Below are 134,738 nucleotides of genomic sequence, written 5' to 3'. Positions count from 1 at the left end.
TCTACGAGATCCGTGACATACTTAGATAGCTGTTGCGAACAATTTTTGGAGAAACCTTCGAAAGTTAGTTTACTTAGTTGAGGGGAAAAGTCGAACACTTGCAGTTTTTCTGTTGGAACAAGGGCTTCCACTAAATATAGATGTAGTAATAGGCAAGCAAAAACACGTGAAGTTTGCATTGCGATCTCAATTCGTTGTGAAAACAATAATCAAAACTTGGGTATATAGTTGGTATGTATTTTTCTCAATTCGATAACGAAACGATTTAAGTGTTTACCGATTTTGTTTCGGGCGGACACAGCGAAATCCGTCAATTCTGATTGTTTAAAGACACATTTTTTTATTTTGCTTTTATTGATTTCGTATATCTAATAGGAGCAAGTACGAATACAGTTAATAAAATTCACAGAATAGAATTAATATTTAATATTTATACGAACTAGTAAGACACTATGTAATCGTACGAAAAACACTTGAACCGTTTTAGGATAAAGCCATTCTCGAATTGATAAAAGCCACGCCTACATTCGACCTCATTATTTCTAGTATTTTGCATAAACAATTAATTTTCTTTACTTAAATTAGAAGTGGTATCTTATTTCGTCTTTGTACCACGGATTTAAGCCTGTTGTACCCTTTAGCTTTATTTTCACTTCCTAAAGTCTGTGTCGAATATTTTCCTGTAGGAGCATTTGGGGGGGTACATCTTTTTTCTTCCGAGGAACTTGTCTTGAACTCCCCAGAATGACACAGTAGATGCAGAGGCGGTTCTTCTTCCTTTTCGCTACATAGATTGTTTACTTCAAGGCTCATTTTGTGCAAGTGTCACGGTATAGACGGAATACTGATAGAAACTACCGTTTGAGGTACTGTTTGTTATTTTCTTACTACCCAAGGTGGAATTTCTGAAACTTACTTTGATATATTTCTGTTCCATAACCTTCCTAGAATTCGTATGGCAGTTGGGTGCACTACGGTACTTCGACTGTCGTAAATTGGATATAACGAGTTCCTAAAGCGAGTCTGTGTACATGATAACTAGCAAACGGTTTCGAATTTTCCAAGTCTGTTTTCAGTGATACATAGGTAGACAATGATCAAAAGGGACTAACTGATTAAATTTTGGTCATTTGGACTTTCTGTCCGTTCGTCTGTGATTGTCGCTCGTTGTCTATATTGGTTTCAAACAGTTTATTCAAAAGTACATTTATAGTTGGGATGACTTCATTGTCTCTCTGAAAATTAACATAACAATTATTATGGTTCCTCGTATCTCGAGAACGAAGCGTCGGCGTCGGGTGGCAGTACCCAATAACTTACCTCTGCACAATATTTGTATCTACTTCTTAGCATTTGATAATAGCTTTAGGTACCATTACTAACCGAATGTACACGGATTTTTAGGGTTTGCTAATCATGCAAATGTAATGCGTGTTTTAACATTTACCAAAAAAAATTATTCATACAAACACGATATAAACTAACACGACGATTTATATTAAAACGTCGCGTCGCTATTACCTGCATCATGCAATGTGAGTCTGCTTATCGCGTTTCTATTAAGTTTTTATTACAACGTGCTGGATATAACTTCAAGTAATCACTGTGTTTTACATGTACTCGCTTATTAAATTATTTAAAAAGGTATCGTGCAATTACGGTACAAGTTAATGAGACTTTCAGTTACTAGAAATTGTCGGTTAGTTCGTATAAATGTGACTGTGGCATTAGGGGTATGGATTATTGAACGAGTGCTGATTGCACCAGTTAGTGCCCTAACAAACCGAGATCGATGAATTTACAACGATTAGCTGTAATTAACGAATTACTATTCAAGTAGCAGATGGCTCTACCTAAACGTTCAACTATCAACTATCGTAGATATAATCCTCAAATTCCTAGTGAACATGTAATCCAGGTCTCTATTTTTTCTTAAAGCCGGGAGCTGGACAGCAAAAATTTCGTTTTTTGCTGCTGGATTTTAACTTTCAATATGGTTTCAGCAACAAAATTCTAACGGCACGGCGGATCTACTATACGTTACCAAATGGAATTACTTATATGGCCCATAGCGTGCACTAATTTGCCATTTCGTCGCGTCCCCTGCACGTAAACCCAAAACCTATGCCCTTTTTCTCCATCCACCATTTAGACTATTTAGAGGAATATCCATAGAATATCCATAGAAGTAAGGATTCGATTAATAAAAATTCGCTATTAATAATAAATTAACCCTCAGGACGCAAGACTTGCTGAACCTTTTTCTATTTAGTAACATAAACCAAGAGGAACTAGGACGGAAAACGCCAAGCTCTACCAAAAATTTAGTGTTAATTTGGAGTCCTTGCTAAAAACAATAAACTGAGTTACTTACCTACTGTATGAGTACAAGCATTACTTACGTTTATTATAGAACTTGCAATTTCCAAACATGCCTAGGTACTGATACCAAAAATTCTTTTTGTGTCTTTCTAGAGATCGCCTATCAAATGTATGACGAAGGACAACACAAAAAACACACACCCAATGGCAATAGGTAAGTTAATTCATTTACATGATAAAGATTTGGATGATCAAGTGGTCGAAATTAATTCCATCGGTAGAAATAAAATTAGAGTAACCTTCAAATATTTCTATTCCGCAAATAAATTTCTCGATTCTGGTATACTAAATGATAATAACTTCATCGCATATATTCCTCATTTTCTATTAGATAGAAAAGCGGTAATAAGGAATGTCGATACAAATTTAGATGAAGAGTACTTAAAATATGTTATGGAATTTCCAGATAACTGGTCGTATGAAATAAATAATATAAAGCATATGACCAGACCCAAAGATAAAGATGAGACTGTTTTTGTTCCAACGCAGTCCTTAATTGTCACTTTTCGGGGCCAACTGTTACCTAGTTATGTTTATCTACATAAAGTAGTATGCCCGGTTGTTCCATATGTACAAAAAGTGGTAATTTGTTATCGTTGCCAACGGTTTGGGCACATTGGTCGTAATTGTAAAAGCGTTGTGAGATGTAGCAAATGTACTCAAGAGGGTCATGAGGTAAAAGATTGCACAGACGAAATTTCAGTCTGCCTTCACATGCGGAGGTAATAATTTAGCGACAGAGCTTAGTAAATGTGATGAGTTTAGTGCGCAAAAAAAGATTAAGGAAGTTATGGCGCACAAAAATGTATCATACAAGGACGCATCAAGAATTGTCAGAGACAATAATTATTCTACGGTTTTAAAATCTAGCTCAAACCAGGATACCATTAGAACGAAACCGCAAGATAGAATCATAGATAATAGAAACTTTATATTAAATCAACATAATTTCCCTTCCCTTTCACAATCAGGTACTAAAAAACGGAAAACAATATCACCTTTGCCATCATGGAAAGAAGAACATAAAGAAATTATGAATCAGTTTAGTTTCAATCCCCAACAACTACCCGTACCAAAAAATCCTTACCCACCCAGGTACCATAATGTAAACAAAGAAAAAACGAACCAAACAATTTTAATGTTTTGATGGGCATAATTTATAAATTTTTTGAACAAAATAAAAGCGATCAGAATAGTATTAGTCAAGATGATTTAGAGAAACTACTATTAACAATTAAATCTAAATTCAATACAAATTCAACATGAAATTTATGCAGTGGAATGCTAGGTCAGCAATTGCAAACAGAGATCAACTAGAACATTATTTAAATAATCAGAGTATTGATGTAGCTTTTATTTTTGTGAAACCTGATTTAAACCAGGGAAATATGTTAACTTCCCTAGGTATAATACTGTACGTAAGGATAGGGACGATGGTTATGGTGGGGTAGCGATTATTGTCAGGGCGAACATTAAATATCAAGAGTATCCTTTGTTCGTCCAATCCGTGACACCGAAATCGTCTCAGTGAGTATCCATTTAAATAAAACTATCACTAACCTCATCTCAATTTATTGTAAACCGCAAATGGTATTATCATCCGATGACTGGTCAGAAATATTTTCAATTCTTCCCAGACCATTTATAGTGGCCGGGGACGTAAATGCTCACCATTCTGCTTGGGGTTGTGATAGGAATGATAACAAAGGTAATTATTTGCTAGATGCAATTCATGAAAGTAACTTAGTTATATTAAATGATTGGTCAGCTACCCTTATTAGACCACCCAACAGTCCTAAGGTTGCGGTAGATATCACTGTCTGTACTCCAGAAATTTGGGATTTATTTAATTGGTCTGTTACAAATGAACCATTAGGATCTGACCATTTGGTTATCAATTTTGAAACTAATGTAGAGCCTCCCAAAGCAATATATTTTACTCATAAGATCTGGAATGTTAAGAAAGCTAACTGGAGCACCTTAATACTCGTAACAATGAATGTACGGACTTCAATTCTTTTATTAATTTAATAGTATCGGCAAGCAATACTGCAATACCGAGAGTTAAAAGCAATCTCACCAAAAAATCTAATAAGACTTGGTGGAGCAATGAATGTCAGTTAGCGGTTTTCGAAAGGAAAACTAAGTTAATGAACTATAAATCAAATCCAAATTTAAACAATTATCTGCTATTCAAGCAGTCAGATGCTAAAACTAAACACATCATTAAGCAAACTAAAAGGGCCAATTGGAGACGATATGTTCAAAATTTAAATAAAAGTGTTCCAATTTCAAATGTATGGAAAGAAATAGGCAAATTAAAAAATAGAAGGGAGTGCAATTACACAAGAATTAATAAAGAACCTTGGGTTCAGGATTTTTTAATGTTACTTACTCCCACTTTTGTCAATAATAAAATCGATTATAACATTGATCCAGATAGCAACCACTTCCTACTTAAACCGTTCACAAGGAAACAATTGGAAAATCCAATGAACTCATTAAATTTATATCACAATCCTGGGTTAGACAGCATTCATTACATCCAAATTCTTCAGTTGCCAGAAATAATGCAATCAAACTTACTGAAATACTTTAACAGCTTTTGGTTAGATGGAAGGTATCCTGACATGTTTAAAAATTATATTGTTCAGCCAATCTTAAAATGCAATAAAGCTACAGGGAAAGTAGATTCCTATCGCCCTATATCACTAGCATCATTCATTTTGAAACTTTTTGAAAAACTAATTAAGAGACGTTTTGAGTGGTATGCAGAACTTAGAAAGTTACTACCCGATTCTCAAAATGGCTTTAGGCGTGGTAGGGCCACAACCGATAGCATTGATCAATTGGTTATTGATATAATGATAGCTTTTTCTACAGGGAATTCTGTTTCAGTACTATTTTTAGATGTAAGCAAAGCGTATGATGGTATCCAACCCCCATTATTAAAGAATAAACTAAGGAATTTTGGACTCCAGGACAAATTCATCAGAAATATCATCAACCTAATTGACAGAAATGTGTATGTAAAAACAAACGAAGGTCTAATTGGGCCCCGAAAAACATTTTCCACAAGGGAGTATCTTATCACCTCTTCTTTATATTTTATACGTAGCTGACCTCGAACAAATATTTAGCCCAATTATAAAGATTTTACAATACGCAGATGATATTTGCGTATATACAGAAGATAAAAAGCACCTGAATACCTAAGTATAAACATCTTGATGTTGCATTCACCCAGTTTTCTGAATGGGCGTTTAGAAACAATATAAATATATCCCAAACAAAATCTGGGATATGCACATTTACCAGGAAAAGAACTCAGTTACCTTCAGAAATTATATTAGGCAATATTAAATTTCCTCTTAGGGATCATATCTGTTTTCTAGGGGTTTGGCTTGACAAAAAGTTGAATTGGAAGTGCCAAATTAATCATCTTTTGAGCAAAATAGAAAAGGTACTAAACGTGTTACAAGCAATTTCACGTAACAAGTGGGGTTCATCGCCAGACATTGCAGTGATGGTTTATAAATCTTACATACAATCTATTCTTGACTACGCCGCTACGTTCTACGGCGCGGCCAATAACTGTCATCTAAAAAAATTGGAAGTGTTATGCCGAAAGCGGTATTATGCAGCTCAGTAGGCGTAGGGAACTATTAAGCAATAGTTTGGTGTTACGCTTGTATGAAAGAAGATCACCTATATACAATAGATTGCACGAACTCTTTATTCTACATTTAACAAGTTCATATTGGAAAAATAAAGCTACTCCCACAATTGTACAAAGTTATTGCGATACTATAGAATACAGGAAAGTAGTTGAGTCATCTGAAAGGAATAACGGTTACCCTTGTCAGTTTAATATATATAATCTAACCGCAGATACTTTCGCTTTCCCAGACTATAGCAGGCTGCCACTATCATTTAGACAATACGCTTTTCTAGCTGATGTTAAGATGCAGTACCCAAATTTCCATTTAATTTTTACAGATGGATCAAAGAATGATGACAATGTTGGATACGCAGTATATCATAGTGACTACAAGTTTAGATTTAGTTCAAAACTCTCTAAATACACTTCCATTTATTCGGCAGAATTGATTGCAATAGTAGAAGCGTTAAAATACGTCCTCAGCTTAAGGTACAATCGACTTATAATACTTACTGACAGTTTAAGCGCTATTAAGAAATTGAAAAATTTTGATTTCTACAGAAATAATAACCACATCCTTAAGAATATTTTTGAAGTTTATTTCCAAGCGCGCAAGCAAGAAAAAAAAAATAATAATAATCTTTATTCTTCTCTTATAAACGTAAAGACATGGAAAAAACAAATTCGAAAACAAAAAAGACAGAAGAATCACAAGGCAAAGTTCAGATATACAAAGAGAAATCTTCGTATCCTGTTCTTATTCTACTTAATAACCTTGCAGACAACAATAACATTAGTTATTAAATTTAATATTACCTCACAATATTCAACCGTGACCTGCACAGGTTTAAAGTTGTTTTTTCGTGGTTGTTCGGTGGAAGGTGTAGTAAAATTAAGTTGTCGAAGGATATTTCACATCGTATTCTCCTTTGAGTGTCTAGCGTAGTCGCCATTGTTGGGACGACGCAGTGAGTATTAAGATTAATGCTTTCTCTTGTTGTCATAAGCTGTTTGATTGTCATAAGCTGTGATTGTCAGTTAATTTCGTTTCCTGGTAATTGGAAATTACCAATATCAGTACGACTATCGTTGGTTAGTTTTGAGAGGGGAGCTCTCCTTCTCCGGTCTCGGGCCGGAGAGGGGTCGTGTAGTGTACCTTGTCTTCCGTTATGGAGGACCAAATGCAAAATATATCGAACACCCAAGAGATTAGCGCTATTTCTGGTCAGGGAGATAGCAGCTCTATCAATGTATCCGGTTCTACATACTCGTCCGTACTACAATCGAAATTTAAATTTCCACAAAAAGAACAGGTCATCGTCTTTTCTGCGGGTGAGGGGGTGCCGATTCGGGAATATATCTCCGGGGTGGGTACGCTCGTTGGCGCGAAAAATGTAATTTTTGCATCCCGTATATCTGGGGCTAGAATAAGTATTTGCCTAAACTCAGTTGCTACAGTTGACACATTCCTTGGTACTCACAAAGGAATAAAAATTAACGATCAATTTATACCGGCGAGGCGCTTGGCCACTTCGGCAAAGCGGATTGTATTATCGAATGTCTCACCTTGGATACCCAACGAAATTATACAACACGAGCTTGAACGGGCGAATCTGAAATTAGCATCAGGAATTTCGTTGATAGGTGCAGGTAACCTGGATCGTGAATACAAACATGTTCTTAGTCATAGACGCCAAGTATACTTTGCAACAGACGAGAGCGATGAGCCTCCGGCGAGCATAGCGTTTAGATATCAAGGAGAAATGTTTAGAATATTTTTGTCGGCTGACGACATGAGGTGCTTTCTATGTAGCCTCGTCGGGCACACAGCGGGGAATTGTCCCACGAAAAATGACATAAGAGAGTCAACGGCATCATCAACTGAGGAAAACGAGGCGGGGACATCCGCCGAATCGGGGACGAAAACGAGTAGTCCTACGGATTCAAGGGCAGGAATAATTTCGGTCAATATCGAAGCTTCCTCAACTAATAAACGACCTCCACCATCATCCACAGACGACGGCGACGAAAGGAATCTTGAATCACCTAAGGAGACCCAGATAACTGACAAAACATTGTTTAAAAAACCTAGAGCAAAAAAAACCAAAGTCTCACCGATAATAGAAGAGGATTCAGAGGTTTTCAAGGAGTTTAAACACGTTTTCGACCAACCGAATGAAGTTATTTCCTTTGAACGTTTCTGTGATTTTTTGAATGAAGTTAAAGGACAAAGCAACCCGTGGGGCGTGGCCGGAGCTTTCACGACAGATACCGAGGGACTACTTCAACTACTGATACAAACAATTAAATCCACCCAAACTAAGAGACTCAAAGCCCGGTTAAAGAGACTGGCAATGAAGTTAAAAACGTACGTGAAGAATAGCGAACGGTTCGTAATGTCCGACACGTCTCTTGAAGAGTCTTCACAAGACTCTGATTAGTACAGCGCAAAAGGTTTATTTTTTTCATCTTCTTACTATCTATTAATTTCAACCCTATTATAGCGAGTAATTCTACCGACAAAATCAATATGTTGCAATGGAACATCCAGTCAATATTTGCTAAATCTGAGAATTTAGCAAAACTGATTTTCGAAAAAGACTACAAAATTATTATATTAAGTGAAACGTGGTGGAAACGAGGCAGGGAACTAAAGGTCAAGAATTTTAATGTAGTTAAAAAAGATAGGGCAGATGGCTATGCGGGTGTGGCGATTCTCATTCATAAATCACTTAACTATGCAGAGATAAGCATTAACACTGATTTTGATAACGACTTTATGATATGTGGCGCGAAATTACTAGATCTAAATGTAACCATTATATCAATGTACCGTACGGTGCAAAATAACCTTTGTATGGAAAATTATAAACATATACTATCACAAATCGCATCTCCGTATATTATCGGGGGGGATCTGAATGCACATCACATGGCGTTAGGCTCATCAAAAACAGACAATGCTGGCAAAATCCTGCTAGAATTTATTAATGAGGCACAAGCAATATTTTTGAACAACGGAACACCTACAAGACTATCTAGGCCACAGGAGTGTGCTTCGGCAGTAGATGTTACGCTTACAAGTCCACAAGTAGCAAACATAATCGAATGGCAAGTTTTAGATGACACATACGGGTCTGATCACTTCCCTATTCACATGGAACTGCAGGGTCATGTAAAGGAGTCAATCGAGGAGTCGCCTATAAGAAAATGGAGGATAACACCGGAAGGCCTCGCCGATTTCCATGCGGATCTAGTGGAGCGATTTTCCAGAATCCCCTTTTTCTCAGCGAATTCGAAGAGAGTCGATTATATAGTCAAAAGTATACAAGAAAGTGCTATTGCAAACTTTAAAAACAAGCATACCAACAGCAGGAAGAAAAGAACATCTCCAATTTGGTGGGACGCAGAATGTACGGCAGTGATCAAACGCCGACGAGAGGCGTTGAAAAAATATAAATTGACTAGATCAATGGAAAATTTTATCCTCTGTAAAAAAGAACTTGCATACTCAAAGCGATTCCTTAAATACAAGAAACGTAGAAAGTGGAAAGATTTTTGCCAGAACATCACCAGAGATTTACCAATCTCGGAATTCTGGAACCATATTAGAAGATTCAAAGGTCCATGGCGCGGTAAGGCTATCGGGGAGCAATCTTGGATTGCCGATTTTTTAGAAAATCTTACTCCAGCATATGTGTCAACAGAACAAAGACCCTATCAATTTGATCGGTGCAACCATTTACTATCTCGGCCTTTTTCAAAAACCGAACTACTACAGGCAATGAAAAAATCTAACAACACAGCGCCTGGAGAGGACGATATCACGTATTCGATGCTGCATCTCTTACCCATAACGGGGAAACAATTGCTACTGGAGTGTTTTAATTATATTTGGACTAAGGGGGAAATGGTGGAAGAATTGAAGAAAATCGTTGTCGTGCCTATCCTTAAAGCAAATAAAGAGGCAGGTCGTGTGTCTTCATACAGACCGATCTCGCTTTTGTCGTGCATTACCAAAACGTACGAAAGAATGATTAAAAATCGGATGGAATGGTGGCTGGAACAAAGCCAGATTCTGCCAGATAAATTGTACGGGTTTCGCTTTGGCAGAGGAACGGTTGACGCACTCGCTGAACTGGTAACAGACATTCAAATATGTTTTAGTAAAAACGATTACCTGGGCGCAATATTTATGGATATTAAAGATGCCTACAATCAGGTTAACTTAGACCTCCTTGAAAGCAAAATGACCAAAATGGGTGTCCCAGATCAGGTTGCGAGGAATATTTGTGACCTCTTTAGGAATCGAGTAATATTCGTAAGAAGTAATAAGAACTCTTTAATTGGTCCCAGAATGACATCGATCGGGATCCCTCAGGGATCTACTCTTAGTCCCCTTTTGTTCAATATGTATTGTGTGGATCTCTACAGAATGTGGAGTCCTAATATCAACGCATGCCAATATGCGGACGATCTTTGCATTTATACCACAGATAAATCAACAAAACTCGTATTGCAGCAATTAAAAGCTAAATTCAAGATCATAAAAAGGTGGCTGTTTGATAATGGTTTCGATCTATCGGTGGATAAGCTCCAAACGATATTTTTTTCACGGCATCGAGATTTGCCCACAGGCTCGCTAAGATGGATGGGGGTTGAACTTAAAATAACTTCAGAAATCTCTTACCTTGGTATGATTCTCGATTCTAAATTAAGGTGGAGACCGCATATAGAGAAGTTGATAGGTAGATGTGAAAGGGGCATTAATCTGATTAGGATGATTTCCAGAGTTAATTGGGGTGCCGACATGCACTCTAACTTAAAGATCTACAAAACGTATGTTAGAAGTCTGCTTGACTATGGATGTATCTTGTATGGCTGTGCCTCGAACTCAAATTTAAAACGTCTGGACGCGGTATCTAATAAGGCACTACGTCTTTGCATGGGGGCAATGTGCTCTTCTCCAGGAGACGTAGTACAGGTGGAAGCACGGGAACCTCCACTGTCCATCAGAAGAAACTTCCTGGCTTCTAAATTCGTGTTGAAGTGCAAATCTCAGAATTCTAAGATTTTACCAAAATTATCGGAGTTGGCTGTGCAAGATTTGGTAAACCTGTATTGGCGGTTAAAAAATGCTCCCCCTTTTGCAACAGCATCTAGAAATCTGTCTGACATCGCTATCCTCCGTGAAAGCGCTATCAGTAAAGACATTAATTACACCGACTATATTTCGGAGATTCAAGTCACCTTCCCACCATATCAAGGTATTTCGTCTTTGGATAATCTTCTACACCAGTCAATTATTAGAACACACCAACACGCTCTCTTTATTTACACGGACGGTTCAAAGGGTGAGAATGGCTGCGGTTGTGCTTACCTTATACAACCCTCAGGACAACAGAACGTATTTAAGTTGAATGGGAACGCATCTATTTTCACGGCGGAGGCAACAGCCATTGCCTATGCGTTAAGAGAAATTCATGTGGTAGTCACGAAAAAGCTTGTTGTGATGAGCGACTCCCTTAGTGTACTAAAAGCTTTGGACAACAAAACTAATTTTTACAGTACCAACCCGTATATCCTAGATATACTCACGAATGTGGCCCGCCTCCGTAAAGAAGGTATTGAAATTTATTTTTATTGGATTAAAGCTCACATTGGGATAAGCCACAACGAAACAGTGGACAAATTGGCGAAAGGAGCTGTGGAGTCGGGAATCATTTTAAACATCCCGCAGTCCAAACAGGATGAAACGGCATTCATGAAGCAGCAAATTCTTCGAACGCAATGGGAAGCCGAGTGGAGAGAGCGATGCCTTAGAAGACCCACGCAGTATACCTACCCGTATAATGCCCTCAATAACAATCAATCCGTGTTACTATAATTACAAATCCAATAGATTTTATCAATCAAGCATAGTCAGGCTAAAAACAGCGCACGGTAGATTTCCAGCACATTTGCACAGAATAAATTTGATTCCCTCGGCACAGTGCACGTTTTGTAATTATGAGGTAGCAGGTTTGAATCATTTAGTTCTCGCCTGTCCGCAGAATACAAATTACACGAATATCATGATGGAAGGCGTACTCAAGCTGGGGTTGACACACCCTCTCGATGTACCAACAATTCTAAGTACCAACGATAAGGGAGTTTATGACATTTTAGTCCGTTTTGTAGCTGCAAGTAAACTACCGTTGTAATTGTAACCCGTATTATGTCATCCTTATGTGCTACCAAGTACCAACCTTCCGTGGCCTACCTATGTTTTGTGTGAAGTCGCTTTGATCGGCCCCAAAGCGTGAAACGTATAAATCCTTGTTTAGTCCTCTGGTTTCTCTAATGTAGGCTAAAATGGGCAAGATCCCCAAAGCCTTAATAAAAAAAAAAAAAAAAAAAAAAAATTTAATACCTATCCTAATGAAAAATTGCCTTAATCTATCTTATTCGGTGATCGTAGAAAATATACTAATTCATAGTTTAAAGAAAAGAAACAACTAAAAAACAACTTAAAAGTAGCACACATGTTTAGATATTAGAAGAAACCTGTTGTAATATTAAGAACTCGCGAAGTTTCTGCTTAAAAACGCGGGCGGAGAGATCTTTTAGACTGTCAGGTAGATGGTTGTATAGTTTGGATATATTATAGGAGAAGGAGCGTTGGTAAAGAACTGTAGTGTGTATGGGAGGGGTAATAGTGCCTTTATAGCGAATATTAAGAGTGTGTACGTCAGTGCGAAAGGTAATTTTGTTAATGAGGTAGGGAGGTGATTTATTTAAAATAATTTTATGATATGTGCAGGCCTTCAACAAATAAAAACGATTCTGCATGTTCAACCAGTTAGCGTTAGACAGTTTATGTGTTATGTGGTCAAACTTGCGGATGTTGTATATATATCGCAAACAGGCATTTTGAACCTTTTGAATTCTATTTTTATCAATACCTTGCAAGCATGGACTGAATACAACACTACAGAAAGTAAAATGTGACAATACTAATGATTCGCAAAGTAAAATCTTTGTTTTTATTGAGAAATAGTGTCGGTGTGCATATAGCAACCTTAAACTTCCATAAGCTTTTACTATGCTTTGTGAAATATGATATGAAAATCTAAAAGTATTGTCAAGATGTAGGCCTAAATTTTTTGCCCGGTGGACTACAGGTATGATTGTGTTATTGATATGAATAGTTATATCTGAAAGGTACCTATTATAGTATTCCTACCACCAAATAACAGCACTTGTGATTTTGAGGGATTGATGTGTAAATTATGTTTTAGAGAAGTTATATAGAGGTTTTGTAAATCATTATTAATCTTAGACACTGCATTATTGATTTCAGACGGTTTAAATGACAGATATAATTGAGTGTCATCCGCATAGGCATGATAATTGCATGAAGTGATTACATTATTAAAGGATGAGGTGTAAATGCTGAATAATGTTGGTCCTAATATCGATCCCTGGGGAACGCCACAGCTTAGAGGCAAAGATCAGATACGGCATTGTCCAACTTAACACACTGAGACCTATTGGACAAATAGTCGAGGAGGAAATCTGCGGCATTCCGTGTAAGTCCAATGAAATGTAAAATAGAGCGTAATAAATGGTGATCAATGGTATCGAACGCCTTCGAAAAATCCAGAAGAACCAGGATGGTCAATTTTCTTTGATCAGTTGCTTGAAGGATGTCATCTGTTATGTTGAGAAGCGCAGTGCTACAACTGTGCAACGGTCTAAAACCAGACTGTGTGGAAGGTAGGATATTAAAAGATGTTAAATGATTTATAAGTTGAGCATTAATTATCTTTTCTAATATTTTAGATATCGCAGGTAACACACTGATAGGACGCAGGTGATTCAAATCTGTAGGATTTTTTATTTTAGCAACAGGTCTCACAAATGCCTGCTTCCATAAGGCTGGAAATTTGTTTTCAACTATGCAGCAGTTAATGATGTGGGTTATGAACTGTATTACAAATGGGCAGCAATATTTTATCATTTCTATGTTAATTTTATCTATTCCGTAGCAAAGTGAATGAATTTTATTTAATAAATCTAATACAGTATAGGAATCTACAGTTTTGAATTCCAGCGGCGCAGTGACCCCTGCCTTAGTATTATTGTCAAAGAAATCAACTAGATCTCTATTACCAGCAGCACTCGGTTTAGGAATACTGCTAATAAAATGACTGTTAATCTCATTGGCATGTTGAAGGTGTTGAGGTATTTCAAAAAAAGAAGACTGTTTAATGTCAAAAGAATGTAATACCTTCCAAGTAAGTTTGGATGATTTGAGTGTCCGAAATTTGTACTCCAAATATGCCTTCTTTTCATTTCGAATTGCCAGTGTAGTAAAATTACGCAGGGATTTATAATACTCCCAATGGTGGTTCAGTTTACTTTTGCGGAATTTAGATTTTGCTTTGTCTCTTAGTGACTGTAGTAGTTTGATGTTATCGGTTATCCTAGGAAAGCGGGGCTTAGTTACTTTAAATAATTTATTGGGAGCGTGTAAATCAAAAATCTCAGAGACACAAGAATTAAAGATCTTAACCTTATCATCGACGTCAGGGGTGTAATAGATCAAGTTCCAAGGTAGTTGTTTTAATTCTTTTTCAAACCTCGCTCGATCGATGTTTTTAAAATTGCGTAGCTCCATATACTTAACTTTTTGCTTGGGTTTCACTATGTTGAACTCACAATATATGACATCATGATCAGATGCATGAAAGTTATGAATGCCTGAGTCTATGATGAAGTTTATGTTTGATGAGATGATTAGATCGATTAAGGTGCTACTATGCTGAGTAACTCTAGTAGGTTCATTAATGATTTGAGTTAGTCCTAAGGACCGCAAGAAAGAATTCAACAGGATAGTGCCAGGGCTTCCACATTTTAGGTAATCAACATTAAAGTCGCCTACGCAAGTTACTTTATCTGATTTTGAAACACATATAGATATGGTAGATTCGAGCTCATTAAGAAATGATGTGAGGTTTGCATGAGGTGGTCTATACACCACACCAAGGATTGAGTTATTTGAGTTATTTGTATCATTACCAACCGATACCCACAACTGTTCTATAAGAGAATCCGTTTCAATTATTTTAAATTTCAAACTGCTCAAAATATACAAACCAACACCTCCTCCACGAGACAATCTATCTTTGCGCAAAAACGTATAACCATCAATAAACATTTCACAGGCTTGGATCTGTCTAACCAGGTTTCAGATATACCAAACATGTCGTATTTATATTGTAGTAAGTCGCCCTTTAGCTCCAAAAAATTTGCAGATAGTGACCTAATATTAATATGCGCTACTGTCAATCCGTTATTCTTCATCTTAAAATATTAAAGTAAATGAAACATGTCTACTATTTATTCATAATTAGCAGTAATGAGTGAAATCAAAAACAAAATTAGTACTCAATTCAAAAGCAAAAATAAGTGTTAGTAAAAGATAACCACAGAATGTGGAATTTAATGTTGCGCATTTTTAAATAAAAGTCCGATGATAAACTTCAACGGCTGATAAGAAGTGCCATCGGCTGCGGTGGTGGATTTGATATCGTCTATTCCTTTAATTCCATTTGACACATTTAGTTTAGAAATCTTGTTTTTCACTTTAATGTAGATGGAACCGCTACTGGTGAAAACGTTGGAGTTGCCAAGTTTCTTTGCAGCTTCTTTAACTAAAAGTACTCGTGCATGGGTGAGATCTTCCCAAATAACAATTTGAGATCCTTTAAGTTTCTTCTTTGCAAAGTATATTTGATTTTTTACATCACGCCGACAAAATTTAACAATGATTGGTCTATAATCACCGACTTTATGGGCTAATCTGTGGCAGCAGTCAATATCATTTGGACTTGTGCCTCAAGATGGTCGTTCGTTAATTTTAGTTGCTCCTCTAGAAATGTTACTTTGGCAATAACAGGTTTCAGTTGCTCTTGGACGATAAGATTTATGTTCTCTGTGAACGTAGATAACAATTTATCCATGAATTGTTTATTGCCTAACACGTTTTCCACAATTTTTTGCACTAGCGATTCTTCACTATCGCCACCCTCAGCACCACTAGAACGCGTTTTAATACCTCCACCAGGCATGATTTATTTAATATAAGTAAATATATGGAATTGAACATTTATTACCGCAACTTCAACGCACGTCTACTCAAGTTGACTGCACATCACCGAAATGATATCATAGCTTGGATAAAAGCACATGCAGGAATTGAAGGTAACGAAATTGCTGACCTTCGTGCTAAAGAGGCAGCAAACAGGACAGATATGAGTCTTAACTATCATATTCCTAAAAGAGATGTCATGGTGTGTATTAAAGCACACATATTAGAGGTATGGAATGCACAGTACAGGAAGGGAACAAAAGGGCGATACTACAAACAATTAGAACCAAACTTACCTCAACAACCATGGTATAAAAATATCTCCAGCAGGCCTTTTATTGCAACCATTTGTCGATTGAGAGCCAATCATGGCAGATTCCCTACACATCTACATAAAATAAAATTAGCAGACACTCCAATATGTTTGTGTGGTAGTGAAGGTTCATTGCAACACCTTATGTTGGAGTGTAGAAATCACTCGACTTTTAGAAATGAATTCTACACCAATCTACAAAAATGTAATGTCACTTTCCCTACAACATTGTTTCTTCTTTCAGAATCCAAAAATATTACGATATATTTATACATAGCTATACCAGTTTCTACAACAAAATAAAATTGAAATTTGAAATTTAAAAGGAATATTACTTATAAACTAGGCTGGCTTATTGGTACTGCCAAAAACAACAAAAAAAAAACAAAAAACAAAATAACGCTTCAAATGGAAGCAGGGCACGTTCAATTCAATGTACCTATATAAGAATATCCGAATGGGAATGCAGGAATACCTTCGTTCCGCCAACTCTCAATTTCAAGAGACACGGTGCCATTAGCTTAAAATATTGCCCTGTCTAAGTTCATTGCTTTGTATGCAACCAGAGCTAGAACGAAACGGATCCCAAGAAATTCAGAAATACAAAGATCTCCTTAAATCGAGTTAAAATCTTGAAATTGTCGAGAGGATACTAACGATTGGATTCATGCCACTTGATCTCTGGAATAGAATGATACTCGTGTGTAACCTGAGCATCTAATTATCGAACAATGTTATTATGGAACGACACTCGAGCTGTCCCCGGGCATAAAAAGCTGTCTAGACAATCTCCATGCAAAATCGTCTACTAAATAATACTAAATAATAAAAGAAAAGTGCGAGATTAAGGTGAGGCGTGCCTTAGCTGTTGAAATAACGTATTTCGCATACGTTATCAGGACACCAGCTGCGAAAGATTTACATTCGCAATTCTTAACTTTTATGTTTCTCGCCATTAACTTAAAGTATTCAGAAGTGTAACGCGAACTTCACTTGCTTTTCATAATAATGTACCTTGCTTTCACGAAGTGGCCGGGGTTATTATCCTTTCGACTTCAAAATCCCCCAGAGCAAACAGCAATTGGGTAACGAGTAACCGTATGCTTTTGTTAGCATTGAAATACATTTTTCTATCTCCTGATGAAGCTTCAAGCAACGCGTATACGGATTATCTTACTAAATTAACTGCTTTTACTGTGTTCCTTAACAAGGTAAACAGCACCCACATGTGGGGGTAGCTGTACGATTAATTTTGAAATTTAATAATTATGTTGATATTGTTTATGCATGATCCATAATTACTAACAGTGTAACCGATTAATTTACGCAATATTAGAAATGCTTGATATATCTGCTTTACTGTGGTGCTCATAATTGCATTCTACAGTACAGCTCATGTCGATTTCAACTGAAAAATTAGAAATAAGTAATTCTCCAACACACAACAGACTGTAATAGGTTTTCGCATACAAAGGGGTTGTCTATCCCTTCTTTGAATTATAATGTCAGTTCGAATCATTTCTGTAAAATAATTAAACGGCCCATGAGCATTTTATGATGATGGTTGTAATGAAGATTTCTCTTTTTTTTTCTCTTTATGAAAATTGATTTTAACTCTCGGTTTCCTTATCTGTTTACCACACCAGTAACAATAGGTAAATACAAAAATTATCATGAAACTTTACCTTTGAAAAAAATCTATAATGAAATGGATCCAACTTATTTTTATTTTATTTATTTATTTACATGCTTTACAACAGGTTACATAATACTCAATTAGATTATCACGAAAGATATCGACATTGCCAGACAAGGTGCCAATTTGATTATACAGTGTTAATTATTTGAGTGCCGATAATACTGAGTGTGAATCCTCGGGTGAATTTAAGGAGAAAAGTGTATATACTTATGTCCTAAACTTAATAAATTAAATTGCCAGTTCAAACCACACACGGAAGTCACTGGTGACAATTAAAAAAATCTAAGGGTGATGATAAAAACTCACTTTTTTTTTTAAAACACCCTGTGCCTAGCCCAAAAACATAACAGGTTTAGTACATATGCTGATATTAACTTTTTTCCTTAAAATCACCCGAGGTTTCACATCCTGTATTATCGGCACTCAATTAATTAACACCCTGTATAGTCGCTGCATATCTACCAGAGAAGAGCAGTAAGTTTGTGCGCGACTAGGAAAAATAAAATAATGTATGAATACGGCGAAGGAAAGCTGAAATATAAAAATTGATTTGCGTCAGATTTTTGGAGTTGACAATATTTCCATGTAGTAACTTGTACAAATAATATTAAGCTGGGCAATTTCGTGTCTCTTTTTAACACAATCCATCAGTTCAGCGTACGGAATTAGACACTTGTATTTCCCGCTCCGTTTATAGTTAAGATACCTTAGGAATTTCCTTTGCATGTTCCTTACACGTTTTCTATTGATACCTTTTACTAGGAAATTCAATTTAAATACAGGGTGGCCATTTGAAAACAAAACAGCGCCTATTTTGGGGACCTTAAAACATTTACGAAAACATCCTCGGACCCCCGTCAATTTTTGATTCAAGGGGAACCATTTTTTGCTAGTTTCCACCATCCAAGTTACCGTATCGTATATCCTTTGTGGTGTTTATCGAAATACTATCCCATTTCAGATTGCATGCATAATTCCCACTCTGATTAGATTAACGTTCTTGACGACCCTGTCGTGACCAACGTCCAATTTAAACCGAGTTGGAGAGGTACTGCGTGATCGACGATAATAAGGGATAATAAAGAGATGATAAAGAGCAATGAATAACTTACGTGAATGGATATAAAAGAATCACAAGTAATTTACAAATCGCGCGAGGGATGGGAGCATTTTATTTTTCCGTCTCTAGTTAATTGTTGATGAAGAGCAATCGAAATGCGAGAAGTTTGTAGTCGATTAAGGTGAAATTGTAAGAAAAAACCGTGAACATGAAAGGGAACCGTGGACGTTTGAGTGGCGGAAGGTGTTCGTGAGTTCAGTTTCCGTTTTTGACTGTAAGCCGATTGTTAGGGTTTTAAGAATGTCTGCTTTTTATTTGGGGGTGCGAAGTAATTTATCTGCGTTAAGTGGACAAACTTATGGGATCCACTTTTTTTAACCAAACGTCATTGATTTGTTCCTATTAAATAAATCGTTCAAATGTAGTACTTTAAACGTTAGGACATTAACATCAATCCTTGCAATTTAAATACGTTTTATGCCATTGTCCCTAGAGGATGTATACAACAATAATGTTACAATGATGATGGAACAAACAAAACAACTGCGCTACAATAATGAAATTACTTGTAAATTTGGAGCAATTCCTAAGAATTTCTGAAATTGACTTTGGATGATAACGCAAGAGAAGAAGGCAAGAATTAGAATGCAATGATTTTTGATAAGTATACTTTTAACTGGGAGATCTGAAATTGAGTTAAACGATCATCAGTATTACCAACCTTATAATAATAATAATAATGTTTATTAATCCAATAGATCACAATTTCTGGATATAGGACAAGTCAAATTAAACCAAATGTAACCAATAAAATAAGTACATGTAACGGTAAAAGACAACAATATTCTATGAGTAAGTAACAAACACATAAAGAAATCACAGTTAAAATGAATGATTGAAATACTCTACGATGGAATAAAATGCATGGTTGTCTAGAAAGTTGTTTACTGTGTTTTTAATATGGCGTCTTCTAGTCTTCTTGTTGTGCGAAAAAGCAGAATTTGATCGAAGCGAAATTTTTCTTAAACGAAAATCTAAAATCTGCTACAGAATACCGTTCTCGCTACAGCATCAGGTTGTCCTCTTCTATACAGCTTTAAGAGATAAATTAGAGAGGATTACCACCTGCATCAATGCGCTTTGACGAATAATCTGAAATTCAAATGAACCGGAAAAATTCATAGTGGAAAATTAGCTTTAATATTGATTTTGACTGACATTAAAAGAAAGAATCTTAGACGTAATTCCGAGTTTATACATTTTCAGTATTCACGCCCAATTTAACCCTACTTGGATTAAAAAGTGTAATCCAATTTAGAGTAGCTAAATGTCATGTACATTTCCATGTACTGTATTCTCATGTGCTTGTCCTTATGCCCCTAAAAAGCGCGTTTCAAATTTAAGCCGTTACAACTACTTAAATTTTACTGAAATTCATTTCTTAAATTAGAAGCGACATCAACTTCGTTGTGTCACGTTATGTTTAAAACGTTACTTGCACCACCACATCACTCTAAATTATTGTTGGGGGAATCATAAAAGTCACAATAAATAAAATGCCATTCGCACGCGATGACCTCCAGTTCTTAAATGGCAATAATTGTCCATCCTACTCATTCGGAAGGTATACTAATTGATTATTTCAATGGTATCCATCGACTCTTTATCAAACTTATTCCGAAATGTCAAGAATCTCAATTTCTCTTCTTTACAATAAAATATGGATGCGAGGTAAACTTGAAAAACTGCGGCACTGCGTGAGTGTACCATAATTACGCCTATCTTCGTAGACTTTTGCATTTAGACTTCGAACGTGTTACCCAATTGCGAAAGGTGACGCTAATTTTGCAATAAACACGTTCTTTATTATAAGAAACCTCTATCTACAGTAGACTGATTTGAGGGCTACCACTTATACGCTCGAACGGACAGACTGTGATACAAAGGCACTTCAGAACTGACTTCATATCTTTGGTTCGTGCCTCGGGGGTAACTTTTGAGGCATTTATCTCTTAATAACCTGATATACTCAATATTATTGACTTGACCACACAAAAATCCCAATTTTCCGGGTCGATCTGAGACAATTTTTTTTCGGGCCTCAAAAAAAGGCAGTGTATCACCTTCCTTTTTAACCAAAAGTCGACTAGACCAAAATTTCTCGGGAAAACACTTTTTCTTATTAATTTTGGTGTGTAGAATCCAAAACAATTCGTACTTTTTCGATTACACTTCTCCATCAAAGTTATAGACTATAAACCAATTTCGAAAAAAAATTCAAAGGGCTGTAACTTTTGAACTAGTAGCCGAATCTTGGAACTGTTTGAAATTATGGATTCTACAGGCCACATTCTATAAATAAATTTTTTTTTTCAGGTCGATCTGAGACAATTTTTTTGAAGGCCTCAAAAAAAGGCAGTGTACAACCTTCCTTTTTTACCAAAAATCGACTGCACCAAAATTTCTCGGGAAAACACTTTTTCTTATTAATTTTGGTGCGTAGAATCCAAACAATTCGTACTTTTTCGATCAGACTTCTCAATCAAAAGTTATAGACTAGAAACCAATTTCGAAAGAAAATTCAAAGGGCTGTAACTTTTGAACTAGTAGCCCAATCTTGGAACTGTTTGAAATTATGGACTCTACAGGCCACATTCTATAAGAAATTTTTTTCCGGGTCGATCTGAGACAATTTTTTTTGAAGGTCTCAAAAAAAGGCAGTGTACAACCTTCCTTTTTTACCAAAAATCGACTGCACCAAAATTTCTCGGGAAAACACTTTCTATTATTAATTTTGGTGCGTAGAATCCAAAACAATTCGTACTTTTTCGATGAGACTCCTCAATCAAAAGTTATAGACTAGAAACCAATTTCGAAAAAAAATTGAAAGGGCTGTAACTTTCGAACTAGTAGCCCAAACTTGGAACTGTTTGAAATTATGGACTCTACAGGCCACATTCTATAAGTAAATTTTTTTCCGGGTCGATCTGAGACAATTTTTTTTGAAGGTCTCAAAAAAAAGGCAGTGTACAACCTTCCTTTTTTACCAAAAATCGACTGCACCAAAATTTCTCGGGAAAACACTTTCTATTATTAATTTTGGTGCGTAGAATCCAAAACAATTCGTACTTTTTCGATGAGACTCCTCAATCAAAAGTTATAGACTAGAAACCAATTTCGAAAAAAAATTGAAAGGGCTGTAACTTTCGAACTAGTAGCCCAAACTTGGAACTGTTTGAAATTATGGACTCTACAGGCCACATTCTATAAGTAAATTTTTTTCCGGGTCGATCTGAGACAATTTTTTTTGAAGGTCTCAAAAAAAAGGCAGTGTACAACCTTCCTTTTTTAGCAAAAATCGACTGCACCAAAATTTCTCGAGAAAACACTTTTTCTTATTAATTTTGGTGTGTAGAATCCAAAACAATTCGTACTTTTTCGATTAGATTTCTCAATTCTCAATTTGGGTGTGATATTAGATCGCAAATTAAGGTTTAAGTCTCACGTCGGTAAATGTATCAGAGCGGGGTTCTGGAAATTAAGGCTGCTCTACCAAAATCGAGAAGTCCTTAACGTTAAAACTAAGCGAATGTTATGTGATAGTTTGGTACTTTCATACTTTAACTTCTGCGATACAGTATATGGACCATGTCTTGACAGCGTAGAGGTGAGGCGTATACAAAGATTGCAAAAGGCGTGTTTACGTTTCATATATGGTGTTCCAAGATCGACGCATCATATTTCGGAGAAGCTAGGGGATGCAAACTGGCTAAATATGCGTAGTAGAAGAACAGTTCACTTACTTGTATGCTATTACAAAATATTAACATATAACACCCCCGCGTACCTCTGGGAGAAGGTCGGATGTGCATCATTTGTGTATTTTGATGCTTAACAAAGTGCTTTATCAAATGACATAAGAAAAGAAGTAAAAATTGCTTCCAATAACAAAGTTGTTAACCGGAGACGAAAGGTCAGACTTAAAACTAGTATCTTGCAGAGAGAAAACAGTGGTAATAATAATGTGTCATTTATTTAGAAATACCTTTTTAAATAACTTCGGTAAAATATCACCGAAAGCAGTCGGAATTTTTTCAGTTGCAAAACGGCATTTTGTTAAGCATCAAAATAAGCAATTTTGCTAAATTTCCAAGATCCTCATGGTGCATTGCAGTTGGGATTTCTTCCGCATTTTCCAATACGAAATTTGATCCTTTTGTCTTAGTAGCATGCGCTTAATGAAGGGTAAGTAATAATAAGCACATCAATTTAGCAATTGGTCTTTATTTCGCCTTTACAAATTATTCAATACCAGTGTGGGACTTAATCCAGCTACCATAGCGCGAAGTCCGGGAGAATCCAGCGGGGTATCCTTTGGCGCATCCCGCGATATGCCCGAAACTCACAACGCCAACGTGAGTTGCCGTGCCGTTTGCGTCTAGATGAATTAGTGGGCCTCCACTGTCACCCTACGACACAAATGGAAATGAGGAATTGATTAGTGATTAATTGAGATGCTTACGTTACACGTGCTTTTTGAGTTTTCGCCCGTGCAACAGACTACGTCATCGGTTACTGCAGATGAGTAGATATTCCCACAAACTTTATTGGGGATTGTTGTTAATTCGACAAAATTGAGTGCTGCAGAAACACTGGTCGAGGCTACAAGAGAGTTAACAATGCCATTGATGGTAAAATGGAAAGATACTAACCATCAGATGTTTTCCCCCACCCACTGACAGTTAATCCTGTGTGATCGGCAACGTAGTCCTTTCCAAGCCGTATGGCTCTAATCGTATCTACAACACGAGTAAAAAACCCAACGCACCTTCTCTACTCGAACATACCAGTAAACTCGACTGTCCTCTTTAGGTTTATTAACCCAATGTCGTTGTTTAAGGAGTAGGGATCGTATGCTTCGTGAGGAAATCCTTCATCCGTTACCACCATTAAGCTATTACTTTTAGAACTCAAGCTACCCAAACCAATCTCAAAGGAATAAGCACTAAAATAACACTGTTCAGTAACGGTACGTGACTTTAGATTAATTTTACTTTTGAACACAATGAGCTGCTGTTAGAACCCAACTATTGGAAATTAAAGAACCCCCACAGAAAGACGTACCGTACAGAGTTTTGAAACGGTTCGATACCTGCCAAGGGAACTGGCCTGCTACGGCCGGTGACCCATTTATAATTTTGGGCCCTGAAGTTTTAAAGTAAGATACTAACGTCTTATGCAATTTTTGATCTACTTACTCTCGACATCTTTGAAGACAACGGCCGGTGTCTAAAATTAAACGTTAAGGAAGAAGCTAAACGTAATTTGTACTTACAAATCGGAAAGCTGTGGTTAACCCGGCCAGCAGAACTACCAGTAGATGTTTCATGTTGAATATTGATGAATGTATTGGAATACCTCCAACTTATATATCGTTGTCATGATTATCTTACAATGTCAAGTGTCGTTGTGAATTGCTTTTTTAATATCCGTTGTTTGAATACACTGAAGGTCCTCCAAAGCAATTCATCGTACCGTGATTGTGCGAAATACGTATGCTATTTTTGACCGAGGAAGTAACAGGAAGTGAGCTTTTCATTTTAACACTTGCATCTTCTCCAATACCAGCTCCCGAGTGCACTGAACAGTTTCTAGTGTCGGTTATACCACCCTTGTACAACCGGCTCCAGAGGCTTATAACTTGATACTACGCTCAAGAATCTGTGGGCTTTAGTGCAGGGCTTTTAGTTAACAAAATTGTACACTTTTGTTTAGAAACATTGTGTGTAAGAGATTGTTTATGTAGTTAATATATTAATAAGAGCATTTTATCAAAAATTCGAAATCTCCGAGTAGGTACTTTACTAGTCAAAAATATTCCGACCTTGATGTAAACACTTGAAAGGACGTACTATTCAAGCCTTCATATCGCTGTTTAAGCATTGCCTGTATTTAAAAACACAGTTCCACTTCAAGGAAAATAATTTTGTCATGAGAGCGCCGAAATTCTCCCAGATTAGGTACCTACAAAGGTTAAAAGACAGATTTCTAATACCACGACTGCCAACGAGCTTCCATTTCGGGCTGAATCGATACAAAATAAATTAATAAAAGATAACTTGTATGGCTCTTCTGCGCACCCGTTAACTGATATTAACGTAAAATAACAGAAAGTACACAAGAAAGTGTGGTTTGCGTATGAAATTTGGGTACGTTTATTACTGTAATGGACAGTTCGGCAGCGGTGACCAAAGATATTACGATAAGTAGGTAGCTTATTATGTAGAAAATTCGGCAATTTCAGCTCACCAACGCATTTAACCCTTTTTATGGTTTTATAAATAATTCCAGTACGTAAATAATTAATACTTCAATTACCGTAACAGCAAAGCACATTTTTGTGTGCGGTTTTTCTTTAAACAATGTATATGAAATAATGAAATGCGATCACATGTGGTGCAGCGCCTATACACGCAAAGGCACAGTAGGCTACGTGATCGCAATAATTCAAATTGATTTATTATTCAATTTATATAATGTCACTTTTATGCATTCTTCGAGCTTAAAGTCATTACAAAAGTATTATTTATTGTGATATATTTAAAGAACGCTACATGAATCTATGTAATCGAAATGGATGTATAAAAAGTGGATCGAATTTCGAAAGTACTTACCTACCCTAAACGGGGTGAAGTTAATTTGGCATTATTTTTCACCGAACCGGGCATTTATTGCATTGTGACCTTATCAATCGTTGTAGATGTATATCATCAGCTACCTGTTTATGTTTTACAGTTTCCAGGATCGTCATCGTGGCCCTCGAATTTGAATCAGCATGTATATCAGAAATAGATCCGAATTCATAAAAATTTTTTTTCGCGCCCTATTTGTTCCATGTTTCTACCTTAAAAAATTAAAGAAGAAACGACGATTTTTTAGTCGTTTCGAGATTTAGATTTTGAACCCTAGGCTTCTTCAGAAACTACGTTTCTGTTGTTACCCCCAGAGAATGATTTGAAACATCTCTGATCAACCGTAAAATTAAACACATTAAAGCTAGAAGATTCTTCAAATTCCTCCATTTCTGATTCTTCATTAAGATCTTAAAGATTGATCGAATGAATAGTGTAACGGTAGCCCTTAATTGGGATTTATTTTCTCGAAAGTAGTCGGAGATGTTTTCGGGATGCGCATTGTCATAAGTTTGGTAGTATAGGGTATTCGAAGCGTATCTTTGGAGATTTGTAGAAATCGGAGTTATCAATTAAGTTTCTTAGATTCGTCTCTACTCTTCAAGTTAAATATGATCTTCAGATTTATTGGGTTCTTCGTTTCACAGAATTTGGTCAACTACTTTAACGAATCTTTCTCCGATTACTTAAAATCAATAGAAACTTGGCTTACATACCTACGAGTATATTGGTATAAAAAGTTCTATTTACTTTAAACTTGAATTCAGACAAATTGAGCTGCACCCCTTCGCATTCAACGCTATAACTTTAAAAACGTTTATCCAGAATTGATGGCTTACGATAAATTTTAGTTTAAATGCATAAGGTATTAAGCTTGGGATTTCAACTTTTCTACATATTTCGACTATTCAATTTTTGGAGCATTATGCTCGGCGAGCTCTTTAAAAATGAAAGGCGCCATTCGAATATGTAACGGTTGAAGTGGGATGCGTCTGCTTACGAAAAGCAGTTACCCACCTTAAACGTCATTTTCTCTTATTTCAAGCAGACAAGTTTTCATCAAACAAAGGAAAAAGTTTCGGACAGGGAATTTTAAAAAGGTATATGGGCGCGCATTATAAAGTTCAGTAAACTTAAAAATAATTTCCTACGCACCGGAAACTTCACACCAACAAGTTAAAAAGGGTTTTGTCAAACTTTCCCGAACTCCTCTTTTACAATAAATCAGGATAAATGTGATTTATTAAGCGTCAAATAAACATTCTTCCGCTATAGATGAAATTCAGAAGTTGAATGTTCGCTTTAAAAAATGTTCCCATTCTTTAAACGACTTTCTCCCATCCGTCTTTTCTGTGTGCGATTATAAACAAATCTGACAAAACTAGTGTCTCTGCCGGTTATTAACTCAGACAACTTCTAAATTATCACGATTTCCACTAAATTGGAAATTGAAACCGAACACAAATATTTCAAACTTCCCCTTGTTGCTGTGTTTTAAAGTGGGTCAGTTACTGTTCACTACTAATGGACGTGAGTGTGTGGTTCTTCTAATTAATCTGATGCGTATTCACCTAAAATTTGTAAAATGCAACAAATGAGCCCAAAATGCATTATACTAACTCATATCGGGTTTAATGAAATCAATATGTAGCCATCAAACCGACAGACCGCAATATTTAATAATAAAACAAGCAACACACGAATGCAATTTATGAATAATGGACGTTTTCAAGACTAAAAGGTGCATTCTGTCCTTAGAGTGGTGGATTCAGGCCAAGAATCACTTACTTTTCTCCCTATTGGTTTCAGGGCATATTATATTTAAAAAAACGAATCTTCACAACAAGATTCAGCGCCAGATGCGCATTTTTCGACTATCAGGGCATTTTGATGATCGAATATACGGCAATCCCTCCAAGAAATCAACGGAAAACGATTACATTTAAGGCAAAAAGGTACTGAGAATGATTGGTAGATCTTTTGTAGGTGGAAATGGGAACAATAATTTTATTTTCACCTGTAGTACCAAGAGATTCATCCCTAAGGATAAAAAATGTCTCAAATTTGCGTAACTTGGTCGCCAATTTTTCCAATTGTTCATTCTCATTGGGGTTAATTTTCATTTGAAGAGGGGCGGCATCATATAACAATTCATTCTTACTTTATTTCATTTTTTCTACCTCCACATTTCTACGTTACAGTTCAGATAATCAATATTCTCCTCTTATACAGATAATCTAGCCTTTGTGTTGACAAAACTGAAAAGAACCTAGAATTTTTCATTTGTTGTGTGATATCTGAAATGCTAAATACGACTTTTGACTTTGGTACTGCCCGAAGGAATCGATTTACCTTGAAAATGATCAAAAATCGTGGAATTTTTAGTCTAGAAAAGAAAAGAAAGGGTTAAAGTGATTCGCGGAGTAAAAAGAGGAAACTCGCTCCTTTTTAGATGGGAATAAGGTACCACCCTGGGTACCACCGAGGGGTAATCCACTGAGTAAACTTCAAAATTAGAATAAAATTCCAGAATTACAAAAAAATTCCATCAGAGTTTCAAAAAACTTCCAAAACTGCAAAATAATTCACTTGAATTCCAAAAAATTCCATTGACTTTCAAAGAATTTCCTTAAATTCCAGTAACTTCCAAAAAGAATTCAAATGAATGCCAGTGACAATTTTAAGTAGATATCGAGGTAGATATTAATCTTGGGAATATAAATCTGTTAACAAGAATTGATATTAATTGCTGTGACCATTCAACTTAGAGACACAGACCAAAAATTAAATGCAATGCCCCATGCTGGGCGAGCAAATAATAATGCTGTGACTCTTTTAACTTCCGGCCATACACACAACACATCAAACCAAACCAGCTCTTTAATGAAGTTTCTCCAGTACACATTTGCACCCCGGCACAACAAAAAATTCAATTGTGACTTTAAATTCCTGATTCCAAGCTTAAGGTTCTAACTTCAAAAAGGTCGTTAAAGGAATGAAATAGATACACGATTTGCATGATTTTATTTAAACAAAATTTATTTTGAATCAACAAATGAAATTAAACTTAGAATCCTATTTAACAAGGCCTCTTCTTTAGGGATACTCCGGTATTTAAACGGACCTCCCTGCTTAGATAGCATTGCCATTTCTTAACAAATTAAAATGAAATGAAAAATTTTGGAATCTCTGTATAGTGAAGCTACAGAAAAAGGATTGGTCCTAATGCAGTACCCTGGGGAACTCACATTTTTATAGTCTTTTCATGACTTGCCACGTTATTAGCCAACAAACTGTTACTCGCATCCCCTGAGAATTACCAATAGCGAGAATTCGGCCAGCAGTCGTAAAGAGCTTCAATCTTGTCATGCAGATGCAATTTAAACGCAAGATTTTGATAGAAACCATTAAAAAAAGACGACAATTGCTAATTTGTGAGGATGCAAGGCTAACCACGCTTCTTTAATGAACTGAAATTACTAACAAAACAAGTTTTTAATTAATTGTCGTAGTTATACCGTTGAGTCTAGGATATTTAATTACTAAATGATTATACATCAAGTGAAGTGAAAAGGTTAATTTACTTGTTTTATAAACAATGAAGTACAGTAATAACGAATGACGTAGTATGGGTAAGGTATCTAAGAGATAACCGGAGAAATACAAGGGAACACAGGAAAGCAAAAGAAACTTTCGGAGGACTTTTTAAAGCATAGTATTTAAATGAAGAAGAATGCCATACATTAAATCTGTAATGATTCTACACTTGATTCGTGATTTAAAATTTTATCGATTTTGGAATTACACTAATCTAATAAAAACAAAAACAGCCCACCCTTGATGTTGCACAAGGAAAGCATCATAACTCAAGACTAACAAGTTAAAAAAGTAATCGTAAACGATTTACATAAAGCGCATTTCCACTTGCATTCATTTCCTATTTGTAAGATGCAACTTTTGTTAAAATTGTAAAAATCCGGCTACAAATATGAAAGATAGTGTTGCACATGTGCAATCCAATTTTGACGTGCTACTTTAATTTCAGTTTATAAGAAGAGTTTCATTTCAATGGTTTTTTAAATAAGAAATTTGGAACTGCGCATGCGCAAATCCAAATTTTGAAGCTAACGTTAGATTTTCCTTTGTTCCTAGTGCCTATGTATAAAATTTCATCTAAATGCTTCCATAACTAAAAAAAGTTGGCAATGCGCATGCGCACAACCAAATTTTGAAATTGGCGTTAAATTTGCTTTTATTCCAAGTGGCTATGTATAAAATTTCATTTAAATACTTTTATAATTAAAAAAGTTTGTAATTCGGTTTATAAATGGTCGAGATGCGAAAAGGGCACTGTGAATTTTGAATCGATTCGACTCAACTTTTGGCATTGCGTATTATATGGCTAAAGCTATGTCCATATTGAATTTCATGCAATTCAGTTCATAAGTAACGGAGATGTAAGAGCGATCGGACATTTCCAAACAAAGTTATCGTTCACACTGGCAGATAGAGGGACAGACAGACAAAGAAAAAGACGGGCAGACCAACAGGCAGACGACAGACAGCAATGCAAAATTATAAACGATCTCTAGGATCGTTAATAAACTGCAAAAGTGTAAAATTATGGAACATGTAAAAAACGGTTTTTTGTTTTTTTTTACAATAACTTTTTTTGTAAGCGGTACAGAAAAAATTCCTTCCTTGGTCCAAGACTCGACACCATAACGAACCAAATAGCGAAAAAAGTAGAACAATAGCTCTTAAGATAAAAACTAGTAGCGTCGCAAAACGAGCGGACGGACGGACGGAACAAAGTGGCCAGAATAGCGCATTTTTTTTATTTTGAAATGCGTTAAAAAGGAATCAATAGAAGTTCATCGCAAATTCGACGTCCTCGAACTGATGTATTTTTAAACATGGACATATTCCGTACCATTAATTATAAATGCGTGAGTAAATTTCATTGGGGGACCCGCTAAATATTTAAGGAACATTTAAATTTTGATATAAACACCCGATATCTTTGAATCGCCCCCATACTTAACGTCCACTTCGCGTGTTTCAAACGCTTTTAGCTCGTCCGCAAGCTTCGAAGGGTGGCTCGTATTTAGTATAATTCATTTATACCTGTCAATCGAGAGGACTGATTTATGAAATGCATTCATTTGAATTTCATTTACTTACTTGTGTCAGTAACAAGGTATATTATTCTCGGCTCAGGTGATGCATTCGTTCCTGTTGTTTTGTTGCGGAGTCGGTCACGTAAGGGCGTGCACGACCACTTGGCAAATACGTTTCTGTCAACTGAAAGGTCTTTGAGAGTACTTTGCGGGACAATAACAAAGTGAATTGACTTTTTTCATATTTATTTATGTGTCGCCTTTCAAGCTCGAACTTTTCTTTCCGTCCACAATTTTTCAGGAGAAAATATGTGTCTCCTCTATACGTAACTACGCTATTTGGTGGATGGTTGACCATTAATAAATTGGAAGCAGTAAATTTTGAATTAAACTGCAGAGAAGGTTTATTTCATTGAGTTCGTGTTTTACACGTTCAAGCTTTCTGTCATCGTATTTGTTACTCTAATAATTTTCTTTTATTAAAAGATTTCTGTATTAATTACGGACTCGACAGCAAATTAACAAATGGCTTCATTTGTAGTAGCTACAGTAAGAGTGCATTAAAGTATTATACAATTAATAGTGGTTTCTTGGCGCTTGGCCATTGCGTTTCACTATCTACAAGCCGCATTATTTATAATACATGAAGACGTTACATGTAATAAGTCTCTTTCTCTTCTCGTTAAAAGTGACCGGCTTTCACACTTCGAATAATGCAGGATCTGGTCAATAAATCTTTTTTAATCAAATCGGTGACATTACTTTCCGGACGGACGCATCAAATTCATTAATTTAAAGCTTAGAATTGATTTTTCATATACATGGTGTTCCTAAATATGATCTAAATGGGTTATTTTATGACTAACAGTTCATATACCGGCCGTTTCCGAGATATTCTATCCTGGAACCGCACACCCCCACTTTACTCCTTAAAAAAAACGTTCGAGTGTTTTCCGTACTATGGTATATGCAATTTAATTGTGTAGATTTCCTTCAGATCTCAATTGTTCATCCAAACATTTTTAACGCCCCAATGGTTCTGAAAGATAAGATCAGTTTTTCTCCTAAAAATACCAGCCCTTCTCTAAAGTTAACGGAAAATGATAACTATGGCAGAATTTAAATGTCTCCTTGTTTTTACACCACTATGTGTTTTCGTATTCGAAAATAAGTTTATGTCTTAAACCTGTTTTCGAGGAGTATGATTTGTGTTACAGAAACATATTTCGCATTATACGATCATTCGCGATTTTAGATGGCGAAGTCTACTTGCACATTTTACTCCTGATGTAATGGTAGCACAATCCGCCCCGATATTATATTCAATAACGCAACTTTACGATTTCTGCTGCTTTCATAAAATTGCACAGAAACTGGGACAAATAGAATATAAAAAAAATTCATCGACTATTTATACTTTCCACAGCAATGAACCGCAACATAAACTGTTGTATTATTGATTTCACGCCTTTAATGTGACGATATTTTGTTGTATTTCGCCATTACAATTTACATTGATATCAGTTTTCTCTTTTTTGAGCTAGCCTAATATAACGAAGTGAAAACCTGATTTCAAATGTTATACAATTAGTATTGTTAGTTCAACAAACGATTCACAAACTCTAGATCGATTTTTTTGCAATTCTTACGAAAATAGTGTTTGTATCAAACTTGTAGTAATGTTTCGAATCTTCTAACCCTGCAGAATTACATTACTAAATGTTCAGAATAATTAAGAGAGTATGGGTTTGCTTATTTAATGTTGGCAATGTGTGTAATGATTTTCTCATAAAATTGAGGATTATTACAAACGAGAAAAGAGTTATAACAATCTCCTGCTCCAAATTATCGAACGCGTATTTTACAGGGTGCCCATTATGTATGGAATATAGTATATATCTCGGTAAATATTGACTGGATACAAAGCTTTTCGATATGAAAGTGGTTTAACATTTTGTTTCTCACAATGTGGCAGCATTCAGTTGTTTTGGTTTGAGAAAACAAATGAGAACGAAAAACAATTGAATTTTTTAAAATAGGAATTAGCAATAATTGCTGTCTCCCAGAATACTCAGACATTCATTTCAAGCTTTCCGTGATAGGTTAGTTCACTGCCTTGCAGTTAATAGTATAAGTAAAGCCATTTTAGTTCCAAATTCATTTTGTCTTCAAGGTTTAATAAGAAACGTACACGTTCATTTGTTTTATGTTGATGTGGGATTAATACGAGTATTATTGATGTAATTATGATCAATTTTTAGGAAAAATGTTCCTGTATAATGGTACTAATATCATCGAAAAGACAAAAAAACCTGTATCAAATAAGGGTAATGAAAGGGCGAATCCTTATATAAAAAAATTCAATTGCTTTACGTTACTCATTTGTTTTATGAAATCAAAACAACTGAATGCTTCCTTATTATGGGAAATAACATGTTAAACGACATTCAAATGGAAAAATTGTTTATACAGTCTATATTTACCGAGATATACACTATATTCCATACATAACTGCCACCCTGTATATTTTTAGCGTATTTTTGAAAAAAGTAGCGCTTATACAGTGTATCCCAGATCGCGTGGGATTTCATGGGTAACTTTCTTATTATTAAAGATAGAGAATTGGTGAAATGGACAATGTTTTGCAGTTTTAGATGCTTATTTAAAACTTGCTTGTGGAAATTCAAACTATCGAATAGGTTGGACGTAAATTCAAAAAAACTAAAATTGGTCATTTCCTTGAATGTCTTATATCATCGAAAGTATAAGAGATATAAAAAAAAGTTTTATATAAAAAGAATTGATGTCAAAAAAAAATTCAAGATGGCTATTTTTGAGGAACATACCTATTTACCAACTTCCAAAATTTAAATAGGTACCGTATTGGATTTTTAGATAATTTGGTAGATTTTATAATTTTCTTTTCAATGAGCTATTATAGCATAAGATTGAAAATAAGATACCGCAGTTATATCAACGATTTTTATATTTTAATCAAGTAGACTGATGAATTAAAAAAAAACAAAACAATATCTATTTGATGCAACAAAACAATGAAAATAATTACATCAGATGTTTAAAATACCAGGGGCGCACGCATGGGAAGGGGATTTGGGCGTTACAACTCCTTCAAAAATTTTATATAAGCAGGTCTAGAAAAATTTTGACTTTTATGACATCACTATCCTATTAACCATACTTACATATACCTACAAAATGGTGGTATAAGCGCAAACCGTGGCACAAACTATACCCTCGAAAAAATGTCATGCCATTATCCAGTTAAACACATTTCAAGACACTTCGCTTTACTTCACACAATGTATCTATTACCGTTGATGCATTTTCCCAGGTCACATTTTGTAGGTGGTTTATCCGTAAGAATATCGAAACTAACAGTTTGGCCAGTCCAAGTACCTATATGAACAGATGAGTCTTATTTTTCTAACTGCGGAGTGTTCAAATCGACATAATGAACACTACTGGTTACAGGAAAAAAAGAGAACAACCAAGATTGCTTAATGAAGCAGCTCGGGTTGAAGTTCTTGGCCAATTTGCCATAAACATTTAGTTTTTTTTTGTTAGTTATTACATTTTTGTTACTTAAATTCTTTTAATGAGTATTGACTTTATTGGTCCACTGGAAAGCATTTTTCAGTATCTTCCCAACGATGTGTCACAAGTATGGGGTTGCCATTTAGGATTTTTGGAGAGGGGGATCTGTGGGGTTAAAGGGGTGGGGGGTTGTCACTCATAACGTTATTCTGGTTCCCTCTCGATACCCTCGGAACGGTTTTGCGCGATTTTCAATATCTTCTTTAGTTTGGAAAATATGGCCGACTGCAAGTTTTAAAATTGACACCCCGCGTATATATGCATATTCGTGCGTTTGATATTTTGGAGGCTGCTAAGATGTTTTTACGTCGCACATATATACAGGGTGGGTTTTTTCACACAAAAAATTAATCTGTCTCGGAAAATGTTGAAAATGTTCACCAATAATATTTTTGCACTCCTTCGTTCTAAATCGCGTTTTCCCAATCAAACACGAACGTCGGGAACGTCAATTTTACAATTGACTATCTACTTTCGCGCACTAGTGCCTAAAAATTCAACGAAAATATCTATTTAGTGCGGATCATAAACTAATAAGTAGCATGATGGAAGAGTAAAAAAGAAAATATAAATACACTTTACATCATTCCCTGTAGTACACGGGCAAAAATAAGCTTAAACCAGAAGTTTTTAACAATAAATTGACATTTTAAATTTCTACTTTATCGGCATACAGGACTTGATTTTTTCAATAGAATTATAATGTCGCAAAAATCTCGCGAAAAGGATTTGAATTTATATAAATTCGATTTAACTAATCCGTGCAAAAAATAGAATACATGCTACGTGCGTGAACAGTATTTGCTTGATTCGCGCGAGATGCGTCGCTCGTGCGCGTTGCGCACTCGCGGTTGCGCACTCGCGCCGCCAAACTTCGCGCTCATCTTCAAAATAACTGTTCCCGCACTAATAATGTAAATAACTATTACGCACAAGCAATTTACATCTTTCCGTATTATCCTGCCATCTAAACTGCGAAAGGAATTTACCACAGCATCACGTAGTTCTTCTTTTGTGGCGTACGTTCGCTGATAAATTAAACCCTTTTAGAACACCGACAAGAAAAAAATATAAAATTGAAAGATCTGGTGATCTTGGTGACCAAAGGACCGCCCCGTTCCTACCTATCCATAAATTTGGAAATAGTTGGTTTAGGTGCGTACTTGCAGATGTGCGACGGGACACCGTTGTGTTGAAACCAGCGTAAATTACGTCGTGTTTCCAAATCTAACCCACCTTATATATTTTGAAATTCATTTGGTAGGAAATAAAGATAACGTTGGCCTGTTCAATTTTCGTCGTAAATGAAACTTCCGAGAAATCGCACTAAACATCCAAATCCAAATTTTCTTTGAGGCCTTCAAGAATGGACCGTAGTATTTCCATGGCGGCATGATACGATCAACTTTTATAGTGTAATGAATATGATCATTAATTTCAATTTCATAGTGAATTTTCAACAGGATTTTCAAAGACGGCTTTTAAATATGTGAAATGTGGCACAGTTACACTATGACCTATTACCTTCCTTTTTTGCCCTGTTTTTTGCCAACAATCGACTGCTCCAAAATTTTTCGGGAAAACACTTTTTCTTATTAATTTTGATGCGTAGAATCCAAAACAATTCGTACTTTTTCGATCAGACATCTCAATCAAAAGTTACAGACTAGAAACCAATTTCGATATAAAATTCAAAGGGCCGTAACTTTTGAACTAGTAGCCCAATCTTGGAACTGTTTGAAATTATGAATTCTACAGGCCACATTCTATAATAAAATTATTTTACGGGTCGATCTGAGAAAATTTTTTTTTGTGGCCTCAAAAAAAGGCAGTTATTACCTTACTTTTTTGCCAAAAATCGACTGCACCAAAATTTCTCGGGAAAACACCAAAACAATTCGTACTATTTCGATCAGACTTCTCAATCGAAAGCGAGGGGTAATTCACTCGATGAGATCATGTACACTGATTTCAAGACTTCAGAGGATTTCAGGCGATTTCAGTTGATTTCAAATGATTTCAGATGATTTCAAGTGATTTCAGGTGATTTCAAATGATTTCAGGTGATTTCAAGTGATTTCAGTGTGATTTCAATGGGATTTTAGTGTGAATTCTCGGTGATTTCAATGGGATGTCAGTTTAAATGATGTCTAATCACATAATTCACATCTTGTCTACAGAAATACATAAATTACGGCGCACCAACAATAAGAAAAAAATGTTGTTTTAGGATTTAGTGGAGAAAATTCAACACAACATAGATAGATAAAAAGCAATACATAGTCAATTCTAAAATAATATTTAAGGTTTATTTTTCTCTTCTCAATATCTACATAATATGCAAGCCCACTGCTGGAATCCATTTTTTCAAGTTTTTTTTTGTTCACTGTCTTGGTACACATACAAAACACCAGATCTGTATAAAATTTAGAAAAAACAACCTCGTTCACAACACTATAACAGGTTTGTCCATAAGAAGTAAAGTGCGTACTAATTCTAAATTGGTAAATCGAGACCAAACCACCAACAGCGGCGACGGATATTTCTTAGTTTCAGTCTTAACACGTTGCAAATCCTTGTTTATGAAAACAAAGCAGCAATGTCAGCTCTAGGTCGGGATTTGTTATTTTTTGAATCAACCATAATATTTCACGATGACTCATTCTAATAATATGTCTCAAAACCTGGCTAAATTCAATAAGTATTGTAAAGATTTTAAGAGTTTATTTCAGAGATAAATAAACTAAACAAATATAGAAAACAAGCTCCTGAGTATGGCTATAGCATGTGCAAAACCAAATTTTAAACCTGATGTTAGTTTTGCTTTTATTTAAAGTGTGTATGTATGAAATTTCATTTAAATACTTTCATAAATAAAAAAGTTTGCAATTCGTTTTATATAAATGGCCGAGATGCGAAAAGGGCACTGTGAATGTTGATCGATTAGGCTCAATTGCGTTTTATACGGCTAAAGCTATACGCATATTGAATTTCATGCAATTCGGTTCATAACTCACGGAGATATCAAAAGGGCCTTCCTTATTTTTTGGGTTACATTGCCAATTCACGAACTCCGATCTACAAATTTGATAAATAATCGATCTACTAAATTTTATCGTAATCGGTGCATTCGTTATCGAGATACCGTGTAAACGGAGGGACAGACGGACAGACACCGCAAAATTATAAACTCGCTAGGAGCTCGTTAATAATTTGCACTTTGCTAAAGCTAAACGTAATCTGTCAATTTACAATTCTGCTCGGCAGTTATAAATCACATATTTTTAATTAGCGAAAATTAATAACAACAAAGATACATTAAGTGCGGTGTAATTACCTTACAACCCTCACGTTATTACTGACCTCGTTATTGACAATAATGAGCACAAAATAACTCGCAAAATATACTTAGTTCGCTTGATTTTATTTGATGCGTAAGCAAATAGCTTATAATTTTAAAGAAGGGCGTATACCTGAGACTTTCTCTGGCGTATACTGATCGTAACTAATCACGGTACGTAATAAGTTTAAAATTCAATTGAAAAAATTGTCGTTGGTTTTCGTTCGAGCGATTACCGCCAGATTTCAATTTGATTTCAAGCGATTTCAAACTGATTTCAGGTGATTTCAAGTGATTTCAGGAGATTTCAGGTGATTTCAAGTGATTTCAATGTGATTTCAGGTGATTTCAAGTGATTTCATTGTGATTTCAGTACTTGCGTACACCTGATTTCAAGGGTGAATTACCCCTCGATCGAAAGTTACAGACTAGAAACCAATTTCGAAATAAAATTCAAAGGGCCGTAACTTTTGAACTAGTAGCCCAATCTTGGAACTGTTTGAAATTATGGATTCTACAGGCCACATTCTATAAGAAAATTTTTTTCCGGGTCGATCTGAGAAAATTTTTTTTTTGGGCCTCAAAAAAAGGCAGTTATTACCTTCCTTTTTTGCCAAAAATCGACTGCACCAAAATTTCTCGGGAAAACACTTTTTCTTATTAATTTTGATGCGTAGAATCCAAAACAATTCGTACTATTTCGATCAGACTTCTCAATCAAAAGTTACAGACTAGAAACCAATTTCGAAATAAAATTCGGGAAAACACTTTTTCTTATTAATTTTGATGCGTAGAATCCAAAACAATTCGTACTATTTCGATCAGACTTCTCAATCAAAAGTTACAGACTAGAAACCAATTTCGAAATAAAATTCAAAGGGCCCTAACTTTTGAACTAGTAGCCCAATCTTGGAACTTTCGCATTAGGACAGGGCCAATTTGACAAATGTGGGTCTGCTGCATGAAGTTAGCAGACCCCTTTTTACAGCGTTTTGAGCTGTTACACTTTGAGCACTAACGCTTATATTGGCGGCACTAACGAGCTCTAACGCTGCTAGTTTAACTAGTGTAAAGATTGCATCGATTTTCTCAAATGGGTCTGCTGGCATGAAGTTAGCAGGCCCACAAATATTTTTTAAAAATAGTAAGTTTCCTTTTGTGCACTAACGATTTCTTCAGCGGCACAAACGTGGACTAACGGAACACTAACGATATGAATAAGCAGAACCATAGTCTGCTGTAGTAGGCCTGTCAAGTTCATGGACATCTCGAATCCTCAAGATTAGTCAGTGCAATTAAATTGGGCTTCAAGGAATTTTGTTTGTAGCTCTATTTCTATTTAAAAGAAAAAGGAAAACAAGGCGTGATATTAAGTCTGTAATATCATTTTCTTATTTAAGAAAAATACCTTTGGATGGTTTTTTAAATTTTGTGTTATAATTCAGTATGAACTTACCTCTTAGTTTTTGTTGAATTTCATTCTTCTCATGTTTTGCATGGTGATTTTAAAAAAAAGCGCGCCCAATTTTTTTACATTACAGCCATTTATTACACCCAGTTGAAACCTACACAAAAGATTTGAATTACGCGCGATAAAAGTCACTGCTCACCCAAGTTAAAAGATGCATTACACTCCTATTTTCAGGTAAATTAACATAGTGGTCCCATTTTTCTCACTCGAATTTATAATCAGTAAATGAAAATTTTAAAACGGCTCTCCAGTTTCCTCAAGGGCCACATTTTACTTTTATAACGCTAGATAGACTGTGGAGAAAAGGCCGAGTATTAAGATTAACATCTTTATGATGGAAATTCTTCCGCTTTTCTTTAATAGTTAAATAGCTAACAAAATGCACACTTACCTTACCACGTCGGCCCCGATCGTTACCAGAGAAAAAGTTGCTGTTAAAATTCGGTAGTGTGTTTATTAATCTAATAAGCTTTTTTTTTACAGAATCTTACAGTATCATTCGTCTAATACAATAATAAATCTTATTGCACTTATAAAAATAGTTCAGTCTTTATATACATCTTACGTAGATCTAATAAAATAATGTGCCGAGCAGATAAGCAGTGTCTCATAGGAAAACGAATGTAAAATGCACATCTGTAAATTTACAACAACATTTCTATATAATTATTATGTTTTTAATACATTTACAATTATTACACTCATTGAAGAACGGAAAACCACGCGCCGTCGGATCCCTCAAGAGCGAGAGGACGCCTTCAGTTCAGTTTGATCGGTTCCAACTAATTTCAAGTTAAGGGCGATGTCCGGCTACAGTAAAACACTACATCTGTTACATTGCGCAAGACAGGGGATGTAAATTGAAAAAAACTGTTAAAATGCTTACAAAGTGAAACATCAGGCTTTCAAATTATTTCGGCGTAATAGAATTTTCGTTCATATAAACAGAGCAAAATTCTTTATAGTGAAAACAACAAAAGAGATATAAATTGAAATTTCCTTTCTTTTGCGTATAAACGAGATAAAAATGTTTCAGCTGATTTTACTTTGTATTTCACGTAATCGTTCTGCCAAAAGGATCGGGCGCATCCTATCCCTGGATTAGTGCCGTATTTTTTTTTCACAATCAAACAACCAAACGCGTGATGAAAGAAGTCTGAGTGTGATCTATCAAGGTAACATTAATTACAAATTTTTAACACAGATGTTCTAAATGGAAACACCGATAGTTATAAAACATTGTCTGAAGAGTGCTGTCGCTTACCTTCCTCTTTCTGTTCACAAGATCATTTAAAATAAAACACTTTGGTATCACAAAATTTACATTACTATCATCGTCAACACTTATGGCTTCCTCGCGGAGAGTCGCACTTTAAATAATTTAAAGAAATTCAGTGCTTTCAACTAATTTTCACTCACTTAGAACGACACAAACACAACTATTATGGTGAATAGGGAAATTCTAGTGGAGATCGAGTTGTGGAATGCTTGATTGCTGTATGGTGATATACCCTGTTGACTTACGCCGTAAACTGCCGGTTGTGCTGATGGTTCTACCATATTTTCTATTTCTGAAAAGGAAGAACAGTAATTAAAATTGTGTCTAAGGTGTCAAAAAAACTCAAAATGTGAAATTCGCAGCAGACTCTCCTGTCACAAAATCTGAAATTCAGTCAGTCAAATATCTGCAGTATTCAAGGTCATGGTGTTCATTTCGGAGATTATTTAGGGGTGAATATTGTTGTAGATTTGCTAGTAGAGAGTAAGCTGGATAGCCGAAGAGCCTGGTAATTTCAATCTGAGTGAATTTAGATTTGTGGGCAGATTATTAGTTCCACTTTAATCGTATTTTTTCTGCGTATTTAAATTGTATAGAGTATTGTTTTCATAATGGGTTCCGGAAATTGTAGGCTCCATCAGTGAGTCGGAGATCCATGATAGCCGACACAAGAGGAGCGCATTTCGGGGGGTTTTCGAATCCAATTGCTTCTTAAACCACTTGATCACGAATTGGAGGGTGTCTTATTAGTCGTCGTTTCCGAACCACGCTCACATTCCAACTCAACCTGGCGCCCACTGCGGATCTTGTAGATTTCGGAATTCCCAATTCGGTGACTGGGACTGCTATGTGGCGAAATTGGCAGAGCGATTGGCTACCTTTGCTCTGTAGGAAAGCAGAGCAGGTGGAAGAGGCGGCCGCATTAGTAAGCGACACCATGATAGTGTCATATGGGGACGAAATTAAAATAGAGAAGGGCAAAATGAAAATGTTATTCTGTAATATAGCGGGGATAGGTGGTAAAGATGCTTAATTCTGGGAGTTTGTAAGAGAATATGATGTCGTGGAAATAGAAGAATCATGGATAGAAGGAATGGATTGGGAGGAAATAAAGAGCAGGATTTCAAATGAATACACATGGAAGAACCAATTTGCGAAGAAGGACAATATAAAGGGACGAACACAATATAGAAAATAAAGAGTAAAACAAAGAGGGAGAAATGTTACTGAAATGATCCGAAAAGAGAGGTTGGAGAATTTTAAACGGAAATATGGGGGAAGATTGGGAGGGGAATTCCTATACATTAGAGGAAGGAAGGGGCCAGTAAATGACAAAAATACTGAAAGAAATTGATGAATTTCAGATCGGATCACCAATCTATAAAATTGAGTCTAAAAGAGAAAATATCAAGAAATGAAAAGACGCAAAGAACAAGGGCAATACAGTTGTGGACAAAAGGCACGGTGCAGTTATACAGAGTGGCCCAACGAGAAGTATACAGAGGGCTTTTAGGGTATTAAATTTGGAAATTTCGAAAAATCCTCGAACACGTCAATTTTGTATTCAAGGGGGACAACTTTTGGAATACAAATCACGAACCCACGTCTTCACCCCTCTACGTAGGGAGCTTAACCCCTAAAATTTTAAATGGAATCCTATGGCAAATGGCACATTATTTGATAGCCAATTTAATCGTGATTACTAATCTGCTTTGCTTTTTAAATTCTATTGATTCGTTTCGGAGATATTCGCATTTGAAATGGTTTCTAAAAAAACCAAAACAAATGCGATCTAATTCACCCTGTATTAAAATTTTTAAAGGTTTAAATTGTGCAAAAAATAACAAATAACTTTAAACACAACATTTATTTCAATAAATGCTCGAATTGCCTTCCGCCTGCTTCCATGCAATAATAAAGATTTGCTTCAAAACGCTGCCGTACATGTTGCAAGATTTCAGGGGTAATAGCTCGAAATTGTTGAGTTATACTACAGACAACTGTTTTCTGTGGTTATACCATAGTGTATTCTATTCTTACAGTATGGTTATACGTGCTCGCAACCCTTATAATGTTCCGGGCCGAGTAGCATAAACTTTATTCTTTAAATATCCCCACAAGAAGTAATCTATAGGACTTAAATCAGGGGAAAAAACCATTTCAAATGCGAATATCTCCGTAACGAATCAATAGAATTTAAAAAGCAAAGCATATTAGTAATCACGATTAAATTGGCTTTCAAATAATGTGCCACTTGCCATAGGATTCCATTTAAAATTTTAAGGGTTAAGCTCCCTGCGTAGAGGGGTGAAGACTTGGGTTCGTGATTTGTATTCCCAAAGTTGTCCCCCTCGAATACAAAATTGACGTGTTCGAGGATTTTTCGAAATTTCTAAATTTAATACCCCAAAAGCCCTCTGTATACTTCTCGTTGGGCCACTCTGTATAGAGGGAGACTAGACGAACAAGGACAAGAAATAGGAGGGAATAATGTAATGGTGGGTATTAAAAAAACAAATAATTGAAGTATAGGGGAGAAAAAAAAAGAAAGGCGTCGTGCCGCCAAAAATGGAGAAATATAGAGAAGCGATGGAGATAGAAAGAAGAGGGGAAAGAAAGAGGTCCCAGAACAGAAACGAAAGTGCAAAAGAAAATGTGAAGAAAAAAGGTGGAGCGATAGAAAGAATACGAAGAGCAAATCAGGGAATTAACAACAGAAAAGGATTTTTGGAAGGTGTTAAACAGAAGGAAGAAGAAAAATATGACAAGTGGGAGGGAAATACATTTAGAGAAATGGAAACATTTCATCAAGTTACTAGAACGAAAGCAGGAGAACGAGGAGCAGCGTTTGACAGAGTGGAAAGGGAAAACGGTATGAAAAATGATGGAAATTAGGAAAATTGACAAGGCGTTAAACGAGAGAATCAAGGAACTATATAACAAATATGATGTTTCATTCGCCATTAATTGCCATGTTAGCCTCTATAACAATGTTTCGTTGCATATCGACATATTTCTTGCTTCTCAATCTTCTTTTCTCAAAGTCTGTATTGATACTGTGTAGTTGTTATGAATTCATTGCCCATTATTATAGTTTTTTTTAAATAGTTTTGCTTTTATAATTTTTTATTTTATTTTTTAAGTTTAAATTATAAATTGTATCATCTATAAATTATAAATAAGTTACGTTAAATAATGTCATTAATCAATTTTTTAAGTTCCATTACAATTATTAATATCGATGTTATAATTTAGGTTTAGTTCTCTTTATTTCTGTATATCTATTTTGTGAATGTATATATTTACAAGTGAACTGCTTCGTTGTAATTGGGAAATTCCTGTAATGAAGCATGGAAATAAATAATAATAATAATATATGGAGAGACTAGATAAGGAATAAGAATAGAAGGGAAGGAGATGAGATTGGGAAAGGGGTTGAAGGAAAAGGAGGAGAGGAAAAGGTAAAAGAAATTAAATATTTAGAGTACCAAATGGAAAGCAACAATTAGGCAAATTCCCAAAGAACTAATGTGAAAGAAGGTGGTGAGACAGGTGTGGGGAATTGGTGGGATGGGGTTCAAGAACGATTCTAGAGATGGGTGCTCATGTACGTAACGGTGATATGGAAAAGGAAGGAATGGGAGGAACTGGAAGAAGTACATAGAAGGTATTATAAATGGGTATTAGGGTTAAACGGAAGGACACCGAATTGTACATTAGAGGAGGAAGCAGAAATGGAAGAAACAAAGATAGCGTCGGGTGCGCAAATCGGTCAGATTCGAGGAAAGGGGCGATAGAGAAAGCGAATGCTTGAAAACGAGGTAGAACGCCAAAGGAATGTGGGAAGAACAAAGAGGAAAATACTACGCAAGGAATGGATGCGGGAATGAGGAGAGGAGTAGGAGAAAAGACGGTAAATGAGCTGACAAAAAGGGATGCACAAATACAACAACAGAAGATGAAGATTTAACTTTGTTTGTTGAATTCGTAACCATCAAAAAGTTATAGTCTTTAGTAGATAAGCAAACTTTAACGGAAATAAAGCTTTTGCTTCCTTGCGATCGACAAACTTGAGGATGACGTTTTTATTGAAAGAGAAACAACTCCCTGACAGTTTCGGAGAAGAAAAGGTATCCAACAGGAAATTCCAATTTATATTTCGCATCACTTTGTACGAAACTGTATCCTTTACTGACATTAAAAAATTATTAAGGAAAATTTGGTTTTGAACTGTCGTAAAAATAATAATTTTTCAACAATTTAAAGCCATTGGTATTGCATGGTTTTTTGGTGAATTTATTGAATCACTAGGAAAAAAAATAGTTTTGCATTTAAAGTTTTGATTTCAACAAAGAAAGTTCAATATGAAAAGTTTATTAGATGGTTTTTTATATACAAAATGTCGTCTATTAAATTTAATATTAAGTCAAGGTCAATTCACAGAGATCGTGGTCATGCACTTAATTTAATTAATTTGAAATTACAAACAAGAAAATGTGTAAAGGAAGTGTACATTGGAACTAGTTAATTATTCAAACTTGTCATCAATACATTCGAAAATTTATGGTCAGTCGGTGTTTAATTTTGCGAGCAAGAAATTCAAAAAACCAAGTCTTGGAAGTAGAGTTTCAGGAAACTTGAAAAAGAGGAATGTTCACCTAAATGACCGTAAAATTTGTGTTATTTTGCTAAAAAGCTTTAAAGTTTACTTACAACTGAACATATTGTTAAATAAGAATTAAGAAGTGACAACTATAGGTAATTATTTAAAATCAAGTACCTGCCAAGAAGGTAATGGTGAGTGAATGCATGGTCAGCGAAAAACGTACACTAATTGACAACATATGAATCACCCGCGAAATACAAGAGCTGTACCTTCTATTAATAGTGCGTTTACCAAAATACATTATTTACTCACCATTCGTTCTAGTAGTAAAGTGGAATATCGGCGACACCTTATTCCAACCGTGCACGTTTTTGGCCTGTACGCGCGCCTCGTAGGTGGTCGCCGGTTGCAGACCTCTAATTATGTACGACATCTTCTGCCTGGTTACGCCAGGGAACGGTGGCGGTGCTGGCAGCAGGGGATTGGTGATGCCTTGGGCGGTGATGACGACACTGTTCCACCGGTCGTTCCTGTTCATGATCGTCCCGTTGTCGTGGATGTGGTGGGATCGGTGTAGGTATCTCTGCCTGAAGAAGAGCTCGTACTCGGTGACGGCGGCGTGGCTGTTTACGGACCAGGAGATGTTGTAAACCTCTTTCTCGTGGCCCAGGGACGGTGAGTCGAAGACGGCCAGGCCGGCCGTTCCGGTTAAAAGTAGGTGACCTCTTGCTTTACCGTGGATATTAGCAGCGACGCAACTGTAACACGCAGAAATTTAGTGACGTCCTCAATTAGGGGGTGCTTACCTGTAATTGCCGAAGTCGACATCGGTCACGTTCCTGATGACCAAAGTGTATCGGTTACCTCGCGATTGGGCCGCGTGTTGTTCGGTGGTGCCAAGCTGGGTGGTATCCTTATACCAAATAACTTGAGGTGGAGGCTCAGCGTGAACAATGCACACCAGGTGCGCTTCCAGACCGATCCCTGTATGGACAGTGGCGCGCTCGGCTTCCACTTCCGGAGCATCTGTAATCAGTAACGCTTAGCCCAAATTCGCCGACTATTTCACGGACATACATCGAACACTAAGAGTTATATGGCGACTGTCCGGCTGTCCAACGCCGTTGTCGGCCGAACATTGGTACTGTCCGGCGGAATGCCGATCCGCATGCTGGATTACCAGAGATAATCCGTTAACCGATCTTTCACCGCTCGGAAGGACGTTGTTCTTTCTCGTCCACGCGACCGTTGGAACGGGATTTCCCGACGCTCTACATTCCAGCTTCACCGTAGATCCCTGAACGACTTCCAATGGTCCCATGTGACTGACGAAATGAATACGCGGCGGAACTGTAACAAAACCAATTACGGCTACAGTATTATCGAACTAATATAAAACGCGTCCTCCCAAAACGTTAAAGGAGACATTAAGGAGGAAGTTTCATTTTAATTTAAGGTAAGTAATTACAATAATGAAACAGCTTTACGAGAAGTTTTATGTGCAATAAACGTAAAGTTTATGAAGTTCTAAAGTTGCTTGCAAAAGTCTTGCGAGCTTATATCGGACCTCAATTTAGTATGACAGGTAATTAGATTAAATTTGCGAGTTCTAACTCAACCAACTACCTTTATAATGTTGACGTTTCGTATAAAAGTTTGGCGGTTTTCGAACACATAAAGTTTGTAATGTTTTCCCGCACTACTTTAGAATGAATACCGCAGGATGCTGCAAGAAATTAAACTAGGGGGACAAATATGTAAGTAATTGAAATGAGAATTTTAAAATTTCGTTGAAACTTATCGGTCCTGTGGTGCAAATACAATTTGATCAGTCAGAAGTTGCCTTATTTCCTTGCTACAAGGTGGAGTTAAGAAACTTTAAAGATGAGATTTCCAAATTCTAAACAGAACAAACTGAGGATTGGTATACATTATTTTGAGAATTATGATATTACAGGACCGGAATAAGAGAGGAGATGTACCCAAGCTTGGTTAAAAAATTTGTAAAAAGAAGCACCGAGTCTCTTGTCTTACTTTTGCTATTTATAAGGAAAAATATAAGCGAAATCGAGCCTGTTTTTACTTTAGAAGCTATATTCTGCTTGTAGCCTTGGCGTCTAGGATAGATTCAAAGACTCAAAGCAGCGATTATAGATACCAATAACCCTCTGGGTAGGCTAACGGCTAACCAGGCGGATGTGGTACAAAATCGCCTGGCCAAGATTCTTTACCAGCATTTTTTCACCCTAAAATGCACTAGACTAGTACCCACGTTCAGGGATTGCAGGGAGCCTGCCTTTCTACACTCCGCAAGGCTGCTATCTGGGTCTCAGGTGAGGACCAAGCGACGCTTGGAGGTGCAGAATTCCTGTCTAAACCTAGGCAGCTCGGGAGGCTGATATGACATCGAAGAAGGGGGGGGGGGCTCAGGTGTCTATCATGCCCTTGTCTGTTATGATTCCCGCAGCTAGGAGGTCCATTGTCAGATCTAGAACGTACAACGTTTGTAGAATTCTGACGTCCTCGACTTTTCCAGTTAAAATCCGACTTAATCTCAACAGTTCCTCTTCCTTTGATCTCCGTCGACGAATTACTGGCGCGTTTTAACTTCACTACATTTGTATTCTAACATTTCTGAAGTTCTCTACCACTTTGCCGAAGTGTGACATACATCCGTGGTCAATACAACAATTGCTTATCCCATATTTGAGAAATCCTCCTATTTCAGAATACATCGCTGTTACTTCCACGTTATTTACGTTTACTTTGAGTGGTTTTTCTTCTCTGTCTGGTTTCAAAACTTGGCCATTTGTCCTTTCTTTCCACATAGGTTACAGTTATAAGGAGATTCTTTCTTTTCCTGTTCACTTTTCCTAGGTGGTTTTTTCTTGAAGCTCTACTTTACGACCATAGCGTTCTGGATCACTGTTTCTGTATGGTGCTTTCTTGAATTTCGACAGTCAATGATATTAATTCTCAGTTTTTTCAGGGTTTGACAGGTTCCTGAACTTATCATGGTGCAAGTAGCTCGAAACTTAATATTTAAATTTATTTCACTAAATTTCTCGCATTGTCTTCCTCCTCTAGTCTCGTTTTTCTTCCTCCTTGTATTGGGCTATATCACGTCTACGCGTTTTATCCTTGGATATATTGGCGTGCCCCAATGTCTTTTTCTCGAAAGAGGTAGTTTCAAAAAAAATCCGAGGACCTTCTCCCGCTTCAACTCCTTAATTTGCTAGGGTACTATTATAGCGTCACTCTCACTCTTTCCGGAAATCGGTTTATCCTCAGCTACCTCGATTTTCAGGGTCTTTGTATAACCTTAGTTTATTTGTGTGAGTGCTAGTAAGAGCGGATTTTAGTCTCTGGAAACTTATCAGCTTCTTGCATTGTCTTAGTGATAAGGCTTTAATGAAATTTAAAAAATCAAAATCGTGCACAGATTGGAATTATTATAAGGCAATTAGAAATTATACCACTCAGGCTATTAGAAGGGAAAAGAAAGCATTTTTGGAAAACCAACTCCAACAGCTAGGAAAGGGAGTTCCCTGGAAGAACTTGAGAGATCTCAATGTATACTCGAAAGATAAATTAACTGTGCCACCAAATCTATCTGATGTGAATGCCATCAATAAAGTCTTTACAAGCTCTGTAGATTCTGATCTTGGGATAGCTTCTGATACAGTTAAGTATTACACCGAGCATACATGTGAGAAAATTGTTAGTACGTTGCATTTTCGTGAAGTTACCGAGATGGATGTTTTAAATGTGTTATTTAGTATTAAAACAAAGTCTGTTGGATCAGATGGAATTGGTACAAAAATGTTGTGTTTATGTTGCCCTTATATTGCACCACATTTAACCTACATAATAAATTTTTGCTTAAAATCATGTACAGTACCAAAAATTTGGAAAAATGCCAATGTTATACCACTACCGAAAGTTAGTAATCCTGAAAGTTATTCTCAATTGCGACCAATAAGCATTTTACCAATTCTTTCTAAAATTTTAGAGAAGATTATGGCATCTCAGATAAAATACCATCTGTCTGATAATGATATATTACCACAGTCACAATCTGGGTTTAGAGAAAACCATAGCTGCAGCACCGCGTTGTTGAATGTTACAGACGATATTTTTTCAGCCTTAGATCAGGGAAAACTTCAGTGATGGTATCACTAGATTTTACTAAAGCGTTCGACTTAATAGATCACAATATATTGATAAGCATTTTGCATTATTTTGGCTTTAGCAACAATGCGTGTGCTCTGATTAAGAACTATCTTACTGATCGGACGCAACAGGTAGTATTGAATAATAATAAATCATTGTCAACACCTGTAGCAATGGGAGTTCCACAAGGGTCGGTGTTGGGACCTCTTTTGTTCATTATATACACTGCCACCCTCCCCAATTGCCTGAAATATGCAACGTGCTATCAATATGCTGATGATACGCAGTTACAATATAATTTCTTTAGTAAAGATTTAGACCTTGCGAATGAGAGAATCAATAGTGACCTCAACGACTTATTACAATCGGCGAAACAACTTAACTTAAAAGTAAACCCATTAAAATCCTCTGTAATCATCTTTGGAGGAGCAAAAGAAAGAGAGGCCTGGAAAGATTATATAATTATAAAAGTGGGCGATGAAATTCTACCAATTAAAGATGATGTGAAAGTTCTTGGGTTAGAAATTGATTCCAAGTTGAGATTTAAATCACTTGTTTCAAATAGGATAAGAAAAGCGTACTCAAATTTAAAATTAATTTTTAATCAACGTTCTATACTTAATCAACAAATGAAAATTTCGCTTTGTAACTCACTTGTCCTGTTACAGTTTGTGTATTGTACTAATGTGTACGGACCATGTTTGGATACTTATGATTCCAATAAAATCCAAAAAATTCAAAATTCCTGTTTGAGACTAATTTATGGAATAAGAAAGCATCATCATACTCGTATATCACACAAATTAAAAGAAACCGGATTGCTAAGTATGAAAAATCGTAGATATGTGCATGAGATGGTCTTATACCATAAAGTGGTAACAAGGAATGAACCTGTTTATTTATACAACAAAATTCAATTTAGTAACAACCCTAGATTCGTTAACTTAATTATATCACCAATTCATAAAACGGCATTATATGAAAGATCATTTTCATACAATATTTCTAAAAAATAGCAATAGTTTAAGAAACATACCCGTCGGGAAATTTAAGAAGGCACTTCATAACATTGTTTTTGCTAGGCAAACGTTTGATTTGAGTTAAATTTTATAACCCAGTGACTGTAAGTTATTTATTTTATACATTTTGTATTTCATAAAGTTATTTATGTACTTATTTTTGTCCCATTACAAAGTAATTCTTTATTTTTCTGTACAATTCCCAATTAGATTTTGATTTCTTTTCATTATAGTAGGGTTAAGTGTAAGAGCAGAGTTGGGTCGCTGTGAGTAGCCCAACATCTGAACTTCGCCCTGTTAAATTGTGTGTGTGGCATGATTTAATAAAAGACTTTATTATTATTATTAGTCCAGGGACAAATTCTCATAGCTATTTCCACTCATTTCTGAGATTGCTTCTTATCACTCCTCCAAATAGACTTGCTGGTGCACAACAGTAGGGATTCCGTCCAAATTGGGGATGTTTTTACCGGATTATCGAGGTGATTAGCCTCCTCGTTTCCGGCTATCCCTTCGTGGTTTGGTACGCACACTCACGTAACGCCTGGTTACTTCTTCCAGTTTTGTGTGGCATTCCATGAGTAGCTTGGAGGTCAGGGGAGAAGGCTGCTAGAGCCTTGAGAATTGTCTGACTATCTGAGAAGATGTAAATGCTCGCACCCAATAGCCCTTTTGCCGCACGTTCTGTCCACCTGATTATAGCTGTAATCTCGGCTTGAAATACTGTAGGAGTGGTTCCTAAGGTCTTTGAGAGAGCGTAATTTGGCCCATTCCCTCCGCTTCCTTTGACTTGGAGCGAAGCCTACGATACTTACATGCCGGACCATTTTAAAGGATTTGTCGTGGAGGTATTCGGGAGCCATGTAGTATGAAGTCCAGCAATCAAGAATGTTTAATGGTTGTTCAACTCCTAAATATTGAAGCACATTTAAGCTTCGACCGGTCATTAAGGTTGTGGTGGCCTTGTTGACCACCAGACACCATGATTGAATGCCACCCTAAATGCATTCTTTGTCCAGCATGCTTTTCTCATTCTTAGAGATGAGGTTATGAAGGGTAGTCTCTGTAGAGCGTCCATTTTGGTAAACATACTGGTTGGTGTGAAGGTTTTTTTAAGGGGCATGTTCTTTTTATATTGCCCTAATATTCTTTCCATCCTTTAAAGATGAAGGGCGATAACCTGATAGGTCGGTAGCTCTTAGGTTGGTCCCTGGGCCCGTTGCCTGCCTTAGGAATGAAAATCACATCTACCTTCCTTCCACAGACTACAAAAATCTGTGCTTTCTCCAGTCATTGGGGATATAATTTAGGGAGTAGCTCCCCCTAAAAAGATTCTAGTAGAATGGGTCTCAGTCCCTTTTATAAGGAGAGTGGATAGAATTCCATGACACCCCATCGCCCAACGGACGCTGTTTGGTGTAAATATACGACCGTAGTTAAATTTATTGGCAGGACGGAAAGATTGAGTCCTTCTGATTCATTCTCAGGAGTTGCAAATAGTCTCTAATTGAGCCTATTTTGAGAGGATCTTTCGTAGACGAGAGGCCACGGGAACTTCTTCTGTCGTCTGACAGAATCTTTCCTAAGACGCTCCCTTTGCCTTCCGAATCGCCTTACTATATAGGCTAGTCAAAATAGGTGGTTAAGGTAGAAAAAATTAGTAACAAAGTGATCTCTGCGGAAATGAGTACCCAATAGGGTCTTTATTAACCCCTTAAAAATCGCACTTTGTCGCATTGGTGGAACTTGGAAAAAAATGGCCGCCATCTTGATTTTTTTCGAATTTATTAAATATTTCGTAAAGTATACATTATATCAAAAAAACTCAAGAGACTTTTTTTATGGAGAATCAAAAGTTACCTATAATAAAAAAAAGTTTAAGTCTATTGATCAAAAAACAAAAAAGTTATTGAAATTTATATGATTTGGCAATATGGATTTTTTTAAATTTGGTAAATATCTGAATTAGTTAAAACTGTTTTGTATGCCCAATTTTGAAAATAAGGATTTTAAAGTAAAATACTCAATAATTGGGTAATTATTCACATCTGTGTCGAGACTTAGATGTATTTCAAAACCTTAATACAGATATAGCAGTTTTAATTAAATCAAGACTTAAAATTATTTTAAATCTGTACCGGTGTCCAAAGAAGATTCATGATTTAACGTAGCAGGTAAGTAGAGGGAGGCAAATAATTGAATGTTTTTATTTTCTTTAGGTTATCGGCTCACTAGAGCCGTTTATATATTTTAGCAAGGTCTGATGATGAAGTGAGCTTCGAAATCGATTACCTAAAGAAAATAAAAAAAATTCAATTATTTGCTTCCCTCTACTTACCTGCTACATTAAATATATCCAAATAATTCACATGGAGCAATACATCAATTAAAAAAAAGATTCATGATATTAATGTGCTGTTTGGCAGCTTCTTCGGTTGGTGGTAGTGAGGCTAAACACAATTCTGAATTTAAGCTTTGCCTTGAAGTCATTCGCATATACAGGGTGGTGACTTGCGTAACGCATCATAGGGATTTAAATGTAAAATTCATAACATGCGATTATTGGCTCCCCAAATTATTTTAGAGCAAAAATGTATTAAGCTTTTTTGTAGAAAACATTTTTTTACGCCAATCAACCGTATTAGTTTTCAATTTTTTTCATATAAAGACGGAAAATTGGAAAAATAAAACCCATAATCTGCGATGCCATGGAATTTTCTAAAACAAAAAGATATTCAGTTATCAATTAGCAGCAGTTCGAAATGGATTTTATGATCGACTTGGTTACTGTCTTGCAGTTACTTATTCGAACATTTATTGTAAATTGTTATATTAGGAAACCGTTTTTAGTAATTTGGTCTTTTTTTATGTTGAATTCGCTGTTCCAAATATAACACTTTTTGATAGAATTTGATTTGTTTTATACCAGACATTCCATGGCATGACGGATATTGGCGTAGTTTTTCTATTATAAAATTCCATGGCTTCACAGGTTATTGAAAAAGATGGGGGTTTTAATTTTCCAATTTTCCGTCTTTATTATGCAAAAAATTGAAAACTAATACGGTTGATTGCCGTAAAAAAATTTTTCCTACAAAAAACCTTAATACATTTTTGCTCTAAAATAATTTGGGGAGCCAATAATCGCATGTTATGAATTTTACATTGAAATCCCTATGATGCGTTACGCAAGTCACCACCCTGTATAGTGTGTGACGTAACTGGTTAATATCATGAATCTTCTTTGGACACCGGTACAGATTTAAAATAATTTTAAGTCCTGATTTAATCAAAACTGCTATATCTGCATTAAGTTCTTGAAATACATCTAAATCTCGACACATAATTACCCAAATCATATAAATTTCAATAACTTTTTTGTTTTTTGATCAATAGACTTAAACTTTTTTTTATCATAGGTAACTTTTGATTCTCCATAAAAAAAGTCTCTTGAGTTCTTTTTTGATATAATGTATACTTTACGAAATATTTAATAAATTCGAAAAAAATCAAGATGGCGGCCATTTTTTTCCAAGTTACACCAATGCGACAAATCATATAAATTTCAATAACTTTTTTGTTTTTGACTAGCCTAATACCGCGTGGGGGATACGTTCTGTATTCAACCCAGCACTCTGTGCGCTTGGGGTTTGTAGCTCGGGTGTGGTTAAACAACCTCATTGTATGCTCCCGACAAAGGGAATGTGGTAGCCCCGGAAAAACTTCAAATGCGAAATGCTAGTGAACGAGATGGCAACGGGTACCGACAAAGGGAATGTGGTAGTCTTCGACAAGACTTTATTGCTGATGGAATCAAAATTGGTTCGTAGAATACTTATCTGCCACACGAAAATGCGCTGACGTCCCTTCGATCTCACACGAGGACTTGATAATTTTATTAAGTACAGAAGTTCTCTTCATAATGCCAAAGAATCGAGAATTTAGACTACAAAAGCAGAACAATGTTAAGCTGTTTTTTTTAGATATGGCGGATTAAGTGATATTCAGCTACCCCAACTGATGGAGATATTTTTATTGAGACCGTCACATTTATTAACATTAGTTATGGATTCCATTTCGCCGGAACTTCACGCTGGAATTGTCCCGCAATCTATATGCGTAATTAGAACTGTTCGCAAGGTAGTATCTAGGGCTAAACTCCCCAAGGAGGAATTATTTTACCGTCTAACTTACAATTTTGGCGGTGATCAAGTGAAGTTTTAATCACCGTAATCGCATGTGAACGGATATAGTTAATATCTTAATCTTTCCGTTCTAATTCGTACCTCAAAGCTGCTACAAGTTGTGGATTCGGTGGGAAGCTTCTCTGTGAAGTTTAGATCATCTCGAAACCCTCGCGCGCTTTATATTTGCAATTAGCGTCATTTGTTTGGGTTGGTACGTTTTCGTATTATTCCCTCGGTCATGCAATATAAACATCAGTTGCATGACAAATTGAAAACCAATTCGCCGTATAGAGAGGAAAAAACTTGCCTTAGTTGCGACACATTAAAGAGTAATAACGTAAAGGGTGTCATTATATAGGAATTTATGTGGGAGCGATACATCTGACCTTAACTTTAGCAATTGAAATAAAATATAAAAAAAACTCACCCAGAATTTCGAGCGTGTGTGTAATTTCCCTCGGTTCCATGGTACCAATTTGACAAACATAATCTCCGGCGTCCTGAGGCCTCACGTCTTTTAATTCTAAACTGTATCCGCCCCCGGCGAGTCCCGGTATTCCCGGCAAAGTTGATGTGCCAGCTGGTGACGGAAGTAAACGAACTCTGGGATCTGGTGTCACTTTAACGGGACCTGCTGTCAGAACAGCTATTCCACGCTTCCATACTAATACGAAACTTCCTGCAAGATGAAAGATCATATCTAAACTAAAGTTACCCTTCAAACACATATGAGCAGAAAAATTTTGCATTTGTGTCCAATTGGGTTTAATATGCAACGATAGCGAATAGATAAGAAGGGACGTTTAGCATAAATCGTTAAAGCATCCTAGGATTTCAGTTAAACCCGTTGCATTTCCTTGTCTTCCGACAAAATTGGTTTTTATGGGATCGCTAACCCCCAGCTCACCTTAAGAGCGGTAAATAAAGTTTTAGTATAAATAGCCCCCCCCGAATTTTCGAGGGTGTTAATACGATGATTTATGACGTTCATAAATTTCATATACTTTTTTGTTCTTCCGTGTAATTACACGAAATTGTACGGAAGCAGAGAAATACAGGGTCGTTAAATAGAGAAACAGCGGGAATACAAAAATTTTCCGTGTGTAGAGCTTCAAACCTCGCTCTATTACGCCCCATTTCGCGACAGTTTTTTTACATTAATCGATGACGGCCGTATGTGGGAGTGAATGAAACCATATAATATTTTGGGAGCTGTGACGAATCCACGACTTTGCACCGTGTGCTGAAATTTCGATATTAACTTTACACAGTCAATGTAAAGTAACACTTTAAGTAAAGGGCTTCACTACTTAACTTGATTTTCAAAATACTTGACCTAACTCATTTAAAATTCAAGCGCATCAAGCAAGAGAGTGGAAATTGGCTTTCAAGTTAATCGAAGTATTTGTGTCAACCTACTTGAATTTATACATCATCATTTAACTAATACCACAGATTTAAGTATATTTAAATCTGTGGTAGAGGTAACCAACGACATCCTTATAATTCCATGAAAAATGGGAGGAATACAAACAATTACTTTTACGAATTCGCAATTTAGAAACTATAAAAATAAGCACCAGCTCTATAGAAATAACTTTGAATACAATAACAAAAATGCTGAGCGAATAAACTGAAAATTACCAGTAATTTATGTTTTTTATGTTTTTTTTAATATTGTATAAACTTTTTTGAATTTTGTGAGTGTTTGAAAATAAAAACACTTGTTAAATTATATATTTTGGTGTATTAAATAAAATACCCAAGCAGTAGGTATTTCGCCATCACGCGTCGTTTGGAGGAAGAAGATCGCGAAAAATTTTCTTATAGAATGTGGCCTGTAGAATACATAATTACAAACAGTTCCAAGATTGGGCTACTAGTTCAAAAGTTACGGCCATTTGAATTTTCTTTCGAAATTGGTTTCTAGTCTATAACTTTTGATTGAGAAGTCTGATCGAAAAAGTACGAATTGTTTTGGATTCTACGCACCAAAATTAATAAAAAAAAGTGTTTTCCCGAGAAATTTTGGTGTAGTCGATTTTTGGTAAAAAAGGAAGGTTATACACTGCCTTTTTTTGAGGCCCCAAAAAAAATTGTCTCAGATCGACCCGGAAAAAAAATTTTCTTATAGAATGTGGCCTGTAGAATCCATAATTTCAAACAGTTCCAAGATTGGGCTACTAGTTCAAAGGTTACAGCCCTTTGAATTTTCTTTCGAAATTGGTTTCTAGTCTATAACTTTTGATTGAGAAGTCTGATCGAAAAAGAACGAATTGTTTTGGATTCTACGCACCAAAATTAATAAGAAAAAGTGTTTTCCCGAGAAATTTTGGTGCAGTCGATTTTTGGTAAAAAAGGAAGGTAAATAACTGCCTTTTTTTGAGGCTCCAAAAGAAAAGTGTCTCAGATCGACCCGGAAAAAAAATTCCTTATAGAATGTGGCCTGTAGAATCCATAATTTTAAACAGTTCCAAGATTGGGCTACTAGTTCAAAAGTTACAGCCCTTTGAATTTTCTTTCGAAATTGGTTTCTAGTCTATAACTTTTGATTGAGAAGTCTGATCAAAAAAGTACGAATTGTTTTGGATTCTACGCACCAAAATTAATAAGAAAAAGTGTTTTCCCGAGAAATTTTGGTGCAGTCGATTTTTGGAAAAAAAGGAAGGCAGTATAAGTCTTGTAACCAGAGGTCGAGGTTTCAGTTATCATCAAGGACGAGGTAGAAAACACTATTCTTATTTTGCGGAAGAAACAAATACAGAAAGTGCGAAAACAGCACCTAATACAAATTCACAAAAGAAGCAGCGCGAGAATAATACCACAGACAACAAGTATATGTTGTCTGTGATAATACTTATCGGAAAAATTTCCTACTTTCCAGGAAATTTGTCCCATAGTCAAAAGGTGGCAATCAGAAAGTTTTTTTTTTTATTTCATTGTCTGTTTAAATAGCATCAGAATAAATTAAAAATTAAAAATTAAAGGTCAAATTTTGGTTTTTCTGGCACATCTTCGCAAGTTATCGGAATTGTTTTTAAAGAATGATATAACTCTTTAATTGCGTATCCTCTATAATTTGACCACGGTCGTATCTTCTAAGGTTTCCGAGATCTCCATGATAGCTTTCTAAAGCAGAGAAAATCAAAGAAAAGTATTTTTAAGGTGTCACCTTCATCAACTAGTGATTTTGTTCTCCCTCCCAGTTGTCAAAATAAGGATCTCTGTCCGTGTGCAGCAAACCGTAGACGCATTGAAAAGTAGGTATCTAATGTGAAACGTAAATCTGAGTCTACAAAGGAAAACGTCACCCTCCCAGTTCATTATGGGGTAAAGTTTTAAGTAATTAATCAAAGTCTAATTCACGTTTTATATACTACACGGCATTTAAAGTTAATTAATTATTTGCCTTTCCAAATTGTATTTAACATAATAAATTACTTTTAAAATAACTTTAAATTTAACCATCCCACCAAATCTCAATTGCAAAATGGGTTTAATTACTCCTTTAACGTAACGACTTAACTCTTAATCCTTATTCTAATTTAGCAGGGTCTATAATTCACATCCAGCATAGCGTTCTCGTGTAACCCATATCGATTTCTTATAAAGTGACAGTAATTCAACGACGTACCCGATTGACAGAACGATTAAGGGTGGCGTATTGAAACGGTCGCTATTGTGTACAGTTACAGTTTACTTAGGGTAGTCAAACATACTGACCTGGATCCGTAATACGACAAGGTAAAACAACGGTGCTTCCCGTAGCAATTCGATAAGTTTGTCCCGGTGTAACGAAGGTTGGAAGCTTCTCGTTGCTTGTTATATCCAGATCGTTCATGCCAGGAAATGCGATACAAACTGTAACAAAAAGGGAAGAGTAAAAAATTGATGTCCTACAAGCGCTTTTCTGTATCGAACTAAATTAAGCATAAACCGAAAATCCGGACGATAAAATGAAACAACGGCAGAGCGCGAGACTCGTTGAAACTCAAAACGGAAAGTTATAATTACTTTGGCTTCATCTTGACGATTATGTGTTTCAGACGGGTACGAATTAAGATGTTCCAACTAATTTTAGAAGTCATATATTTTACTGCTAATATTAATTAAACTACTACTCAAGATAATTAGGAAAGGTTTCGGCAAATTAAAATCTATTACTTTACGGAAACTCACAATAACCCACATTTCGCAGATAATAAGCGCGGGTCTATTCGCATAATATAACAATTCAATTTCAGGTACATAGGCAAACTGCTAAATTATCCGTGCAACACAGACAAAAACTTGTTTTTTGTTAAATAATATTCAATTGAAATAACAAAAACAGTGCCACCAGCAACGGTCCGAAAGATGGCCCATATGGTACACCAATTTCCAATGCCAAGTTGCTAAGGGTGCTATGGCCATTTAATTTCCTCCTGGCTGTTACCTAAGAGAAGGTCCAAATACGACCTTTTCAACTAAATTGTGATCCAAAAAAGCAACGGGAAACCACTTGGATTATCTTTCCCTTGAAAACTTCAATGTCCCCGAATCTCGGAGTCCCTTAAATGGGACAGGAGGCTAAGAATCTCCGAGCTTACATTGAAGTATTTTCTGAAAATATCTCTTCCGTATCACCCTAAAAGCGATCCAGTTTTCAATTTTTCTTAAAGGTGGCCTTTTTCAAGGGAGGACCGTACTATTCATAACCTAAAGAACATCTCCGATTCCAGCGGATGCTTATGTGACGTAATTAATTGTAACATCCTTAAAAGGATAGATCTGTAGAGGTTCATTGAATGGAACAGATTTGTATTGCATTTCTTTATTATAATTGGATCGATACAAAATTTGGTTCTATTTTTTCATTAGTTGGGAACCCATACTTCATTCCGTTGTATGCACATTTTGTTTAGCTATAAGGCGTGTATAAATATTTTGTGTAAATAATTTCCATGAGGTTTTATTTTTCTGTACAGGAACAAGAAGCAAATTAATATTCTAAGTCAGAAAAAGTAGAAAAGAGAAGGGAATTTGATCAACTTTATTTGGAAATTCGTATTTATTTGTTTGTAGTCAAACCAGAGACTACTTTTTTTAATCGAAATCCACTAAAATGTGAATTGCGAGTGAACGGGAACATTTTTTTTGCTGAATAAAAATCGGAAGCGACTAGTACGAGAAGTTTTTGAGGGTATTCGGTCTAAATAATAGTTCCAAAGGAAACCCACGTTAATTTGCCGCAAAAAAAAATCCTTCCGATTTTACCATAGCGGAAGTTTTTCGGGGGAATCGTTTTAAAACTTCTATTTTTCGCGACTTTTCCGAAAATCTTACATTACAAACGCTACAACGAAGCTATTGTTTACGTGGAGTGCCAAATTCCACCGAAGCGCATGTTAAAATAACATTAAAGGTCTAATTTCGTGTTTATAACTGGGGGAATCATCATTTGATGCTATTTTTTAATTATTATTTAATGTATTATCGACTTTATCTCTGAAAAGGCCCAGCTACACCTAAAACCCAGAGAATGATGGAATGCGTCTATTAATTTAAGAAACTCAAACTGTAAGAGGATGCACATTGTAACGTTCATTAATTTTAATTGCCGATTTAAATTTGAAACAACGGAAGTGTTTGTTTTCAATCTCAATTCGGAGCGAAGTTAAACATCTCTGGAATACCGACTTATCGCTCCATAATTGTAAAACGCGAGCTTTCCCGTGCAGTGCAATTTGTATATTATTACGATCGGCTCGGTGAACCACGAACTTTTATACTGGAATTGTTTCAAATTAAATTGCAATTTTTAACGATGTTAATTGCGCTTACAAGCTCCAATCCAATTATGAGGAAAACCTTTAGATATCCTTTGGACGTAAGTTCTCGATTTTTCCATTGGTATACGTGGTAATGGAGTTAATTTTATGTAGGTAAGCAATTAGGGAGGGTAACTCGGTTGGGATCAGTTAACAATATTCAAGTGAGGGAATATGAAATTTAACGACCCCGCTGTTTACTAACAGCCGAGATGGTGACGACAGCACATTCCCGCATGGTACCTTGATTAGTATTCCCAAAATTTATCTGCACGATTTCGATACAAGCGGAGGAAATTGTAACGGGATAACAAAGTTGAAATGGAGTTTGTACGATTTAAAGCAGGTATATAGGTATAAGCTGTAACAAAACGACCCCTAAGGTGCCGGTATTGATTCACATAAATTCTGTTAGTTAGCACAATTGGCAGCACTGTCTCAATGTTTTATTTTTACTGAACGAGCAAGAGCTTCCCTACCTTCTATCTGGAAAGATTTTCGTATATTCATAAAACTGTGGGATTATACCGAGGGCATCGTACTGAGGGTAAGATATTGTAGCGAATATTCTAGAAAACCCAATAGACATCGAGGCGAGAAATGAGTCATCGGCTGATATTTCCGAGAAATATGACGTGTTTGTCATTCTAAAGCGTCCTTGAGAACTCGAGAACATTCTAGAAATAATGTTGTTCGCTATATAAACTAAACCGAATTGTGTTGCGAGTCAGTTCCAACTTCAATGCGCTTGAGTTATTGTTAGCGATAAATTATAGTTACTGTTAAATAAATTTATTGTAAGTTAATTGTAAATAAGTAAAATCACGTAATTAAATTTACGTTACAATATCTAGTTTGGCCATTTAACAAGACCAAAGAAAAAGACATCGCCAAACAATGTTTAGTCATACTTCCTAAAACTGCATAAAATGCAATTTAAACCAATTCGGAAGGGGACCTCCACTTCATAAGTTTATATCCCGATTGTAAAAAAAATAAAGCAATTTCCACTAAGCACGTTATACTTGAGTCATAAATTTCAAATCGAATTCATAATAAAATTCAATGCAGTAAAACTTGCTCCTCGACTCGTAAAAATCTAACAATATTAACCCCTTCAGGAACGTAAAGCGTACACCGAACAATATATACGACGTGTAACACTCCTCCTAACAACCTTACATGCATGAACAAAAGGTTTACCATATAAATAAATTTCCGTAGCGCCAAGGGGCAGGCGGCGTCGCTAATAATGATAAATCTATATTCGAAAACTTGACGGCTGCCACTCAGTATTTTGAGGCTACCCTTTCAGAAAGCCCTCGAGATGTACATATTTCATTTTGACGCGCGAAGGGTGCCACTGGATTCGACGAGAATGACTTTATTTACTACGTACTACGAAGGAGGCTGAAAATTTGTTCTCGCGAAGATCAATCATCCGATTGATTCGGTAAATGGCGAATACCTCAACTTGTAAGCTAGAAAGGCACCGTCTAAATTACGATCTTAAGAGGTAGGAAGTTTGTCGAGCAAATGGCGATGCATTATATTTTATCGGGGCAATTTTTATATAAAAAGAGTAAACATCGTGACATTTGATACTGTGTTTCGCAGGTTTTGGTAATCGCTATAATAGGCACTTCAGTGGAGGTGATCAATCATGGCTGGTTAAGCGTTCTACTTAACACTACAACAGCGATTCGAACGAGATGAAAGAAAAATCGACTTAATTTACCTTACGTTGTAGGAATCAAGATGATGTAGATTTTTCAGGATTGATACTTTCAGTGCCACTTATTCCCTGACGCTTTCAGGCGCCATGTGGAAGCTTTTAATAACTCCATCCAGCCCCAGAAGTGTGAGATGTTTCATTCACGGTTTTTTTTTCATAAGGGTGCCTTGACAATACCGAATGAATGTATAATGGAGGCTGCTACTCTTTATACCAATATTTCTCCTCAATAAGACTACTTTATTACTTACATAAGACTAACGTTATTATAGGATTTTCATCAATACAGTAAAACGGCGTCCTACATTTGCAAAAATATGAATTATTTGTTTACAAAAATTAGGTTACAATAACAATGCCCCGTTTCAAAGTGAAAGTGCTACCGGAAAAACCTGACAACCCTTTACAACGTATTTGCATAAGAAGGGTTGAACTTTTCCTTTTCGAAATTAAAATTTTTAATGTCTAAATAAACTCGCAAATTCCTTAACCAACATTACCATTACTTGGTCCACGGCTAGCTCTATATGAAATTTTACTATGATAGTGATGGATTCATTGTAGATTTCTTCTCTTTCCAGTTTCCTGAAATCTGCCTGCAATAGGTACTTGATTTTTCTATGGGTTTGTTCGTAAATTCAAACAGAAAATTATCACAACTTTTTTCGTATACTAGGTAATGAAAAAAAAATCAAGAATTCCAATTAACGTTCTCGTGTTTACACGTTTTTCTACGAGTATTTAAGATTATCCCTATAAATTCAAGTCTACAAAATCATAATAACAATAGCGTAGGCACAGATATACGTATATCTGTGGCGTAGGTCTATATGCCAGTTTTTTAGTAGGTAGGTGAGCCATTAGTGAAGCGGCTGGGAGGGACGAATTCCTCCTCGTTGTTGACGCGCCCAAGTCCCTAACGCGGTCGGAGATGAGCCTATGGAGTAAAAAGACGAAAGAAGCAAAAGAGAAAGAGTGGTTCGAAGTGTTTAGAGGGAGCAAGAAAGATGTATCACCGGAGCAAAGGAAAGAGGAAGCGAAGAAACAAAAGAGAGCGCGGAATAGAAAAAGAGGAAGAGAGCAAATTGAGACGAGAAGAAGAGAGCATCATGGAGAAAGCAATGGGCGAAAGGAGTAGAAGGAAATAGAAGAGCGGCTAATGAGGCAAAGGAGCAAATAGATAGAATGAAAGAGAAGATGAGGGAGACAATAGTAGGATTAAGGGTGAAGTGAGGGGAAGAGGGAAGGGTGGGGAGGAAAAGTTATGATGGAACAAAGAAGATAGATATAGAAAAATGATGAAAAAGGAAAGGGGAGGGGAAATAGAGGAGAAAGAGGCAAAAGAAGAGAAACGAAAGTATATAAAAAAAGAAAATATATAGAAAAACAGAAAGAATACTAAGATCAAATAAGAGAAATAAAAACAGGAAAGAACTTTGGAAGGTGATAAACAGAGAAAAAAATAAAAAGAACGCGTGGGGGGGGATACAATTAGAGGACGGGAAGCAACATTTCGTCAAGGTACTATAAGGAAAGGAGGAGAAATAGGAGGCTATGGAAGTAGTAAGAGATGAGACTACAAGGGAGAGAACCGAGCAGCAATTAAAAAGGGTGAAGAAAGGGAAAACGGCAAGGAAGGGATGAGAAATCCAGTAAACAAGGTACGGAAAAGAGGGGGTTTACCCGTAGAATGGAAGGAAAGGGTAAGTGCCGATCTTCAGAAGAGGGCAAACAAGATTTTGTAAGAAATTATAGGGGAATAACTATAATGACTACGGCGTATAGAATCTATAATGAACGAAAGTCTAGAAAGAGAAATGGAAGATAATATGATATTGCGGGAAGCACAAGTGGGCTCAGTAAAGGGAGGGGAACGATCGACTCTTAAAGGACAGACTCAAGGATCTATATGGAGAGACAAGATGAGAAAGGCGTTTGGAGGTGTTTTGGACATGTAAAGGACAAAGACAGGGATGTCCACTTATCCCAAGCTGATTTAATCCCCGGTTAAGAGAAATGAAGTGTTAAAACAAGGCCTAGGTGGAGGGATACTACCAGGAAAAAGACAGATATGGTCCATGGTATACGCGAACGATGCACTGATCATGGCAATAGAGGTATTTTTATGAGTTGGAACAGGTGGTAGAACACCTTGGTGTTATCACCATAACTGAACCTGTTTCTATTGGCCTTTTAATTCCTGCGCTACGGTATCTAAAAGATCATAGTGTATTTGTGTTTATGAGGTCAATAAATGTTATTATTATTATAACGGGTAGAATGGAAAGGTATTAGGAAAGGAATGAAACAAAATGTAGAAGAGTCGAAGGTGGAAGCGAAAGAAAGCTGAAAGAGTTCAAAGGAATTAAATATTTAGGGTACCAAAATGCAAAGAAATCATGAGACCATGACAGATAAGAGAATTAAGGAAAAAGGGGGTGGTGGCTATTACACAGGTGTGGAGAATTAGAGAGGGGGTTCAGGAATGATTTTAGAACAAGAAAGTACCTGTTTGAACCAATGGTAAGGTAAGAGGGGTGCTCATGTACGGAACGGATATATGGGGGCGGAAAGAATTGGAAAATTTGGAAGAAGTAAAAGGAAGATATTATAAATGGGTATTATATCTTCGGAGCGCAGGGCGGTAAAATTCGACCAAAAGAGCGATAGAGAAAGCGATTTGTTGAAAGAAAGCTTGACAACGAGGATGAACGCAAAATGAGTGTGGAAAAAATATTACGAGAGATTACTTCCAAATTCCAAAGACTTTGTTACACAACTTTTGATCAACATCTGAAATAAATCTAGGGCAGAATAGAAAAATGTGACATTAAAACTCTATCTGGGTTGCAGAAAGGATTCTAATAAACACAGAATTAATTGATTGGAAATGACAAACGTTTATTAAACTGGACTCAATGACTCTAATTGCCTTGACAAGTAAGATAAAAAAAACTTTTGGTGGCTGCTCGAATGGTAGTAACTTGCTACTAAGCACACTACTGCTTTTGTCTACTCAACCTTGAACTAACTTGTTCTGAATCCGGGCAAACATTTACGAAACGTTCCACATACTTCCACTACTTCACTTGACAGTAATTATCTTTTATTAATATTGCTTCACTTTTTCTGCACACTTTACTTCGGTACTGAAGAACTGCGTCTGCAACCCAACAACGAGGGCTCACTATCCCAGATATCAGCGTAAACAAAAATACACAAAATACACGTTGATTCACTATAAAATAATCTCTTATGTCGGATTTTGCAAAAATATCACCAATCACAATGAGACTTGATAACGCCAGCCGAAATAACGCGCTATTCTTCGAAACACCTTATGTTTTCTAACAGCTAAGGGCTGTAACTTTGGAACTAGTAGCCCAATCTTGGAACTGTTTAAAATTATGGATTCTACAGGCCACATTCTATAAGAAAATTTTTTTCCGGATCGATCTGAGACAATTTTTTTTCCGGGCCTCAAAAAAAGGCAGTGTATAACCTTCCTTTTTTACCAAAAATCGACTGCACCAAAATTTCTCGGGAAAACACTTTTTCTTATTAATTTTGGTGCGTAGAATCCAAAACAATTCGTACTTTTTCGATCAGACTTCTCAATCAAAAGTTATAGACTAGAAACCAATTTCGAAAAAAATTCAAAGGGCTGTAACTTTTGAACTAGTAGCCCAATCTTGGAACTGTTTGAAATTATGGATTCTACAGGCCACATTCTATAAGAAAATTTTTTTTCCGGGTCGATCTGAGACAATTTTTTCCGGGGCTCAAAAAAAGGCAGTGTATAACCTTCCTTTTTTACCAAAAATCGACTACACCAAAATTTCTCGGGAAAAACTTTTTCTTATTAATTTTGGTGCGTAGAATCCAAAACAATTCGTACTTTTTCGATCAGACTTCTCAATCAAAAGTTATAGACTAGAAACGAATTTCGAAAGAAAATTCAAAGGGCTGTAACTTTTGAACTAGTAGCCCAATCTTGGAACTGTTTAAAATTATGGATTCTAGAGGCAACATTCTATAAGAAAATTTTTTTTCCGGGTCGATCTGAGAAAATTTTTTTTTCTTGGCCCAAAAAAAGGCAGTGTATACCTTCCTTTTTTACCAAAAATCGACTGCGCCAAAATTTCTCGGGAAAACACTTTTTCTTATTAATTTTGGTGCGTAGAATCCAAAACAATTCGTACTTTTTCGATCAGACTTCTCAATCAAAAGTTATAGACTAGAAACCAATTTCGAAAGAAAATTCAAAGGGCTGTAACTTTTGAACTAGTAGCCCAATCTTGGAACTGTTTGAAATTATGGATTCTACAGGCCACATTCTATAAGAAGAATTTTTTTCCGGGCCTCAAAAAAAGGCAGTTCTAACACGCAATTTTACGTTTTCAATTAAATACACAAACCCAAGTAAACAGTTTACAAAGGCGATAAAATTTAAATAAGAATTACACAATTACAACACTTCTAAAAAGAAAAACAACACTGAGACACAAATTCAAGTATAATAAACCGACTTTATGCTTATTTGGAAACGATTCCCCAGAATAACACTTAATAAATGGAAATATCCTCAATAACAGCAATCCTTGCTTGCGGGGGTTTGTAGCTTTTTGTAATACACCAAATATTTTCATTGATAGCTTTTGTTTAAATGATCTATATGCAATAATTGTACCAAAGGGTTCTTTATAGGGTGCTTACATATTTTATTTATATTAGGTTTTAAGTAAATTATAGAAATTTTGACCTTTATGTTCCATATTCAGTAACATTAATTGATGTCAATGTCATACTTACAGAAAATTTCGCAATGAAGGGGAGTTGCAGAACAAATTTTCACCCTAGCGTCATGTCTGCTTAACAAGGGTCCCTAAACTTTATCCGCATAGTATTGCACTTCATATACCTACTTCGAGCGCTATTTTACATGCAGTAACGGGATAGTAAAACTATGCGAGCGAGCTTTGCGCTCCAACATCCTTAGAATCGTGCCCATTAGTCTGGAAGTAGAAGGTAGTAAAAAAAGGAAGCGTAAATGGAGAATTAAGTTTCAGCGGCCAAAAGGAAAGAATATTAACTCGCATCACATGCTAGAAAGACGTGCTTTACTTTTATTGCAGGAAATAGTTGTATAAGACATCCAGTATTCGTCTATTAAAACTTTCTAGACCCTATTAATTATTTGCTTAACCTTACAGGCTTTTAACGCAAAGCTAAGTCAAGAGCTAATTGCCGGGGCTAAAAGCATCATAAACCCGACTCGGTAATAATTCATAGAATAATTAGCGTCTCGCCGAAGAGGTAATTAAAATATCGACAGATATGACCGATGGTTTGATAACGAAGTTTATTATACATACAGCAGCTACGATATTTCGCTTTAATGTTTTCGAATTCGAAAACCTTCCGCTTGTTTTTGTCAAAGCTATCGTACTTAATCAAGTGTAACGTTATATTTTATTCTGTATCATTTTTCTTTTACAAGTTCCTTTATACGTACGAGCGGAATACAAGTTTATAAAAATTTCAAAGGGACTCAAAAAGTTATTCACATCAAGCATATAGTTAGGCAACGAGCGTCGACTCTCTTCATATTTCCGTGATGTCATTATGGGCCTCTATGCAGATTATGGCTACGTGCTAGGTATTAGCGTATATTTGTACTATACTATCATTCTGTAGCTGTCGATCAAACTACTACCATTCAAAAAGGAAAATAGAGAATATTCCAGAAATCCCGATAGACATCGAGCCGCTATCGGTGATAAAGAACGATGTTTATTTTTATCTTCTATAACTAAACCCATCAATTTTTTTGCCTCCAGGAAGCGAAAAATTAGCAGTCGCAGCTGCAAGCCCAGCCCAACGGTATGAAAGCTGAACCAAAAAGACAAAACGAAACATAAACAGACAGACCACGCTAACGCACAAGAGCAGGCAACCAGGTAACGAAATAGGAAGTGCCGAAAAAAGGAAAATACGACGAACTATTCAACGCCAGGGGAGCTGAAAAGAAAGTGGCGTACACGATCAATTGAGTTATAAATGAAAAGTAACAAAATCTACGCCACTGTGTAGTACTAGATTTCAGATTGGTTTGAATTTATTCTCTCCTAAGGGAAATTTATATTGGTTTCTAATTTAAATCGCGCTATGTGTTTCATATAAAGTAACCCGGTTTAGTATTTTCCATTAAAAAATCATAATCTGTTTTAATTGCAAATATATACGTTTTTCAGCATGTTTTCTGCCTAATTCAAACATTCGAGTCTCATTTATTTAATTAATAGCTTTACAACGCTTTCAGAAACATTATTTAGTTAATGGTAAATAAAATCGCCCGTATGAAATACACAAATTGCAGACCTGGACACTGATTATTTTGTTTGGTTGGTGAATTCTTAAAATTTATTACTTTATGTACTCGGTTTGAGTTAAAAATTAGGTGGAAACAAAGTGTCCTATGCTATGTTTAAAAACACTTGTACGGTGTTGATAACAATGGCTTATTTTCGCCAACTCCATTTATCTATGGAAGTACATGTTCATCTGGTGGATGACATTGACGAATACCAATGATATCATCATTGTAATTGCATGTGGTTCTAATTAATCCAAAAATTAAGATAAAATAAAGACTATACTAGAACCTCGAAGAGATTTAGAACAGAAAGTTTAACCATCTTCTAAGTAATAAGAGTATATTTAGCAACAAACGATAATAATACGGCTTAGAAGTAAATTGGTTTTCAAAATAAAGCGAATATCGTATTCCACAAATCCAACCTTTCATCCTCCAAAATGCTAGTTTAAACTCGATCCAACATTAACCCGAGAATTTTAAAAGATTCGGTTAATCGCCAGAAGGTAATAAGACTTTTGAATTTTCTAACATACCGACCACCAATTCTCAATAAAAAAGGAAACGAAAAGAGAATCTAGCAATCACATTCCAACTCACCTTAAGGATGCACTCATAAAAAATAGCTTTTATGCGTCCGGGTACGTTTGATGCCTATATTTGCGAATCCCATTTCCCATCTTCGTGGGAATTTGAAAAATAAAGCATGATGGCACTATGGTGACGGATACAGCCGGGGGCGTTTGTGATTTTAGAATATTCCCTACAAGAATTTTTAGATCGAATGTAAATGACTCACGTTAGTGGAATACTCTCCTCGGGTATTTCTCCAGAAAATCCACATCAGCAACCGAAATCAAGTCGAGGTTTACGGAAAAGCACCCTCGAAGTGATTATTAAATAGATATGAACAAATCCCTTTGTTACTGTTGCAAGGAGAGAAACTCCAATTTCCTCGAAAGGAAACCGATTGTCTAAAATTCAAGTTTTGTACGTCCTTCTTCATGGGATGTAAAGCGTTTATCACTAACGGTCGGTAGAGTATAATAAACCATCCGCCATCTTCTCTTTAAAACGCTTTTATTCGCGGCTCTTATCTGCACTTCACATTTATCTTTTCCGCAACATCTTCGTTAAAGGTAATGATTATGTGATATTCCGCCCCACTTGAAAGCCAGATGCGGCGGAGACATAACGCTCGAGTGTTTCTTTTAAATTAAAATGATGTATCACGTTATCGTGCGGGAAATTCCGCGCCCTTCCTATTCTCCTCAAAAAACTATCAGCTCTAATTAAGCCCGAACTTCCCCAGTTTTCTTTACTCGCTTTAACTTAATTTTACCCTCTTTAGCAATTTCGCAAAGCAATTTGTTCTACCTGCATATCTGTCGAGAGTAAATACTGAGCAAGCACCGTGGATAATTTAATTTAGCACGGTACAGTAAGCGGACCACCCACCAGGTAACTTGATTAGTGTGTATAAGTTCATTAGGTGGAACTGAGAGATGACATGTACACGCATAGAATATTATAGACACTTTTGTTCTAATTCTGGACCTGGAAATTGTTAAGGGGCAGTCTAGTCGAGTGTTCATTTCTCTTTGTTGATGGCAACATTAGAATAGGTGCACACGCTCAAGTAAAAGTTCATCTACACTCAAAAAACGTTCTTACTATATCAATTTGTCCTAATTCGTCCTCTCCACGCTTTGTACTGTGAATTTTAATCGGAGGTTACAAATAACTTCCTAAAATACACTCAAACATAACCACGTTATAGGCCATTACCTACAATGCAGACTGTAACATGACTTTCCCAAAAAATCTTTGATCTCTTAAACGGTAACGGTTTGATTTCTGTTCTTGAATTAGCGAGGACTGTGCAACAACATTTAAATTTAAACTTTTCGAAGTGAGGATAAAGTAAGGCAAAAAAGTAAAACGAGTAAATTTTTGAAAATGGTAATGCACACACATTAAAGATAAATTCCGTTTTCCTCAGATGAAGCAGTTGCAATATCGAACCTGCAAAAGAAACGAAATACAGAAAGAATTCAGTTATTTATTTATTTATTTATTTGTTTAAGGGAAATACCATATTATATATAAATAAATATATATAAAAATGCCTAAATCTGAAAAGTGAGTGTCACTGGACACATGTGCGTCTTGTGGTGGTAACCCAAAAATATACAAAATTAATATGCTTATTTTCTATGTCACAGTTCCTGTCTGTACTGTGAACCAGAGCTGAGCAGAGCTTGAAGGCTTTGTGCTTGTAAAAGGGCTTCAAGTCCTTTCAGGACTTTCAAGCCCTGAACTTTAAGCACTTTCTTGTGTTTGTAATTAGGACTTGGTAAATGAATTACTTTTCCAAAGTGCTTGGGGCTTTGAACTTCAAGGAAAAGTGCTTCAAGCCCTTTTTCCTCTACAAGCCCTTTTCAAAAGTGCTTTGTACTTGTAAAAGTGCTTTCAAGCTCTTTCAGGGCTTCCAAGCACTGTGCTTGTCTAAATTACAATTTTATTCAAGCACTTTAATCAAACATGAACATCGTGTGGTACGAAAAATTACCTCTCAGTATTTCTTTTTTAAGAACACAGTATAGCATTCAGATTCAGTATATGCTTTTTAGCGTTAATGAGAGTTATTTAATTAAAAGTTTTGCGTAATGTGTTTGTTTTAATTTTACAATTCAATTAAAAAATTTTTTTATGTTTTTGGGCAGTCTACGCAGATGAAAAACTATAATGACTTTTCATATATCCTTAAGAACATGTGTACCAATTTTCAAAGCGATTGGACGTTTCTAAACAAAGTTATCGTGCACACAGACAAACAGCAATGGCAAAATTATAAACGATCTCAAAGATCGTTAATAAGGACTTCGAGCAAAAGAGCTTCAAGCGCTTTTCCTAAAAGTGCTTTGTGCTTGGAAAAGTGTTCAAGTCCTTTCAGGGCTTCAAGCCCTCAAATTGTGTACAAGCCTTGTCCTAAAGTGCTTTGTGCTTGAAGTTCAAAGCCCTTTTAGAAGTAATTTGTAATTTCAAGTCTTTCTGATGACCGGTAGTAATTTGTGCTTGAGTATCGAAGCAGATTGACTAAGGGCTTTGTGCTTAGAGCTTCAACCCCTTTCAGAAAAGGCTTTGCCCAGCTCTGCTGTGAACCTAGGGAGTTCAATGGAATAATATTGCATAGAGTTGCATATACAGGAAGGTGGCATGGATTATTGCTTATGATTAGTTAGTAGCTACAAGTAGGAGACTAGGGTCGATATCATCAAAATGTAGCTTTATTATTATATGTACATATTTAAATAAAGTAAATGGACACAAGCAAGGCAATTCAATATTTTAATGAGCTAATGCAAATCAGAATGTATTTAATAAAAATAGGTCCAGAGAGACGTAAGGGAGAGAGGTAGTTTAATAAAAAAAGTAGAGGAAGCAAGCTTAATTTATAGTAAGGTTAAAGAATTAGCTGCAGAATTTCAAGTAAAAATAAAAAATTCTAAGTTTAGTAGTGAGGAAATTTCATTTATAAAAATGTTATAAGCTCTATACCGAAATTTTTTGCCTCCGGACGTAGAAACAAAATCTAATAAAACTATGGTCACTTTTGACTTAAAAACGGCAGTAAGTTTGTTTCCTGTTATGGACAATAAGGAATGTACTACAAAACAATTGATAGACGCAATCGAATTGTACGAGTCAATGCTTAATCATGAGGGTAAATAACGTCATTCAATAAAGTTTGCTTTAAAAACGCGATTGTTACCCAGCGCAAAGATACGGATGTCTACAAAAAATGATAGTGTGCAAAATCTCTTAAAGGACATTAAAAAGCATCTCTGGACACTGCATTGAAAACAAAATTATTGCGTGTTAAACAAGGTGACAGGTCAATTGAAAAGTTTGGTGAAGAATTAGACACTCTTTTTGTTGATCTCACAATTTCGCAAGCCAATGGTAATGACGCAGCATTTGAAATCTTGAAATCATTAAATGAAAATAAAACAGTTCACCAATGGCTTACGGAATCAAAATTTGAGTACCATATAGCTCTTTTAAAGACGCAATAAGGGGAGCGCAAGATGAGTGTGTATCTCACAATAACCAAACCTTTTAAATAATGTCGAGGTAACCAACGTTATCCTTAAAAATCCTTCAATAATGGGAGGAATACAAACAATTACAATACTTTTACGAATTCACGGTTTAGAAACAATCAAAATAACCATCAGTTCTATAAAAATAACTTTGAACACAATAATAAAAATGCTGAGAAAAATTCTCGGAAAAATTACTCACGCGGAAGAGACAATAATGTAGGTCGTGTAACCAGAAGTCGAGGTTTCAGTTATCATCAAGGACGAGGTAAAAAGAATTATTCCTATTTTGCAGAAGAAACAAATACCGGAAAGTGCGACAACAGCACCTAATACAAATTCACAAAATACTGAAAGTACCAGTCAGTTTCTTCGAAGTAACAACCAGTTTTTTCGAAACCAATAACGAAATAATATACTCATTTAATTCACTTATTTGGCGAAAAACGTAAATTCTTAGTTGATACGGGTGCAAGCCTATCTGCAATAAAATTAAATTGCTTAAATTCAAAGGTACAAATTCACAAAGAAAATTAAAGGTATTGGAGGAAATTTGACCGCTGAAGGTTTTGTTAATTTACGATTGAAAGTTAATCATGTATATTTTGAACAAAAAATCTATGTATTTAAACGCTTACCATGTTCAACTGACGGAATATTGGGGCAAAATTTCTTGAAAAAATGTTTGGCAAAAATGAATTTTGAAAATAGTAGTCGTTTAAGTTTAGTAAATAATCATCAGGAGATTTCGATTTCGTTACATAGTGAAAATGACCAAAACGTGTGTATTATACCTCCTCGATGCGAAAGTTTTCAATATTTAAAATTCGACAATGAGATTGTACCTAGGAGGTTTCGTTGTAAATTCACAAGAGTTATGTGAGGGTGTTTATTTAGCAGTAACAATAGTGCGACCAGAAAATGGAAAACTACCCATAAAAATTTTAAACACAAGAGAAACAGAAATAAGGCTAAAAAATATTACATCAATCATTAATTTTCGTGGCTTTTTGCATATATATCGCGACCTAATTTAGCGCTAGATGAAATATTTTTAGCTGAAAATGCTCGTGAAATTTCTTACAAGGTAGATACTCAGAAGCTAGCCTAGGTGTACCTCTTAGCCTAGGAAAATCATAAAAGGAGGCGAAAATCATCAATTTTCGTGTTTTTTTTGCGGTTTTTTGCACATATAACGCGACTTTCAGGGCTAGATGAAAAACGTTTAGCTGAAAATGCTCTTCGTGCAATTTCATACCAGGTAGGTAACTGAAGAGTTGGCGTAAAGTCACCTTACACCTTCAACTTTCATGTGTGAGGAAATATTCATTGTATTTCTATGTACGAGTACCATATTCACGTAAAACAGTATTTTCATATCAAAATATTCACACATTCACGTAATCACATAATATAATAATAAATATATAATAATATATATAATAATATACATAATTATAACAATAACAATTATAACAATAACAATATACATAATTATAACAATTTTTTTTGACAATGCTTCTTGTTGTAGGTCTGAAGTAACGAACTCTGCGTCCAGTGTCATGGAACATTGTGCCTAAATGCCACCTGGTCTCTTCAGGGTACCAATGCAGGTAAAGCGGAAGACGAGGAGAACTACGAGTCGGTAATTTCAGACGACCCACTACCACTAGAGGACGTCGGAGAGCCTGAAGAAGTGGAATCCGCAGAAGAGATTGATTACGATGAGATATAAATGAATGTGTGAATATTTTGATATGAAAATACTGTTTTACGTGAATAAATGGTACATAGAAATGTGCAAAAAACCGCAAAAAACACGAAAATTGATGATTTTCGCCTCCTTTTATGAATTTCCTAGGCTAAGAGGTGCACCTAGGCTAACTTCTGAGTATCTACCTTGTAAGAAATTTCACGAGGAGCATTTTCAGCTAAAAATATTTCATCTAGCCCTAAAGGTCGCGATATATGCAAAAAGCCACGAAAATTATTGATTTTCGCCACTTTTATGAATTTCCTAGGCTAAGAGATACACCTAGGCTAACTTCTGAGTATCTACCTTGTATCAAATTTCAGGAGAAATATTTTCAGCTAAAAATATTTCATCTAGACCTCATAGATCGCGAGATATCAGCCAAAAAGGGCGAAAACACGGTTTTTGGGGGGTGGTGGAGTGTCTGGAGCCTTTAGCACAGGGTCTGGGGGGTGGGATTTTTAATATGTTGTTTCGGACACCTAACTGAACGTATTCCACAAATTTTTTCTTTTCCACCTCAAAATGTCCAGTTTGCCAATTTTACAGTCTTTATCGCCTAGACTGAAGCAAATTAAGGACGACAAATTTCCATTAGGGAACATTACCGAAATCATAGAATCACTTTCAGGTTCTTTATACTTTTCTACATTGGATTTGAGTCAAAGTTATTATCAAGTAGAGTTAAAACCAGAGAGTAGGCCTTGTACTGCTTTTTCCACAAACGAAGGTCAGTACCAAATGAAAAGATTACCAATGCGTTTTAAAATTAGTCCACCTCATTTTCTAGATAGACTGTAGCAATGTCGGGGTTAAATTATGAGCGATGTTTTGTATATTTAGACGATTTAATAATTTTTGGTAGATCACTATAAAAATTTACTGACAGTGTTAGATAGACTTTAGGAATGTTAATTTAAAATTAAATCCTTCAAAATGTAATTTTCTAAGAAAAGAAATACTTAGGTCACGTTATATCCGCAAATGCTATTTTACCCGATCCAGCAAAAATTAAAACACTACAGGAATATCCCATTCCAAATAATTCAAATGAAGTAAAAAGGTTTGTTGCATTCGCCAACTATTACCGGAAATATGTACCAAATTTTGCAAGCGTAGCGCTGCCATTAAACAAATTATGTCGAACGTATTCTCATTTTGTGTGGTCCAATGAGTGTTGAGTTAAGAAATTCAACCTGTAGATTTCTCAGACGAAAACGAATTTATATTACAAACCGATGTTTCGGGTTTAGCAATCGGCGAAGTTTTATTAAATGATAATGAAAAACCAGTAGCTTACATTAGCCGTCCTCTCACCTCACCATGTCCCTCGTGAATGCACCCACTGCTGTGGGGGTGTGTTCAGTTGATAATACGTTAGCGAGTAAACTAACTCTATTTACACACACTTATATTGGACTATACACATACATACTAAATATATTACAGACACTTTATTTTATAGCAGAAATCATGTAAATTATTCTGACTTATGAAAATTCTGAATTTATTTTAGATGTAAAAAGTAGCAAGTTTAGTTTTTCTTCATGTAAATAATATTATATTCTGTTATGTGTCTATCTTCGGTACTGCCAACACAACAAAAAAGACTGTCTAACGTCAACCCTTATAAAAAACGTTAAGAATGGAATACACTAATATGCCTAAGGCAACGATTTCTAGATTTATAATGTCAATATACTCCCTACCAACGGTATTTAGTTAGATCACAATATTAATGACAGGTTCAAGAGATAAGAAATGAATTACATTTTTTTCATTTCATGTTCCATGCCTACTAATCCTAATTCAAGTATTATTTATGGCGTCCTGTGACATTAATACAATATAAAATGCGATTAATTAAAATTTACAAATACCCAAATGCGTTGGGAATCTTTTTTATTATTTTTTTCTTAATTGGTTTTGTGCTTAAAAGCTCGTAATTCCGTCGCAAATGAATTTCTCGCTTTTTCGCCCCATTCTAATAGAGAACGGATACAAACGTTCATTATATAATAAAAAGAGATTTGTATTTAAAAAACGTTTTTCCACAACATAAATGCAGCCATAAATAATTTAAAACTGCTTTATGCGTTTTTTTCCTCCTACAGTTCTAATGAATGCCGGATATAGTGTAATCTTAAGGCATTATTTTTAATTAAAAATGGAGAAGGTTCGCTGCGCGTTAATTACGTAAACGCTTTTCACGTACAGTTGAATATGCCTTTAGTTATTACAAAATGGATGCATTCAATCCACATTATTTACAAGTGTATAAAATCTGGATTCCCTTATTAAATGCAGACTGTGCTCACATCCGTTAGAAATATTAAAAAAAAGGTATTGGTTTAGTTTACCCTTAATTAACCAACGTCCACTGGCACACGAGGGTTTATCTGGATTAGCAGTGGCCTAAATATGCGAGGTCGTCGGCTATCGGGCGTTGTAAATCAGTGAAACGGTTAGCTGAATCTAGATTATGCATGGCGCGTATTTGAATACGCGCGCAATGTGTACGGAATCATTATGAATTGGTTTTAGCAAGGGATAAAGGGAGGATTATTTTGCGTTCCTATTTAGTAGATTAGATTCTATTTTTTTATCTATTCAAACGTTTTAATGAGTAAAGTTATAATTGGGGGGCTTAAAACGTAATTTGACGATCTAAAGCTTCTATCTTTTAATAACTCGATAGTCGGTTAACTGTGAAATTTGTTGATGCTATCTTCTGATGGTCCCATCAAAGCTCCTATCATGTATTTAATTAGAATGTCCCTGTGAAAAAGTAATATTACACGTTAATAATGACTATTGGCACCCTTGCATTCGCTCTAGTCGATTTGTGCAGCATTTTTTCCACTCTGAAATGGATACTGGCGCCACCCTTTCGCAACCACCATCACTGCTGGATTAAGTATAATAATTACAGGCTGTCGTCAAGCGCAAGACCTTTATTATTATTATTATTATTATCATCAGTGTAGAAGATTCCTTGCATCATTATAGTAATTCTCTCGAGGGGTTGGTGAAATACGTGTGCAAATATACCCAGATTTAGACCCAAACGAAGATTGGGGATTGTTGCAAACAAATTCCACGAGGAAAACTATTTGTGTGATGGAAAGGATAACAAAAATGAAAAACCACCCAATGCCAACGCACGAGTTCTACAAAAATCTCCTAACTACGCAGGGAGTTATCATATATAATTTACTACCGGCCACTTTAGTTAACAATCAGCAAACTATAAAGTTCAGAAATGATCTAAAAGAGTTCCTAGTCAAAAACAGCCTTTATTCATTTCAGGAATTTGTTACGGCATGCTATCAACTGTGATATTTACTATTTGATTTTTATGTGATATTTGTACCTTTTTTTTAAATCTAAATTCTAGTCCAAATCTTATTTATATGTATATATAATGTTTGTGATTTAAATGACGATGTCAATATTTCTTTTGAAATAATCGACAATAAAAACAATCAAATCAAAAATCAAATCAGATGATCCAGTTCGAAGAAGAGCATGTAAAATGGAGGTAGAAAACTTGCGGGGTTTGGCAGGAGCACAAAATTCGGAATCGTTAAGAATGGACTTGCGCCAGTTAAAACCTGTGTTACCAATTGGGTTGTTAAAAAACGGCAACAAGGATTCACTTCGTCCCCTAAACGTACACGGTGAAAGAGTGGTACTGGCCCAGAGTGTACCCAGAGCTAGGCAGTATTCGATTTTGTAAATACTTTTTAGTATTCAAATCCTTTAAAGTATTCAAATACTTTGTAATTAAATACTTTTATGGAAGCAGTATTTGTTTTTGTAACTCAAATACTTTCACAAATATTTAGTATTCGAATACTTCGCATAGTATTTGAATACTTAACCTTCCTTTTTTTTACCAAAAATCGACTACTCCAAAATTTCTCGGGAAAACACTTTTTCTTATTAATTTTGGTGCGTAGAATCCAAAACAATTCGTACTTTTTCGATTAGATTTCTCAATCAAAAGTTATAGACTAGAAACCAATTTCGAAAAAAAATTCAAAGGGCTGTAACTTTTGAACTAGTAGCCCAATCTGGGAACTGTTTGAAATTATTGATTCTACAGGCCACATTCTATAAGAAAATTTTTTTTCCGGGTCGATCTGAGACAATTTTTTTTCGGGGCTCAAAAAAAGGCAGTGTATAACCTTCCTTTTTACCAAAAATCGACTGCACCAAAATTTCTCGGGAAAACACTTTTTCTTATTAATTTTGGTGCGTAGAATCCAAAACAATTCGTACTTTTTCGAACAGACTTCTCAATCAAAATTTATAGACTGGAAACCAATCTCGAAAGAAAATTCAAAGGGCCGTAACTTTTGAACTAATAGCCCAATCTTGGAACTCTTTGAAATTATGGATTCTACAGGTCACATTCTATAAGAAAATGTTTTTTCCGGGTCGATCCGATACAATTTTTTTCTCGGGCCTCAAAAAAAGGCAGTGTACAACCTTCCTTTTTTTATCAAAAATCGACTACACCAACATTTCTCGGGAAAACACTTTTTATTATTAATTTTGGTGCGTAGAATCCAAAACAATTCGTACTTTTTCGATCAGACTTCTCAATCAAAAGTTATAGACTAGAAACCAATTTCGAAAAAAAATTCAAAGGGCTGTAACTTTGGAACTAGTAGCCCAATCTTGGAACTGTTTGAAATTATGGATTCTACAGGCCACATTCTATAAGAAAATTTTTTTTCCGGGTCGATCTGAGACAATTTTTTTCTCGGGGCTCAAAAAAAGGCAGTGTATAACCTTCCTTTTTTACCAAAAATCGACTACACCAAAATTTCTCGGGAAAACACTTTTTCTTATTAATTTTAGTGCGTAGAATCCAAAACAATTCGTACTTTTTCGATCAGACTTCTCAATCAAAAGTTATAGACTAGAAACCAATTTCGAAGGAAAATTCAAAGGGCTGTAACTTTTGAACTAGTAGCCCAATCTTGGAACTGTTTGAAATTATGGATTCTACAGGCCACATTCTATAAGTAAATTTTTTTCCGGGTCGATCTGAGACAATTTTTTTTTCGGGCCTCAAAAAAAGGCAGTGTAAAACCTTCCTTTTTTATCAAAAATCGACTGCACCAAAATTTCTCGGGAAAACACTTTTTCTTATTAATTTTGGTGCGTAGAATCCAAAACAATTCGTACTTTTTCGATCAGACTTCTCAATCAAAGTTATAGACTAGAAACCAATTTCGAAAGAAAATTCAAAGGGCTGTAACTTTTGAACTAGTAGCCCAATCTTCAAACTGTTTGAAATTATGGATTCTACGGGCCAAATTCTATAAGAAAATGTTTTTTTCCCGGTCGATCTCAGACAATTTTTTTCCGGCCTCAAAAAAAGGCAGTACTTTTAAGTTATTCAAATATTTGAGAACAATTTAGAAATGTTTAGGGAAAGTTTCCATTGTCACAAAATCAAATATAAAAATCCGATACATCTGAATACCGAACTCGGTAGTCTACGTAACTTAAAAACAATAGGGACCTTTCTTATATCCTTAAGACCATGTGTACCAATTTTCAAAGCGATCGCACGATTCTACACAAGTTATCATGCACACGGACAAACGGATGGTCAAAAATGGATCTTTTCCAAAACCGCTAGAATTAATTTCAGAAAGGCGTACGTATCATGTGCACGACGTACGATCGCTTTGAAAACTGGTATACGTATTCTTAAGGATATAACTGGTATAAGAAAGGTCCTGGTAGGTACCTCCTATATAATAATATAATAATAATAATAATAATACGCTTTTACTCCCCTTAAATTTGTATATAACAATAGACATATAAAAAAAAGCTAACCCCATACAAAGTATAACTTGATTTTTTAAGTAGTATTAAGACTTTTATCTAGTACACTGTTTTAAATTTTTAATGTAGTTGAGTGACAAGTATTAGAATACTTTTGAAAGTATTCGAATACCTTTGAAAGTATTCGAATACTTCTGAAAGTATTCGAATACTTTTGAAAGTATTCGAATACATTCTAAAGTATTTGAATACTTATTTTTTTAAGTATTTGAATACTTTTCAATATATCTGTATCTAGTATTCGCTTGTGCTGGACGTAAAAGTGTTTAGTATTCAAATACCTTTGATTTGTTTAAAGTATTTACTATTTAGTGTATTCAAATACTTTTTGAAAGTAATCTGCCCAGCTCTACGTGTACCTTTGATGCAGCTGTTCAAATGGCCTTAAACATGAACATTTCCAATGTTAAAACTTACCAAAAAAAGCAAGCATGCGCGTAATTTGTAGCAATTTTCAACGCATGTCCAAGATTAGCGTGTTAACAATAAAAATGCAGGAGTTGCGAGATAGGTACACGCTAAAGAAATCTGGTGCATTTACAGAAGGCGACCTAAGAAGAGCCTGAAATGACAATTTCATAAGTCATATTTGAAGTAACACAAGCAGCAACCTTTAAAGCACTAGTGTTTTCCGATTTCGCACGCATTTGAGTGTTGAAAAAGGGGATTGTGATTTAGGCATAATAAAAAGAGTCCATTATCAGATATTTAATTCCCTTTTGAGTTTTGGGAGAAAGTAATAAGTGGTTTTTTCATATTGTTCTTCTTGTAATTTGATTAACACTTTATCAGCCTTACATGTCTCGCTTTTAATCAAATAGAAAGGGAATCTTGTCTTTCTGTATATCAAAACATAACCCTAATTTGTAAATAAATACAATCGAATGTCAAATAGGGTAGTGAATTTAGGTTTTCTTCTTTAATACCAACTTAAAAACGGTGCGTTAAATAGGTCTCATTAACGCACGGTTTTGAGCGGAAAACAGTGCGTTAATAAGAACATTTAAAAATCGAAATAGAAAAATGGGGATTGTGATTTAGGCATAATAAAAAGAGTCCATTATCAGGCCGCGACTTAAATTTTGAATGTAGTGTTTGGTGTAAGGTATTAAGTATTAGAAAGTAAATAGGCAAGCATTGTGTTGCGCTGATTATGAGGGACTATGAACGAGAGGGTGTTTCTACAAAATATATAACCAAAAAATGGCCCGCTTTCTATAGATTCTTTAAATTTCATTTCTGTAATAAGGTCCAACATTGGGACATGTGGACCTGCAAAACAGTTTCCAACCCAAATTTCCATTATCCACTCGGATTGGCGAAAATTTTATTTGCTGACGTCAACGGCTGATCATTAAATCGGCACGTTCTCTATAAATACGTCAAATATTTACAGGTAGCTCGGCAATATCTCAAGCGAAAGGGATTCGGCACCCTAAGAAATGACGAATGTTAATTATCGTGTACATTGTTACACAGTGGAAATGGGATTAAATAACCATTTTGCGGCCTATATCAATATCAAATTCAAGCTATTTGATGAGGACCAAGGATTTAGTTTGCTTTTTAGAAGTGTATTTTTAAAGGGAATCTATTCGCGTGCAATTTTAATTAACGAAGTTGCAACGAAATAAATAGCTATTTGTGTATTAAGAGCGCAAAATGATATATTGTCGATTGAAAGAGACTCTTGAAATCGACAATCAATTTGCGCTCGAATTACACACAAGGTTTTTTCTACAATCGAGCAGTTCACATATTTCCAAATATTTCAATTTTTCACTCAAATCATTTTAATCTTATGCCCAAATGAAAGATGTCATTTACTCGTTGTCATTGGATACTCTGAGCAATGCATATTTGATTTAGTTAATAATTGGGAGAGCGAGCGTTTTTTCTATTTTGTCGCTTATAAGCGACAAAGTGACATTCCTCGAAAAAGATGACGTTTGCGTTGTCAAATACGAGCGCAAATGCCTACTTTGGATATCGATTGTAGAAAAAAATTTTTAACGATTGACCGGACTGACAGTCCGACCGGGTATAATTGCGAAAGGGCCGCGGTCATCTGCTACATTTGCAAGTATCAAATATTTAGCTAATTGGCGTGACCACTTACGCAATTATTTATGGATATCCCTTCGGGCTTCGCGTAAGAAAGATTCGTGCATATTTCATGCTTCCATTCCTTTTATCTATGTACTTGCACGATGGTGGCGTTTAAAAAGTCTACGAGGCACTAAATATTAAAATCTGTATGCATACGGAATGCTGTTTTGAATTAAACGAGTTTTAAGAGCCATCCGATGTCCGTATACATTCGCTGCGTTAATAGGGTTTGTTTTAGCACGAATATGTTTGTATAGTTTTAACTGAGCGCATACTGTGCAAACCCTCTGTGTTTCGAATGAGAGCTCGTGAAACGTTTATATTTTCCGACACATGCACGGTGTTAATAACATTATTTCTAGCCTATTTGGCTGGACTATAAGTTGGGGGTGAAATTGCTACTGTACTAGTTCTTGATTGGAATGCAGTATATTTTTGTTAAAAGGCATTTGAACATTTTATTGGTCTTCTATATGGAACGTTTGAGACCTATCGGTTAGCTGTTTTTAACAAATAATTAAGAAAAAATTTGCCTGGAAAGCGGGCGGTACCAAGTTCCAGATCTGAATGTTAAAATTTTGGAAGAATCATCATGGTCCCCCTGATGGAAGGGATAGGCTAGTTAGATAAGTCGAAAATAACCAGACCCGCACAATTCCTACCATCCCTTTCGTTCGCCACCTATACAGATGGTTGCAATGAGCAGATCTTCTCCCTGTAAATTTATATTCTGTTCCGTTTCCGAGTTGGAAGTGATTTATAGTTAATTTAATTATGAATGTATAGCTTCTTATACTTAATTAAATTTCGTTTAGTTAATTACAAACATCGTCTAATTTTTAAAACGGTCTCGCACGTATTCTAGAAATTAAATTTTTACTCGGAAATCTGCGGTTAATACCTCCGCAGCTCAATAGCGACTGAATGAAAAGGTGCAATCCAACAATTGGCAAACATGGTGGAGATGCTTATCAAAATTCAGGAAGAAGCTAGAAGAGATCAAGAGAACAACAAGAAACCCGAAGGAGTGTACAAGAAATTCAGAGGAATGTTCAAAAGCGCCAAGATAAAATAGAAAATTAAATTAAAGGGAACCTTGAGGAAGGGCGTCAAGAATTCAAGAGTTTCAATTAGAAAAGATTAAAGCTGACCAAGATAAGTTAAGAGAAGGAACTATGGGCGAACTTAAGGAAAATCGGTTAGAAGTTCAAGCCGTGCGTGCAGAAATCAACCAATACCAAAAAAAGCATGCAACCCGTGGGAAGAAAAATTAGAGGTTTACACCAAGAGAATCTTCAATAGGCTGGATTACCAAGACAACAATATAAGAAGTGCAACAACTAACGTGAGACGGATATTGGGAATTTCAAAGCAACAATTGAAGAAAATCGACCCTTGGGAAAAGGAACTGCGACCATAGCAGTGTACAAGGTTGGATATTTACACCAAAACCAAAAGAATTTTGATGGTAACATTAGAACTAACCATCCGATTAATTTTATGAAAACGTTAGAAAGCTATTTGAAGATTTTCGAAGGAAATCATCGCCGCACCATGGAGTTCCTCGAACTCCAGGTCATGGGCAGATCTAAACAGCTGAGGATGGAAAGATTTTCAAGAACTAAGAAATCCAAGACAAAATAAGAATCTGGGTCAACGAAACTGCACACTTGGAGGCTGCTATTCGTGAAGAGCAGCTAGTGCATGCTGTTACCCGTTATTTCACTCCAAAAGTGATACAGAAGGCAAGCCCATTCAACAGTTGGTTTCAACGTTGGAAAGAATCCAAGAATCAAATTTTTAGCCGAAGCGTTAGAGCAACGGAAACGGGTTCAAGCTGGTCGAGAGCCAAGACGGCAACAAGAAAGGAGATCTGTGAACATAGTGGGATTCAGGCCGAGGAGACTATGGGTCATGCTATGGAAAGCCATGGAGAGCACTAAAGACAACATGGAGAATGGACTAGGTTCATTTGACAACCAGGATCAAGAAAGCTAAAGAAGCAGGAACTAGGAGCTCCACTAGTTCCTCGGAAGAGGCAAATAATCCAGGGGCAAAAGCAATTGATGAACTTTATAAAAAAATATATTCAAAAATTTAAAATAAGGCCTGGAATGGAACAAAGTGGAGAGGAGTAGAAGTAGCACATGGGAAAATTGAAGAAAACAAAAAATTTACGTTAGAGAAGAAGAAAATTAAAGTAGATTAACTGACCAGTTGGTTACAACAAGTCAAGGAAAGAAAAGGAGTACAGGAGAGCTTCAAATCCAAATATAGGGACGAGGACGAGCAAGAAGATTGCATTTATCAACCAAGGATTTTAGAGACTGTGGAGAGGGTAGAAGAGCTAAGTGAAGAAGTCCGTATCGAGCAGAGAACAATAGAAAAAGTGCCCAGTAGCGTAGAAGAATTAGTACAAAAGGTAGCTGAAACACAAGGAGATTTAGCTTCAACACAAGACTCAAACTGGAGGTTTCAGGGAGACAGACAAGAGAGCATGGAGAAGAAAGGGGACCAGGAAGAGAACATTATTTTAAAAAAACAAATTTAAAAATTTTCCCTGCAAACACCACCCAAGTATTTTTAATATCTATCACTAAATAGGGCACATGGCTGACAGGTGTAGGTGTGAATTTATTTAAATTAGTAGGCTGAGACGAGTTAGGAAAAGTTTTCTCGAGCTGCTTGGGTTGATTTGTGAAATGGTGTGAGGGCAAAATTAAATGATAGAATTTGGTTTGGTCAGTTTTTTTAAAAGATAGTTTAGGGATAGGTTCCCGTTTATTTTTAATTGTTGTTTTTCAATTCTGATCTGGGTGTTTCGCTTTTAAAAACACGACGGGGTACTGTAACGGAAGTTTGTTAATAAGACTAATTTTTTGAAAACTTCTAAATACAGATAGAGTTCCCAGAAGACGTGCAATATAAAGCGGGGGTAAAAGATTATGATTTTGTAAGCTAAAAAAGGAAAGAAATAAGCTTTGAATTAAAGAGAAACGCAGGATAAAAGCATTTCTATAGAAAGTGGTTAATGTAAATCGTAATTGTATTATAGCTAACTGGAAATCATATTAATCTTCTGGTTATCTTAATTCAAAGATTTTTTCAATAACCCTACAGGCGTAACAGTCTATCATATTTAATGCACATTCGTGAGGCACCAATAGAGCCAGAACACGAACCGCAGGTCGTTTTCGAGCAGTACTTATACGTTGAAGTTCTAAAAAATTACATAATATCAAAACCAATAGAAATTTTATACTATAATATCAACAGTATCCAAATGAATTAACTTTTAGCCAATTATTTATCATAAAATGCAGTTAGTGATAGGTAAACAGAGGAAAAATAAAGGATTCAATTTAGTAAAAGATATACTTTTACTAATTTAGACATCGTGACAGAGAAAAACTTTAATTACAAAGTATTGACATTTTGCCACTGAAAGTGGAACCCTACTGCTACTGTTTGAAATGGGACTATAAAATCAAACGAATCGTAATTACAGAGAAGCCACTAAAACAAAGTATTAAATGTCTAGAATTTCACTTTGCCTTCAATTAAGCATCAACAACCCAAACAATATCCGATTTGCGTTCCAAAGGAATTCGGAAGCATTTTTATCGCTAAACCCTTATGTGAAAATGTATACAGACGTAATAAGGAAACATAAACGTAAAAAATTGTAGAAGCGAGCATCTATTTGAAACATCCCCCAAGGGAACTTGCTAAGACCCTATTTAGGATTGTTGATGCATAAATCCACGTTCACCTACTTCAAACTCCAATATGGAATTTCTCTTTGAAGTCAGTGAGGTAGATGACGTCTTATCTACCACCACGTGCTTATAGATATTAAACTTGTTCGTTTATGTTAGATTCGGTTGCTAAATTCATCCCCAACTGTCAACTGTAAATTCATTAAAGGTTTCACAGTAAAACCGATGTAATATCGTACTCTTAAGGACACCAAAAGCTTACTTACATACCGACGTCGTCGTCTGACAATTGCGGAACGCAAAACGAAAATACCACAACCGCAAATCTCCTTTATTTATTTACATTTCCGGAATTTGTAAAAGTCCAAGGGAGGTATTTGAATATTTTTGGTGGAAACCGAATCCGTATTTCCACCTTATAATTCCTAGAATAACTGCAATACCGAAACTCGCATATATACATTGCTGCGCATTCCACAGGTAAGAATTTCCAAGTTTTTGGTCGGGGTTCAAAATGATCAATTATTAATTTATTCGAAAAGCTGCTTCGTGCGTGTGAATGTGCAATATTTACTGAAATGATGGAGGAAATTATTTTCCCCGGAGTAATAAGCGTAATGCACTAACGGAAAGCTCTTGCTCCTCAAAAAGAACTTTAGAAAAAATAAATTAACAAATAATTTGACGAAGTAATACCGTTAATACCCGGCGTAGCGGTAATTGGAAAATTTACGTATGCGCCCTCCCACAAACAGGAATGCTAAAAGGCGCGCGCGAGTAAATATAAAATATAATCTGAGACAAACAAGATTAAGACGTCACATTTTCGCAAAATGCTATACAGTCCTCCCTTGTTCACAGTTAAGTTACTTCCGTTGTCTCCCCATTTTCTATTCGCAATCTAATGTTCACTGATAAAACGCTTCCACTTTGTTCCCAATTCAGCATGTTTCTATCAAGTAGATATTTAAACCCCCTCAACGATTCTGAACACTTGAAATATATTCCCGATTTTATTTCATCGCAACTTCCGGCTTACCCGCTTTCGACAAACAAAGCTAGTACCTATCGTATGCAATATAAATTCAATCGAAACCATTTATTTAGAATAGCCTGTACTGAAATTAATTTAAAAAAAGTCAAGCCAAGTCCCATCGTTATTTCAAAAAGGTTTACGTTTGGTAATTACCAGCTGGGAGCTTTAAAAGCGTTTGTTCTGTAATCGGATGTGCAAACACGGAGTATAATTCTGTTTCTGAAATCTTAAAAAGGCACACATTGGAAATGGATGGAACTTCCAAATTATCCCTCAGACGGGAAGTTAAAGCAGAGTTTACTGAAAGGGTCTTCCATTTCACCTGCTTTAAAAAGGCTCTTACTGTATATTCAAATCTCAATCCCAATGAAAGCGTGTGTAGCAATTACGGTTGCTTTGGGTTACATATGGCTTTGGCTGATGAAAATTTGAAAAGGCATCGCCGCAAATCGATTACTCACTGATCATTCTGCTCTTTTATTTCATCAAATCAATCGGGCACAGTATTATGATTTATAATGATATGATCCTTGAAATTCCTTCGATTACGTTATTATCACCAATTAATTAATGTAAGTTTTTATTTTCGTTTGAGCAAGGAGTAACAATTAAAGAGACTGAAGAAAAAGATATTGATCACCTGGTAATAGAACGCAAAGAAGTAGAAAGAAGAGGGAAAAACAGGAGAGAAATAATTGATGAGAGGGAGAGAGTCAAGAGGTGGATAAAGAAGGTATTAGAAACGAGAGAAGAAATGAAAATTAAAATATATCCTATAATCCTAATTGCATTCTGAAAAGTCCACAGATATGGAAGAATCTGAAACATGAATGAAATGAATTATAATAGGTACCTACTTAGTTTTTGATCGATATAGGTCACAAAGTAATGAAAATTATATACGTAGTCTTGTAAAATTGGCGCCAGGGGTCGGCAGAATTTTTAATATTGCACCTTCAAAAAGGTTGCCCGAGAAAAATATAAGCAGAGAAACTGAAGTTTCGGAGAAAATTAAAAAAGTTGTCAATTTCAGAATGACTATATTTAATTAGTTAAAAAAGTTACCGGACATACCATCATTTTCTTAAATGGAACACCCTGTATCTAAAAAGATAGCATATTAAATTATTTTTTCAAAAATGTACAAATATTCAAGTGATTCAATAAATTCAAACAATACAGCTCAAAAAGATTAAAAAAGGTTTTAAAGGGTTTCAATGATTCAAGAACTTTTTAAATTGTTTTAAAACCTTTTTTTGAATCTTTTTGAATCAATATTGATTTTTTAGTGTTATATTGTTGAGAAGAACATCTAGTATGCCATTTTTTAGAATAAAATATACAAAGCGTTTTATTTAAAAAATGAGGTTATGTCAGATAACTCTTTACCTCACCCCGTCTACTTATATAATTTCAAAGCTAAATATTTTTTTCTGTATCTCTTTTAACTAAAAAAATGTAAGGTCATTCTGAAACTGCCAATTTCTTTGATATTTCCCTGTATCTCTTAAACGAGCCAGTATATTCGTATTTAAGTTTGATCCAAAAAGGACGCACCATAAGGCCTAACAATGACGGAGATATTCTATAAAAGTGTAGAATATGGGACACCCTGTACTAAGATTAGGATGATCCACTGCTACTGCTGTGTTTTCATTAGACTTGCCTGGTGGTCGCGAGGAAAATAGGACTCTTGCTACTCAATAGAGTAGTTTACAGGGGGTTTTTTATTTACTTAGCTTTAATATCTTCGTCCATGGTGCTGAGCCACAAATTTAAATTAATAAATGTGATTTTTAATGATGTATTGTTCCTTTGTTACAGTAGTCAAGGCAATATTTAGTGCGACTTCTCAAAATGGCATAAATTCGTAAGGACCTTCAATTATTCGAGCTTCCTAAAATTTGACACGAACGTATAGTGTCGGTGTATTATGGCAAGTTTGTTTCACTTTGTTATCCTCTTACCAACTAAGTTTTCCAATTTAGCTTTAATTACCGAAATCAAAATAATATATATTCTGAGCCACGTCCGCCACCAGCCCTTAACTTGTTAACAACAGCAATTCAACCTTTCACCTACGTTTCATCTAAGATAATCCTCAATTTGTGCTAACTCATAAGCTTAACGCCCGTGTGGTACTATGTAGGTTAATTGTCACACCCTGAAAGTGATTGATGATTTAGCTTAATAATATTTTAGTATAACAAATCCAGATCTTTTCTGCAGCACTTGGTGGATGGTGAATCAAGTGCTCCACTGCACAGAAAAAAGTTCCCTGTCACATCCAATGAATTTCTAAGATAATTGAGTATTTTAACGAAAGCTTTGTAAACAACCCCGCATTTTAATTAATTTAAGCCTATCGTGCGAAATAAAAATAAATTCAAACATATATAAAGGAAACAGATTAAGAAAGGATAAGGTCGACATGAAGTGTTTCTTACGTCGATAATATATTTTTTGCTCGCATTTCCCTTGTTTTTGGTCTTAATAAAGTCGGACATAGCATTAAGATGTTTGTATTTCTATCATGCTAAGGTCGTTGAAAAAGCACACTCGCCGGGGAGATCATAAATAAAAATAACACATGTAGTTGGCAGGACCTAAACGTAACTACCGCAAAGTTGGGTAGGAGTCGTTATTTATTTATTTACGCGTACCCCCAGGTTTTGGGATCCACATTTTAAGAGTTGTGTATACAGTATCGATTGCCTAACCTCTCTGTTTGTAAGTGTCACTTTCAGGATCTCATTGTTTTAAACTTATCCGAGTATAGGAAACATCAAAAGCAGGCGTACTTTCCACTTTTGCTTCGTCAAACTTTTACGAGGACGATAGTAAAATTATAAAGTGATCATCAGAAGATCCCGGTTAAATTGTAGAAAAGCTCGGGCGTGCTGGTATTTACAGAAATTGAATCTACGAATGTAGAGGAAATGGCTTCGCTATTACGGAACTTGGAATTGGAAACTAAAAAAAATGGTTTATTATACTAAACGTATAGCTGCAATCGACGACCGGAGCTTATATTATCTCTATCTATACAAAATATGTTTGTTTTATTCCAAGTTATAAACTACTTTCGGTTTTGGTTCGCTTCGGACGTGATTTGTGAACTAAGGGATTACATTGATTAAAAGCCTTGCAAAGATTAATGCTGAACTATCAATTTATTGGGGTTTCCTGGTTGTATTTAATTCAAGCTAATTAAGCGGGAGGCGATTTTGGCACTCTTATTTACAAACGGCTGGCTTTCATCATCAACCGTTATTATGTGTTTTGTTAGTGTTTCGGAGCTTTGTATTCATCTTTTTATTTTTATTTAAACACTTTGGTAAAAGCCTGGAAACCTCCCTTGCTAATTACAGACTTCTTTTATTGTAGACCATCTTGAGAATCGAGCTCCAATGGATCTCGCTTGGTTACCGTCGAGTTCTTAGCGGAAGCCCGCCCCCGGACAGGGCTTGTTCTTGAATAAAGACACCATTTGAATATGCTAACACTAGAACATGCACGACGATACATAATCAAAAGTGCCAAAGCGGTGACATTAAATCTGATATGGTACTGGCTATGCCCACTTTGACGACGAACTCCGATCTACAAATCGGTCCAGGTGCTGTTTTACAAACGACCCTCTATTGGAAAGAGAAGAAAGCGGGAAGAATACGAGTTGATGGCGGTGAATTTTTACAGAAACTGGAGAATTTTTTTATACACCTGGATAACAAAATATTATTATACAAATCAATATAATCAGTCCAATCTGGACTTATGCCTGCCAGCGTTTGCGGACAATTCGCGCCCGGACAATTCGCACTCGGATAATTCTGTAAATCTTTGGTTTATTAAAATTAAATATTTTTAAGAGGCTACTAGACGATTGCCTTTACAGATTGTATGTAGTAGTGCACATCTTGGTAGTTATTTGGTCTTTCATTTTCACACATCGCGATTCTTTAAGTATGTATTTCCATTTCTTAAATATAATCACGCTGGTTTTTTTTTGAAGTTGTATGAAGAGTCTAATATAGTTAAATCCTGTAATTTAACAACACATAAGTTTTATCTACTGCGCTTTCGTTTTGAGAAAATAAGAATAGGTAACTGAAACGTCTTTTGTGGAGTAATTAAATACCAAATAGTTATACCTAGTTATAGTATATCTACAATATTATGTGTAGTATTCGCTACTTTTGAGACGCTCTTAATATTAAAACAGAATCAACATATAATACCGTACACAAACAAAGTGATAAGTCTAAAGTTAAAAATATTTACATTATAAGATCATGATGAAAATAGAAAAAGGAAGTAATTTTAACGCTCCCTTACATAAAGATTTCTTAATGAAGACACATAAAAAATTGTTCTTTATTTCTTTAGTTGAAAAGGGTGACAAAGGAAATGACTTAAATTTATTTTAGACAAAACGAGTATGTATAAATGACAATAGAAAAATGCATTTCATAGATGGCACTAATTTTGGATAAGTAATTAAGATAATATTATAATTAAAGGTAAATTTGAAAAGACCCCGATAACACAAATTGCACTTCATAAAGAAACAATAAGAGAAATATCGTAATGACATCCTTTCTATTATTTCTGTCAAATGAATAGGGTTTATTACAAGGTAAAAGTAATTAGGTCCGAAAAATCAGGTTTAAGTACGTATGACCACAACTAATTAGAACTTTAACGCCTGTATAGTATCTTCATTCTTGAACGTTTGACAGAGTGGTATTTTAAAATTTATCTGAACACGGGTTTTGATTTTGTGTATACTTTTTTTTTAATTTAAAAAAATTTTATTTCTGGTGGTAGTATTGTGGTGGTGTTCAGAAAAGGTAAGTTTCCAGTTTTCTTGGAACCAGTTTTACGTTTCTTTGACCACATATGGCTATATGTTGATTATTGGTGACTGAGTAAAATTACACTAACTGCTTATTTTTTTGCGTTATCTTTGCTACAACTATGGTAGTGAATGAACTTTAAAGTTTCTTTTTGATTTTCTTACTGTTATTTATTTTATAGTTTGAAGAGATACATGGAAAAATTCTGTCATTTTTTAAAGAGATTGTTAATAATCAAAACAGTAAGGGTTTTGAAAATCTTGAAACGTTTTAGGAACAGGTCGATATTGATGATTTTTTCTTTTAAATGTTTGTAATTATTAAGTACCTATATACTTCCTTTTTAATTTTTGTATGGCATACCTAGTACTAAAGCAAAACCCTTAGCATTGGTAATTGCGCAACAAGGAAGATAGGACATCATTGGAAAAGCTTTCCTTCTCTGAATTTGGTGAGACTATAATTTTTTAGATTTGATATTTTCGAAATATTTTAAAAGTAAGTTGAGGGCGCGCTGTTGTTTATGTCATTGGAAGGATGTCGGGCCGATCACTATGTAATATAGAAGCTAACGCGATCGTGCGTCAAAATTATGCAGTTGCAAGTGGTATAAAAAAGAGAAAACTTGTACCTGCAACGTCGAATGCGCTGGAAATGAAACAACTAAACCAAAAAAATTACCTATCCGAATTCAGAGATGGGCGACCTTACCAACGATGCATCATTTAAGATTTTAAGGGTTGCACTGTCAGCGATGCGAGACAAAGACATTAGTGAGCAAGTTTTATTTTAGACACTGTTTCCTTCCATGATCAATTTGACGTGCCAAAGCGTTTTTTGAAAATTATTTTAATTTACAGAAATAGCTATGTATCATTTCTAATGCACCACCATATATTATTTAGCTTTGGAGAAATAACACCAAAATCTCAATCTAAGGCTATTTGCGCTATATCAGTCGCACCTTGCTATGTGACAAACCCAGTTTACCAACCCAGTCTAGTTCGAATACACAACATTAGGTCATAGTCTCATGCGTGAGGGAAATTTGTTAGAACTTGGCCCACAAATTCGTCTCCTGAACATTCACGCCAGAAACCCACTCTCTAAGATTAACACTCAAATATTCTTGCTCAATCGCCTCTGGGAAATTCCCTTTCTCTATTAATATTCTCGATGTGAGATGATTGATCGCCGAGGTAAATTCGACCCTGGAAAGGTTACCCCCAGAATGTCCGCTTTCAGAAGAGCACCTCCCCTAGAATTCGACTAGTCGCGAATTTGAGACAATGCTCGTACATTTCGGAACCTGCAGATCGCGTTCTTTCCTGTGCACGTTTTCAAAAGGGTTAAAAGTGCTGAAAACTTTAAATGGGTTTTAGCGGAACAGCCCTTTACTAAAATCTGTCTGCCCATATATCTGTCTATTCGACTGTACGTGCGTGTAATCCGCACCCGATTTCAGGGATGCGCGGGGGGTCCTCTTCAAAGCTGTCAATAAACATTAGTTTTTAATATAATTTTAGAATCGGAATTCGATCCGGAATATTTGCCCACAGAAAAATTACCACCAGAGGAGTATAATGCCAAAAAAAAACCGTTCCCTTAGAATCCATGCCCAAAGAAAAATCCCCAAAGAGACTTACTACCGTTGCCATGGTTTGTTAATTAAAAACATTACTCTTTATTACGAGTGATGAAAACTAGAGTGGCCATTAAAATATGCCGTCCTTGATCATGCAGAAGCACGGCACTGGCTACAAATTTAACGTACGTAGAGTGGTAGTAACATTTTTATAATTTTGGATACCATTTCTTAAAAAAATGCTGTTCTGGAGATATTCAGTGTTTCAAGCAAAATTTTTACCCTGTATAAATGCTACCTGTCACGAAGATAGGGAGAATGACGTATTATTTAGTGAGTTTTTCTGTAATTCTTATTTAAAACCGTTCTTCTCATCAATTTGTCGAGAATATCACTTCATTCTGTTTCCCTGGATTCAGCACCATCTTATATTCTTAAATGTGGTTTGTCGCAAATTTGTAAATATGCCACCGTCGTCGGTGCTTACAAGAGAACCGGAGGATTCATCTTGAGCAGAGAGACATGAAGCTGCATGCAATATTAATGTGCTCAGAGTGGATTTTCATGCGTTTGCATACATCAGTGTCGAACATTTGCTAATGGATGAAGGGTTCGCTTAATAAAGGGACTGGTACGTATAAAATATGCGAAAACTCGCAATGTCCATTTGTTTTGAAACGAACAAATTCATAGGTATCACGCGACACATTAGGACGTTTTTTTTCGTGCAAATTTCACATCAAATGGAGCTCATTTTCATTGAAAGTTTGATGCCTTTTAAAGCTTGAACTTTGCTGATTAAGAGAACTTCACAAAGGTATCGGTTTAAAAAAATGTTTACGTTTCCCATCAGTGGGGATTCCAACCGTTTTAATGTTACTAATTGGAAAGTATTGCTTTAATTTAATCACGTTTTAATTAAATTCGGGATGATTGTTTGAAAATATGAAAGAAAATCAATGAAGCCCCCGCAACGAAGAAAAATCCAGTCTCAATACAACCCGTTGTAAAATGTTCTTTGTTCGCAATTACCTCTTCTCCTCGGTTCTCTCGTGAAAAACTTTCAACTTTATAAATCAATTAGTACTAAAGGACAAAACGTAATGTACAACCGTTTCGCAAATGTTTATAGTCTCAAGGGAAGGGGATTAAAATGTCATTTAAGTAAAAGTGCCGCCGTTACACAATAAGGTTAAAGTCATAACCCTTAGTTTTTTGTTTATCTAATTCCGCTAATTTCGAATTCCCATACATTTACTAAAGTGAAATGTATTGAAATTTCCCCTAAAAATCGATTGCCCTTTAAATGCCATTTATAAATTTAAATTGAAATTAAAAGGCTGACTTTTATTTCGTCATTAATATTTATTGACGTTCACTTTTAAATTACCACTTTTGCGCAATCGAATCGAAAATATCAAAAGTTCGCCAGTTTAGAAAATGCGAAAATTAATTTAATCCCTTACTAATTAGGCAAGTTTTTTTGGTGAACATAAATTAGAGTCGAACTTTTTTCTGTTCGAGTAACTAAATTTATCGCGTACCACTTTCAGGTGACCAGTTTAATTAGGAATCAGTTTTCAATATACCGATTCATTTAAGTGATCAATTTAAATTAACCAATAATTAAACCTTAGCGTGATACTGATGAAACGTAGACATTTTCAAACCTCTTAATTGCGCACTTTAATAAAGGTTTGGTGTGAGGTAAGGAATAATTTGAATTTTCTGTTTATAGGTGAGCTCTTGAAAATCAAATACAAAATTTACCAGTTTACTTCCAAAAATCTCCCCTGTGATCGCAAGAGGAATTGTATATTCGGATATACAAAGAAGGGGGACTCTAAGAGCATCAAAATTAATATTAAAATCGTGCGTTTTGGATACTTTCAAGATTTTCGGGTGTATCTGTATAGGTTCTGTAGAACATGCTGGTTCTACAAATCTTGTACATTCTACATATTTTGTGCGTTCTGTAAGATATTTAGATCCTGTAGGTATTATACATTCTGCATACCCCACAGATCTGGTTCTGTAAGTTTGGCTGCTCTGAAGGTTCTGTAAATCTATTGGATTCTGGAGCTTCTGTAGATCTTATATAAGATTCACTTGATTCGGTAGATTTTGTACAATCTGTAACTGCTTTGATTTCTTTGGAATCTGTAAATTCTGCAAGTTCTACACATTTTCTAGATTATACATATTTTGTAGATTGTACAGGCTCTACGGGTTCTGCAGGGCCTCTAAGTTCTGGTAGATTATTTAGATTCTGAAGATTTTATACATACTGCAGGTTTTGTAGGAGGTAAACTGTATACATCGTAGATTCTGGAAGTCCTACGAAATTCTGGATTCTGTAGGGCGTCAAGTTCTGTAGGTTTGGCACATATTTCAGTTTCTTTTCTCAATTTTGTGGGTTGTGTACACTTTATGGAATCTATCGCTTTATGCTGTGAAAGATCTGTAGACTCTGCAGGTGGTACAGACTTGCATGAAACCGAGGTCGTAACTTGGGCTCATTCTCATACAACAATTGGTTACTGTAACGAAGCACCCCTTTTCCGCCTTGAAGTTTCACACCGGAAGTTATGACCACACCGTATATTTGTGGAGTTGACCAGCTCTGCCGAACACCCGGTATTTATAAGCGGGGGCTTCTTGTCATGAAGATGGTACAAAGGGCCCCAACTTGAGGCTTAGGTGCGCGTGGACCCTCCTACCGTGATCTAGAATCCAGAAACCAAGAGGTTTGATGATGGGTAGATCTAAATTTACATTTGAAGGTTGTGGGTTTACCATTGGAGTTTAAAAAAATTAAACATTTGTAGAGTACTTTTTGAGGAAAACCGAATAAGTTTACAGGTTTTGCTTTTATAAGGAAAGGGAAATCAATCCAAATATCAACAAACAGCACGAATCAGTAATTTTGGTCAGGATTCAGCCGTAAATTAACCGAACCAATTTTGAAAAGAACAAAGAGTAGATTATAGTCTTTCCGTTTCTAGTGGATTTTAACCTGTAGTAAAAAAAACGAAATGAATTTAAAAACAGCAACAAGAAAACTTATTACAAAAGATCGATTCCTAAGAAAAGGGATCAAAAGTTCGCTTTTTAATAGGTTTTAACCTGTAAAAGATAAAATCAAATGGAAATTGAACGAAAAGTTATCGCGGGATTGAAAAAAAAACAAAAATCGACCGAGAAATGACACCGTCTCAATAATTTTGACTTATAGAAAACATAAGCGAACTTAATTAATGATCAACCCACCTACAGCAAAAGTTATCGAGGGAGATCCGACACCTCATTTTAAAAAAAAAGCAGATCTTTTATTTGAAAATTGACCAAATCTTTGCATGAGAATTTCAAAAAGAATTATGATTAAATTATGTTGCTATATTGGTCCCCATTGGGGGAAGGGTCGAATTTATGCCTGCGCTCTCTATCTGGAAGAAACTACCATTTCGATTAGCTTACTGGAAAATTATGGGGAGGTTTTCACGTGAAGGGGATTTTCAGAAACCTAGGTGGAGTATGAAGGCATTTGTACTAAATCTCTTGTCCTCGTATGTAAAATACCTCTATTACCAACTATATCAGTACATTGCGCTTTTACTAGCTGCCGTGAGAAATTTTCGAATAAACTAGAATGGAACTACTTATCTGTGCACGAAAATGTCCTATAATTTTCAATTACAACGTAACTATTGCCTAACATGCGACATGAATATCGTAAATTAATAGCAACCGATATTTGACATCATATATACCTACCTTTTGTTTCCCTTTAATTTCGGCTTTGCCCTACACGGAGAAAAATAAGTTGGTTCTCTTAGCAGTTTCTATTTTGCTATAATTATTTTTGCTCTGATGACAAAATCTTTTAGTAGAATGTCTTTTATGTTTGTCTCAGAAGCGAAAACAAATTTGTTGGAAGTGACAAAAATTTTAGTACACAAAGATTAGCTTAGACAACAAGTTATCTTAGTAGTAATTACAAATGAAAATTTCGCTGTCTCAGCTGTTCCTCGCGTAGCAATCTGTTTTGCACCCACATGCAAATGGTTTGCTGAGCCGACAAAGTATGTTTAGCTATAGTTACATACGTAGGTGTGAGTCACAACTGACAACGGTCAGCAGAAAAATAAAACCAATTTCCGTAGCCCACTGCTCAAGTAAAAGCGAAGAAGTAAGGATCGGTTTCATTTCATTTTAATTATTTAATTTACGCGTGTGTTACCTTTACCTACCTTAAGTAAATTACCTAGCTGAAATGGAATCAGAATTGCAGTGTGTGAGTGTTTCTGGTGACCCAACCGACATTGACGGTTTACTGAAATGTTGGGGTCTTGAAATCTTGAGTGGCGTCTTCAAAGGTAAGTCGACAAAATTTGTCTCCGCTTTTTGTAAATGTATAAGTATAAATAACGCCGGTTAAGCGTCGAAATCTTAACGATTGTCTCAACATGGCGACAAAATAGACGCAAAATGTTCATGCTTATTTTTTTATAGAGCATCAGATAGATCTTGACTCACTACAAATACTCGACCAGGAATCCATTAGGGAGCTAATTCCCCAAATAGGTCTTAGACTAAAGCTATGGAACAAACTCGAAGCTTTTCGAAAACCCCTGATTGTGCTTAAAGGAATTGAAAATGCTGATGTAAGTACTTATTCTTCATTTTCTATGCACGATTACTACATAAATGACGCGATTACCTGCTACTTACATAAATGACGTAGTTTGGGGCTTTTATACCGCACATTTTCTGTAGGTTTGTGCATCCGGTTCATCGTATAGTTCTTCGCCATCACCAACCAGCTCATTTAATTCCCTAAGTGATGTTAGTGTAGACTCCTCCTTTGATCTTGGGCAAATTGAAGACCAAATTGTAGAAGAAGTAGTGGTTAGTGCCGGTACTACATCGAACCCGAAACCTTCATGTAATAACAACGTGCTATCCAAATAAGTACTTATTTGATAACTGTGTAGGTTCTTTCGAGCAATTCGAGCCATCTGCTAAGAAAGTTTGCCTTGTGGATTCTATTACAGACCTCCAAGAGGTTTTGGAAAATTCACCTAAAGGCAAATACGTATTGGCGTTTTATAAAAAAAATGGGGTCTTAAATAGAGAAACTCGACAGAAATTAGTAGATGTGATAATCGAACACGAGCTGAAGGCTGATCTTACTAAGAGGTGTGTATAACGAAGATATAAATCTGTTTATACTTAATGCATATTTTGCAGTATACCGACAGCTCGGCTTGACAGTTTGGCGGTCGTTGTCCAGCGTATGTTCCCAACAGAAAATAAAGTATGTCCGTTTATAGTTGTAGAGAATTGCATGTTTTTAATTAAATGTTTCCAGGATTGTTATTTTGCCATAGTAAACGAACAGGGCAAGAAATCAGGGAGAGGTAAATTATTTACCAAATATTATAATTTGAGAAGACGATTTACTAGTATTGGGTTGATTAATAAAAAGGCTAAAAGTACAGCTACAGTTCCTGATTCAAATAAAGGTGAGAATGTTACTTCCACAAACACTACTTTTAAAAATAATGAGTATAATGAAGATATGTAAATTTGTAGAGATTGGTGAAGAGAATAGTGAAATTATCAAGTGGCTGGAGAACAACGTATCTCCATGGACGTCTGTCATTAACCATTGGACTGAGACCTTTCATACAAGAAGGAATTTATTGACAGAAATTGATATCTGTACATACCTGAAAAAATTTCCAGCTTTACTTAATGTCGATGGATTTGAATTGGTAATTAATTTAATCTAGTAAAAGTTATTATCAACATTTGTTCACAATTATATCTCCCATTTAGCTTGAAAATGACTTTAGTAGACTGCATCCAGGAACGGAACTGAAGTTGTACTCCGAATTAGAATCTGTAACACGTGCACTTGTAGAACATTTGAAAGATACAAAAGACAAGAAGATAAGAAGTTACCTGGATGAGTTGAAAAACCAAGAAAACTCAGGTATAAAATTGATAACTTCTATAGGTTCCTCTATTTAAAGCATACTAATTGAGTTTTTTTTTAGATAAAAGGTCACGGACCTTGTTCTGCATTCTCCCTTACGTCATACCAACTACTACAATAAGAACCAAGCAGGGCCAGTGGCGTCCTTCTAGATTGGAAGTTAAAGAATCATTTGTATTACATGTAACGGTGTGTGCAATATGACTGTAAATTTCATTGTTTTTGTTAAACCTACTCATTTTAGGACATCGGTAAATTGCAACATGTGGTAGAAGCTCGCCAGGACAGATTGTCTAAGTGGAAAGAAACTCTTCAACCTTTCATTGTCATTGTAGGAACAGAAATCGAAGACCCTCTCGACATATACGTAAGAGTTGAGACCCAGCTGTATAAAGTTTGCAGTTTTTTGAAAGCAGTGGACATTTGCTTCAAAGTGTTTTTCGCTCTCAATGCAAGGTACCCAATAGAGTGCAATCAGGTGTGGCTCTTTATTCAGTATATGTTTTATGAAATCGAATGCCCAAGCGATAAGAAATCTGTTGGTTTAAGCACATTGATAAATGATTTAAGGAATTTAAGGGCTAAGTTAAAGTTAAAACCAACATAGTTCTTACGTTAGAGTTAGATTAGATATATATAAGAGTATTAGATACCTACCTAAGGTATGCTGGGTTGTTAGTTAGTATAAGTACATTTGATAATCTTTTTGAAAATGTTCATTTGCTATTTGTGTAATTTAGGAGTTCGTTCTCTAACCGCTTTATCATGTCATTTCAAATTTGTGCATAAGCTTAGTACAGAAAGTATCTACAGATGCAAGCAGGGCGATTGTCAAAGAACCTTTTGCCAGTACAATTCATTTAGAAAACACCTTAAAGCTAAACATGTACTTGAGGGCGGTGTAAATAATAGTACTTCTGATGATGCCTTCATATGTGACCAAAGGGCCCTAACGGACAGTCAAAACTTATCATTGGATGGTAACTCTGATGATAATTTTGATGACGAGATTGAGGAGGGTATGATTATTAGTGACTCGGATATAACTACTTTCAAAGATCTTATCAAGGCACAGGCTAGGACATTTGTAGCAAAATTATATTCGTTTGAGTCCTTGCCTCGAAGTATGGTTCAGATTGTAATTGATGAATTTTTAAATTTTATGAGTGGTGGGTTTGTCGATGTAATTCAACGTAGAGTAAACAGTAAAATGAGTTCTTTAGATATAGACGAAAATTTCGTGACCACCACTGATTCAATGTTTGATGCACTTAAAAATCCTTTTCAATTTTTATCTTCTGAATATTTGAGGTTCAAGGATTTAGCAAGCACAAATGATTTGATTCGACCTGTGTCTTATGATGTTGGATATCGAATTAGTGCAAATAATTCAAAACTGCACACTTCACTTGGTCAAGTACCACTATCAATCCAATTTGTCCCTGTGAGACTTGTATTGAAACAATTGTTCGAGTTGCCTAGATTTCACGAGCAAGTTTGCGATTATGTGAATTCCTTGAAACATTGTACTACTGTAACCAGTTTCATCCAAAGTGACTTGTGGAAATCTAAATTAACGAAATACAATGTCGAGGATACTGTCCTTCCTCTGTTCATCTACTTTGATGACTATGAGGCCTGCAATCCGTTAGGGTCGCATGCTGGCGTATATAAAATAGGTGCCATATATGCAAGTTTCCCATTTTTGCCACCACAATTTCGTAGTACCCTAGACAATATAATTTTGGTTTCTCTTTTTCACTCGGAAGATCGTAAGCAAGTTGGTAATAGGAAAATTCTCGATCCCATCATTTCGGAACTTACATTTTTGGAAGAAAACGGCATTACTATTATCATAAACGGGAAAACGTTACGCATATACTTTGTTTTAGGTTTAGTTATTGGGGATAATTTGGGGCTTCACTCAATAATGGGTTTTAATGAAAGTTTCTCTAGTAACCATTATTGTAGATTTTGCACATCTTCAAAGAAAGATATGGAATCTCTTTGCAATATAAAAAATGTGACGCTTCGAAATAAAACAAACTATAATGAGCATATACTCTTAAACGATGCTAGTCAAACAGGTATAAAGGAAGCGTGCGTATTCAATGAAATTCCCAGTTTTCATGTTTGTGACAATTTGAGCGTTGACATTATGCATGACATTTTGGAAGGCGTTTGCCATTATGATATGCTGAATATGTTAAATTATTACATAAACGTAAAAAAACTGTTTTCATTAGATACATTAAATTGGCGTATTAATACGTTTCGTTACAACTTTGACTTGAAAAATAAACCTCCCGCAATCTCACGAAATTTTGAAAAGAAATCAAAGATTTCTATGTCTGCATCAGAAATGATGTGTTTCATAAAATACTTTGGCGTGATGATGGGCGATCTTGTTCCAGTAGATGATCCTGTGTGGGAACTGTACTTGTGTTTGAGAGAAATTCTTGATGTAGTTTTATCCAACGCTGTTACTACAGAAATAGCAAATATGTTTGAAACTTTAGTATCGGAGCATAATGAACTCTTTATAACTTTATTTAATGAGAAATTGAAACCAAAATTTCATTTTATTTTGCATTATGCGTCCATTATGAAAATGGTCGGGCCCTTGCGTCATATATGGTCTATGAGGTACGAGTCCAAACATCGACAATCTAAAGTTACTGCTGGAGTCACTTGTTCCAGAAGGAATATTCTTTATACCCTAGCACTTAAGCACCAGCTAATACTTGCCAATCGATTCTTGAATAATCATGTTTTGAAACGAAATTATAGCCTTGGTCCTAATATTTGTATGGGTGATACAATGTTAACAGATATCAACTACCCTGCCAACTTTAAAGATTGCCCAATTTATAAGTGGATATCCATCAATGGCATAACTTATAGAAATGGTATCTGTCTGGTAACGGATTTAAGTGACCTTATACCAAGCTTTGGAATTATCAACTTCATAATGATCGGAAAAAATAATAAAATGGGCTTTGTGTGCTATGCAACAGAAGTAATATGTTTAAATCGCCACTATCACGCATATGAAGTAATTGTAAATTTTGATTCGAATTTTTTTATTGAATTCGATGAACTAACTAATCCTTTTCCCTGCCATTTATATAAAAGTTCTAATAGTAGTTTTGTTACTTTAAATCATTCAGTGTGATCTGAACTCTTTAATAAACCACAATGTTCTCATATTGTCTATTATTCTCCATTTCATTATCTTATTATTTAGTTATAGATACTAATATTATACATACACCACTTGGCTACAACATCCTGTTCTGGTTTCATTTAATTCAACTTCTTACTCGCCAAACTTAGTTATCACTGCAATGTGAGATGGAAGTTGTATTGGGTGATGCGAAAAGTTAATAATAGATATTGTTCCTATGGTTGTGGTATCACATGAATAACGTAATATTATGTTGTTCTAGATGGTTTTGTAGAAACCCAACCATAAAAAAATATAGTACCTATACAGTGTAGAAAGTTCTTTTGACTCACTTGAGTTTTTGGGATTACCAGATCTCTGTGGCTACAAAGACAATTTGTTGCCAGACCGCACACAATTTAGCTGCTAGTGCAAGTTTCGTCTATTATAGGATAATAACGCTCTTAGCAGCTGCAGCTAAAATAATTTGCTAAGAGAGCAAAGAGATTCAGTGACTGGTACTTCAATAAGTTAGTAGTGGGTACAAATGCGACTGGTTCTATTGCAAATTTCGTCGATTATTGGATACTAAATTTACTGGCAGCCGCAGCTAAAGTTATTTGTTATGAAAGCAAAAAAGTTTAGTAACAGGTACTTTCAGATTCTAGTACGAGAAGCAAAACGTATTTAGTTACATGAACTAAAAATAGGTAGCATTTTTTCTTTGCTCTTGCTGCAAAACTTTTAGCAGTCCATATAGGTGCAAAGAAAATTAGCTGCATATACTTATTTTTTTGTTCTTATGACAAATCATTTTTCTCCGTGTGTGTATCATTAGTTCGCTGTGCGTAATCTGATTTTTATTAATTGCATTCGTAATTTTTATGGCTTATTTAATATAATTAATAGTACTTCAATTTGAACTTCAATTCTTTTTAAGTTGGTAACTGAAAACCTTTAGTAGACCTTTTTACCACCTTGATGGCATGCTGCACGAGCATTAAAGAGACTGAGTTTACTCTCACAGCAATGAAAATCCGTTTATATCAAAGTTATATTTCGCTTTTCTAATAAAATTGATTGACATTTCACTTTTCCTAAAAGGACGAGACTGAAAGAAACTTAGGAAAACGTCCAAAATTACTTATCGATCACCGAATATCTTATTTATTATTTATTTAGAACATCCTATATATCGAATGGGAACAAACTTACCGATCTTTTCGGGAGTAGAAGAAAACAGGCGAGGCTCACCTGAAACAGACGATTCAAATTCATTTGTGCCCGAACGATAGAGAAAGCAAGGTGGAAGTTTTTGGGCGAATTTAAGGTCTCCTCAGATGGGAGATTATCTAACCGTGCTTCAGTTTTGACAAGTTCAACCTGAATCCTTCGCATTCCTGTGCTTTGCTAACTAACCGTACAAATTCCAACGGCGGGTTTATATACCTTTACGTAAAACTAAACTCAAAGCGCCGCCGTGGTCATTTGGAATAAATATTATTGCATTTCGTTCCCTAAAACCCTTTCAAAGCAAACTTTCGGTAATTTAGTGGCTTAGATAATAACAGAATTGCGCTGTCTCTAGGATTTTGTTACGTTCTTCCCTTGGGTATAATATTGTCGTAAGCTTAAGGGGTAATCAGATCGGTTTATACCCTCACTTATCAGGGTACGGTAGTGCAAATCGGGAACGGCGAGTCCCAGGTAGAGTGTAGACAAATTTATGGCATGAAAATTCACTTATCATTGTCGTCTGGAGTTTTCCAGATGTAATTCCCATCTCTCGGTTTCCCAAGCTGGTGCATTTGAATAATTGTCGTATAGAAAAGCAGCGTCTGTCACGTCACCGTCTCCCCCTGTTTGACAGGCTATAAAACACTCGAGCTAGACGAGGGTGTCTATTGTACAAATATCCAATGTTTAATGCACTGCGCTCAATAAATTTAAAAGCTTGTGGGGACAACACACCGCTCCGTATTTATTATGTAAAACCGCGAGGGATGCGTCCTTCTCACGTCTCGAATGCCCAAGAAACGGTTTTTCATTAGAAAGGTAAACAGAAATTAAGGCAACGCAATTTGGGGATGCATAAAAAAATGTTTATATCTGCATACGTGGATAAAGGAGACCGCCGTTATTTTTACGGCAACATAACTTATTCCGCCGATCGTAACTTTTTCCTCTATTTGCATTCCGGTAGGTACTTGCCTGCAATACAAATGCGGTGGCTCGCGCATATTTTGTTTACCTAAACGTTTTACTCTCAGGAAATTCGACGATATTTAACAAAAACACGTAGAAGAGCTTTACTCAAGTTCTAAACAAGCCGCGGTTCTCGTTCGATGTTTTCCATTCGGGTGCGACGCGCGCCCTTCAATTTACAAGTACCTATTCTGACAATACCTACTAACGAATTGCTAATTCGACGAGGAGCTGTAATATAATTACGAGCAAGTTTAGTGGAGCTTTGTAACCATGAATAATTAATCTCTGTTAGTGAAAGAAACGAAAAGATTGACGGGTTAACACCAAACACTCATCTAACAATCCTTTTAATTTTAAGATAATTATTAAAAAGTGTCGAAGCAACAATTAATGATGTTGTGTTAAATCTATTGATAATGTTCACTGTAACGATTTATTTTCTCCATTACAAATCACTATTATTGTTTACGGTACACTTTTTCTTATTAATTTTGGTGCGTAGAGTCCAAAACAATTCGTAGTTTTTCGATCGGACTTCTCAATCAAAGGTTATGGACTAGAAACCAATTTGGAAAGAAAATTCAAAGGGCTGTAACTTTTGAACTAGTAGCCCAATCTTGGAACTGTTTGAAATTATGGATTCTACAGGCCACAGTCTATAAGAAAAATTTTTTTTCGGGTCGATCTGAGACAATTTTTTTTTCGAGCCAAAAAAAAGGCAGTGCCTTCCTTTTTTACCAAAAATCGAACACACCAAAATTTCTCGGGAAAACACTTTTTCTTATTAATTTTGGTGCGTAGAATCCAAAACAATTCGTACTTTTTCGATCAGACTTCTCAATCAAAGGTTATGGACTAGAAACCAATTTCGAAAGAAAATTCAAAGGGCTGTAACTTTTGAACTAGTAGCCCAATCTTGGAACTGTTTGAAATTATGGATTCTACAGGCCACAGTCTATAAGAAAATTTTTTTTCGGGTCGATCTGAGACAATTTTTTTTTCGAGCCAAAAAATGGCAGTGTACAACCTTCCCTTTTTACCAAAAATTGACTACACCAAGTTTAGTGGAGCATTGTAACCATGAATAATTATTAATCTCTGTTAGTGAAAGAAACGAATTGACGGGTTAGCACCAAACCCTCATCTAACAATCCTTTTAATTTTAAGATAATTATTAAAAAGTGTCGAGGCAACAATTAATGATGTTGTGTTAAATCTATTGATAATGTTCAGTGTAACGATTTATTTTTTCCATTACAAAGCATTATTATTGTTTACGGTATATTTACTTGTTGAAAGATCCTCGTAACTTTTGAATAGATGGCTTCATCTATTGTTGGAATTTGACAACGCAATTTTACCGCGCAGTGTTTGTAGATTGTCCACTTTCATTTTCCTCTTTCTGTCGAGAACCGCATCCAGTTCACCTCGTTTAATAAATCAGCCGACAGCGTAAGTTAGAACGCATGGAATTTCAATTGCCATCATCCATATTTATTAATCTCTGGCGATTGGATTCATTAAATTGGTGATTCTGCGGTACCTATAAACTGACGGCTAGCTAGGATCCGGTGAAAATCATACTCCGGGCAGTGATGGCATTTGGGCTTATTCGCTGGACGTTCGGACGCAGCGGGTGGTGTTAAAGTGTCCTGCACGGATGATTTGTGGCCATCTTAAATCCTACTGCGAGACGAACCAGTTGAATGGGGCTTATAGCGTGCACGTTCCCCAAAAAAGGTCGGAGGAGGTAACAATTCCTTCACAACAATTGAGATGTTCAGACGCTTCACTTCCCCTGGAAAAAGAAGTAAGCGGCCTCACCCTTTTGTTCTCTGGAGAAGAACTCGGCGTTCATCATCCCACATATTCGATTGTTGTCGTACTTCCTCTGTATGATTTTTTGAGGTCGTCGTAGTTTAAGGAAAAGGCCTCGTAGGGGCTCGACCATTGCGCAGCTTGGCGTTTGAATGGTGTGGTGGCTGGTCTGCTGGACTCTCTTTGGGGGCTTTCCCTTCTAGGGTAGTGAAGAACGCTATAGGGCATAGATTAGTCTAGCGAAGCCTTGACGGAGTTTTAAAAATCTTTAAGTGTCTCAATAAGCTATAAACCACTAAATAATCATTCGTGTGTACCCCATGAGGGACACGAGAGAGAGAGAATGTTTATTTTAAATAAAAAGTTCCCTTTCCTAACGGAGTACATAATTTAGGACTGACTTCGACAAAACGTGATCCGTTGAGTAACGATATGGTACAGCAAACTCCACCCAAAATACGTTTAACGAAACGTGAACTCGAATAGTTTTGGAACCAAACTTTAAGGGTTGAAAAAGAGTCATTGCGAAAAAAATGTATAGAGACGTGAATAATTCTTCTCACGTAGCGAAACTTGCGAGCTTGAATAATATAATTTTCGTCTATTTACCATGTTAGGTTAGTTTATTTAAACTAAAATTTACAATTCAAATAAGCTACGTATTTCATATTTTTCAACGTATTTCATTACGGCGATAGCATCTCTATGATAATATAAAATGAATTGTGTAGCTAAAAAAAAAACTTTATCACAACAATTCAAACTTTAGGAAAGCAAAATCTTGTAGAAAAGTTTTATCGTCCTAAAAGCTTCGAACTAACTACAATTTCAAGAGTTCCTCCTATTTGTTTACACATAAAGCTGAAAGCGTGCGAAGGGGAAAGTATGGTGCGCTCGCCACCGCCGCCGGCTATTATTTGAAAGTAACGAAACGAACTGTGTGCACCTACGTAATTTCATTTTGTGCAGCACCCTCCGCTTGATTGACTAGCAATGGAATTGTATTCCTTTCGGTTGATTTAAAACGTCTCGGGGCGTAAAAATCCACCCCCATAAATTTCCGACTTAACTTAGGACAATTTAATACTGCTTGGCGCAATTATTAATCTATTTCAATTCCGTCGTCGTGATTTATGCCCAGATTTCCAATTCCATATTAATGGAAAACGGGGAACAGTTTCAATTTCGTCTTAATACCTCGTCTTATATACATGATATATCTTGGGAAGCTGACCCGTTCGTTATTTGCTGCCAGATTTATGTCGATGTACCATCGCATGTGCGTATTGCACAAGTTCTTGCCTCCAATTTCGGAAATGGTAACTATTCTTCAGGCACTTTTTAAAGCGCCTAATACCATGTGACCCAAATTTGTCTTTAAATTGTTTAGGAATTTGGGTATTTTAAGCATTGTCATAGTTTAAAGGCTGGAAAGTATAAGTAAGACGTGGTTATTAATTAATAAATAATAGTGGGGTAATTCCTTTTGCGAGTTTCGGGCTTGGGAAATTAATATCAATGGCGATCGAACTGCTGACTATACGCCAAATTACTGATTTCAATTTTCTCTAAAGACCACGCACTGGTCTCACTGCGTGATTAACTGGGAATCGTCAAAGTTTTTCCCCAAAAATAATCCCCTCTATTTTTTGTTAATTAAAGAACGCTTACAAAATGGCTTTTTATTAACTCAGACGGCCATCTTTAATCGTTAATTGTGTAATATTGATTCCTTATGAATCAAATAAAATCTAAGGTACTCCGATGATTCCCAAATACACTCCCCTTTAGTTTACACAACAAATATGTAATGTCACGACCATGTTTGTATAAATGAATGTTTTAGTAAATGCGAATAAAAACTTGATTATTCGAGTTTAATTTTTTAGCTTAATAAAAACGATTAATTAAAATACTTTTGCATCTGTTACAACGTCTATCCTGCCAAATTGTAAAGGGAAAGTAATGGTTTTAACGTTACATGGGTATAACTGCTCCAGTTCGACAGAAAATGCCCACTATTTCGAATCGCCGTAAGAGAATTGCTCCTCGAGTTTCGTTATGCTAAAAAGGGACTGCTCCCAAACGTATTTTTCCAAGGAGGATCCCCCTCCGTCTCCTTCCAATAATAATTGGGAAACGTGAGTGAATTACTTTGATCGCTAGAATACTCCATTAATTCGTAATAAATTATTTACATCTTGCCATTAAGGTAACAAAGATATTAAGCTGTTAATGAAATATTTACGATCTCATTTTAAATTACTGCGATGTAAAGTGATAATGAAGTATTTTCGCCCCCTCCCGCTCGTTATTAATATATTCTGGACCGTCAAAATGTTCCTTCATTTTACAATTTACTCGCGCGCACATAACAGAACTCCAGACTTTTATAAATGGGACGGCTAAATCCTTCTCACCTTCAAATAAAAATTCAAAGAATAAACAGGAAAGGTAAATAAGCGGATAGCATTTAGCATCTGCCGCAATATATTTCTTTTAAGGCTTTCTCCGGGTAAATTATTCCCATGCTGTATTCATTTAAATATTTTACATTGTGTGGGTGGTGTAATTTGAATAAGATTCAACTACAATTGTATAATATTGCCAGCATTATCGTGGGGCGTTAGCGCTATACATCAACCTCGTTGAAACGTAAAACACATTTTCCATTAATCCCTACGTTGTAGGTTTAACTTCGGAAGATGAAATGAGGAGATACGGTTTTACAAGCTCTGATTCAACTAACAAAAACATGATTATTAATGTTACAAATTTGGCGAACTCTCATAATAGTAAATTCAGTTAGTAGGACGATAGTAATCGTCATAATGTGGGAAATCGAATGCTTTATCACCCTTAAAATAGAAAACATCAGCACTAATATAGGTAAACTTATTCCCTATACGAGTTTTCATAGAAAAAGTCAACGCATTTAAAACCATAAATTAATAAATGAATCCTTTGTTAATTGCTTTGTCACTTCTTTCTATATTAATTTTAACACTAATCGAAAAACATAAATTTTTTCTTTTCTCAACAAATTTCGAATTTACATTGGACAGCGCTATGGGGATCTCGGAAACTGTAAGGTAATTTAAAATTTGGCAAAGTTACGTATTTTAATGATTAACAAAATGCCGCTTTGAAACTGAAAAAATTGCGACGACTTTCAGAGATATTCTGAAAAAAGAGCTGGTAAAATTTTTGGGGCCGCTACCTTTTATTTCCCTATGAAATTTGGTTGTCCATTCTGGCTGGAAATGGAATTCCAATTATTAAATAAACGGATTATACCTTCCCCATGTAATTTAATAATAGTTGTCTATAATCTTATAAAACCACGGCTAGTTTCGAGGTTTCCGTCATCTTCAGGTAAAAAACTAGAGTAAAATACGTTTGTACTAAGGTCTAAGGACTACTTACTAAAAGGGTTGGTTGTAGTTAATAATAATTCAGTAGAGCAATTCTAAAGTTTAAAGTACTTGTTTTGTCGAAAAGCTAAAAAAGTGATTTTTAAGTAATATTAAAGTAGTTATTAATTGGCCCTCACGGTGGCCCATATAATAAAGGACTGTCCAGTATTCTTTAATGAACGTGTAACACATAATATTATGCCAAATTATAATCAGAATTTTACCACCTGGGATAAAGCTAGAAATTTATTGATTTTTTTTAAAAGTATCGATGTGTATGGGAAAATTTAGATGTGTGATTACATAGATGCGAATTAAAAGGGGATATGATCTTAAAAAAAATAGGCACTTACAATAAACGGAGATATAAAAGACGGGACGGAGTTTTTTATGTTTTCGATAGCATTTTAATTAAACTCTAATTAAGGGCACTGGGAAGGTTGGTTGGAACCACACGACTAAAATGTAGAAACATTACTGCACACGAGGGTCCCTTTGGGTTGATTAAACGGGTTAAAAATTGAGTTATATTTCAAAAATCTTAGGTAATACGGAAAAGCGGGAATCTAAAAAATTTTAATTACAAATTATGTAACAATAACTGGCAACAACCTAGTGGAGATCCATGAGGAAGAGCAAAGTTGAATTGGTTAAATTAATCACGGGGAAGACTAGAAAAGTCAGGTTAAGACGCCGAGGTTGGCAAAGGAAACTGTAAAACAAAAATTTTATACAGGATGGTGCAAGAAATTGTTGTAAAAATAAGAAGTTTTGATTGAAGCCTAGAATTTTAGTGTTTTTCCCAGGTTTAATTTTGATTGGGTAACAATTACCCGTATTTCAAGAAAATTAAGTTTTTGACTTTTGTCACAAACAAATAAAATTTTTTTTTTGGAGCTCAAAAAAAGGCAGTGTATAACCTTCCTTTTTTACCAAAAATCGACTACACAAAAATTTCTCGGGAAAACACTTTTTCTTATTAATTTTGGTGCGTAGAATCCAAAACAATTCGTACTTTTTCGATCAGACTTCTCAATCAAAAGTTATAGACTAGAAACCAATTTCGAAAGAAAATTCAAAGGGCTGTAACTTTTGAACTAGTAGCCCAATCTTGGAACTGTTTGAAATTATGGATTCTACAGGCCACATTCTATAAGAAAATTTTTTTTCCGGGTTGATCTGAGACAATTTTTTTTTCGGCCTTCAAAAAAAGGCAGTTCTTTTAAGTTATTCAAAAATTTGAGAACAATTTAGGGATGTTTAGGGAAAGTTTCTATTGTCACAAAATCAAATATAAAAATCCGATACATCTGAATACCGAACTCGATAGTCTACGTAGCTTAAAAACAATAGGGACCTTTCTTATATACTTAAGACCATGTGTACCAATTTTCAAAGCGATCGCACGTTTCTAAACAAGTTATCATGCACACGGACAAACGGATGGTCAAAAATGGATCTGTTCCAAAATCGCTAGGATTAATTTCAGAAAGGCGTACGTATCATGTGCACGACGTACGGTCGCTTTAAAAACTGGTACACGTATTCTTAAGAAAGGTCCTGGTAGGTAGCTCCTATATAATAATATAATAATAATAATACGCTTTTTAAATTTGTATATAACAATTATAAAAAAAAGGTAACCCCATACAAAGTATAACTTGATTTTTTATCTAGTATACTATTTTAAATTTTTAATGTATTTGAGTGACGAGTATTTGAATACTTTTTACTGTATTCGAATACTTTTCAAAGTAATCGAATACTTTTTATAGTATTCGAATACCTTTGATAGTATTAGAATACTTTTGAAAGTATGCGTATACCTTTGAAAGTATTCGCATACTTTTGAAAGTATTTGAATACTATCAAAGGTATTCGAATACTATAAAAAGTATTTGAATACTTTTCAATGTATCTGTATCTAGTATTCGCTTGTGCTGGACGTAAAAGTATGTAGTATTCAAATACTTTTCGAAAGTATTCTGCCCAGCTCTGGTAGGAAGTAAAACAAGATTTGGTTGAAGAGGAAGTATTGTTGGTTTTGATGCAGGATATGTGTCTATGAAATCTGGTAGAGAATTTTCTCCCGGGAAAATAAACGTAAGGCGAAAACATCAATACAACAAACAGACGATAGAGTACGCTATAAAGAAAACAGAGAAGTGGCACAGAACGTAGGAAGCAGGGTGAAAGATAAACGAGCATAAAACCATAGACCATAAGCGGAACAATGGACATAAGGAATGTACAGGCGAATTTCAAATATAATTTAAAATGACAAAAAAAATAAAAATAATTCTAGCGAATGGTACGCCATTGGTATAAAAACCACTAACAAAACCCAAAAGAAAATCCCTAATTATAAAACTCTATATTAACCCTAACCTAAAATAAAAACCAAAGAAAACAAAATAAAAGCTCTTGAAGGGTTTTGAAGGGTCCAAAACTAGATAAAAATTAAAGGGAAAAACAGAACGTAACAAGTTTTTTAAAAAAATGTTTCAAAATAAGTTACACATTATTAAGGTCACCTTTTCCCTCTTTAATTCACGTTTCGTCTCCAGTTAGCCATCATCAAATTTGTTTTGTGTTATAGAAGTCATTGTTACTTTTTGTCTTATTTTTTTTCTGATTGCAAAACTATAGACATTCTCCTCCTCCTCCTGGAAATCGTATGCAATTCTTCGTATTTTGTTTACTGTAACAGAAAAGAGGGCAAGTGCATTCTCAATAGCGAGAAACAGGTAGGTACTAATTTCAAGTTTGGGGAAAAATTAGTATATTATTTAAGGATGCTTCTAAATATGTTTTTTTTACAATATGCTTTAACGTATTTAAAATTTAGTAGAGAAAGTAACGTAATGAAAGCGACCTGAAGGGATTGAACCGAGCTTTTTCACAACGCATAGCAAATCCTAAAAGCTTATTTACACCCATCATCACAGCAAAATATCAGGAAATACCTCCACCTACAAGATTCGAAATTGTGGTCTCTTTATTATCATAATATTATTCCGCAACGCATAAAGCATAATCTCCGATCTCGATGGAGGATACAATATAAGCAAGAAATAGTATATTAAGATACAAGCGTATACAAGTGTATAATCAAGTCTTTAAAGCACGCGCAACGAGTTTAAGGGCACGACGCAAAGCGGAGTGCCTTTAACGTTGCAAGTGCTTTAAAGATCAATTACACACGTGTATCTTATAGTATTTTTTATTATACCTGCAGTATAATTTAAAAATAGGAAATACAATGAAGTCATATTGACGTTATACTCGAATACATGTCTAATTAAGTGGGCTGGGTGTTCGTAATTTCACGATTGCCATGGAAATGTCACTTGACGTTTGCTTATAATCATCATCATCTTTGTAAATAAAACGATTTCCGTTGAAAAAGATAATACATCGTCCATTAAATCGCTTGTAAAATCTAAACAAACGTTGGTAGGTGTAAAATCCAAATCCAGTAAAGCCTATTATAAAGAATATGAAAAGTTGTTTCCATGGACGAATAGGAAGTTACCTACGAATACAGTCTTAAATGCATCCATAATGCTGGCATATATGAAGGAAATGTCAAAGGTATTTAAATCTTCTATATTTTGGTGCATTCATTCAAAACTTTAAAGCAATGCTGCGATTAAAAAGTGGAACAGATTTGGAAGCATACCATAAATTACGCGCGTTTGTGAAAGCTTCAACCAAAGGATAGGTACAAAAGCCAAAGAAATGTTCTGCATTTACAGAAAGCGACCTAAGAGGATTTTTTTATTTCATCCAGATGACAGTTTCAAAAGTCATACTTGAAGTATCGTTACTTAGCAACTTTAAAGCACGTGTGTTTTAAAGGCCCTTTTTCGCACGCATTTGAGTGTTTAAAACGGAGATTGTGATTCAGGTATAATAAAAAATAATAAAAATGAAATGAAAATTTAAAACTACACTTCGAAGCGAAACCGCTTTTCTGTTACCATTTTCGTGATGTTACTGCACGCGTACCGATTTAGATGCGGTATACGTACCATTTTTCATCTCGCATTAAAGAAACACGAAACTTCAACGTAACCTTATCTAAAATTTAAACTTTATTAATTATAGTCCCGCTCGAAAATTGTTAGTTGTCTAAACTTCCTGTTGCGAAATTTAAATTGGGTCCCTGCCCAGTAAACATGGCGTGGAGGGTGTACTTTTAATGTGTAAAGTGTGAAGACAGTCGAGTGCAAAGAGAATTTTATAATAAGCAAACACATCCTGTAAAAGGGTTTATTCTACTCTTTGCGTGTTCTGTACCTTTGAGATACGAAAATGTGTGATTTGTAAATTAATCCTATTCTCAACGGTCACAGATTCCTGTGACTTATGCCAGTTTGGTGGAATAAAACTTAAAAGAAATAAAAGCGATAGCATCGATATGTCGAAATGTTATGGTTGAACAATTCTCGCCATTAATTAATTCGTTTCTATGATTTTCATCACCATTTCCAAGGATTCGTAATCAACATCCACGTAGTTCGGTGTCAGAGTAAGGCACAAAGTATTTGCCAAGTTAATCGAAAAACGAGCATGTGGTTATTGATCAATGAAAAAAAAAGACAATCACATTAAAGTAGTGAAAGCTTTTGCCAGGGAGTAATGTTCCTCTTTTTTTGCACTATTAATAAAATGTGTGCGAATTCGTAACCTCATCGATTCCCTTTATCTTTACACTGGAATGACAAAAACAAATCTTTTACACTTAACTTAAAAACCCGATATTCCATCTTCTCCATTTCCTTTCGGATTCATAGTTTCAATCTGAACGCGAAACCTCGTCTATCTCGTATAATAACAAATGACTTGATTTTTTCATGTCGAATTTTCCCTAAGCTAAATCAAAATTTGCTTTCGTATAACGCAAACGTCAGAAAAGCTATTAGAAGTTAAAATGGGGTTGAGTTTTCCCCGAGGTTAAATGTACATTTATTTTGGTATCACTATGAATTCAACGGATTCAAATTCATTAAAAGTTGGACATAAGCATGATACATAATTTTGTCTTGAAAATGTGTGAAAATTAAATTTAGTTTCCCGTACCGAAAACCTTGGAGAATTAGGGTTGTTTAACTCGTCAAGTGTACTAAATGCTGAACTAGTGACTACAAACGTAGATGCCACGAAAAAATTTATTATAAAATGAGCGCTCCTTCGCCGAATAACTCGGACTTATCTTGCCGCATAATCTCTTCCTTCTGTTCATTTCATTACCACTGACATAGCAACCCAAGGTTGCTTAGTCCTAATCCTAGTATTGACTTAAATTTAAGTGTTATTACACAACTGAAATAAACCTTGAGCACCATTTGAAAAATCTGATATGAAGACTATCCGGATCGCACAAAGGATTCGAATGAACACAACATGAATTGATTGTCAATTTATTCCGAAACACATGAAACAATTAGAACAAAATAACTGAAAGGAAGAAAAGCTTACAAAGCTTGTTTGGACAAATTGCCCCTTAATTATTTGCTTAATAATGACATTTTGCTCTTATGGCAATAATAATTTGGACACGGGACCTACGATGAGAAGCTATCTTTGCTCTGAGGATAGCCTCGCAAAGGAAGATGCAACCACAGTATTGCTGCTCAAAGAAAAACACTTTTAAAGCGAAACAAGTAGGCCTAGCAGGTATTATATTCATTGAGTTAGAAAATTAATGGAGGGAATCAAATGCTTGGCCAGACGTAGACCACGGGAACCAAAAGTGGCCTCTAGCTGTGATTAAAGTACCACACCACTTCCGTTATCATTAGCGTCTCACTTCAGTGGCGTAGAGGTATAATAACAAAAAAATCGTATAGAAGGAGTAAAACACATGCTCGTGGTAAAGTAAACAAAATAGACAAGCATGGGAAAGTATGCAGATTTAATATAATCATTGATTACAAATCTAAATATAAATCGATGTGTTCCAGTAGTATAATTAAGGCCAGTTTACTATAGCCACTACAACTTGACAACTCCCATTAAATTCACTGTGTTGATCAATAGCTACAATTGACTGGTTGGTCTCAGGTTCATTACAACGGCAGCGAGAGTCAATAATAATTTATTGTTTATTGGTCTCAAAATGTATCCGCACTCGTAAAAAAACATACACCTGATATCCATATTATAAACTCACACGTTTAGCTGTAAAAACATGTTTTGATAGTACCTACTGCATATTTGATGAACATTTTCCGGTGCAACCTTTGGTCGAAATCACAGTCAATGAAGCGTTGTGAGCACAAAAGCAAATTTCGAGAGCTGTTCTTGAGATATATTTGCAAATGTTAGGTAACCATTTTGCTCGAAGTACTGGTTCGTTTGGAAAACTAGGAACCTATACAACCTCGCCTACAACATGATAAATGACATGTCTTACCGATGAAAGGAAATGCCCTGTTTCTTCCCTTTATGAGAAATTTTGCATGATACGCAGCTAATCATTCTCAATTCACAAAATTGCGTGTGATAAAAACACTATGCGGCAGTTAGTTATTTATATAAACCAGAGCACAAACCGATCCGAAATTATTAGGTATACTTTAAAATGGCAAATTTAATAAAATTTGAATGTGGTGGAAAACTGACAGTGACAGGACCCGCGTTTTCATATGTCAAATAATGTCGGTCAAAATGTACCTTCACGGGAACCTATCCACGCGAGTGGCCTCTATCTGTGGCAACTTCCGTCTACAAAAATTCTTACCCCATCTACCATTATGTTCCCTCCATTAGTTTTCTAACTCAATGATTATATTATTTACCCTTTTATATTCGTGAAAGTGTTACAAACATAAATTAGTATTAGATAATAGTTTTCCACGTTTGCATTGGAATTGTTGTTTCAAAATAACTAAAAATCGCCTAGATCCTAAATCTGTGATTAATTTGGTCTATTCCCCTACACAGGATCAATAAGCGTCTTCCAGACCCCGATGTCTTCTGTCAAGTTTTAATCCTGCTAGATAACGTAGTTTATTAACAGTGATACGGGAAAGCTTAGTTATCACGTGTTTGTCTTCTTTGTGTGTCTTTTGGATGAATTAAATCAGAGTAAGTAACTGGGAAGGTGTACGAGAGAGGTTTGCGTTTCAATTAATGCCTTCCAACACGGTATTAGAGATACAGTGGAGGTATATACGCCGGAAAAGGAAATCCCATAACCCAAAGCATAAAGTTGTTTGTAAAGGTTGTTTATTACATAGTAACAAATTGCAGGTCTAGATCCTTCCGTCACACTCTGCTGAAATTTAATAAGCAATATTTGTTTTCGGCGCAGTAAATTTGGTATTTACGCGACAATGACGAATTAGACCGCGTAAATTTTCATAAAAACCTTCCTTGTTTCCGTCGTTCGTTACGGGCTTAGCGCTAAGATCCGCATTGCTTAATTTCCAGCAGAAGCAAAATTGGTTACGTAAACTTCAGTAACTTTAAAATGACGTAGACTGTTTCTGTTTGGTGGTGTCTCGTTGCGCGTACCCAATATCCTCAGTAAAAGGAAACAAGATAATGAGTACATCAGAAAGCGGAGAGAATTGAATTTACAATTTAATTCCGAACTCAGCCCTACGTGCCGGAAATTAGTCCCGTTATGTCGGGAGCAGTCCTTCTCAACTTGCCTGACGTAGCGTAGAGCTCCCACTGCCACGGCTGTCTGTTAACCTGAAGACCTGACGGCTACATCAACTCTACAAAATATAAGGGCTCACAATAAACACCGCGATAACTGAAAATAAGAAAAAAAAAGGTGTTTTCAAACGTATATCAAAACATTTACTACCTTTTCAAAGGGGAGAAGAAGAATTAAATTATCGCCATCGCCCCTTTTTACTTCATCATTTGTATCTCTCCCGTAATAATGAAAAAATATAACGAGAACCGTTTTAATTTAGCAATTCGGGTACGTTAGCAAACAATTTAGAAACTAATGAACACTGCACTAATCATTTTCTACTCGGAACTCGGGCGACAGATTCAACTTCATTAATTAGTCCCTCGGCCTTCTTTCCGTCAAGCGCTCTGCTTTAAAGGCACTTTACTACTTGTTTCGTTCCTTTAGATGATCTCAAATGTATTATTGACTCGTTTGCTTCCCAGCCAATGTTTTGATAGTACCGGTTCCCGTTTATTTAATTCAGGTGTGCTCTTTCACATACATTTTCACGGTTTAAAGCTGCTTCTCCGAAATTCTGCCTTTTAGTATGTTTTCACGTGCACACTAATGCCGGCCTAGGGCTGCTGAATGGGATTTTACTGAATTATTAGGGATAAAGGGTGGATTTTCATATTTTGATGTGTGACTTGTTATTTTTGGTCACATCCTCGGTGGTGGACAAGGCAGCCACCTTTTTCTTGGTTGAGTTCCACATAATTGGGGCCTCACCCAGCTTTAGTACGTAAATTAAATTAAAATAGTATTTAGGACGCATGTTCATACTTTAAACATAAGGTTCAAAGGTATGATTACTCCGCCGCTGCATAAGAAACCTGTTTATGAAAGGGCCTTTTCATTCCAAATAGCCAGACTATACAACAACATATCTTTGAACCTTAAAAGTTGTTCACAGTCTTCTTTCAAGGCTCAATTAAAATTAATCTTATTAGAGAGACAGACGACCACGCACTTATTATAATACTAGTACTTCATTAATAGATATAAATTAACTGATTGCATCTGACCACATAATTTGCAGATGATTATTACATGTTTGATTCACTTTTTGCTAGTACTCACTAATTATTTATAGACGAGTGCATAAATGATTGTAGGCTATATGTATCAGGGTTCAGTGGAAGAACAATCTCTGGAGATTGAACTGCGCCCTGAGGTTATCTTATAGCAAGTAAGATAATAAAGGCCATTATTATTATTATTGTCGGTGTTTCTTGTGAGAACTCAGGTCTAGCCTGGTTAACTAATCGCACGGATTAAAATCAAGTAACGATTAGTGTCTGTGTCTGTGTCTGGTGAAGTTATGTAGGGTTCTAAAGAAAAATAAAAAATAAAAAATAAAATAAATATTCGCACACTCACATTGGAAATCTAGGGATAGTATGTAATTCATACTTACCAACATAGCTATTAATGGCCACAATAGTCAACGCTATCAGGAAAAAAGAAAACAAAACAAAAATATCATTATAATAATTCCTGTAATTTTATTAAATAGAGTTTATTGTGTAAGTGTTTCTTTGGCTTTGCGTTTGGGTTGTATACGAGTGGGTTGTGATAACGTGGTGTGTTTCTGTGAAGAAGGAGTTTTGTGTTTTTTAACTGTGCTAGGACGTGTAACTTTATTGGGTGGACCTGTCTTTGTAGTGCATGTTGCGTTACTTGTATTTATGGTGTTTCTTTGTTCTTGAGGTTGTATTTGTGTGGTTGCTTATTATTATTATTATTATTATTATTATTAATATTATTAAATAAATGGTTTGGGAAGTTTAGAGATTAAATTCCTAAAAAAAAAGATTAAAATATTTAGCTACTGGCCACATAAAGGCATTGACTGTCATAGTTTTAGGGATAATTATTTACTGCTTGCTTATGTACAAGTTCTGCATTTTCTTTCTTCTTCTCCCCTCTCTTTGTTTCCACATTTAAGCCTCGTTATTATCTTGATATTTTTTCTTCCCTCCCTTAGGTATTTCGGCAACTTATTGGCTCTTTGTACGATTTTCGATTTTCTCTGTTGTTGTACTATGTTCCTTCCCTTTATTTCTCTCTGCCTTGTGTACATCCTTGTTGGCAAAGATTCGTTCTCTCCTTTCCAAGAATCTTCTCCTCTTTTCTTTCCTCTGTACCTGTAGTATGTAATTTGGTGTCCTTCCATTTAGATCAAATAGGTACCCATTTGTAATTCCTTCATTGTATTTCTTCTAGTTCATCCAATCCCATCCACCTTTATATCTCCGTTCCATAGATCAACACCCCTCTCGCCATTGCATCAAAAAGGTATTTCCTTATTTTGAACTCGTTTTTTAATCTCATCGACACATCTCCCCTTTTGTTCATATTTAGGCATTATTATTTCGTTGCATCAAATCCCCAAGTATTTAAATTCTTCCTTCCTCTCGCCCCCCTTTTTCCCACTGCTTCATCATTCTTCCCATCATTTCCTTCTACTGTTCTACCCTCGTTGGCAATATTATTGTGTAGTCAGCGTCTGCCAGGGTTAATACCCCTGTTTAAATATTTTTTCCATATCTCTTATGTATGAGATATATAATGTTGGGTAGGTGAACATCCTTGTCTTAGTCCTTCACACGTATAGAACACCACAGACTCCATCCCCTCTCTGCCTACCCTCATTCTGTCTCTCCATACAATTCCTTGATTGTCACATTAAGATTATTGTCTATTTTTCCATCGTCCATCATTTTCCATACATTTTCCCTATTTGCTCTACCAAATCCTCCCTTTAAAGGCATGAAAAAAAGGCTATCACTTTTCCGCCTTTTTTCCAATTATTTTTCCACCAATCTGCGTAGTACATAATTACATTGAATTTATAACTATCTAAATTCAATGATAATTAGCCCTGTGATATTCGACTAACGTTAAACTTACTATCTGTAGAAAACATTTTGCCTATAATAAATATCGCAAAATAACGTTTTTTGGCAGATAACCTGCACGTTAATTTTGACGTTTCAGATACGTAACAGAGCTGATTGCTGTTTAAATAACGTCATGTAGACATTATTTCGGTGTAAATAATAACGAGACATCCTTTATATGAAAATATTTCAATTTAAGTAAACCTGGGAGATTATTTACGAAATAAGTTAGTTCCTTTCATTTGAATTTGTATCACCGTTTTGTTTTAGAAATTTTGTTAATGCGTAATTCTTTTAAATTTCAACGCTTGTAATTTATTTAATTTACAGGTAGATAAAGTGCTAGAAGTAGACTCATCTGGTCGGTATTCAGATGTATCGGATTTTTATATTTGATTTTGTGACAATGGAAACTTTCCCTAAACATTTCTAAATTGTTCTCAAATATTTGAATAACTTAAAAGTACTGCCTTTTTTTGAGGCCGACAAAAAAAATTCTCAGATCGACCCGGAAAAAAATTTTCTTATAGAATGTGGCCTGTAGCATCCACAATTTCAAACAGTTCCAAGATTGGGCTAGTAGATCAAAAGTTACAGTCTTTTGAATTTTTTTTCGAAATTTGTTTCATGTCCATAACTTTTGATTGTGAAGTCTGATCGAAAAAGTACGAATTGTTTTGGATTCTACGCACCAAAATTAATAAGAAAAAGTGTTTTCCCGAGAAATTTTGGTGTAGTCGATTTTTGGTAAAAACCAGGGTAAAAACGGAAGGTTATACACTGCCTTTTTTTGAGGCCCACAAAAAAAATTGTCTCAGATCGACCCGGAAAAAAATTTTCTTATAGAATGTGGCCTGTAAAATCCATAATTTCAAACAGTTCCAAGATTGGGCTACTATTTCAAAAGTTACAGCCCTTTGAATTTTCTTTCTAAATTGGTTTCTAGTCCATAACTTTTGATATCGAAAAAGTACGAATCGTCTGGATTCTACCCACCAAAATTAATAAGAAAAAGTGTTTTCCTGAGAAATTTCGGAGTAGTCGATTTTTGGTATTCAAATACCTTGCGAAGTATTCGAATACTTTACGAAGTATCCAAATACTTTGCGAAGTATTCGAATACTAAATATTTGTGAAAGTATTTGAGTTACAAATACAAATACTGCTTCCATAAAAGTATTTAATTACAAAGTATTTGAATACTTTAGAGGATTTGAATACTAAAAGGTACTTACAAAATTGAATACTGCCCAGCTCTGCTTACAAACTAACTTACAAGTGTAGGTATACTAGAAGTGCCTAATAAAAATTCTGTACTGATTCATAGCCATGACTTTTTTAGTTTTTGGGTAGCCTAAAAATGCAATCGATAAAACCACTGCTACACTGTCAGGGGTTGAATTAGGAGCGTTTGCGGATTAATTTGAAATTAATAAATACTGGGAAATTGCTTTTAAAGCACTAAAATTGACAAGTTTTAAATAGTGGCTGTGGGCCAGCCAATATGACTGTTTCCTGTACCCTAGGGTCTACCGTCGAAGAACTCTAAGCACCAAGGTAATTGAAAGAGCAGGAACATGTGTGTTGGGAACCTTCTTTTCTCTTTCTACTGAAGGTACTAGATTAAAGTGTTAATTATGGTAAAGTGCTTACTAAATGCAGGTGCTTGGGCCTATTATCATTCAGATGTTAAGTACTGTATGATATTTGAGAAATATGGGTAACCAAAGCTTTTTACACGAGACATTTCGCTACAATTCTTGCTGTTAAACAAAAAAATCCATTTACAACGAATCGCGTGTCATCCTCGTACACCAAGAACCTGTAAAAATTCTATTTTGCCCTAGAAGTTGCTGCCACAGTGAAAGCTTATGAAAAGGAATTAACGATCACATATATAATCACGGGAGTGCAATAAATTGCAAAAATAGAAAGATGGAATAGGTATAATAAAAATTAATGCCGAGTTGACGACTGTACGCAGCAAACAAAGTAAACATAAAACCGACATTTTACAGTATTAAAAACAAATAACGTGAATATCGATATAAACAACGGAATTAAACCCCGTTATATTTTTGTATCTTAGCCAAAGACGTTTTTATCCCTTTTATGGTCATTAAATTTTATATCACAAAATAATCTTCTCCTTCACGTTTCACTCATTTTATAATTCTAAAGTTCTATAAAACTATAAATTATGTTCTTTTATAAGAATGAACTTCGAAATACTTTATGTTATTTATACTTTTTTGGGGGGGAGGAGAACTTTATGTGTTGTAAACAACCTAATTTATGTTCCTCAATTCATTTATTGCTAAATAAACGTTTATGTAAACCTTTCTCGAGTTTTAAATGTCAAATTTTATTTCCTTAAATCTTTTCGTGCGCTGGAAAATGGGTCGGAAAGCTTCCTTCCGCGACTACCGAAAATGAACTTTAATTATCGCTTGTAAGCTCTCTTTTGGGTATATGTAATTTAAGGCCCGATCACTCAAAACATATTGCAGTATTAAATTTCAATTATTTTTCCAACTGTCAATTTGACACAATTAAATTAACCTAGTTATTGAAGAGATAATGCACGAGCCTGAAACTTGTAATTAACTTAAAATTGATCGAGAAGTTTTGAAGAGAAAATCTTTTTGGAAATGGAAAGTAATTTAACTTAAATTTCCTTGCAAGTGCCCTAAAATTAAGCAAATAAGTATAACTTCGTATTTTTGTAAAATCGTTAAGAACATTTGGGATAAAATAAAAGTTCCTTCTTGGATCCGTAATAATTTAAAGTCTTAATTTCATAATTCTACCTTTTTTCTTTTTTAATTAAACCCATTTTGGCATTAACTTTCAAGTCGTAAGGTAAGATTTGCTTCTTATAATGTATTTTTAATGAGATTCCGGGAGGTCTGATTTATTATTCGGAAAGGAAGTGCAGACAATAAAAGTTATAAAATTAAAAGTAACTTCTCCGTGTAAATGTTGTTTTCATAACTGACAAGGAATTTTTAATAAAATAACTGAGCGTTTTTCCCAGTTCTTGGTCTATTGGACTTTTTAATGAGCTTATGTGTAGAATTTGGAAGATCAACGTAATTTATTGACCTGAAAAGAACATCGTCAGCCATTGCGTGTTTCCAGGCCTGATCTATTAATCAAAAATAAAATAGGGCTAAAAAAAAATGTACAATAATTACATCATACGCACTAAGAAGCAGAAATTTTCAATAAGGGCACGTTAGTGTTTCTCCTTCGTTCGGTTTAATATCGAATAGATTACAGCGCGGATCTAAATATTCATCAGTTCATGTTGTAGTAGGTACACGAGAACTTTTAATAGTTTCGGAATTTCATATTCATTGTAGACTATAATCAGTTTTATGGCAGAATACATAGTAGGTAAGATTACAATTTATTATTTCTGTCGTTCAACATAAAATAGAGCTATCATAAAAATGAGGCAAACCATGATCAAGAAAACTGATGTTACAGAGTGGTACTCCTTTTAGGTCAGGGAATTAATTACCATCAACGTTAGAGTTGATTTTTTAAGTCACTCGCCCTTGGTACTTCGAGTACTATTTATCGAGGAAGAACGTTAAACAGTCGTCATTTGTGAAAATTCTTTCCAATAGCGCAATAATAGCTCTTGTGGGTCTTGGATGGTTCTTTAAAGATTTGGACGGAGAGAAATGAATATCCATCTTTGCCCAATTGTTGCCAAAAAACAATGCTCGGTGTGGAAGGGTCTGACTTCTTCAATTTCTTATTAAACGGTATAAAGTTTGATTTCTATACAATCTTAGGGGACTGAAGGATCGGATGAAACTGAAGGAATTCGAAGAAACGGCAAAATCCAGAGAAATTGGCAAGTCCCAAGCATACCAAGGATCCAAATAATTTGAAAAGGACAATATTTAGAATCAGAAGAATCGGAAGAAGTTAAAGAAACTGAAAAATATGCAGAATAATAAGAATGTGACATATCTTGCGAATCTGAAACATTTTAATAACTTGAGAAATGCAAAGGAACAGAATAGAAAAAATGTAACAAGTTCTAAGAAAGAAACTTCCAGTTTACTGGTTACTAAAATCGCATTGATTTTTTCGCTCATTTTTCATCAGTTCCTAGTGGGGTGCAAACTACCTACAGGACCATTTAACTTACCAAAACGGTATTTATTATAAAGGCCCTCTCGTTACCAACTGTTTAACAACATCAAAAATTCAAACAAGTTAGGATTTTAATACTGTTACACCCCCTTAATCACCTAACACCGCAAACTCGCAAAGGAAGAGCAACGGAATAGCTACAACATATCAGAAATAGAGAGAAACACTCCAAAGAAATATCGTGATATCCAGACCTTATTCAGGTAGACAACAGGTCAAGTAAAAGTAATGGCGCATTCAGAAAAATTTGCACTTAATTACTGTAAATGCCAGATCTTCTCTGTGTGGAACAAGTACGCAAAACCAATTTAAAGAAGGGATAGAATTGTGCAGTCTTCCAAGTAACTTCGGGTTTCCAAAAGAAAAATCAATGGGTTGACTATAAAAAAAGCTCACGCATTTTGAACTAACTTTTGCTCTAACCAAAAACCTTGCAATTTGCCATAAATATCCTAGAGAGCACTGGTATCATTATGGAATAAGAATCTGCACAAATGCACAACATTTAAGAGAGGTATGTATGATTTATAATTTGATACTTTGATTTTACACGTGAAATTAAGGCACAAAAGCATGAAGTTCGTATCACAGAAAAACAGCACAAAATGAACACGAAATTGAAGCAAATTTTAGTTGGAATCGCATGCTAAAAAGTTGAATATCTGAAAACCCCGAGCAGTACAAAATATGTACGAGAGCAAAAAACTTTCGCGGACCTGCGATTTAGGCCTTTAGCACTGACATACCTGAAAAGAACAATGAACATAATAAAGAATTATGTTATGGGATATACAATCTTCAGTGGAGCGTTCGCTGAAAGATGACTGACATTTTAAATTTATGTGAAATACTTCTAACACCCTTTATAAAAGTAGTATAGAGACGAAAAATGAACCTAGCAGACCATGTAAAACTCGTAATATGGGATGCTTCGTATTCACGGTTCTCCTGTAAATTTTCAAAGTCTCGCAAGAGAAAGCCATTTGAATTTTGAATACGATCGTTAAAAATCATTGTTACGTATACCCAAAAGCAGAACGGCATAATTTTATATCTTTCGCTCGAACTTTTTCTGCTTACATCGACATTATAAATTTATCTTAATTTGACGTTAAAACAAACAACCAGAGAAACGGTTTCCGCGGCGCTCAGGTATCTTGAATAATAAGAAAACAATTTTCAGAATATATTATAATGTAAAATATATAAACGAGAAAATGTAATTTGAAATTTCAATTTCCTCGTTTCTTTTGAATGGAATTAATTTGATTTAGATCGCCACCGTAATTTATTAGGAAATATAATTGTTAATATGTGAAAATGTATGCTCCGTTTTCCCACATCGGCCAAAAATAATGCTTGTTCCGGTACATTTAAACTTGAAAATTTATTTTTAACCTGAAACTCTTCAAGATTTGTGCTCGTACGTTCGGCAATTGTGATTTATCGGTTAATGCGCGAAGCAAATATGTTGGAATAAATAATAAAATTCTGACGTTACCAGTGATATTACACAGCCCCAAGATTTATGGCACAAAGACAATTCTCAATGTACTATAAATCCCCAGCAAAAAATCTTGACACTCGAAATTGATTTAATTTGCAATTTCATGGATTTCAACGCGGCTAAAATGTGATTTTCTTTAATGCCAATTTTCAATGCGTTTCTAAAAATGAAATTCTAAAAATGTTATTTGTGGCTTTCCGTCTGAATCGACGGTTCTTGTTAATCTCCTACCAGAATGAATGCTTTCAATGCAGTGCTCCTAGATATAATTTGTCCTAGGAGTATAGACGGGTGTGGATCAGTTTCTATGCTTCGAGTTCCAGTCAAGGATAAAGAGAAAATATGTGATTACCCTTTAAATCTATCTTACAAGTTTCTATTTCCATTAAATTCAATTTTAAGATGAAAGCGTTTTGTATCATTTCAATTTTGGGGATTCGTAGTAAACGAAAGTTTGCCCCAGTGGCATTTATTTTTTTTTTTAATAAAGCACGTTGGAGTACAAGAGAATCTCTTACCATCACGCAAAGTCTAGGGGATTAATGCGCATCTAAAGGCATTACTATCTTTTGCGTTACACCACAAGAGGGAACCCTGAATTTTTTAGGGAGTCGTTGCTGTCTAGATCAATTTCTTTTGGTTGTTATATCTTTAGACCACTTTTCGAATTTACATTTTGGTGGACATAGGAAGATTTACACATGTACCGCCTTATAGCGAGCATAAATTAAAATGTGTGAAAGGGCTCTAAAACTGAATAGAAACCAGATTAGGAAGATCACCTATATGTATAATCCCTTAGGATAGAGTTACAACAGCCGAAAGGTTTCATTTCCCGATTTTGCAATTTTTCAAAGGTTATACATAACTGAACAACGATTTAATGTTTCCCGAAGATCGCAATAATTTCTTAAGGATATATAAAAACTTTTTTATCTCAGTGCTTTTGAAGGATCTAGGAAGAACCCTTAGCGAAAGTATCAGTGGATAAAAGTAAAAGATATAAAAAAACCTTTTAATCTACCATGAGTTTCTGGAGAATAACGGTCGCTGAAAGAGTTGCCGTACCCCACTCCCTCATCTACCAGACTGAGGTAACCTCCAATGACACACTCATTAAATTTCATAATTATCATTATCCACATCCCAATATAAACAAGTTGTCCATACTGACAGAGCTGGGCAGAATACTTTCAAAAAGTATTTGAATACTAAATACTAAATACTTTACACAAATCAAAGGTATTTGAATACTAAATACTTTTACGTCCAGCACAAGCGAATACTAGATACAGATACATTGAAAAGTATTCAAATACTTAAAAAAATAAGTATTCAAATACTTTAGAATGTATTCAAATACTTTCAAAAGTATTCTAATACTATCAAAGGTATTGGAATACTATAAAAAGTATTCAAATACTTGTCACTCAAATACATTAAAAATTTAAAATAGTATACTAGATAAAAGGCTTAATACTACTTAAAAAATCAAGTTATACTTTGTATGGGGTTACCTTTTTTATATTTCTATTGTTATATACAAATTTAAGGGGAGTAAAAGCGTACTATTATTATTATATAGAAGGTACCTACCAGGACCTTTCTTATACCAGTTATATCCTTAAGAATACGTGTACCAGTTTTCAAAGCGATCATAAGTCGTGCACATGATACGTACGCCTTTCTGAAATTAATCCCAGCGATTTTGGAACAGATCCATTTTTGACCATCCGTTTGTCCGTGTGCATGATAGTTTGTTTAGGAACGTGCGATCGCTTTGAAAATTGGTACATATGGTCTTAAGGATATAAGAAAGGTCCCTATTGTTTTTAAGTTACGTAGACTATCAAGTTCGGTATTCAGATGTATCGGATTTTTATATTTGATTTTGTGACAATGGAAACTTTCCCTAAACATTTCTAAATTGTTCTCAAATATTTGAATAACTTAAAAGCACTGCCTTTTTTTGAGGCCGGAAAAAAAATTGTCCGAGATCGATCGGGAAAAAACATTTTCTTATTGAATTTGGCCCGTAGAATCCATAATTTCAAACAGTTTGAAGATTGGGCTACTAGATCAAAAGTTACAGCCCTTTGAATTTTTTTTCGAAATTTGTTTTTTGTCCATAACTTTTTATTGAGAGGTCTAATCGAAAACGTACGAATTGTTTTGGATTCTACACACCAAAATTAATTAGAAAAAGTGTTTTCCCAAGAAATTTTGGTGTAGTCGATTTTTGGTAAAAAAGGAAGGTTAACACTGCCTTTTTTTGAGATCCGAAAAAAAATTGTCTCAGATCGACCCGGAAAAAAAATTTTCTTATAGAATGTGGCCTGTAGAATCAATAATTTCAAACAGTTCCAAGTTTGGGCTACTAGATCAAAAGTTACAGCCCTTTGAATTTTTTTTCGAAATTGGTTTCTAGTCTATAACTTTTGATTGAGAAGTCTGATCGAAAAAGTACGAATTGTTTTGGATTCTACACACCAAAATTAATAAGAAAAAGTGTTTTCCCGAGAAATTTTGGAGTAGTCGATTTTTGGTAAAAAAAGGAAGGTTACGTATTCAAATACTATGCGAAGTATTCGAATACTTTACGAAGTATCCAAATACTTTGCAAAGTATTCCAATACTAAATATTTGTGAAAGTATTTGAGTCACAAATACAAATACTGCTTCCATAAAAGTATTTAATTACAAAGTATTTGAATACTTTAAAGGATTTCAATACTAAAAGGTATTTACATAGTCGAATACTGCCCAGCTCTGTCCATACATTTACTGTTTGATACAGTCAAGGTAGTTATAGAAAATTTGGCCGAAACACGAAAACATTTCACGTCCAAAGATAATCACTTCGGTAATCTTTTATTACTTATTTCCGATCTTCCAGAGTTAATAAGTTTGGAACTGTTAGAGAACTTATGGCCTGTAACTTTGACGGAGTCGATAGATAAACTCAACTTATAAAAGAATGTTTCCTTTTATTGTCGGTTAGTAAGTGGATTTTTCTTTGTATTCCACTTTTATACTTGGGAATTAATCCACATATCAAACACGATAAAGTGCTGATCTACACCCGCCGCAACTTTCATCATTTTTCCAGGCACTGATTGAGTTTTTAATTAGTAACCATCCGTCTGTTTTACTGTACACAAATTCAATAATGAGTCTTAGTCATTAAGGTTAAAATGATGTCGTCCAGCAGATGGAAATTTTGGATGGATCACTAACATAAAAGATTTCTTGTACCTTTTTATTCAAAGGTTTTGCTCAAAAAAAGAGCGATAATTAACTGAATGTGACAAAGAAGCTGCGAGTAATTGTTACATTGAAGACGGATAGCTTCTTAAAGACTAAAACGTAATTGATAATGCTTTAGTAACTGCCATTTAAAATAATCTTGACATCCCCAATGAGTGATTATATACCTCCTTTGTTGACGTTCGGAACGTTTTAAGTTTTACTACGCAAAAAGCAATCTATGCGTCCGCCCTTTTTTTTAGTTGAACGTAAATCCCTTTGTCTTAGCTCGCTATATATTTTTCCTCGATTTTAATAAAATTTCTTTATCTGCCGTTTGTTAGTGTCAAAAAGTCGCAATCTTATTGCGCTTTCTAAAATAGAAGATCTTATTAGAATAACAGGGAGCTTTTTTTCCGCGAACTTAAGATATTCGAGTTTATTCAGGAATCGCGTTATAAGAGTCCTCGTATATTGGTATTTTGAGAGGAGAGGTGATCAATAAGTTCACAAGTTTTGAGGCATTAAAAAGATCCCTTTCATTTTCGCGTATAAAAAGTTTGGATAGCAGTTTTAAAAGCTCTTTAAGTCAAGTCAATAAAACAGCCGCCCGTTTTAGTATGTGTGATTACGCTCTATGATAGACTTTTTACAGCATACGGTCGAAAATGTTGCACAAAACGCAACACAATAATGAAAGCTTATATTCCAACAAATCTGCGACATACATCCACAATTAAGGGTAAATTTCCGAAAATTCTTGTCCGTCATACCTTCATTACACGTTACAAGGTGTAAATTAATGTGACCCTCCCTTAGAGTCTTTAACTAACTAGATGAACCTACTCCGATTCCGTACCGACCTTACTCATACCGTAAGGTCGTGCTAAAGCCGTATGATTTCTAATTGTAATAACAAAATTGAGGAAATACTACACCAGCGCCATTTTTTTATTGTATAATTTCTGATAAGTACCCATCTGAATTCAAAAATTGAACCATTTTCATACTTGTTAATAATCGGTATTATTGAGAATAAATTTAACGTACTCTTTGGTTTATTTGATTGAGCAGTACATATTTCATATTATACAGGGTGTCCATTATGTATGGAATATAGCATATATCTCGGTACCTATGGATTTTATAAAAAAAATTGTATATAAAAGTTTATTTTCCATAACAACACAGCATTCAATTTTTTTTATGTAAACAAATGAGTAACCAATTTTAATTTTTTTAAATAGCAATGTACCCATTCATTAGGCTCATTTGATAGAGATTTTTTTTCTCTTTTCGGTGACATAAAATCTTAGTACCCTTTATACTACACAATTCTTGAAAAAAATGTAAAAGCTGTTTTAAGTTAATTTCAACATCAATCTAGTTATCCCAGATCTCTTTTATTTGTGTTAACAATTGAATGTAGGTCATTAATGTGACAGAATAATGTTTACTTAAATAAGTTGGTGTATTGAAAAACAAAAATGGTTCATTTGACAGAAACTGAACGCATACAAATTTTAATTGTGATTGGTTATGGAGATCGCAAACGAACACAATTAGAAGTATGTGAAATTTTTAATAAGCGTTATCCAAATCGAGAACAACTTATCCAGTCAGTAGTCAGCACAACTTTGAAATAATGTACGTACGATTTGCTGCCACAGTTCATTTCCTTCAACTCCTACTGAGCATTCGTGCAAATTCCACTATACCTCACCCGAATCTTACTGATTGTATTCTCTGAATACCGACTTTGCAGTTCAATGGTAGAGGGTTGGGCTATAAACTCAGAGGTCGGGTTTTCGGACCCGGGTTGAGGTAAGAATTTTTTATATGTGACAGAGATCGGAATTTTTTGCCTTTTTGCCTTCTACAAGCTCTTTAAACGAAATTTTCTTCCTCTCTTAAATCTTTAAACTTTTTTTAAATGTTCGAAATATTTTATATAATATTTATATAAAATCAATTGATACTTTTTGCCTTTATTTTTATTTTTTTTTTCAAAATTGGCAACGTTGGCGAGAGGATCGTCTGCATTGGACTGAAATGTGAAGCGATTGCGATTCTGACTTGCACACCCAAATAGCAATTTATTGTAACATATAAGAAAATAATTACGTTTTCCATTCGCACTTAATTTCCTGCGAAAGGTAGTGTTAGACTATGCATGAACACTGTCTAATAATAGACGAAGGATTTTCAATCAGATAGGTTTCCTGACGTAAATGGCATTGCTCGAAGATTAATGAGACCCAACACATAATTAAATTAGCAATTCGCCGAGCAAACATTCAGTTAGGTACCTAATTTAAATCTTGTTATTCAAAGGTGGATATGTTTCAGTAAACAAGTTTAGAAAACCAACTATCCGTTTCACCGTCCTTGCCTACCTGACTGTTTTGTAAATCCAACAATAAACCAATATCCCTCAGTAATTGAATTCTATGAACCCCCAAATCGAAAAGATAAGGTCGATGGGGGTGTGGAAACGGATAAGCGACGGATCTTCAAATAAATACGTCGACATTATTTCAGGAGGACGAAACGGCAGGTAAGGGAGTTTACGTGCTGGTAAATATTCCGTTTTCCCGCAAAACCGGTAAAGACGTCGTATTTTACCGTAAAAAATAAGACTTAAATAAGGTTTACGAACTCATAACTGTCACAGGCTAAATACCTCTCTTCTTAAAAATAAAAATTACGACCAATCCGCATTCGCGATATTTTCCCAAGTTGTTATGAGGTGATATGGATTTATGTATATAGTAAATTTTACTAGGCACTAAGAAAGTTCCGTAGTGTGGAATATTTGGATGTCACTTACAAACGAGGCGTGACGATTGGATTATCTACTTTCGTAAGTGTTTGGAATTTACAAAGCCATTTCGGAAAGTGAAACGCTACGTGTGAAAAGGGCTATTATCTTAAGCACGCATTTATATTCAGGGCTATCATTTCGCGTTTTACAGCTAAATAAAGATAAAAATGGTGGCACATATTTTTCCTGAGTATATTGGGCTCTATACCCAACCTGCACTACGAAAGCTTCTTATAAGACTGTGTACTTGTATTTAGTTGCTTGCCTTCAATATGAAATTCATTTTTCTGCCAGCGGCCGGCTTGGCATACAATTATATCTATGAAACATTGACATGTTCAATTTTTTCGAGTTTTGCTTACGAAATAAGAAGGGGGTGTCAATAATCAGAGGTAAAAATTTAATTAGTTACTCCAGTTTACGTATTACAGGCACAAACCAACAAAATCCTACATTTCATTCTTCGAATGAATGGGCTAACTAAATCATACATTCCTAATTGAAAGTCCAGCTAATTAAATGATGAATATCTGTCATAGATTAAAAAGAAGTTAGGAAACATCCATCAATCACCATGGCTACCTTTCGGATTATTCATACTGGCCCCTTTGAAAGTTTAAACTGGGTTAACATTTTTGCAAGAAATCAATAACCCCAGTGGAAAACCCGAATTTTTACATTACAGAAGTTGTTTAATTTTTAAATAGTAAATGCTGGAATTGCGTAGGCCTCGCGTTATTATTACTATTGAGATATTTATAATATATAACCTATAAAAGAAGCAAAATTTGACTGGAAGGATAAATCTTCAATAAATCCAGGTCCAATTAAATTAAAAGATAGACAAGGACGAGGATGCAAAATAACGAAAGCATGTATTTGTATATTTGTATGTTTTTCTACTAAGGCCTGTCATCACGAATTAGTGTCTGATCTCTCTACTAACGCATTTTTAGCTGCATTTAGAAGATTTGCATCTAGAAGAGGAAAACCACATACCTAACATATTCAGTTAAATGGTAGTAATTTTATAGGAGCAAATAATGATTTAAAAACTATGTTTGAATTTCTTAACAAAAATTACGTTTAAAGGCTTAGAAAGAAGCATTCAGTTTTATAAATTAAATGTTGAAGTTTCATTAATTCTACTTAGATATTTAATGCCTAGCAACCCTAGTGTTTCGGCCAACTATAAATTAAATTGAATACACAACATTATATAGTCCCTGGTTTGACGTTATCTTGTGCTGTTTTCCATTTTGTACGAATTTGGAGATCTTCAAGGTAGTCCCTTGACCAGCGATTCCAAAATTGTTGTTGTAGCTTTGATAAATACTGCCACCTGGATAATCTATTAGTGGGAATCTCCACGAAGTCAGTGTTCGGTATGGCCGTAAGTCGACGACCAATAAGGAAATGAGAAGGAGTTAGTACTTGATAGTCATTAGGGGAAGAAGAAAGCGGGTAAAAAGGGCGCGAGTTAAGTAAACATTCTATTTCAACAATTACTGTTAAATACTCTTTATATGTAAGTAATGCATCGCCTAAAACCCGTTTTAGATGAAATTTAGTTGATTTTACTCCTGCTTCTGCTAGGCCGTTGAAATGTGGTGATGAAGCTGGGGAAAAATGCCACTTAATCCCTTCATAAATTAAAGACTTTTTAAATTGATCTGCATTTTTGTTAAGAAATTCAAACATAGTTTTTAAATCATTACTTGCTCCTATAAAATTACTACCATTGTCCCTGCATTTATGTTATGTGGTTTTCCTCTTCTAGATGCAAATCTTCTAAATGCAGCTAAAAATGCGTTAGTAGAGAGATCAGACACTAATTCGAGATGACAGGCCTTAGTAGAAAAACATACAAATATACAAATATATGCTTTCGTTATTTTGCAATAATAATAAACCGCACAATTGGTAAATGATGGTGACGGAGTGAGTCTAAACTTTGGCAACTGTGTCATTATAGGAGCAAAAGAATTTGCTGCGTGCCTACGACAAATCACGCAATTTTTTATTACTGTTTTTGCAGTCATACGCGCAAACAATGGCCAAAATCT

The 134,738-nt window shown here is 35.3% G+C and overlaps 4 protein-coding genes across 4 annotated transcripts; 2 read left to right on the top strand and 2 right to left on the bottom strand.

Moving 5' to 3' along the window:
* Window positions 1–23,530: 23,530 nt before the first annotated feature.
* On the bottom strand, window positions 23,531–25,100 carry LOC116179059 (chymotrypsin BI-like). Its single transcript, XM_031498767.1, has 7 exons — window positions 24,586–25,100; window positions 24,509–24,539; window positions 24,305–24,455; window positions 24,098–24,255; window positions 23,963–24,049; window positions 23,773–23,912; window positions 23,531–23,719 (listed from the first exon to the last, which is right to left on the bottom strand). Exons 1-7 carry the CDS (start codon window positions 24,637–24,639, stop codon window positions 23,552–23,554), a joined length of 789 nt encoding a protein of 262 aa, XP_031354627.1. The 5' UTR covers window positions 24,640–25,100; the 3' UTR covers window positions 23,531–23,551.
* A 14,836-nt stretch (window positions 25,101–39,936) lies between these two features.
* Window positions 39,937–104,126, bottom strand: LOC116178902 (protein amalgam-like). Its single transcript, XM_031498555.1, has 7 exons — window positions 104,094–104,126; window positions 58,476–58,613; window positions 55,180–55,431; window positions 46,451–46,723; window positions 46,180–46,399; window positions 45,686–46,131; window positions 39,937–41,059 (listed from the first exon to the last, which is right to left on the bottom strand). Exons 2-7 carry the CDS (start codon window positions 58,591–58,593, stop codon window positions 40,908–40,910), a joined length of 1,461 nt encoding a protein of 486 aa, XP_031354415.1. The 5' UTR covers window positions 58,594–58,613; window positions 104,094–104,126; the 3' UTR covers window positions 39,937–40,907.
* LOC116178901 lies at window positions 97,552–100,338 on the top strand. The gene is made up of 10 exons (XM_031498554.1): window positions 97,552–98,087; window positions 98,224–98,375; window positions 98,488–98,656; window positions 98,706–98,910; window positions 98,962–99,028; window positions 99,083–99,236; window positions 99,307–99,488; window positions 99,553–99,709; window positions 99,774–99,901; window positions 99,957–100,338. The coding sequence occupies exons 1-10, from the start codon at window positions 97,985–97,987 to the stop codon at window positions 100,317–100,319; spliced, it is 1,680 nt and encodes a 559-aa protein (XP_031354414.1). The 5' UTR covers window positions 97,552–97,984; the 3' UTR covers window positions 100,320–100,338.
* Window positions 100,425–102,887, top strand: LOC116178339. The gene has a single exon (XM_031497806.1). It carries the CDS (start codon window positions 100,425–100,427, stop codon window positions 102,885–102,887), a length of 2,463 nt encoding a protein of 820 aa, XP_031353666.1.
* Window positions 104,127–134,738: the final 30,612 nt, after the last annotated feature.

This window comes from Photinus pyralis, unplaced genomic scaffold (genome assembly GCF_008802855.1).
Source record: "Photinus pyralis isolate 1611_PpyrPB1 unplaced genomic scaffold, Ppyr1.3 Ppyr1.4_LG8, whole genome shotgun sequence".
NCBI lineage: Eukaryota > Metazoa > Arthropoda > Insecta > Coleoptera > Lampyridae > Photinus > Photinus pyralis.
The sequence above is the reverse complement of the archived record's forward strand: the minus strand, read 5'-3'. Positions and strand labels throughout refer to the sequence as shown.

Excerpts from the sequence above, each read along its gene's own strand:
- LOC116178902 (XM_031498555.1), bottom strand. The coding sequence starts at position 58,593 with ATGAACGATCTGGATATAACAAGCAACGAGAAGCTTCCAACCTTCGTT. Across the intron at positions 46,400-46,450 it reads TATAACTCTTAGTGTTCGAT|ATGCTCCGGAAGTGGAAGCC; the intron begins GTATGTCCGTGA and ends TACTGATTACAG. Across the intron at positions 41,060-45,685 it reads CTTTACTACTAGAACGAATG|AAATAGAAAATATGGTAGAA; the intron begins GTGAGTAAATAA and ends CTTCCTTTTCAG.
- LOC116179059 (XM_031498767.1), bottom strand. The coding sequence starts at position 24,639 with ATGAAACATCTACTGGTAGTTCTGCTGGCCGGGTTAACCACAGCTTTC. Across the intron at positions 24,256-24,304 it reads GCAGCTCATTGTGTTCAAAA|TGCTTATTCCTTTGAGATTG; the intron begins GTAAAATTAATC and ends GTGTTATTTTAG. Across the intron at positions 23,720-23,772 it reads ACTCAAAAAGCACGTGTAAC|GGTGACAGTGGAGGCCCACT; the intron begins GTAAGCATCTCA and ends TTTGTGTCGTAG.
- LOC116178339 (XM_031497806.1), top strand. The coding sequence starts at position 100,425 with ATGTTCATTTGCTATTTGTGTAATTTAGGAGTTCGTTCTCTAACCGCT.
- LOC116178901 (XM_031498554.1), top strand. The coding sequence starts at position 97,985 with ATGGAATCAGAATTGCAGTGTGTGAGTGTTTCTGGTGACCCAACCGAC. Across the intron at positions 98,657-98,705 it reads ATCGAACCCGAAACCTTCAT|GTTCTTTCGAGCAATTCGAG; the intron begins GTAATAACAACG and ends ATAACTGTGTAG. Across the intron at positions 99,029-99,082 it reads TGTTCCCAACAGAAAATAAA|GATTGTTATTTTGCCATAGT; the intron begins GTATGTCCGTTT and ends AAATGTTTCCAG.